Source organism: Larimichthys crocea, chromosome XXII, assembly GCF_000972845.2.
Source record: "Larimichthys crocea isolate SSNF chromosome XXII, L_crocea_2.0, whole genome shotgun sequence".
Lineage (NCBI taxonomy): Eukaryota > Metazoa > Chordata > Actinopteri > Sciaenidae > Larimichthys > Larimichthys crocea.
In genome coordinates, this window is record NC_040032.1 from 3,423,541 (window position 1) to 3,567,719 (window position 144,179).

General features: G+C 38.8%; 1 long non-coding RNA gene across 1 annotated transcript; it reads left to right on the forward strand.

Moving 5' to 3' along the window:
- Positions 1–13,614: 13,614 nt before the first annotated feature.
- LOC113744303 (uncharacterized) lies at positions 13,615–14,543 on the forward strand. Its single transcript, XR_003461427.1, has 3 exons — positions 13,615–13,810; positions 13,887–13,991; positions 14,443–14,543. It is a non-coding gene; the product is annotated as an uncharacterized LOC113744303 (long non-coding RNA).
- The last annotated feature ends 129,636 nt before the right edge of the window (positions 14,544–144,179 follow it).

Genomic DNA, 144,179 nt, shown 5'->3' on the forward strand with positions numbered 1-144,179 from the left:
GTCTTGTTGCTACAGTTTAATAACCATGACAACCCCGTCGGTCATGTCATTACTTTTTGGAAAGAAAAAAAAAAGTCAGAGGGAGTTACATTGGAGAGAATGGCTATTGTGTAGGTGGAGAAGGAAGAGGAGGAGGAGGGGGAGGAGGAGGAGGAGGAGGAGGTAAGATATACCAACCATCACCTTCCTGAGGAAGAAAAACACATGAAAGATAAAGAATGAAAATTACAGGAAAATTCAGGCTATTCTCCTCAGAGGCATTAAGCTGTGAGAGACATATGAACGGCTGGTTTGTTAGGCTCACTTTATAATTAGACTTTGGGCTGCCACCATCATTTCTCATCTCTGTGGAAAGGAGAGCACCAGTCCTCATCACAGCAACCTGCCTGGAAGGTGCTCATTAATGAAGTGACGGACACACACACACACACACACACACACACACACACACACACACATGCACAGACACACACTCTCACATATACACTCAGGAGCCCTTTCTACTTTATTTACTCCAGCAGCTCAAATAATTGTTTTTCATCCAATTTTAAAATGAGGACCGGTTTTTAACAGCTGTGAGGTAACGCCTGCCTCTGAGCAGGACACACACACACACACACACACACACACACACACACACACTTAGACACCCAAGAACACACACATACACCACATGCTGTAAAGTGAAAAGCTTGTCATCTTAATTATCACGCTGAAGTCACTTTTAAGGATGCTATCATCCGTTTCATTTGCCTCTCTTCATCATCTCTGAAACACAGAGCATTGTCAGTGTAAATGATGACATACAAATACTAATCGTGTTTTATTATTTGAATCTTTATTTTTAGGTACTGAAGAGGGTTTCTTTCAGAACTGATTGGTACTGGTTTATAAGGCCAGCTTCCTCCATCTTTTCTCTTGTTTGAAGTGTTTTTGGTTACTCTTTTTGTTTGAGTGGGTGATTATAAGTTGGTTTGATTTAGTTTATTTTGTCCGTTGTTCTGCTGGAGGCCACCCTGAAGTCAAAATGTTCCATATGTTCTGAGTAATAAATACTTTAATGGAGGAAATATCTTGCTGTCGCTGCTGCTGCTATGCAAAACACAATCGTTTCACTTTGTCAGTGGGCACCTTGACTGCTTTTGTAGAGTTCTACTCAACATTTACCAGTGCTGCAACAAAGATTAGATAAAGTTAGACACATAAATGTATAGCCTGCATATGTACAGAGACTAGCTACCAGACACAATGTTACAAATCACTTATATATAAAGGAAAGAGGAGCTGACCAAAGACAGAACCTTGTAAAACTATTCCTGTCTGATATAAATGACTGTAGACAGCTAAGACTCCAGTCATTACAGAGTGGTGACATTTGCAAAATTTAGAAATGACAATATAATTATTATAATATTGTAGTTTGTGAAACCAAGCTGGCAGTAAATCTATCCAGTACTGCAAGATGGGTTTGTCATAATACAAACAAAATCTTTTTCTCTGAAGTAGTTAGACAAACTTTAGATTGTTGTAGATGTGAAAAAGTTCACATTATTCATTTTTGTTTTTGCTTTTTACAATGTAATAACAGTTTCTCAGTGCAGTTTAAAGTGCACAATCCTGTTGCTTTATAGGATTTAAACTCCAACCCCCTTTAGCCACGGTGGGGATATTTTCCAAATCTATTGTTTGACATTATTATTTTATATCCCAAGATGAATTAACCATCATGTTTGTAGGTGCTATGCTTATAGGGTTCTGTATAAATGTATTGTCTTTTTGTAGGTATGTTGTGGTGTATGATATATCTTTGTACCTACATATTTATGTGACGCTATGTACAGATTGTGACAACACATTTCCTTGAAAGAGCAATAAAGAATATATCTGGTGTCAGAATTTAAGGTACAAGCATATTAAAAGCAGCCGTAATGTGAATATACTATACTACTTTCTCATACCTGTCACTATAACTGCTAATAGAATATTGTACCTTGACATTTTGAATATTGCCCGGCTATTTTTATGACTGGAGTGCCTCATGTTGGAAGTAAAAGTAATATTAATAGTCCTCACTGAAACCACGGGGCACTGAGCTACAACCTTGGTTGGTTGTCTAAGTTTAAAATAAGGTATACTAATAAGGCCTTTGAAAAATACACACACAGTGATGTGATACAGTGCTGGCTCATCCATGCTAATGTAATTCACTCCTGTTTGTCTCAGCTGTGGTGCCAAACTCTTCTCAAGTGACTGCTTCGGGGTATGAGTTCTTCTTAAATCCCATTTTATGCATCTCTTGTCATTTCTTTTCTCATTCCACTTACAACACAAAAGTTTAAACGTGAGGATGGAAGGATCATCTGACAAATGGGACATTTTGTGACCTGTGACGTGTTGCACAGCTGTATCACCTACGTGTTTTCTGTGCTGGTTTGTCAGATAATGTGACGTACAGTGTGCAAGGTAACAAAGGGCATTTTCTGACTGCTTTTATTTCTCTATGTTCCTTTATACTTAAAAGGTTTCAGTCTCATCTCGGAATTGACTGTCTCTGTCTCAGACAAAGAGGACTTGATTTTATTTCAAGACCACAACTGCAGGGATATCACTAAATCGCCAGTGCATTATCTGATTTATTTGTTAACAGCCTTACTGTGATTGGATGTAAAACTTCCTGCTTCTAATGAAACTATAACTTGATTCATTTCTACTTTGAAGCTTGTGTTACTGTGAATGGCTGTTACTCCTTCCCACTGCTCCTTCACAGGAGAAAGTGGATGCAGGAGCTGTGTAAAATCTCAAACAGATCAGATAACAAAATCTTAGCTACATATTAGCTAGTTGGCTAAGTAGGTTATATACTGTCTGGTGTCCGTCTTGACTTGGTTTTACCCTGCCTTGGTTTTGGTCTTGACTTAATCTCATGCCCATAGGCAGTTCACTACAACACTGACTTCCACTACATTTCATATAGGGAAAATTGTACTTCACTTTAACTCCACTACATTTATTTGACTGAATTTGAGTTTCTCTTGGTCTGTTCCAGATTTTAGATACAGAATATATGATGAGCAAATTAAATAATACATTTCTATAGCCTGGACTGTCTAACAGTGTAAAAAAAAAATCCCCATCTCAACCACCCACGACAAAAAATACTGCTTAAATGTTAATGCACGAATAATAATATCCCAGTAATATAATAATAATAAAACATTTGACCATAAATCACATGAACAGCAAAGCTATTTAATGTAAATAAAGATCAATCAAATAGTCTTATAGAATTATTTCACATGCCCAAGTGATTATAAGCTATCACGCCAGCTTCAAACAATTCATTAATAAGCTTTCCAAATAGACATGTTGTTTTATTAAAGCCATTAAAAAGGTTATTGATTTTACTGAATCTATATCATCATTTTACTGTCCTGCCAGATGAGCTCCAGCATCCAATTACAGAACAGATTTCCAGCTCATAGGCCAGCTGATGCCTTTGACGTAAGTCATAAAACATACATAGTCCACACCACCATCTTTCAATCTCCACAAACACAGTTTATAGCGCCGGCTCTCTGTCAAAAGTTCTCCAAGCTGAAACAGAAATTATTCAAATGATGTCACTTGAGTAATTTTCTCAGACTTTTACAAGCTCCTACATAGCCACATGAGACATTATGCAACTGTTTTCATAGCTTGTAACACTCTCTGTGAGTAATGTATGGATTTCACATGTCCATTTAAGTGTGATGCACTTGTGTATCCCTGTTGAGGCCTTCTGTGAAAGGCTTCTTGCTGTTCTCTCCTATCCTTTAACAGCATTTTACCAGTGGTAATTTCTTTAAAGATGGCAGACCTCAATCGATGTCTGTGTCATGTGATACAAAGGAATGAGGCTGAAAAGGACACTTGTTGCTAGAGAGAGACATGGGACTGAGTGTGAGCAGGGCTAACAGGGAGCTAATGGGACATATGTTTGATGTGGTCACGTGGTTTGGGGAATTACCTGAAGTAATTGGTAAACAGGGAAGGCAGCAGACAGATTGTATTACCTAAAGGACTTACACACATACTAGATACACACAGCTGCACACGCAACATACACACATGCCTACACACACACACACACACACACACACACACACACACACACACACACACACACACACACACACACACACACACACACACACACACACACACACACACAGATGTAGGACAACCAAGACTAGAGCAAGTAAACTGACAATATGTGTGTGTAAGAGCTTGATCAGTTCAGGATAAAACCATGAATATTGGTGGATGGATTGTAGGTCTTCATGGAGACAACGTTCGGAGGTCCTGGTGCCTTGGAGTTGTTTGATATCCTCCCTAATTCACAGTCTCACTCCAAATTCTTTTACTCTTTTGGGACTTGAGTCATTTGAAAGACTGTGATACATTTACCTGGAAGAGAGGGTGTCAAATGTGCCTTTGTATGTCTTTGAGTTGCACAGTTTTTGGAACTGGAGCCATACTACAGTAGGGACTAAAAAACAGGACTCTCTGCTGCTTTTGATTTTGACAATTAAAAAAAAAAACTGTCTCTTGTAACACTGAAGTGTAATACTGAACTGCTGGAGCACTCCTTTCAGCAGTGTCTACTCATCACCCCTCCTTACTATAGAGTTACAAGCAAGTCAACCCAAAGATAATTTTTCATTCTTAAACTGTTTGACTTATAGGCTGTTCAGAAGCCTGAACGGATTAATGAATCCAGCTATTCTAAAGAAAAGAAAGAAGACTAGACTAGACTTTGTTTTACTGGAAGCCATTGTGAGACTGTAATGATAACAGTAGACACTTCTCGCAGAAATTGTTTTTGGGCAATCATCACCAAATTGTAAGCGAAAGTAATTTATACATGTCTAATAATCTAGATGTTACATTTTATATGTGCATGGGCATTTACCGCCGACCTTATAAATTAAATGCATGTAGTCTCTGTGATGTTACCCATAGGTTCCTAAAGTGCTGTGTATAAAGTGTGGTCGGATGTGGTGCAAAAATGAGTATAGATGTGGAGATGAGATGAATGCCGCCTAGTGCCTGGAACCAGCTGCCTATGACAGCAGCACTTGTCTGTCAATCAAAGGGGCCATGCTCTTAATTATGCATAACTTTAAGCCTTCATCAAATTTGAAAGGGTACGTAAATTCAACCCCCCCCCCCCCCCCCAAACAGTTGTCATGAACGGGGAAATAAACCACAGCATGGCTTGTGAAGTTGGACATTTCAGTATCTGGGCTTATGGAGATCATGTGAAGTGTCGTAATACAGTTCTGAACATGTTGACAGAATTGATTCGACTGATTTGGGAGCAACACACCTGCAAAATCCAGCATCACTCAATGCTTACTGTGGGGAGATAAGGTTGGCTGACTTAGAACAAGCCTTGAGCAAAGCTAAATCACTGGTAATAGCTTACTTTTGTTGACTCTGGCACGCAACTGTGTCAAAGTTCAAGTGGGGTAACCAGAAACACAAGGAATGGAAGCCAAATGCAGACTCAGAAGTAGAAGTGGATGCTAAAGTCCCCATAAAACAGAAAGCAGTGCTATTTGCTTCCTCATATTTGCATGTTTTCTGTAAAAACAGATAGAGAGGGACATGTCATGGATATTGATTGATGGTTACAGTTGCCAATAGCGCCGCTGAGGGTGCATTACCGCTCCCTAAACACAATGCATTGCAGATTGCGCTAGTGAACACTGAAGGCCAGTTGGGCAGGCAGTACAGTAGCCTACCAAGTTGGTTTTCTCGCTGGGTTTAGCTCATGGTGTCCTGAGGGTGAGTTGGTTCGATTAGGTGAAAGAGCTAACGACAGTTAACAATTCACTACTTAACGATCTTTCCATCAAAGCTGAGACCAGTTCTGTGGTCTGCTAAGAGCAGTTAGCAGCTGTTAATTATCGATTAGCTACTTTAGCAAGTCATTAGGCTAAAGATGTCTGTCTACCAAGAAACAGTAGATCAGAGAGTTGGAACTGTGCAGAAGGAAAACTAGCAAATATATTCTGCATAAAATATGACCCAGATTCACCCAACGCGCTGAAATCAGTTATACAGTTTTGCGTTTGTACAATAACCAGTAAGGCCCAGCCATAGCAGCCCTCAGCAGAATTACTCCTCGACTGTATCAAACAGGAATCACTCTTCTCCAGTGGTGTCATAAGTAAATTCATAACAATAACAAACTTACTTGAAATATCTTCTAGAATGTCCCCCCAGAAATACCCCTACCCCCCCCAAACTTTTTTTTGTCATCGCTGGGACTGATGTATACGTGACATATACAGTAGTAGTACACATGATAAAACTAAAATGTTGACTTCACAGGGACTTTGAGCTTGACTTTGTGCAGTATACAGCATACACATTGACTGTGTAAATCACTTGGACTGTGTTCTCCTTTGAGAGAGAGAAAAAAAAAGGGAATACAGGGATACATTCATTTAGTCAATCCATCATAGGCAGAGCAGACGGGCAGACAGCAGCCTCTTACACAACACAAGAGCCACAGACTTTGAACAATGACCACATTATTTTTACAGCCTAAGTTTCAGACTTCCATCAGACTTCCAAACTTGAGCAGTTGGCTCTTGTCATGTATCTTCGCTTTTTGAATGATTTAAAAGTGAAGTGGACAAGCTGCACATCATTTAAACATACCTGCAAGTCTACTCTTGAATACCACTAACAACTTGTCCTCCCATGGCACGTAGGCTACAGTGAAAGTTTGTTTGCTTTATGTCGATGCTTTGTATCAAACACAACACATCCTTCTAGCTGCATTTTTGATATCTCTCAAAAGACCTTGTTTTCTTCCTGGAGATTAAAATATGTATTATTCTTGAATACAAAAATAGAAGACTTTTTCATAAAGTAAACCAATATAGCACCATCCCTTACTGATTTTATATCTAAAATCTGTAGCGATTACAAAGAAGGAGATGTAACAAAAGATAAACAGCTATAATGAAAAAGTGCCATGAAGCTTGAAATGAGGGACTTTATGCTTTGAGACAACGAGGCAAGGGAAATGTATTAATATAGCACCGCTCAACAATAATTAAAGTGATTTACATAAGGAAACAACAGAGAAATCTAGAAAACAGGAAACAAGGCCGCCGTGGTGCAGAGTATACAGGTCATCTCCACACAGCCGGTGCACAGGCTGTGACATAATGTGTACATTAGAATTAAGACTCCAACATTACTGTTTAATGGCTCTGAACCAAATTAAACATTTAAAAGGCTCTGCCATCAAAGTGATGTACAGTAAAGGGAAATAAATATTAATGAATGAACCAACACTTGGTTCAAAGGGTTGGAAGCTGGGAAAATTAAAAGGGAGCGAGGGTCTGCATAAGGAAGGATGCTCACAGGGGAGAACTCGGTACTGAAGGGGTTTTAACTCTCCTGAGATCACGCATACATATAACCAAATCCATGAATTCATGTTACTGTTAGGCATGTTGCTTTAAAGCACATCTGTGCACTAAACTGCATAAGCAGCACGTATGTTCACAATCTGTTGCGATCACATGAGTCATCATGTCTTTAATACATAACAGTATCTTGTCTTATGTTTCTTTTGCACAAATATTCTTTATTAGTCATCAGACACACACAGCTTTGCTGCAGGCAAGGGCAGTCCTGTTGATCTGGCCATTTGTATGACTATACTGCAGTACATTCCTGCTAAATATGTTTTCAAGCTGACCAGGACCCACCAGAGAACAGATATTATATTTTCTTTTATTCAGACAGTCTTGTCTTGAAATCCTTGTTTGCCACAATAAATAGTGATACGTAACTTCATTGTTCTTGCAGAGGTAATTTCTGTGCTCAAGGTTGGCCATACAAATAAGCTGTAGAGGAGTTTTTGTGCTGTTTACGCATTATTTATCCATAAAGTTCTACTTCCAGGACCAGGTTCCAGGACATTTTAATGCGATCTATCCTGCAGGCTCAAGCTGAACATGGAAAACTGGCTTTAAAGATCATGCTCTCCCAAATACAATAAAAAGTACAATTAAGAAAGTTTAAAGATTAAGAAAATCTCTCAGATTTATACTGATACACCTCCACATGCTACTTGGAATTGTTTTTCTTGATGTATAACTACTGTTCTGTATATGTAAATTGTGTTTGTTGTGAATTCTGCATTTTTGTCCATGTCTCTCTTCAAAAAACTTCAAACTTTTGCTCTGTGAAACTGCAATCCATATTTTTCTTAAATCCTATACTTACCATATTCCTATATCTATGACTTGCCAATCTTAAGATGCTACATTTCAGGATAACCTGAAATGTTTCAGGATAACCTGAAATGTTATGTCAATAAATAAATATATATGTGTATAAGTGTTATACCATTTAACTGTGGCTGGGGTTTCAACCTGTCTGTGCGGAGTTTGCATGTTCTCCTGTGTCTGCAGGGTTCTCTCGGGGTACTTCAGCTTCTTCCCACAGTCCAAGGCAATTGTCCGTAGGTATGAATGTAGAAACTTTTATAAACCTAATATTTGACAGCTAGGCTCTATAGATGCAGTTTTATTTTGCAATATATCACCTTTCAGATTAAAATAATCTATATAGGACATATATAGTATTACATTGTCAGCGCATATTTTGCTATGGTCCAAGGTGTGGAGGCTATTAAACTTGTGGTAGAAGCAGTGAGGTCAAGAAAAAGGGGCAACACCAGCGTTACTTTTCTTCTTGAAGATTCCCTTCTCCAACATCAACGGCAGCTTTAAGGATGCCGCAGGCTAGGTGGACAGCTCATCAACGAATGACAAGTGTGGGGGCGTGAACTTGACCAAATGAGGTGTACAGGTGATGACTAATGATACGTTTTCCACATCCATGTTCAATGCTGGCAAAAATAGCGACATTCTCCGGTGGGTAAGAAAAGAGTTAAAAGATTTCAATGACAGGGTGTCAAAAAGTCTAAGTTTGACGTGAACATTATTATTTTAACTGTCTAGGTTAGCGGATATAAACCCCCATTAATTTCTGTCTATCATTTGAATCTGTTCTACTCGGTGCAAAAGTGCATTTATCAGAAAGTTTACATTGCATCAACAGACTATATAGATCCCTACATTTTAGCAACTACACATGAACATGTTTGGTCCAAATGCAATGCAGAACAGGTGCCTTTAATGATGTTTGTTTGCTGCTTGTCCACTGAAAAATTTAAGGATTTTTGGAAAGTGAGCAATGAAAGTGTTGAAATAAATGTGTTGTCAGTGGACATTGAGCTATGCTCCACATCAAAACAGCCCCCCCCCCCCCCCATATATCTCTGAAGTAGTTTATCTGATTCAAACTTGCAAATCCATTTTTGGAAATGTTTAATTCATCCTTTGCCTCAAAGTTTCAGGCCCACATGAGTTTAAAGATATGCAAATGAACTCACAGTGACTTCCCTGCTCACTGACTCACACTGCCCTCCTGCTGGATTTGTCCTCACAGTAACCGCATGTGAGGTGAGAGGGAAAATAATCGTCCCAGGTTGTATTCTCCAATGACCCGCTACTTTGCTCCCGTCTTAGCATGAACAGAACGTTCCTTTTTTTCATTTCTGATAGACATGTGAAAAAAAGTCTGTCTCCTTAGGCATAGATACCATATTCTTTATAATTAATGCTTTTTGGACTTGATTATGTAAAAGCAATGTGGAAATTTATGGAATAAATTTCAAGATTTGTGTTCTTTGGAGTTAAAGACCCCAGGAAGTTGAAGTGGTTTGCTACATACCAATCTTTCCTTCAGGGAAGTCTGTAAATTATCTCGGGTAGTGGTGTTCTTGCTGTGCTCAAACCAGGTTCTGGTGCCTGCGAACGGCAGATATAGTCATAAGAAAGAAAGTGTTTCATTGGATGCAAAATTAGTATACACCTCAGTAAGTGCAGGATGACTTTTGGCAAACTCCAAAATATCTTTAAGAATACCCAAGATTTATCACAAAGGGTGATTAGGATGCTCAGAAGGATTTGAGTTTTTTTGTTGTTTAGACATTTTTATTTTATTATTTGAAGAAAAACAGGCACCAACATTGCCTGATGAATTTATAACAACTCAATAATTCATTGTCTGGGAGTTATTTTTTCAGTGTGTGGATGCCCTTTTGTCTGTTTTCTGCCTGATATCACTTGATATCATGGTGGGATGTGCATACACTATCAATAAATGAATCACTATTTATAAGACTGTTCCTGTCAAGTTTTTTCTCAAGCTTGTTATTGGCCGTTACAACATGAGATGTAAAGTTATCTGGGGAAAATTCATATCATATACTATAAATTACATCTATAGAGTACTGTTTTCCTAAATGTGTTTTGAAGGAAATTGCTGCCAGTTCACACTGTACTTATTGCTTCTCCAGTCAAGGAAGTGCTATATTTTTTATATCTCAGGGAAGTTGTAGGCAGATGAGGGTAGATAATTGGTGCACAAAAAGCACACAAAAAAGTTCTGTGTGTGGTTAGGTTGAGGAAAGAGAAACACTTTGGTTAAGGTTACAGTAATATCAACAGTTTTGATGAAATGGGCCTAGCAATACATTTATCACAGCATCACTGCTCCAGAAGACAGCTGTTTTCCACCAAAAAAGCTTTAAAAAAAAAACAGCTGGACGCTAACTGCACAGAACCAAACAACTGACAGACACAGTTAGCGACAAGCTGGTAAACAGAGTGGACCAAATGCAGACATTTCCCTGAAGAGACAGTAACAGAATTTAAATTTAAACAATCTTTCAGAGGCAGGATTGAAAACATGATGTCATGGTAGTTTTGAAAATTGTGGCATGAAACAAGTAGGATGCAGTCTGTTGTAGAAAAACAATTGTAAGGTCAAAGTTCACACACTGTGTAGTAGTAATATTAAAACCTCCAGAGGCAAAAAAAAAAATAACACAACCAGTGAACATACTGTTATCTTCATGAGGCAGAATACATTATTCAACAACACTGGCTAAACTGCATTTCATGTCAGTGGAACCTCATCCGTATATACACTTGTTTGATGATTTATTCACTCGATGCCGGCCTTTTAGCTGTCGACGCATCTGCAATCGTCCATGCGTGGCATCCAGCTTGTGTGGAGTTTGTGGAGGGGAAAACAGAGGTGGTGATGTGTATGTTTTCATCATGACCTTGTGAACAGGCATTTGCTTTTGCTGTTAAAGCCATAAGCATTGTCAGTGGACTCCAGGTTGAGGTCATCTGCCAAATCTAAATCTTTAATATCCTCGGGAACATGATTAAAGCTTCAACTATTTCTTTGGAGGCTTCATGTGATCAAATAGATCCGTTCATGGAGTAAAAGCTGCTGTTGTCTTTGGTAAGTCATTTTTTGTGGCTAATTTGGATAAAATATTGCACAAGATGCTAGTTTTAAAAAAAAGAGCTTTAAAACAAGTTATTGCAGTGAGGATTACCAATATTACATTTGGCACGATAAAATAAATTTGGTTGCTTAATTATGCACAATCACCATGTTATGCTGGTTGGCAAAGTCATCCTCATGAACACTGTTCTGTCTCCATCTCATTTTTCTTTTCACTGTCCTTCTGTCTTCCTCCCCAAACTCGCTGTTGTCATTGCTTAGGATTTGCAAAATATCTGCCAAATATCCAACCCACAGGCTCCAGCCAGCTTCCAATGTGCCTGTGTTTTAAATAGTCCATGATTTATACTACCCCCTCCCTCTGTCTCCATGGTCCCTGAGAAGTAGCTGTAAAGATGCTGTGTTATTCTAAAAAAGCAACCAGGGAGTATTTGTGTTGAAGACATTTGTTTCCACCTTTTAATGAAGCCTTATATCATGACAAAGACAAAACATGCTCATGCTAATTTGGAAACAGAATCTGAATTCAGGGTTGTATACCTTTTAATCTTTCATGCATTCATGTTTTCTATTGTCTGAACTTGGAAGTGAAAATGGAATTTAGTCCCATTTTTCAATCAGTATTTGGCTGATGTGTTTTTGTTTGTCTACTGTGAGGAGAAGCTTTGTTGTATGTATTTGTATTCATGAGTGTTTGCAATCAGTGCAATTTTTTTATTTTTTTTCCAATTATCTGATAGAACAATTGAAAACAGAAAAACACTGCTGAATGACTCACCTGGGATGAATGCTCAATGAGTGTAAAAGCAATCATAAATTAGCTTGTTTGAAATCATTACCTGCCACCACCAGCACCATCATTAAAGTCAACATAAGAGGAGGGAAGGTCTGCCATTTTTCAGAATGTTGCATAACAGAGGAGCACATTGGGTAATGAGTAAAGTGAACAGACAAAATGTGTGGAGCATGAACAGGCTGCTCACGTGGATGGATGAAGTGCTGTGTAGGTTTGAAGCTGTTACTGCCTCGAGGATGGATGGGATTGTGCAAAACCGAAACTGCGCTTCATTCACCTTGGCACACTTTAAGTGTTTTCTGCTTTAAATCCTTGCACCCTGAGAAGGAGTAAACGCCCTCGCCAATCTCTGATTACTATTTGGCTTGAGCAAAACACTAAAGACCTGCTTAGAAGGGGGGAAAAAAGTTGCTCCAGGGCTGACAGTCCAAAATTAATGAGGCTTGAGGAAAAAATGTCCTTGGAACATTATAAATGTCTGTGAATTTAAAAACCAGGGGACAAAAATGTCCTAAACATTTAAAGGCAGACTTTGTTACTAAATCCTGATTTATGGAAGTCGTAAGATGTCAGTCATGTCATCTTGTTCTGCTTTCAGAGAAATATAGGCCAGACAACAGAACACTTCACAGGAACAGTAGTTAGTAGCTGCGAAATAGTAGTAGCTCTACATTCATCCATATACACAGCAATTTATGTCACTTTGCCATATTCAATTTGATAGGATCCTAGATTTGATGTAGCTAGAAGCAAATTATGCATTTAACATATCTTCTGTTTAAGGTTGATCTCATTTATTCAAAGACTACTTAATGTATACCATTTTTTCTTGGCTGAGTACATTGATACAGCTTACTTTGGTAGAGATATTGGGACACAGAAAGAGAATCCATATTGCCAGGCTTCAAGCGATGCTCTTGTGTCCAAACACAATGGTTGTGGACCAACTAAAGTTCTGTGAGGAACTACTGGCAGCTACATGAGCTGTGTGACAACGTTTAGCTTGAAAAGAATAATGGTGGCTGATAAAAAGGTTAACGTAGATGCTGCTAGCATTAGTTAGCTCTAAACTGGAGAGTATTGCTACATTGGAAGAAGAGCAAAGAACATCACTGAAGGCTTTTCTTAATTGACTGGCTGACTGGCTTTGGTAATTTTTTATTTAAAAAAATGAAAATCAATATTTTGTCTCAAATCTGTGATTTCTTTAGTGAGTAGCCCTGCAAGAATCTGCATAATGCGCAGCTAGTAGATCATTGTTATGAAATAAACCCCTTCACGATGATTCACACCAAATACAGTCTACACTTAGTTATATTTTAGAAGCCACATACAAGAATTCTTTAGTTATGTGTCACAATCACATATTCTATTGTGAGTATTTAATTTTAAGGACCACTGTATTTGTGATTACTTTAACAGACTCACCAAATACAGCCACAAGGTCCAAAGACTTCTTAAGGCAGAGAAAGAGAAGGGACGTGGTGAAACCATCTCCCTGCTCAAAGATGACAAAGCCTACCTGCAAGGAGAACTGAGAAAAAGAAGATGAACTCATCCATCAACTACTCACCAAGAAGGATGAAGATGTTACCAAGTTTGGCAAGTCCAGTGAGTAGCTTTCCACAATCATATACGTTTTCTTTTTGCTGCACACAGAGAAGACGAAGTCATATGTCATTCGCAGATGTCAAATACAGCCATGGAAAACCAACTTTGAAGAAGGTGCAACTATTAATGGCTTTTGATGAGGGTGAGGGGGACTCCAGTTCTATTCTCTCTTCATCTGAAGGTAAAAAAGGCACAATTTATTATGAGCAGTTGCATTGTATCCCACAGTTCTTCACTTGAATAGAAGAAGAAGAGAAGAAGAAGAGATACTTTATCAATCCCTCAACGGGGAAATTCTTTTTTCACTCAGTTTTATTTAAAAATAAAGGTAGTCATTAAGCCCCATCAATCAACCTTTAGTTTTATATCATGAGTGTCCACAAGACATGTGACGTTATAATTCATTATTAGTTATATGTAGAACGTTTATGATTATTTATTATAAACAAATGTGTGGAACTGTCCATATTTACAGTATGACAGTATTGCACTTCGGAACTGGCGGTGCAAAATAGCACAAAAAACAATTTCTACACGATGTTACTTGAAATTCAGAACACTCACAAACACTCTTCCTGTCATGTAATTGTTCTATTTTCCATTCCCCATTTTCCCTCTCTTCTCTCTCATAGCTTGCAGATACACCCCTGAGGGTCTCCGAAGCGCCAGAACTGTGGTAGATCCTCTCTGAAGCCCTCCCCACGTCACATCCATCATCCTGCACCGAGATTATGTTTCATATTCAATAAACAATTGTATACACATTCTAACTGATGGTGTATTCCTTGTCCCTCATATTACAAGACAAAGGAATGTGAGCTGGGGGTGCATCAGCCAGTAGCAGATATGCTAAAAGTTATAGTAGTGAACAGCACTGGATGGAGTTGGAGGTACACGATGACAGTTCCTGATAATAACCCTTGTCAGTGTGCAGTCTCTGTCCAGCAGTGTGAGGGGAGTTGTTCAGACTGATGGCAACTTAGAGGTGCTCATTGGCAGTATCAGTCTGGTGCTACAGCTGTTCCTGTGTTCATTCAAAGAGGCTAAAAGTAGACCACCACTATGTCAAAACCTGGAGCTTCAGTACAGTCCAACACTTACTTCTTTTTCCCAGTGATGTTCAGCTCACTGGGTGGTTCAGTCCACAGCACTTGACAAACCTGTCCAAAATACTTCTATATTCAGCATCTTGGTCCCAGAGGGCCACAAGAGCAGTCATCCAAGGACTGAGTGTTTTCTGAAGCACAAGGTGAGGAGGGTGAACTGTAAAGGAGACAGGACTCCGCTGCTGCCCACTACAGTGTCTGATGTACATGTCTGCAGCCTGACATACTGTGTCTGACCAGTCTGACCATCTGTGAAGAATCCACCAAGATCCAATCCAAGAAAAAGGACATGTTTCTACCAACATAAAGATGTGTTTAATTTTAACATGAAGTGTCTAATTTTGGGTCTTTTTAAATTAGACATACCATGATTTAAATGACTTGTTTAACATTTTACCAAATGAATTTTGATTCTTTTGCAGCAACAAAAATAGCATTTTTTAAAGCTGTATGCAGTTTGGCACCCAGTTTAACACAGTGCAGATTGTCCACCTATTCCTTTTTTTATTCCTCAACAACAGAGCTTGCTATATCTGATAAATACTCATACTCGATTCAGTCTGGATCTTCTCCTCAGATAAAAATCTTTGCCTGTAGGGTAGTTCCTGTCTTTTGTTTTTGTATTTACACCCTCATATTTTAAAGCAACAGCAAAAATAGATAGCATATTGCTTCATTGATACAGTAATCCCGCCAACATCCCACATGCGTCATCACTGTTTATATTTGTTACATCACAGCTCACTTGTGTCACTCTCCTTGGAGCTTTGAAGCCACTAAAACGGCACCATTCCCCCAAATCAATGCAATATAGCTTCATATGTGCAATAAATGTGAAGCTTGATGTAACTGCCCGAGGAGTGAGGTTACTCGACAAATGAAAAATATGCAAATTACTACACTCTCTGCATAAAGGTAATTTCTTTCTAAATGAAAATGACTGGCAGTCACGAGCATGTGAACACCCATGCTAGATCTACTCCAGAAGTTAGAACATATACATTTACACACACACACACACACACACACACACACACACACACACACACACACACACACACACACAGAAGAATTCCTCAGTTCACCTTCCTCTTTTCTACTGATCACACTGATACTGTGCTTTAGAGTATAAGCAGTGCCTAGCGGGAAGTTCTGCTCTTTGTAACCTTTGGAAAGTCAAAGCTTGATCAGCATCCTTTTCAATTCACATGTAGGAAGTCCAACTCATAATATCCATACTACTTGTTTAGCAAACCCTCAGCCCTTGAGCTGTATTTGTAATTTGTGCATTCATCCAAACATGCTTTACATGCATGTTTACACACGCTTACTGAGTAGAGATTCTGTCCTTTGACAGCCGGCCTGGGATCAAGCTTTGTTACACCAGCAAACCACCCTGCTGATGTAGAGAATGAATCACAGTCTGTATAAAAATTCATCCTTATCAGTTGCTGGGGGCGTTTTGTAACCTTTTCAACCTTGCTAAAGAAGCAACAAATAAACAGGGGGGGAAATAGATAATCAGAGCAGTATCAAACAGACACACCTCTGTGCCTAAATGATTTAAGAGAGGCTATGTGAAGAGGAGCCTCTCTGGATTTTATTTTACTGATCCAAAAACAAAACAAAAAACAGTATGCAGTCCTTGCTGGTGGTGCAACAATGATAACACTGGTATTTATGTCCTGCTACGATGTTTGAATAAATCAATTGTTATGGCAGAGATCAGACTTTTCAGCCCAAATAAAACAAACCTGCCACTTCAATCATATTCATATTCTGCAAAAACAGGGAAAGCTGTCAACTGTCTGCCTCTATTAATTTTATCTGACTGCCTTGTCTCTTGATGGTGTGTTTTATTCAATTTTATTTTCATAAAAAAGCCACGTAAAGAGATTTCTCATAACATCTCTGGATAATGCAATTGTCTATGTTTAATAAACAACACCCACCTGACACTATTGATCTTTTATGATCTATGTGTTGGTGAAAGCAGTGTGGCGTACTGCACTGACAGACTGAGGTGGTGTTGGGAAAAAAGCCTTCAGTTCTTAAAGTGGACTATTTGAACATGTTAGATGTGGTATTAGTGTGTGTGTTCAGTCCGCTGAATGGAGCAGGCAGACAACTCAAATGTACCATGTGATATACTCTAGTGGCTGTGACATAAATCTAACGCACCTTAGCAGTACAGGTGGGAATGTCCGGCCCACTCTTTTCCTCTGCAAGCATGCTGTCCCCCACAGCTCATTAGCTAGTTTGGTGTTTGTTTATGTCAGCTGCAAACACACTCTTCCATAAAGAGGGATGTTATTCTTCACTGTGTGGACACAGGAGTCACTACATCACTTCACCTCAACTGCTGTAAGTGTTTGTTGTTTTGGCTTACTGGTTTCTGAGTTGTTGTCTAGTACTGCTGTATTTGACTGCATTAGTGTGCATTGCCAACAAAGGGCTTTTGTCATGTATGTTTGAGTGTACAACACTAATACGATTGGGAAAGCTCCTTGGCCTGCAGCTCTTGTTTACTGTAATTAGTACACCTGTGGTTTCTCTGCTATGACATGTCTGACATTTAAATTTCAAATTTCAAGTAACGATGGTTGTTTGGCATGTGTGTTTCGATGCTTCATACTTATGACATTGTTAGCAAATAAGAATATAAATGTTTGTTGAGTGTTGTGGGCTGAATTAGTTTGGAATAATTTGCTTGGTGGTGGTTGTTGTTTGTTTGGACAGTTTCTTGGTGGTTCAACAAGTGTAAAGGACATAAACCTAACATGCTATATTGCACACAGATCATTCATTCAAATACTAGGCCGCATTGGAAGCTCTGTTTGACCCTAAACAGCATTAATGACAACGTTCACACTACTATTTCATGTTAAAATGAATAACAGCACAGTCTCAAATCCTGCAGCTTTTAGGCACAGCATGTAAAACACAGCTCTAATAATATTTTTTAAAAAGCTCATTGCGTTTCTTAAATGGTCTGACAGCAGTAAGGTAGCTGACCAAATAATCCATCCTGTGGTCTGTGAGCCAGCCTCTGGCAGACATTTGGCCAGATTCTAAAATAAAATAAAATTGGCCTGGCTTTAGCCTGCTGGATTGCTGGCTTAAGATGTAGCCATCTCATTTCATAGATATTTCCCAGAATGACTGGAGGTGCTTTGATTGGAAGTGACAACATGGCGGTTGATGTTTAGCCTCTGATGCTGTAGCACTCTGCTGACACCATATGTGATGAGATCAGAGCCTTGATGCCAAATTTCAACTCTTTTTTTCATGATTTCCACTCACCTGTTACCCATGAGTTTGCTGACATTGGAGTAGGAATGCAATGAAAAGTTGTGATTACTTGCATAATTCACCATGTTGGTGGTCACATTGATTTTTAAGAAACCTCTTGAGATATATATATATATATATATAAGACGAATGATCACTTTGTGCTCAGCTGTTCCAAGTCATCCACAGAATCAAAGTCTCTCCGTTTTGTAGACAATTAAAGAAAAAGGTTTCCATCCCCAACTTCAGAGCTCATTTAACCAAATTAGAGGACAAATTACATTCGTAATGAAAAGTAATTGAGCATCCTGTAATTAAAACCAAGACAAACGGGCTTGTCGGCTCCACTTTCATTCAGCATTTGGTCATATTCAAGTTTTAATTCCTCCATTTGTCAAATGAAATCAGATTCAGTTGATCAAATGAGTCTTAATGGCTGAATTAGTCTGATTAGAATGTTGACTTTCTGCCTGACTCATGAGTGTTTTATTTTTTCATTTTTGTGTATGTGTTTTTTTAACCCTGTGTTGTTCATATGTGACTTCCTGATTTTTGGACTGACTTCCGTGTAAATGACTGACTGAATCAGTTGTCTGTGTGCCAGATGTGGCAGCTCGTGTTATTTTGTTTTGATAACCATGTTTACATATGCTCATTCATCCCTCTCTGACCTGCGTATCATAAAGCAAAGGAACAGCCACTCATAATACTTAGCTTAATGTCACTGATAACCACTTGTGGCACTTGAATGGCCTGAACGTTGACATTATATCGTCTCATCTCACTCTCAGTGGATCTATATCGTTGTGCTATGTGTTTGTCGCTTCTTGAATAATGTGAGAGAAAAACACATGGCATCAACAGCTCTCTTCCCTTAAGATTGCGATGAATTCCCTGCACTCCTGCTGTTTTGAATGGCCATTTCTCTGGAAGGACAATGAACCCTAATAGGCTTTGCTAAATGTCCTGAAGCCAGTCAATAGGGGAGAAAGACGAGGTGGTGAGAAAAACTGCCATAAAACAAACAAGAATGGTAGAGAGAGCAAGAGATTGAACGAGCCAGTGATAGAGCGAGGTGCAGAAGTGATGGAGAGAGCGAGTGAGGGAGTTGTTTCCTGTACTAAGCGGCTTGAAATGGCTGTGGAAAAGCATTAACGAGTCTGACCTGGCAGGGAACCAGAGGGTAGGCGGCTGTCAGGTCAGGCTTGGCAGACTGCCTGTGTGTGTGTGTGTGTGTGTGTGTGTGTGTGTGTGTGTGTGTGTGTGTGTGTGTGTGTGCACCTGTGTTTGTTTGACTCCAGCACCCAGCAGTCAAAATAATAAAGAGTTCACCTGTCGATTAAGTCTCCAAACAGGAGCTGTACGGTGCCAGTCACAACTGGGCCATAACGACCTTAGTAATTGCTGCAGGCAACTTTGCCGATGGTAAACTGCTTGCGCGTGCGTGTGTGTGTGCGTGTGTTAATAGGACACACACTCAGATGTCAATTTTACAGTACTTACAACTGGACATTAATTGCGACACTGATTTTGTGTGACAGCCATACACATCTGCCAACACAAACTAACTACCAGCAAATATACAGTGTTACAAAACCAGTGGTGTCTGCTCCAGGTTGCAATTAACCTTCAGCAGAACGAATGCGATTTGGAAGTGCAGTATTGAACATGGAGTGCAGAGATTGCTCTCTTCCTTCCACTATTGAGCACATTCTGTTTTTTTTCATCTCGTTCTTCTGGGCAGATTCAGGCTCGCTGATGAAATAAATCACAATTTTTCCATTTCCTTTGAAAGCAGAGCATCAATTGGCTACCAACTCTCCCTGAGGAATCAAACATTTTATATAATTTCCAGATGAAATAAACATTTCCTCGTATATAAGACGCCTTAGCAGTCAGTCATTCTGATTATTAAGCTTGATTTACCACGAATACCATACAGTCGCCCTCAGGCTGTAAGCACCAATATATATACATTTTCCTATCTGTGATATACTGTACATTTGTGCGTGTTAGACTATTTGTTAACACGTCTCTTGGCAATCCAGTGACACAAAAGTGCTTGATTAAAAGATGAGTGCTGGGTGGAGATGCTACATGAAATGCACAGACTATGTGGCAAACAAAATCATTGCCTAAAGATGAGATTTAATTTTCTCAAAAAATTTAAAGGATGTATTTTGTAAGTGTCATTTATACAATCCTTCATTGACATTCTCAGTAAAAAGAAATGAAGCCTAACCAGAGTAAATAATGAGTATTGTACAATGAGGTCATCATCGATTCTCCATTCCACATTCAGAACCATGTTACTCTTGGTGTAATACAAGTGGCCACAACCTTAGAGTCAAAGTACTAGGGACAGTCCTTGTCTGATCATAAGCATATCTTTTTTTCTTGAAGTATTTTGTTTGAGCCTTTTTTAAGTCTTTATTTGGACAGAGGATTTGGACTGGGGAGGGCGAGAGGGGATGATTTGAAACATCAGGCCACAGACAAGTACAGAATCTTAGGGAATGGTAATTTGGAAAACGATTCTTAATGATACATCTTCCAGCCTTCTAGAGAAATATTTTAATGATTTCAAGATGATTCTTCAATGCAGGTAAATGAAACAAATAAAAAAATCTTCTTTAGAACTGGGACTATGTTTACACTCAAGTGACAAAGCCCTCGAGCAACCATCTGGAGCAAAGTATGATGTTAATCTGGAGCCACAAAGTCTGCAGAGGGGGGTCAGATGTTGAACATTAACACAGCTGACCATTGTTGGTATCCTGTTTTTAATCACAGTTTTGATTATTCCTTCTTAATATAACCAAGTGATATTGCTGTAACCATGACAGCAGACAGATGACTGAAGTTCTCTAACCATAATGTCATTTTAATTAGTCAAACAATATCCTGTTAATAGTGGCGTTACATAAGAAAACACACACACATGTGCCATTCTAAAGGGCTTTATTTGAAGAAACCTATTAGTAATATGCCATGATCCCCCAATAACATCCCTTATGTAAATGGTTTAACAGGAGACAGTGAATAAAGAAGTTTAATTTGAGAACTGGGAAAGCTCCTAATGTGAAAGTACCTTCATCATATGGGGTTTCCATCATATCCAGCAGTGTTTAAATCCCCTATTGATTATGGATGTCTTACTTCTGAACAAAAAAGCCTGCATTTTAAGAGTCATTTTAAAGCCCCATTGTGTTACCCTACTGCCATAAAATAACACGAATATTGACCCAGGAAGCTGAGAAGAAAAAAGGACAGAGTATATCTAGGGCTGACTTTTAGCCGATGGCGAGAGATTTGCTCCAATTTCTGTGCAACGTTGCTTTAAATGTGACACTAGAATATAATCACTCGAACATGCGAGTGGTTGAACTGCCACCTTTTAAAAAAAATTCAGTCCTGAACCTGGAGATTCTCACCGCTGGCCTCACACCAGCCTAATCACTGCTGAAAGTAACGCATGCATATGTTATTTTTCCCCGTTTGTGCAAATTTGTGCGCCTCCGTTTGACTGACGTGGACTGATTGTTCATTCATGCGAACACACAGCTGAGCGTTTTTCTCACAGAATGCGTGTGTTTGTCACTGTGTCTATATTCACAAGGTGACTAAACATATGGACGCCCTTTTTTTATTTACGATTTGACATTAATTGTGATGCTGATTTGGTCTGACAGCAGAAGACATGCACACAAACAACAAATGCACACACACCATCACATGCGCACACACACACACGTGAACATGTACAGCTGCATGAACATGCCACTTACAAGCCATTTGTGTCTGCCCTAGAAAACAATTAACCTTGAGCAGAACGAATGGAATTTGGAAGCCAAGAACGATGAATGCAGAGTAGGGAGTTCCTGCTGTTGCTCATTAGTGACCTGCAAGAAACGATGTACAGATATGGAACTGTGCCATATGTTTGCATAAACATGAAGGTTTGAATTGTTCAAGAAAATTGGCTGGGCTTTATACTTACCAAATGTTTATGTATGAGTCATATGCTGATGGATCGCCTCCGTCAGTGTGTTTTGTTACAGATGAATATAAATCGTAACACGGCTGTACCTGCGTTTCTTTATTTGCATTTTAAAACACAATAGATAAAAATTCTGACATGCGTCTAGTTCGATGTTGGTCTTCAGTTGATTCAACAGATTACTGAATAATTTTGACCGGGAAGCGGGGAGTGATGGTGTCTGATTAATGAACGCTGGGTGGCTTGGATGGAGGATGTTCAAACCGTACATGGAAACGAGATGCAGGGCGAGGCCGTTGTCTGTCTTGGAAATGAGGAGCTCAGTGGATGAAAGGGAGGATGATCTGTATGACCTAGAGAAAGCAGAGTTAAGCTGGTCTAAACCACTGACCGTATAAGGAATGCACGGCACATGCGTGACATCACCCTTAGGGAAAAATCACCAAAGATGTGGATCATTGGCAGTCCTGAGGTGGGCTGAATGATGCCTGGGAGCTCAAACAAACCACCTCTAATGGCACAAAGTGCAAACAAGCCACACTGTTAATAATGCAGAATTTTGAGCCTTAATCTAATTTGAAATTAATTGAATTAGAAATAATTCAGACATAACAGTTGTCATGAACAATGAAATTGGCTATAGAGGCCAAAACTTTTTTTGTACCAGGCTGTAAACATGTTTATTTCTGCTGTGAAGATACATTTTAATATGGGGCGCTCATGGAGATTGAATTGTTTTGTAGCCCGCCTCAAGTGGCTGTGGCAAATGTGTGGGTGAATGTGGGTGGCAAATGCACGATGCATGAAGGTTACACTCATTGTCAGGTTGAAGTTCTCCTCCATGTTTCTCGCAGACTTACCAGACCACACGTTGAGGTTTCTTATTGTGCTGGCCAGCAATCTGTTCAAGCTGTTTTCCTCGCTGTTGATTCTGGGATATCTGTACCCTTGAACTTGAAAAGAATTAAGTGTTTTAAAACACAGGAAAATAGGTTAGGCAGTGAGTAATCTTTAAATCTCACATTTAAATTACGTCAAGCAAGTGCATTCATCAGGGAATAGCCTGGTCTTTCCGATCAAGTTTAAATCAAATCACAGCAGAGCTAAGGATTTCAGCATTAACTGCAAATGTATGTTTTAGAGGGAGTTAAAGCGATGTTTTCCCAGCCCTTCCTAACAGACCCTGTCACTTTCAAATAGCAGATAAAACCGTATGCAGCTCACTGCCTACTCTTGTTCTTTTTCTGCAAACACTTGGATTAGACGTCAGTGAATGTGTAGGTGAAGTTAAGCACCTGGATCAGATTAACATTCAGCAGCAGTTGTGACTTGATTTCTATGAACTCATTACCATTTGTTCATCATTCCTGTAATAGTATCTCAACGAAAAGAAAAACTGCATGCCCAACAATTGTGAGGGACAACACAGCATGTAATTATCTCAACATTATGGACGTAACATCATATTAAATCACCTGAACTGCTGCATTATTGATAGTTGTGTGAAATTGATCTTATGTTGGCTCTTAAAGCAATCATGTGAGCATGTGTTACGCTAAAGCCTGACACTGGATATAACATTAATTAATCACTTTCAGATTTCAATAAACAGCAGTAATTACTGAGTTATGGTAAATGATTATGTTTCTAAGAATGGAAATCAGTAAATCCAAATTACTGTCATGCTTACAAAGAGGGAAGATCCATGTGCTTTGTCTTATAACAGTTTTTTTTTTTTTTTACTGTAATCCAGTTCTTAGACACCAACATTTGTCTGGGCCTTTGTCCTCTAGGGTGTTAGTGTGTATTCAGTGTTTCAGTGGGGAGATTTAAAAACTGTCTTTGTGTACGGTGGTTGAATGAGTAATGTCAAATGAGAGCTCCACTATAACCACACAAGTATGTCATCATTGACTGATAAGCTACTAAAAAGCTAACTGCAAATTTTGTAGTAAATGCAACTTTATTCTCTGACCAGTCCGCCTGTTTGTATGCTGTAAATCCATCCAAAGCCAATATTTCAACATCATGTTTTGGAAATGAAAATTAAATGCAGCAAATGTCCCGGTTGGAAATGTGCATGCACGGTAACCATTAAGCTACCAAGGTGCTCCATTTAGTTATAATCTTTAAGATTTTTATAAAAAATAGGCCATGTTTTGGGTACAGTTTGTAGTCAATTCTTGAATGTGAATGCTACTTTGTTGCCACTATATTGGTTTTCATTGTCAGTGGTGTAGTCTGCCATTCCTGCACTGGATTAAAATGTCTTTCACATAAAGAACTCACAGGAAATGATGCAGGTATGTGATCTGCCATCAGTGTTTTCACTTAGCTATACTAATGCATTACTGCTAATGCAAGCCCACATTTCCTTCTGCTGAAAAAGCATTAAATTGTTAAAACAGAGAGGGGCTTTTATTGTGAAGCACTCGCAAAAAAATGCAATGTATTTATCAGAGATAAGTGCTGTCTACAAAACAAGACAATGGTCATTTTCTGAATTTTTTGTGACAGAAGATCAGTTTTAAATATTTCAGATTAATGGCAATGGCAGTGAGCTGTTAGATGAAGAGATGTAGGTACACAACCAACTCTTATTACTGTGCTGTTGTGTGAAAAACTACATGAAAAATCAAACTAACTGATCTTTTACTTACTACAAAAATATTTCTGTTTGTTTGGTTGCACTGTACATACACAAATTCACCAGTTGTAGATCAGACAAAGAAACTGATCAAGGAGTTTTTGTACAGTAGTTTGTAGTAATAAACTGCACTTGCTGTTACGATCGTAACCTCCTATAACTGACTGTCTGAGCCAAGGCCTGAATTAATCTTCAGTTAGTTAGGCTGCGGACCATCTGAAGCAAAAAACATTTGCTATTTTTTCTGTTACACAGTGTAGGGGTTGAACATATACATTGTAGTGTAGTACATTTTCCGAAAAACGAATCTGAGAGGCCATTTACAGATAAAATAATGAGATAGTAATGTTGTTTTTGGTTAATATAACAAATTGGAAATTAAGGTATCTTGTCACTTTGATGCAGTCATCCTGTAAATCCAATTTTGCCATTCAGTGGTCCTGCCCATTGATTCCCTCACACATCGAAGCATGCATTACCTCATTCGTGCAATGTCCTAAAACTCTTGAGTCATTATGCTCAATCTGCACAGTTAGACTAAGCACTTCTCTCAGCTGAGGCTGGCATTTTCAGATTGTGAAACATGGATTCCGGGAGAGGTAAAAAATGTTTCACAATCAATGCCAAACCCAGTCAGCCAGCCAGCCAGCCAAGACACAGGTGGCAGACAGTGACAACACACAACCCAACCTCTAAATGGCTCACACCAGTGCAACAGCTGTGCCAGGAGACAGACACAACACAGCCAACGCCGTAACCGGTGCCTCAGAGAGGCTTGAGTGGTTGAAGGGAACAAACATAAGTCTCAAGCCTCTTTTCTCCTCATTGACTCATCCCTCTGCACCAAACATGCTGTAGAAAGTTACAAATTAATTGTCTAGGCGGTCATTGGTTGAGCTGTGTTAAAGGACAAAGGATGTGTCATATCAGGTAAATCGTGCTGTTCTATACCAACCATCAGTCAAGATTTTAATAATTGACCCCTCCATCCATCTGCCATTCCACAAGTCACACCCCAACCCACAACCCGATACTCATTTTTTAATGAAATGCCCTTGGGCCAAACCAAAAGAGCTCTGCCTCTGCTGTATTTAAGGTCTCCAGAGTGGATTTGACATTGTTTTCAGGGCACGATCGCAGATTTTTAACATGTCCACAACTGACATCTGACTGTGCAGGAGAAAATTTAATTTCTAGTTTTCACAAATTGAATATCATTCTCTTTCGTGTGCCAGGTAACCAGACAGACATTTCTCATGCACTGCGTGACGATGCTCTAACTTTGTGAGACAGCCTTTGCCTCAGTACTGCAAGTCCAGGGGGGGAAGTGAAGTCCAGAGGTGAATTTAAAAAGGGCACTGTGTGTGTATGTGAGTGTGCTATATATTGTGAATGGATGGTAACGGTATAAGAATTTGGTCTCAACTGGTATTCTGCTGTTCATATCTATTATTCTATTACATCAGCAAGATACGTTTAAATCATGAACTAAACAAATTATTGTTTTGTATTGTGTGTGAAGCATGAATGTTGCTACATTGTGAGGAAGCTTCGGTATGGGGAATCCACTGCAGCACCTAGGCATGACGGACCCCCTATGAGTGAAAGAGGATGAGAGGGTTTTTATACGTAGGAATGTCGGAAGTGGCACTATGGTAACTTTGACTGTACTGTGCATCCTTTTATTAGGTCCCCTTTTTCCATGTTGAGGGCAGAAATGTCCATAGAAAGTTTTCAAGCCTGTCATAGAGCATAACCCACTGCTCATCTATCCATCTATATGCACAGCATGTTTTAAACGGGTATAAATACGCCACATAGAGGTTTATGTACCACATTCTACATTCCCATCTCCCTCTTCTGTCTTTCAGTGTCTGTTTTGAACAGCACCTGCTGCTGAGAAGAGCTGTCAGTAACAAATGGTTGACATGTTTTTAAGTGGCCAGTAGAGTGACAGTGGCATACCAATAACTACATGTGTGCCGTCACTTGTCTATTAAGCTGCTTTTCCCTGCGTGTCTTGTTTTTGTCGTACTACACCAGACTGTATCCTGCATCTTTCTGCTTAGCTCTCTGAGTTTAAGAAGCGTGCTCCCCATCTCATCTTTCCCTTCCCACCACTCACCACTGCATCAGAGGCGAGTAGTGCTCCTTCATATGTGCCATGCCTGTGGGGAGTCTCGTCAGTCACCCAGACCTAGGACACCTCCTGACAAGGTCACAGAGGTCTGCCACTCTGAGATTAAAACAGCTCCATCCATCCAGAGAGTTCTCCCTGCAGGCAGCCATTATCATAGCAGATCGCCATGCCAAAAAGCTCAAATGGATATGTAGTGCACAGTCTGTGACCTTCCAACAGAATGCTGTCATTTTCAGGTCTCTCTGTCTTGCGAAATGGTCAGGATTGGTGGTTAAAACACTTCCATTTGGCGAAAGGTTCGCAACTTCATGTTTGTCTCCGACTTTAGTGTGTGACTAAAAAAACAAGGGGGTCACCTCAAAAATATGTTCCTTGTATCCCAATTCTCACATTGTTTTTGTGACATTTTCAGTGCTTCTGTGTGTTTATTGTTCATGTAGGTGTTTGTGTGGCATCAGCTTGAGCCAGGCCAACAGCAGGGAAGGGCGGGCAGCCTGTTTAAGGTCTCAGCGCCCAAAGGTCTCACACAAACACAGCTGTCAAAACTGGCACACAACCCTCATTAGTGCTTATTAGTGCACACGTTTACTTGTGTGAGTTTTGTTTGAGCCGTAGTTCACGGTATGATAAAGAGAGCAGTCTGGCTACATTAGACTTTCTTATCCTTTTTTTTTTCGTCACAGCACAAATATGTAAAATGCTAAATCTCAAGTCAGCTCAGTCTAAAATTTATTAAAAAACAAACACACACGCAGGTGATATGACCGTCTCTGCAATCAGGTGTGGCTTCTTATCCTTTGCTACTATCTCGGCTGCTAGATAACTAGTCTCCAGTACTTTCTCTGACACTTTGGCACATTTCATCATCACTTACTCATGTCTGTTGAGTTGAGTGTTCAAATGAATAAAATCCTCCGCATCCTTGCTGGCAGGTAAAGGATGAGTTCATCAGTTATCAGATTCAACCATGCTTGATTCAACAATTTCATACCATATTCCAGGCACAGAGGAAAAGGGACGATGGATCACTGGTAAAGATGAAACCATACGACATGTAGCTGTCATCTTACGGTCTTTTCTTCATCTCGATGCTGGTCTCAAATGCCCTTGCTGCTGGGCTACCACCAGATGACAAAGTTGATGGTTTAGATTCAGACAAACATTTACACATGTTGTGACATGAGGACAGAAGCATGTGAAGCAGATTTTGATCATGAGGTGGCTAATAATTTTCACAATAAGTTGTGTGTGTATTGCTTTGGGGCAATTTGTTTTCAATGCATTTTGTTATTTCTCTTTCAGACAGACTCAAATATCCCAGACACTACAGCACCACTTTACTGCAATTCATCATCTCCTCAAACACTGATAGACATTAAATGCTACTTATCACCACCTCCCTTTCACTGCTGTTTAACTTTGTTTGTTTTTAAGAGGACAAAGAATGATGAAAAGTGATTGCAGCTCTTGATAACAGCAAATATAAAGCCGATCAGTCTGGTTGGAAAACAACGTGAAACTGATGATTGAATGAACTCCTATAAAATCTGTCCTGGTGTCTGTAAAAGCAGTTGAAAAGGCCTTAAAACAGAACGCATTTGTTTGTTTCTAGTGAGCACACTAAATACTGTTATTATACTAATGTATCTTAATGATGTTATGATTTATGGTATTTAAATGTGACATGAATCACCATTTGAAGTGATTTATTTGGATTTTTTTTTGATAAGCATACTGTGTTGTGAGAACGCTTCAAGTGGTTTAACTCTGTATACCCAGTTAAATCTTGCTGTCTAGCTATAGTCTTTGCACAGTAGATTTTTTCTTTTTTTTTATAGCGGATATATTGGCTTGTCTTGTCTTGTAAGGCACACCTAAAGGTCCAGTTCCTAAATTGAAACAATGTGATGATGACACATTTTTTTTGTTTTTTTTGGTGTGGTTTGTATTCACAAAGGCAACTTCGCTGAGAAGTTGAATTATGCAGCCCGCCGCCTGCAGCTTTTCCCTTAAAGCTCACTGTGGCTGTTCACTGATCCATCGTCAAAAAATGCCTAAATAAACTACACCAAGTGGGTAAATGCTGCAGGGTTCGGATGAATTAGACCAAGCAAAGCTGGTGTGAACCTGCCCTCAGGGTGGGGGAAAGAAATAGGTTCACATGATACTTGCAGTTCTCACATTTTACAAAATCTGATCATATTTTTAAAAAGTTAATTCATACTTCTCTTTTAGTGGCTCAGAAATGGACTTTTAACTAGACTCTTGCACTTCACTTTCAGTGGTGTTCTAGTCCAGTTTATTTTAATATGAAACACAAGTTAATGGTTGGCACACAGTACATGGGACAAAAGCCTGAAAATAGCTCTCAGCAAACGACCACAAATTTGAAACCAATGTTCCTGTTCTTTTAAAAAAAAAAGTAAAACAACTGAAGCCATATCTGATCATTTTAGGAAATGTTTTTTGAATTTTGAGTCAAAATGAGTATTGTGGTGAGGCAACATCAACTTTAACAAGCACCTTCTGAACAAAAACATCAGTTTTGACCCATCTTATTCAATGACCCAGATACAAATTGGTTTGTGACACCAAAGGGATGTTCATATTATATCAGCTGTTTCCTTGTTTCGTTTCCTTACTGCTTAATTCTGCCCAATGCCCCATCTTCCTTTCTTCTTCACCACAGCTTCACAGGTACACATTTTGACAGCATTAGATCTGAATTGATGAGAGTGGAGTTTGTGTGTTTGTCTACCCGAGAGCAACTCAAGGCCTAGTGGGGGCAGGGACATGGGTATGGGGAGGTTGGGGGATCTAACGCAAGTGAGACAAAAGTGTGTATTTGTGCATGAACACTGTCAGGAGGCTTGGCAAGGCTTAGGCAGCATGTGCCCGGAGGGTAAGGAGTTCTGGGATGTATTTGTTTGTAGATGAATGTGTGCACAGACGAACACACGCTCACACACGCTGCAACTAATTGGCAGAAGACAGCTGCTGCCAACCAGAAGACTCATGTGAAAGTACTCATCGTGCTTTGGCCCACAGGCAGCCACGCCACACTTAACAATTTACCCTTATGGTAATGAGCACCAATGTTCAGCGAATTCATTTCCCATCTAAAGCGTTTTATTTACAAGCCATATAGCAGCACAAGGGCTAACAACCTTTGATTGTCATAATCTTAACTGGAAGATTCATTAGACTGGTATCAAGGCAGACTTCCTGGAGATTATAGTTTACTGTTATGGGTCGTTTATTTTTACTAAATTGTATTTTTTCTGTTCTAGCATGTGTGCTATATCACTTTATACTTTATACATTGTTAGTAAAGACACTCCCTGTTTCCACTAAGTGGACCTCAATAGTCAGAAAATCAAATTTTATTGGCAATGTATGTTGACATCATCAGTAGGTATACTTTACAGAGACACAGTTCATGTTTATTTGTGTATATGCACTCATTCATTGTATATTTTTATCCATAAATAGATATCGGCATATGACTTTATACTGCATAGGAATGGGACCAAAATTTTGGGATTGGAAGCATTCTGGTTTCCTTCTGTGTCTGAGTTGTATTGGCCAATCATGTTTTAACTGGCTTTGGTTGTATGGAGATCGAAAGCATTGGCCAAAATGCAATCTTGCAATCTTATCAGCTTTTTTAACATTTATCTGCATTAATGTGCACATAACTGTTTGTTGAGATTAACTGAAATGTGTCTTTGATATCAATCAATCAATTGTGTATCAAGTTGCGAATCGCTCTGTGACAATGACCCATCATCAAAACAGTCATCTATGGATTCCATCATTGATAATGTATTGATTACTTCCAAAAGGAAATGAGATTAAATGTTAATTTATTTCAGCGAATATTCAGTGCACCAAAAAACTCTTACAATTGATTAGTGTTTATTCAAATACATGATTACTGTTGTTTTCAGTTTGGCTTCAAATTGCCACCAGATTTATCCGTGCAGGTTTCATCTCTTTTTGTGTGATGCAATGTTACTACTTGTCTAAAGGTTGAATTCACATTATTGCAAGAGACTGGCGGTAATATGTTAAAGACGACTGCAGTTATTTTAATTTCATGAAGACGGAATTCTCCAACTTTGATATGCCTAATTTATCAGCATGACAGTGAGTGACCTTGACCAAGGTTAGTTAGCCTGTGAGTTAGTTAACAGTGAGTTTCAGTGAATCTTTCCTCTATTAGGAAGCAGTGACTGCAGTAACAGCCTAAAAACTCCCAAATGTGTCTATGATAGTGCATCTATCTGTCTATCATAGCTGTGTGCTGCACCAGGGTTCTAATATATGCCCAGAAAAAGGAAAAAACTTTTAGTCGAAAATAAAACCCCACATAAATATATTACAAAAGTCAGTTTTTGTGGTCTGTGAATGAGATTCATAAATAAGTATCCATGTTCTTATGTGAACTGTTTCCCAATGTTAATTTTAATAAAATAAATACATTAAAAAAAAAAAAAAAATTTCCCAACCTTCAGACCTCACACTTTAATGCACTTTTTAAACCTTGGCATACACAGAAAATGTTCTTGAAACATTCAAACAAACATTCTATAATGTATTGGGAGAGCTGTGCTGGGTTTGTGTGGAATGATCTCAGAGCGGAGAGAGATGTAAGGAGACAGATGGCTTGGTTGTTTACAGAACTCCGCAAGAAGTGTCATAACTTAGTATCTCATTACAATGATCCTTTCACTGATTTGAGATAAAGTCTCACTGATGCAAGACACGTAAGCTGTCTCAGACACTGTTGCCCTCCCCCGCCCCCCCTCCAAGCAGTTTCTCCTCCGCCCAGTAGATGGAAGCAAAGCCACACAAACCCAAATTGAGAAGATTTAAAAAAGAAAAAGAAAAAAGTTGGGTGTGAGTTTCTCCAGATGGTGACTGGCAAGCAGGAGCTCCTCTGTCCTTCTTTTCCCAAGCAGGCAGACAGGTCCTTTCAACTCTCTTCAATCAAGTTTCCATAAAGGCAAAAAGAGACCCTAGTGCTCCGTACAGTGGGGGCTTTACGGGTGCTTCGCTCCAAAGTGACAGTGATACAGCGGTCTGAGATCCAAGCAACCTGCATCTCGACAGGGAGAGCGGGAGTGGAAAGAAAAATAATACTCTAAAGTGTGGAAAGTGAGGAGGAGGGCGTTGGCATGAAGAAACTATGAATTTGATTACCAAATGCAGTTTACAAGAGACCCCAAGGTCTGAAAAACGCAAATGAAATAAAGGCAGATGGTTGACTCAGGGGTTTCTGTACGTCTCTATCTACCAGCACTTGATCCAACTTTGAACCTGCAGTTTTTTAGCCTTGAGTGGATGTAATACTGGCTGCATCTCTCTCTCTAATTAATGCTCAGATATGTGAACCCAGGATTAGATCAGGCCAGGGAAATCAATAGCTGACAGAACAGAAAAAAAAAGTAGGAGGAGAGCAATAAGCAAGCTGTCACATTTTAATCAGGGTGGGTGAAGTTCACAAATAATAGCAACGGTACCCCTTTTGAGGTCGAGTGTGTTTCTGAGTCTGTTGCATGCATGTATGTACAGGCAATGTGTGAGGAAGAGTTGAGGGTAGCTTATAATATCTGTGGGAGAGGTTGGACCCCGAAGTTCCCACAGAAGGACCAACTGATCCCTGAAAGTCTTGGAGGCATGCACAGCTATACAAGAGTGCAGCATCAGCGGCAGCAGTCGTGGGAATCGAAGCTCCCTTGCAGCATGTTTTCACGAACTGACCTCAAATGGAAAACATCACACGATTCCCCGTACATTTCACCAGTGTGCTGAATACTGCAAATGAGAACGTGTGAATAAGAGAATCCAGAACAGTTTGCCAAAAAAAAAAATAAATACTTGTGCTTAACAAAAATCTACTCTTGAACTTTAATGAGAAAAACACTGAGGCAGCAGCGACTCATATTAGTGTTTATCTTGGGGGCAGAAGCTTGTGTTCCAGTGATCTTACATTGATAGTTCTGGTATATAGCAGAAGTGCTCTGGTTAGGCTTCAACAATAGCTGTAATAGACTGAACAGTGAGAAAGTGAATTATTGTTGAACTATATTGTTGTTGTTTTTTTCATTATTATTTGCAGTCATATTGTGATGCACTGCGTAATAAATTCTCAGTCAGCACACCACCTTCCCAGGTGTTTATACATTTAGCCTATTGTTAAAACACAACTTGTTCAAACATTTTCACCGTAAAGGTACTGGTTATAGACGGCAAGCTACAAAAGTGTTAAAAGACTTTATTAGGTACATCGAGCTACACAACCCTGCAATGAAACCTACCACAGCAAGAAGGTTCCTGGTTTGACTTTCTGTGTGGAGTTTGCATGTATGTACATGCATGTATCTGCATAGGTTCTCTTCCCTTACTACAGCTTCCTCCCACAGTGTAAAGACATGCACTTAATGGGTTAATTGGTTGTTCTAAATTACCCGTAGACATGGGTGATTGTTTGTCTCTGTATGTCAGTCCTGTGATGAACTGCTGACTTGTCCAGGGTGCCCAATCCCAGCCGGGATAGACTCCAGCCCCCTGTGACCCTGAAAAGGATACGTAAGCCTAAAGATCAAATTGAACCCCAGTTGGGCAATTGTGATTGTTGTTGTGGATTATCTTAACCACGTCTGATCACTACTCTGTCTACACTGTCTTTTCACCAATGGAACCTCCTGTAGATCAAGTACTGTACCTGATGACCTCCTAGGAAAGCTTGTGCTTCAGCCAACTCTGACCCTGCTCCATCATGTCCTTTATCTCAGTACCTGTCCTGACTGAGCTCCTGCACTTCAGCAGTCCACTCGCTTACAGACAGCAACCTGGCATACCTTCAGATACTCCAAACAACTGTCCCATTATTGATTCTGTTATTACCCATGGCGGGAACACGTAATTTCTCGTCAGCAGTCAAAGCCATTAAAGCGAAACCTGATCCATACACAGTGAACTTTCAGCTATAGGAAAACTATTCAGCCTTTCCCACAGACTGTACATCTCACTAAGATGGTCCTTTGGTCCAAAATCTAATCACATTTTATTAAGTTATTCAATTTCAGTGATTTTATTTTAAGCCACAGTGTCTTATTGGATAAGACCAATTGGTTTTATGAGTTTTTCCCTTTCAAAACAGCTACACTAACTCTTCCTATAGCACAGGTTTAAGTTTTCGTTAATAATTTTAATATTGGACTTTTTCCTACAGATAACAGTGACATAAATGTGCATAGACAAAATAAAAAAAAACGTTACCTAAGTTAGTGTGTCTTATAGTGTATCTTCATAAATTTACATTTCATTGTATATTTTATTGCCCTATTCGTGAACCAACCACTGCAGTTTCTATTGAATCTTAGCCAACAAATATCTCAAAGTACATGGCTAAAATAAACCTAAAAATATAAAGAATATTCCAATTAGTTTTTGGTAGCATTTGTTCCTGTGTGTGGCTCAAAGTCTTGTGCTCTTCTTTGCTCTGTATTCATTACTGTCAACTCCATTCCTAAGGGGAAGCACTGCTTTTTACAATTAGCTTGCTAAGCGGTGTTCTTCCATTTACCATGGTTTAATGCAAGCCAACACAGGCAGCAGGACCCCTCAGGACATGGTTCCCTAAGGCAGAACGTTCTGCTGGAAAGACAACGGTGCACTTTTACATCAAAGATTTACATTGATTTTTGGAAAGGTTTGCAAAGCAAATGATGGCGTATTTAAATGCAAGGAAGTAGCTTAGTGAGATGGAAAGTTAAGGTCAAGTAGCTGAGAGTGAACGAAAATGCCCTTTGTCATACATAGTGTTTACTGAAATAGCACAACTCTCAAGAGCTTTTTAGTTTTAAAAAATGTAGCTGAATGTGATTAAAACATAAAACCCCCTCACGTCAGCAATTGGCAAAGCATTGCTCAGGCCTTCTGATGTTGGAACAGGCAACAAAATTAGTCTCAAGTTAATGTATTTACACTAAATGAGTACAGCTGTATACATGAGTCATGTCTGAGGTGCAATGTTCACTGCGACAGTGACTCATTTTAGCAGATGTACTGTTGCTGTAGAGTATGATGCGACTGCAAGCTTTACAGACTCCTGTAGCTGCAGCTCAAGCACTACTGCAGATAATCTGTCCACTGTGTGAACGCACACACACTGCCTCAGTCAAGTTACACTATTTTAAAATGAGATGCAGTACATGTGTGCAAATAAGAGAGTCTAAGCACGTGCTAGAGTTTTATTTTTGGAGTGGATAATATGCTGTGTGAACTGTCAGTCCACTGTAGGTGCTACTGTGCAACCTACAGCCCAGGAAGAGGGGAGGAGAAGGAGAAACAAATGCTGGGAAAAGGAATCAGGATGTAATAAATAAAATAAATCATCAATCCACATGGGTATTGTTTTTCTGCAGAACTAGGCAAGAGTAACACACAACTAAAATTAAATTTGCTTTAAAAGTTACCAAACCAGTGAGACTAAACCAAGGTGCCTTGGTGCACGATTCTGCAGGCTGCAGTTCATTTTGACACTTGGAAAAATAGATGGAAATGAAAGGTAGAGATTGTGGGAATGGAAACAGAATGAAAATAGAGCATGAGTGTGGGAATAAATGAAAATGAAATGGAGTGCAGTCCTCTTGCTGTAAATGTTGGTGCTTGATCAAGGCAAGACTCACCGACTCATTGAAACTCATGTCACTCATTACTGTGGATGATAAGTGGAGCTAAGCAAAATTACAGTGATAGCAATGACACTACTGATATACAACCATTTGTTATACCGGTATGTCAGTTTAAACAAATTTAATAGTAATTTGTTGTCCCCAGAAGAAAAATAGACACTGCAACATCGTAGGAAGTCGTCTCATGCATGAATTCCTAAACAAGGAGCATTGGACAGGAACTAGTGTTTGTAGGGGTCTGATGGTGGTTGTACAATGAGATCACATTTAGTGCATGTTTGAGACACAACCCAGCCATAAATGGGAGAACCTTAGGAGAATTGAAAGGAAGAGAAAAAAAAAATCTTTGTGAATAAATACAGCCACAGGGAGGTGTTTAATAGATATTTTCATGCCAAATTTGAATTAACGACAGTGGAGTTATTTAAATTTTTTTATGATCCGCTCCTAAAATGCAAAATAAAATACTACAATTACAACAAGATAAGGTACAACTACTACAATGTTGGCTTAAAAATCAGAAGCAGAAAGTTGTTTGAACGTTGAAGTTATTAAAAGTACACAGGAAAAAGTTTGGTTTGAGTTAAAAGGCCCAGAGGAAAAGGAGCAGTGGGGAGAGGAAATGAAAAAGTAAGCGAGGAAATGGATGGCAGGACATTAAAGAAGAGTAAGAAGACAAATATAGGTAAGGAGTACCAAAGGAAGGAGGCCAACAGTGTGTCTCCAGATTTTTGCCATGAGATATTTATTTAAAGAATGTTGTGATGTGATAGTGACGCCTCTTGTAAGTGAAGAATGATGCATTCAAATGAAGTGAATGATCCATAAAGATTATGTCTGCACTCCATTCTGTCTTCTATCACTGGCAGTTCTTCCTCCTGCTTAATGCTGAATTGTATCTCTCCACTTTCCTCCCAGCGTCCCTTCTCTTTATCTACTATACAAGGAGTTCGTGTCCAGTCCAGCGTACAGGTTTAAACCGGCCTGATTTTGTGCAAACCAACTGAACCGGCATTTGTCATTACAAGCCGCTCTCAGCAATGTCAACCCTCAGCGGGTGGTTGCTACAATACTTTCAGCTGTGTACTGTCCACTCTAAGTCGCAAGAATTGCAACTACAGTCTCAATCATGGCTCTCACCTTGTGATAAAATTCAGTATTACTTTCTTTGGCGTTTTGACTTTTTTTTTTTTTACATCAGCTTTAACCCTGTTACCGCCTCACATTGCCTTCACCCTGTGGCTCCTTAGTCTTGGACTCTCTTCAATCGCCTCTTCTTTCTTCTTACTTTGTACACACTCACTTTAATTGTACACTCATCACATGGATTGTCAGAGAAGAAATGGGCAGACAGAAAGACTTAAGGTCTGCTGTCTGTAGGATACTGTCACAGCTTTCAATCTCTTTCTCAGGATGGATCAATAAACTTCACAACCAGGACTCAAGTTGACCCAGCCAAGCAAGAGAAACAATTCAAGAAGGCTAAGGGATGTCAACATTTTAACTTTGTGATTTTGACAACCTGCACATGGCCTTTCTTGTGTTGATAAAAGCAGTCTGTGTGAACACCAGTAAGAAAGAGTGTCTTAAACATGCATCATTCTAGAAGTTAAGTAGTGCACCATTTTCTGTGGCTCCATGCATATATTGAGTGAGCTTTTTTGGCCTGTTGTGCCAGTGAGCAAAACTCTCCATATACTGTACTGTAGTTTACTGCGTCCATTTATTTTATGGTCTATGAAACAAAACTAATAAAACACTCATTAGGTGTATTAGAAATGAGTCACCGTACCCTTCTGAATCTCTGCTAAGTCAGCACTCTCTTCATCAACTGAAGCCACACCTCTTTTTACATCTTCTGCCAACTTGAAATCAATCAATCAATCAACTGGAGGAATCCTGAGCCTGGATCAGGCAACATATCCTGTTGTCTTTGCTGCGAGTGAGTAAATGCACAATGCCAACAACCATCATTTGTAGTCATCAATCAAAAGAGATTTATAATTTTTCCCCATCCAGTCCAGACATATTGTTAGAAGCCTGACGTTAAGAGGATTTGTATTTTTCTATTTAAAGAAAATTTTTTTTGTAAATCCAAATAACAACTGACTGTTATATCTTTTATTTTATTCAATCAAAGGACCAGCTAACATACCAAAATATATAGAAAAATGAATAGATAATAACCAACCAAATACTGCTGTAAATGAACTAATGAAACATGAAAAAACATCCAGTACAGGTGTAATGGAGGAGATTAGATATCAGAATATGTCTGATAAATAATTAAGAACAGAGACAAGATAAGCAACCAACCATCCAAACAATGAATCAAGCAAGCAAAGATAAAAAATAATCAACCAATCAAATACACAAATAACCAACTAATCACCAAAGGTAGTAACCGATAAATCCCAGAATAACAATGCAGTTACAGACTTTATTTTCAAGGAAAGGCACTAGTGGGATTCTTAAAATGAGTTACTCTCTTCGTCATGCTGTCTGTGATTGGACGTGATAAAGGAACCTGTGGGAGACATAATTCTTCATCGATTTCTGGGGAAAAAATCTATCTTTGCCCCCTTCTGTGGTGGTCAGATTAGTATTAGCTACGAAACCGAGGTCTTCAGGGTCTTGCCCAAGGACTCTTCTGCAGGGAGAGTTTGTTCAAGATTGTGGTGGAGTTTAGTCAGGTCCAACAAAATGCTGGCGGATGACATGTTTATGCTGTAAACAAGTGCCAAACATGAGGTGATTAGTTACATTTGCTAGAGACTGCTCGGTGCCAAATTGCTTGGAGAGAAAACAAATGTCCCCGAGATAGGGCCAAGAAAAAGTCAACTCACCCTGCTGCTGATTCAGCATTGCCCCTGCAGTTTGAGATGTCCTCACACCTTTGGCTAGCCATCAATCAATACATATTTCCATCATTGTTTGAACAGCCCTACAGTTTAATCACCCAGCTTTGATTTCTGCAAAGAGCCTCTTTTTAGTGGTGCATTGATCAGCTGTTTTGGACTCAGTCTTGCTTGAGCCAATTTCAGCCTCTGCCCCCAAAACAGAGACAATGAGACAAGGACAAGAAAAATGAAGAATTTCAGTCCCAACAGAAGACATTTACTGTCTCCTGACAAATATTCTTGTAAACTGTGTACTCCTGTGAAAGTACAACTGAATACTTTGAGTCTTCTGGCTTGCGTAAAAGTTCAGTAAATGGCTTTCAAAAACATTTTGAACTACTATTTTCCGCACTGTGGAACCGGATACAATAAAATATTGAGATTTGGAATATGTGCACAAGTGGAGTTTTACAAACTCAAAAGAAAACGTCAGTGTGGATCAAATCTCCTTCTAATTTACATCCACATTATATCCGTATAAAGTACCTAAATTCTGCACCAAAGAAACAACCTTTTTTCTGGTGTCATGCTTTTCGTTTCACTTAATTTATTTCACCTTTTTGCATGCATACATTTTATTTTAGCTCTCAAACATCTTTAATCTTCTGTGAAGTTAAGCCTTGTGGAAATACTGTGTTTTTCCAATTTCTTTATGCGACTCGATATTCTCATGTTTATCTCTTCGTACGGAAGGGAAAAGATATCAAGATATAAATAATCCTAGGTTAAAATAATTTAAACATTTTGTGTTTCTTCAGAGATGAAACATACGCTTTTATTTTTGACATGTTGAATTACATCATGGTTTTTTTGAAGGCCCTGGCAAACTATCTCATCCTATTGATCATATTGATCATATCAGACAATGCTTATGTATTGTTTTGGAGGACAACAAACCTGAGTTTTATTTCAGCAGCATTATTAGCATGCTGCATATAAAATTGGTAAATAAAATACTTTTTGAAGTAAATTGCTACAAGCAGTTCCTGCTCATCAAGCTAGTGCTTTATGAATGATAGAAATATACAGGATATGTGCTGTCCTCTACTGACTTACAATATTTCCATCAAGTTGTGGCAACACATTGGTAATTATGAGTTTTTCACCTTTGACCCTTTGAGACTGCTGTAGTTGATCAGTGTTGACGCTGCAGAGTAGCAGATTGCGTTAGCAATGTAAAGTTGGTGTTTCCACAGAGCAAATGTAACATTATGCTCGTTAAGTTTAAGCACATGTTTTATGTTCAGCATGTGAAGTAAAATGGATCATTTGTTACCACGATTGTGATACTATGAGTTTATGACAATTCCCATTTCTATTAGCACTGAGCAAATGGACTGAGTGCTATTATGATACTTCAGTAAGATCCCCCACCCACCACCTACTGGTTATGAGGCTACTAACAAGTCATGTTACTGTCAGGCAGCTGCATTTTCAAATGTTAGCCAACAACCTTACCTTTTGTCCACTTTTCCATGCATACTGCATATATTGTATGTTGTCAAATCCAAAATGTTTCCACATTTTCTAGATGGTTTGGTGTCAGAGTTATCTGTTGTGTTTATTACTGAGGAAGACAGCAATAGTTTTACTGAGAGTACAACAGGGCAAGCAATAGACAAAAGTAACAATGCATTTTATAAACGCCCCCCACTGGATCACAATACGCAGCCTGTTGTGCTTATAGACTGTGAATTTTAAATGTGAACACATCATTGCAGTCTGAATATCTACATTTTTAAAAACGGCAGTTCAAGTTTTGATGTCAATAAAAAGTTAGAACTCTTGGGTTTACCACTTTTTGATGTAGACGTGTTGTCGACCCAGTTAAGCACACATACATACAGAGGTAGACCCAACACATGCTGTGTATTTTCAATATTTTTCCACAAGCATGTTCATCTACGCAGTCTAGAAGCCTCTCTCACCAAAAGTCGAATGGCCTTCTTAATTAATTGGACTCAAACACTATAATTGGTTAGATGTCACTGCCATGTGAGGCTAGCAGACCCTAAAGACATTCCCAGTAGTGACAATGAATTATCCATTAAGGGTACATCAGTGCTGCTCACTCTACAACCCTCAGTTACTGCTGAGTCTAATGGCCATTTGGCTGCAGTGGAGGACGGACTCGGACAACTGCTGCTGCCGATGACAGTTTAATCAAATGCTGAATAAAGCTCGGGTGGGGGGGGGTTCTTTTCTCTGCGTGAAAATGTGTTCATGTCATAATGAAGTGTAGTGTATGTGTATTGTAAGTTTCATGGTTAAGAATGTGTACGTCCGTTTATTACACGCTAGACATGAAGTGTTGAGGTCTTGCTGACCTAGAGTTGCAGTTCTTATTTATTCCTCTCATTAGTAAACTTCATGGGAGGAAAAAATGTCATTAATCTGTTGAATCCCATTGTTCCCATCCTATTCCCAAGAGACATCTCTGCAGAGTTGTATTCTTCTGGTTATGTGTAAGCATAATAACAGTATAGCTAAAGGAACCTGTTAGAAGGTGCAGAGCTCTAATAGGAGAACAAGCTGCTGAAATACTACCTTGCTAAGTAGTAGTAGTATTACTTATTTGTCTTCATCTTATTGCCCCATGCCAACAACTGCTGTTAAGTGTGGCAAGCTCTCCTTTTTGTGTAGGTTATGGAGGACAAGTGTGTGTGTGTGCATCAACATGTGCATATTTGTGTGCGTTGTGTTAAGAATTACAAATTATGAGTCACTATGGGTGTTGACATGTTGTGATATGGTTGATTTATTGGCTGTAGCTTTGATGAATGCTTAAAGGCACAAAGTCGTTAAGATGGTGCAAGTGTGATAGGAAAAAAGGACAGAAAACAGTGACAACGTTATTATAGATAGATGGCCTGTTTCCAACCTTCCTTTGACTTCTGATGACTTACATGGCGCTCTCACAGCTTGGGACCCCGGACACCATGAATCTGTCCATGAATCTGTCTCTATTCAAGGGTTTTTATACCCAAATATGCTTGTGTTTCTAAGAGGGATGGGCTTTTTAATTAATACCAAAAGTGAGTATTCTCACAGAAAACATGCATGAACTGAGTCTGAAATGAACAACCAAGTGAAAAGGTGAACTGCAAAGGCTGAGATTAGCGGACATCCACAAATATTAAGATGTAGCAATCATTCTGTTCAATGCTTCTCAGATGAGCCTTCCCCACTTTCCTCATACATGGGATCTCCAACCATTGTTGTTGAGAACCAGAACATCTCTGCCTTGGTAACATTACAAGGGTGCTTGCTAACACTGCAAATTAGGTGTTGATCAGGTGCCTTTTTATATGTTGTGTGCGTTAATTTCATTAACTTTTTAAAAATATTTCCAACAGTAACTTCTATGCCTGGTCGCCATTCTGTCTTTATATTTAGATGAGTGATGTTTGACTGAAAGAGTTGAAAATCCTTAGTTTATAACTGTACAAGTAATGCAGTGGTATCCAAATTGCATTGCATATGCTCATTGAAGAGAAATTGGCAAACTCAGGTTCTGCACAAATGTTGACTGACTTGATTGACACTCGCCACAGTGGATACTGGACCTCTCAGTCAGGTAGACCCACTTCGTTCCTTATTGTGTTCCCTGTAGTAGACGTGTACATATACTTATGCTCTTTGAGTATTTTTCAGAAACTCTATTTGGCAAAGCATCAAGGAGCACTCCAGCTTTTATCTGCCTCTGTCAGTCTGATGCATTTGACATGGACATGTTTGCTGATGGAAAGAAAGTTGGAAGTAAACTCAGGAAATAATTACTTGCCTGTATCCACTTTCTCAGTGAAATGAAGTGTGGGTTTATGTACTTTTTTTATTTGTCTGCAGGTGCTTTGACCTAGATCTTGCCCGTCTTACTGGTGGTTGCTTGTAATGTTAATGACACAGAAATGTTCCTGTTTGCTCTTCTCTGGACAAGCATGTCAGCTACTGTAATTGCTTAAAATGCAAATGTTGATAAGTTTATGTAAACAAGTCAGGTGTCTCACCAGTGTATCCAATTAAAGTGATATGCTCTACCATGAGCTATTTTTGGTGGTATAGTGGTGCCTGGAGAAGTAGCTATGCTCTTAATTTATGCCCCAAATGTTTTTTTTATACTGCCTGTCCAGCAGGATAAACGCCTGTGTTATAAACCGTGACATTTAAGACTTCACTTGAATATTTGGCTCACTCAGAAATGGGCCAGTATTATTTGCACATTGTTATTTAACCTCTGGTGCTTGACTTCGGGGAGTTGCAATCAATACTGGCCCGCAGATCACTATACATTTCTGCATTTTGAGTTCCTTATTCCTTACTCTATTCACTCTAGAAATTGGATAGCTATGTCATGCCTTCACCATCCTAGGAAAATAATGAATTTTGCAGATGTGTGATGCACAATAAAAGGGATTTAGTAGTGGGTATACCCAACGTTGACTGAAAAATAAGTTGGAATACTCATGGATATATACTGTAAAGAGAACGTATACAGCATTGGAAAGCTTCTTATGAAAGCTGCTCAGTGACGCATGAAGCCAAAAAAGTTAGTGTTCTGTGCATAAAACTAATCACGCAGTTCTTCTATCTAGACTATGCAGAGGTTAATGGACCAAATTCTGATTTGGTCATTTTGTAGTGGTTGTGACACTCAAAAAAATGTATCCAGTGTTTCACAGCCGCATCTTTCACAATGTAATATTTTGCTTTATACCTGCACATTACACATTGGTAGTAAAATGTTCTCTCCTCCCTTCAAACTGAAAGATAAATAAGCATGTTTTAGTTCATGGACAACTAAATACATATCTCTTTTCTCTGTATCATGGCTCATTTTTCATTTCCTTACAAAGGTAGTATTTTTCTTACAGAAAGATAATCACACAGAGCATTGTGTCATAGATTTAGGACTTGGGTGTTAGCATCTTTCCCTCCTATTTCTAGTCTCAGCCTCCCCTGCTCCTTCTCCCTCATGCCCCTACTCTCACCTCTGCCCGCCTGTTCCCTCCCTGCTCACTGCTTACGCTGCCCTCTCCCAAAGGGTAATGAGTTTAATTAAAACACTTAAACTCCACAGGTCACGACAGAGAGGAGACTGAGAGATGGCTGAGATAAAATGCTTACGCAAATTCCTCTCTCTACTTCTCTCTCACACACATCTTTGCTTTTCTGTGGGGTTAAACTACTCAGCCTCTTGTCTGACTCATAACCACGAGGTTAATCACAGCATCAGGAGACGTGTCAGTCCTTTGTCAGTCTGTCACAGAGTCACTGAACTCCCAGGAGCTCTTAATGGCTGACTCTGGACTCTGGTACTGAAGAATTTGCCCCCAGTCCTTCTGTCTGCCCTGTCATGATGGTACCTAAAATGTTGTAATAGTTTGTTGAAGGAGTGTTGATTCTGCTTACCTAACCCTTTGGTTTCACGCTTGTGTGATTTCTGAATTTACCTTTTTTTTCCCTTTGCAGGAGAAAATATGATTATTATAATTACATTTATTTAATTTCTGCTCATTTGTCACAGTGTTTTCGGTCATTTCTGGGCAAACTGTAAATGTAAATGTGCCAGCATTTAAGGACTCCAGTTGAATGAAGCATGCTAAGCAATATGCCATCACTGTAACTGTTTTGAGCAGGGGATTTCATATTTTTAACATTAACTGTCCAAGCTGTAATTTCAGCAAACTGTAACCTTCAGTGTTTTCTACTGATGTGAAATGTAAAAGAAAGCAATGGGAGTAGTAGCGGGCTCAAGAAAGCAAAAGAATCTGTGGCACTTTGTCCTTTGCTTTTATATTGTAAAGAACTTTGCAGCCTTGCAAGACCTTAGAGTTTATAGAGAACAATATATAAAAAGTATTTATAACAAAACTAAACATTTTTCAATTCAGAAAGAGGACCAAACATCTTTTTGAATGGTCCATCTAATGTTGGAACTCATTAACATTGTTCTGGAGGCTTCTAACTAAAGACACTTTGATGGATTTTCGTGTCATTTTCACCCATTACTCTGTGTGTATACACTGTTGTATGTATTCACAGATCTCATTTCTGGGCTTATTGAGACCTTTTTAAGATGATGAGCTCCAAATTGACAAAATGAATCTAAATAGAACATAGCAGTTGGTACTTGAAGTTTCTCATTCATTTCACCCCTTCACTTTATCAGCTTGTCCACAGGAATCTCGGCCACTACAAACCTCTTGCCTACTGTTAATCTACTTATGTCACATTGTGCATGGTGGAAAGATGTACCAAACTTTGGTAATTGTCACATTTTCCATGTGTTTTTCTGTACCGTGAGGCTCACCACTGGAACACACCATTTGACAAGATCCCCGCTCTGTTTTTGTCTACTGCAAGCTCCATGTCTAACAGTGTAAAGATGTTTGGCTAAAGAGTGTCCCTTCTTGACGGTATACAACACGTGTCACAATACAAATACATGCACGCATATGCCCCCTGCCTTTTGTACAAGAAGTGATAAAAGCCCAAACAGGCACATGCAAATGTACCGACATGACGTGCTTGTTAGCAGGTACATATCCAATCTCTATGCATATTCATTCAGCATCAACACACACACAGACACACTCACACACACAGACAGACACATTCACTGTCACGTGAATCGGCATGTGAGTTCAGAGACACGGGAAGAGAAATGCAAATGCTCCTCTCTTCAAGTCAGTGACGTGTCATCCGTGGGGAGATGAATATGTGTGTGTGTGAGAGCGAAAGGGAGCGATTTAGAGAGGGAGATGGTGCTGATTCACTATGTATTCACTGTCTCCCCATGCCCTGATGCACTTCTCTGTGAAAGAACATGCTTGTCAGGCTGCGAAAATAGATGACACAGTCTCAGGAGGATGTGGCGTCGCCAGCAAGCTCTTCTTTGTTTACTCATGTTTCTCATTTCTCCCTCCCCTCTATCTTGTCTTTTCCAGCGTATCGTGCCTCTACCTCGGTTGTCCGTGGAAAAGAACGCCAGCTACGCCGCATATTCTCCTTTTTGTCAGTCCCCCTCTTTCCCCTCCTCATCTCTCCAAGTCCCATGCTGCGTTTCCTGCATAGTCAGGTTGCAAGTCGTGTGAGAGCTGGATTTGTGGGAGCACATGCGCGCTGGCGAGACACCGTGACTGACCTGATTGCTCAGAGGGAGAGACGGAGATAAAGGCCGACACGATGCGAGAACTTTCAGAGTTGCATTCGCGTTTCCCACATTGTTCTGCTCGAAATACATTCTGTTTATATCATACACTATTTATATATCAGGGTTTGGCTGGTTTGACATTGTGAAGGAAGGACATTAAATTACACAACTACAAATATTTCTAGGAAAAGACAAAGACAGGAAGTAAGTGATGTAACAGCACTTCACCACTCATTAGACCTGTCAATAAAAGGAACTGCAAAGAAAGTGCCTTTTCATCGATTATGTCTCTCAGCACCAGAACACCTATCATTATTATGGCTATTCATCACTGCTAATTCATCAAATGGACCTGTAAACCATCATCGTGCTGATATCATAATTAAACTTCAGGAGGATGATCAATGGTTCATTTATAAAGCTCATCCCAAAACCGACTTTGCAAAGTACTTCACCATTCAGGATGAATGGGATATGACAAGATCATTAAAAGGGAAATAATGGCTCAAATGTAAACACAAAGAATGATAAAATTCATTGCTCAAAAGTTTCTAAATGTGCCTTTGATTGACTAGTCAATTCAGCTTCTGGGAATAGATAAAATATATTGCAGTCCAGACATTAAGCTGTTAAGTTTTAATATAGCTGCTATATCAGTTGTACTCCAAAAGTAACTTTAATTGTTTTCATTCCGCACAATAACACCACCGATTTTTCTCCTGCCACCACTGTTCATCACCTCTCTTCATTTCGATGCTTCTCTATTAGACCAATTTCCAGTCTCTTGTGCAGTCCCACATCCATAATTTACCACTAATAATTTCTGTGGCTCCCTCTGCTCCATTTGTCCCTGAGCTAGCCTTTGCCTTTTCTTATTGCAAAGAAGAGACAGTCCAATCGTAGATATATCCTTTTTTTTTTCATACTGAGCCACTAGCAAAAATCAGATGAAGGTGGTGGCATTCAGGCCAAACTCATCAGGGTTATACTGTATGTGAGTCCAGAGGCGGCACTGTCTCAAGGCACTTACCTTCCATTACCCTGCCATTTTCTCTCTAAATCTGTCTTTTTTTTTTTTTAATCCACATCGCCTTCTTGCTCTCTCTTCCTCACTTCTTAAAGCCCTCTTCTCTGTATTTCTTTTCTCTATTTCTGTCTCTTCCTGTTATTGACTTCAGGAGATGTCTGTCAGTATGTGCTTACACTTTAATACATGCGGACACAAAGTGTTTGTATGTGTGAATGTATGAAGCTATAAATTCAATGTGATGGTTGCATGTGCATTGTGTGTACATTCATGTCAAACTCAATCCTATCTAAAGTTACTAAAGGTCCTATAGATACATTATGAATGTATCTATAGGAGTGTTTCTTTTCGCTTGCAGTGACATTTCCAGTCAGTGCTCACTCTACCAGAAAACTACAGTGAGGTAGAATAAGGATGACTGCAGACTGAGCTTGCATGGACGTGATGTCAGTTCAGGCATTCTAAACTCCACACCTGCTTGTGTCAACTCTTTCCATTGATTTTGCAGTTTCAATAGGATACACAGATGCAACCTTTTCTCTCCTGATTCCAATACCTCAACTGTGTATACCTGCTATAACACTGAGAAACCGATCTAATATGAGTCCCTGCTTTTATCTCTCATTTAGAACTCCATGAGACTGCATTAATGTAACAGCGACTCAATTTGTTATTTTAAAATGACTGCAGTTCCTTGAACGGCCAGTTGAGAACGTGGGTGATGTGTCATGGATACAACGTCCATATTTATACCATCTATGAATGATTCCTGATCTGCTCAATATAGCTAGGACTGATGTGATAGTGATACATTGAATCAGAATGTCTGTACCTAAATAGTTTGGTCTGCATGTATTCTTTTTGCATACTAACTCTGTTGTGTTGTGGAGCAGGACGCATTAATTCATTGATAAGACATTAATTCATTTTACTGAGTCTGTTGACCATAAACTTGACCTTGCAATATAATGCAGTCACAATCTGTGTTCATGTCCATTATACAGCTGTACACATGGGACAAGCTGGTCTTGTTAAATACTGCTGCTTGTTCAGTGAACCTACGCATCAAAATATCACTCCATAGGTACGCTTATTTCTGGATGAGTAGTAGTAGTAGTGATAGTAATAGTTGACGGATAAACAAAAACACAGACCGCTGTTCCTATCAGGTGCAAAACCAAAAGTAAAAGATTCCTTTTAAGTGAATTTGTTTGTCGTACTGAAGTTACATGAGATACATAAACCTAAACTTACTAAAAAACAATGATCACTCACATACACATAATATACGTTCACTCTACATCCTTCAGCACGTTCTGAAAAGGTTTGATCATCCACCTTTTATATGTGCGCTGTGTGCTGTGTGTGTTTGTGTGTGTTGCTCCCTAGACCAGGGGTTTGTTAGTTCAGTCAGCCTACCTGCTCACCCGTGGTACCGTACATCTCAGCTCCTTAATCTGATTTGACTGTATTTCTCCAGCCTCCGTCTCTGCCATCAGCCCTCAGTGTGATTCTGTTGTCTGGCATAAAGTAATGAAAACACATAAAGCTCTCATTACCTACCAGTGGCTGTGGGGCTGAGTGGTAGTAGACCTGTACACTGACAGACACAAAAAGAGAGAAGACAAACAGACTGTACACATACTGTACAGTCGTGCACACACATACACACAATCACGGATACATGCGTGTTAGCCCGAGGCGTGCAGCAGTTTAAATTACTGAGCTGTCATCCGGCTTTGATTGATGGTTCCTCCGCTCTTGGCTGCTCTATGATAAGCTCTTATTGGCTGTGTAATTTTTCTGTGGCTGTGTCTGGATGGGTGGGCAAAAGGGTTTGGTTTAGCACTTAGCAGTTTGACATTCATATAGATTACAGCTGTTGTACACTTGCAGTGATGTGTAATTTTCAGAATATTTTGTATTTCTAACTTTCTAGCCTGCACAAGAAATATGTAATGTGACGTTATATATAACTTCAGGTTACATCAAATGGTAAAGGGTTGGTAATTTGAATTAAATGTTTCAATCAAATTAACAGCAATGCAGTTTTCTTCCTGTATAATCCTCATGCAGCCTACTTGAAAACAATTTTCTTTGTCCAGTACATTCAAACTGTGGGGAGCCTGGTGAAGACAGTTTGACTAGCTGCTGTCTTTTCAGCGCCTCAGGAGCTGCTGCTGACAGATGGACAGCTGGTTCTGACGCCAGAGAAGGCCGAATGGAGGTCAGAGTCGGTGTGGAAGGAACAAACTACAAGTTTCACAAGGGCTTCTGTGTGGTTTACATCTGACATAACTGAAATAATAATCAAATGCTGTCAAATATATAACTAAATACATTAATAAATAATACTGCAAGTTAAATATTTAACTGAAACCGATTTAAAATTAAAATGTAAAAATGACAAAAAGCTTTTAATGTCTTTTCCTCTACCACCAATGTGCTGATCAAACAAGTTAACATGTTCCTCTAAATATTTCATCAGACTTTGTTAGTAGCTAGCTCAAAACAATATGATAGCTAAACAATTCGACCACCATCGCTTTCTGAAAAAACTACACCAACCACTGCAGGGAATGTTAAGCATCCAAATACTTGGTGTAATAAGTTATTGCATTTATAGTTTATTGCATGCCTACATATCTCTCTATTTAAATTTTTCTATTTTTTTCTCAGACACACATTTAACAGAGGCACCTGGGACCTGGCCAGCAGAGCTACAGTGTTTTACTTCTGGCCATTGTGTAGCACTATTGGAACAGTTTGAGGTTAATTAACTTTAGTAATGGTGCTTTTACAACAGTCATTGTGCACAATGGAACATTTTCAGTTTCTTTCTCATGAATTTAAACCATCTTTCCTTTTACATGCCTGCTTTTTGTTAGTGTCTTCCATTTAATCTTTAGTTTTGTATTAGGTCTACTGGAAACTCCAATTATGACATTGATGTTGGCCTGTTGGAAATTATTAAACATGCAGACAGCCTTACAGACAGACACACACACATACACACCTTATTCACTCAGATTCATCCATTCTTCTGACGAACGACATCTCTGTGTGGCCTTACTCAGTAATGTCACTAATATGATTCTGTAAAGGGTCCACAGAGGGAGCAGATAAAGGGTGTGGTTAAACTTCAATCACTCAGGGAAGAAGGCAGAGGACTTCAGGAGGAGAAATTGAATTTACTGGAAAGAGATATAACAAAAAGAAAGTAACAAGAGTGGGAGAGTAGAAAGGAACAAATGGAGAGAAAATAAAATAAGTACTAGTAAAAATAAGAGATTGTATAGCCTACCAACTCAAGTGGAGGCTCATGAGCCACAAGCAACCCCTAAAGTGGCCCAGCAAACATAAGTAAAATCTATGACAACATAAATTTAAAATTTTGCCATTACCAAAAACTAAAACTTTTGAACAGGTTGATTAAAAATGCCTGGTTTGGCCTGATTGAATCTGTAAATGAAAAGCCCTGCTCTATAGATACTTTACTATGTGATCATGAAATGGATTAAGCAATTGTGAGCCTCTTGAGTGATGGTGGGATTGAAGGGTATTAGTAAACAAGACAACCCAATGAAATATATCAAGGGATAGCAGTCTGTCTGATTGTTGGTTGGTCCAGAACTTTGTCCAGACTGAAATATCTAAAAAAAACAATATAAAAAAAAAGAACTGTCAATTTTGGGACATTCATGGTTACCAGAGTATGAATCCTCCTGACTTTGATGATCCTCCCCTTTTTTAATTCTTTGAGCGCCACCAACAGGTTAATATTTTTATTTTTATAGTGAAATATCTCAACACATATCGAATGAAATGTTCTGAAATTTTTGGTACATATATACATTTTCCTCAGCGGATGAACCTTAACTCTCAATCATCTAACAGATTACACAAAAATTCATTCGATCAATCTGTAGTTGGTTCGCATATATCAGCAGTATTACAAATAAATGAGGTAATGCTAGTATGCTAACATGCTGATCTAAGATTGTCTAACATTATACTTGATAAACATATGCATGTTAGCAAACTGATATTACCATTTTGCTCAAAACACCATCTTAGTATCTCACTAGGCAAAAAAACAAAACAGTTTTTGGCTTGAGATGAAACTTTCCTAACATGCCAAACAGAGACACAACTTTAACAGTGTTTGTGATACTGAAATTTACCACAGTATGTTGTATTTTGATATAGACAGCATTTCTTAAGATAAATCATTAGGGAATGTTCTGGCAAGTCAGATAGGACATCTCATTGTAAACGAATAGCCTTGAAGATGGACACCTACTGTATGCATCTTTAACTCCCCATGGAGATGTTCATTTCGCTTATTTCTGCTCTTTAGACTTTTCATCTCAGACTTTCCTGACCATTAGTTCTAATCAGCATCTCCCCTTGGTATCACCCATCACCAAATCCTCCTTTAACTTACATCTGACTGTATACCAGCTGCCTTCAATCAGCTACAATTACTTTACCTGCGCCCCATGTGGTGTGAAAAACTAGAGGAAAGTAAATGTCATTTTTTTCTCTTCAGTCTCTGAAATATGCTTCTTCTGGCTTTTTCTCTCTGTCTTTACACGTGACCCTCATCCCTCTCCATCCTACTTGTCTTTGAAATGTTGTCCACCACCAGATGCTCCTTGCCACCTGTGCTGACCTGGGGACTTGGAGATCTGCCAATGGTTTGCCCTCTGAGTTACCACTTTGTTTCACAGTACACACTCTCTCAATTGTATGTTCCGATGACCACATTGCACAGCATCTCCTGCTGCTGCCAAGGGTGTGATGCTCTACGTTTTCTCTCTTCTGACACCGAGATTGAAGCTCTCGTCCTTTGAATATCTGCTGGAGATCTGCCCAACATTGCAACTTCAATCTAGACAAGACTGAACTGTTTTTTTTTCTTGAGTAAAATTCTGCTCTAAAGACCTTTCTATCACTCAGACAAGACTCTTGCCCAGTCTGTGAAAAAAGACAGCACAACAACAGACTGTCAAGTGAAGGTTAAACTATAGTTACAAGATGAACAGTCTCCATTTCACCTTCTGAAACAGTCTGATACTTTTTCAAATTGTCCGCTTATTAGAAAATGGGTAGTTATTGTGGAATGCTCTCACCCAGCATGTAACTTTTTGTAGGCGAAGATTAATTAATTCTAATGGGACAAATTTCAACTTTGATGAATCCACCACCAATGACAGCATTGGAATGGTTTATGGACAGATAAGACAAGAGTTGATAGTACAATGTGTCTTTTGAATAATCTGTGTAAACCTCTTGTCTCGTTAGCGACCAAGCAAAGCTAACGAGACAACCCGGTTAATGAGTTAATGTTTGGCTCGAAAACTACAGCAGTTCACTATCTAGTCCTGCTAGTCGTCACTATCACTAAGCTCCCAGCCCTACCTACTGTATGTCACATAGACAAGTGAATGTCACTCAGAAGTGTGACTGCTCCTTAAAACTATAATCTAGTCTAGTTTACAATTGTGGAGAAAAATATCAAATCTACACATTGCAGAACCTGGAATCAGTGAGTGCTGTGCCTGTTGAACAGTTGAAAGGATTCATAAATCATTTTCTGTTAAAGTAATTGATTGACTAATCTTTTCAAAATTAATCTCAGTGGTAACCAATATAAATGTACATTGAAAGGAGGCAGTGGTGTATACTGGTTTATCTCGCATTAAAAATGGTAAGCACAGCTAAGTCTCTAAATGAATAAACATACTATTACATATACAGTATGTATATTTATATATGTACATACATATATGTGCCTGAACTGCATGTGTAATTGTGTTTGCCCCCCTGAGTATTTATGGCATTTATTGGTACGTGTGAGTGAACAAGATCTTACAACTCCTATATCAAACTGTCATGGCTAAACAGCAGAGAAACACCCCTTCTCTTTCTGCTCAGTCTCTTTCCCTCACTTATTCCCATATGGATGACACACATGGTCCAACAGCTGATGTACTATACAGCATTATGTAGTTTGCCGTTCACTATGCGCTTCAGGTTGTAGACTGAGGCAATAAACGTGCCACTTGGGGGAAAAAAAAAGAAAATGTGAGGAGAAAATGCACTTTCACTGTTGAACAGGAAGTTAAATATGTGTGGGGTAACACTGTAATGCTGGGAAAACATTGCTGTATTTGTGTGTGTGTGTGTGTGTGTGTGTGTGTGCGTGCGTGTATAAAGAGAGATTATGGAGTTGTCACTACTGTATCAACATGTTTGGCTAAGACCTTTATTAACTCCTAAATTTCTAGACGTAGACTCTCAACTCCTACAAGTAGAAACAAATTAAGAGCTTATCTTCGAATCACTTTAAAGTGAGATCCTCTAATTGAAAATACTTTTTTGGAAGATATGGGGAAGATACCATCAGCTGTTTGATCTATCCACTGATTCTACAGTAGAGATGAAGAATACCAATGCACCATATTTATTACAGCCACACAGTTACCATGAATGAAAAACAACTGGCTTTTATATCTACACAGTATTCTCTTTTGTAATTGTAAGAATGACTAAAACCGGGCTAAATTTACACTTTCAATTCATTATGAAATTCCCATTTTAACAGACTAAATGAGATGTGTAGCAGCTGGTTCATTAAATTATTAGAGATAATCTACCAGACATCAAGCTTTTTACAAGTGTTTGACTTGTAAAATGCTTGATATCTGGTTTACTGTCCACAAAGTTCTCCAGCATCTGAGTAATTGTTGATTATGAGGTTGTTTAAGTTAATTTACTGTTGCACTACATCATTTTCAAGATGTGAGATTCGTTATCAAAACCAGATGGTCATAAAAATCTACGATTTTTGTATAATGGTAATACAATTTGACTTTGTCATGCCCATGTATTAGGCAGGAGTGGTAGTTAAAGGTCCATTGTGTCAGATCTGGGCAGTTCTATTTACAAATAATGGCAGAAATATTAGTGTATAATGACCTGAAAATAAGAATCTGCATGTTTTTGTTATCTTAGAATAAGACCTTTATTACAGGCAATGCAGGTCTTCTTCTGTGGAGTTTGCCATGTTGAACCGCCTTGTTTCTATAGTAGCCCAGAACAGACAAACTAAAAAGTTTCATAGCCACTGTAGTTTCTCCTTGTAGAAAATAAGGAGGAGAGGGTGAGGTGACAGGGTTAAATCCGACACACTAGTCCTTTTTAAAACAAGTCGTCTTCTATTGTAAGTACCTCTCAGAGGGGCACATATACTGTAACTGCTTTAAGATGTTATGCCGACAGGAAATCATTTGTCAGCACCTTCCAAAATAAGTTTCAAAATAAATGAAAATAATTTTTTTGTTGATGGTTAAGCTATTGTTAGGTTTGTCTAGGTTTAGGCATAAAAAGCAATTGTTTATGGAAGGACTATGATTTGTACCACTTGATTAAGGTTAGGGGACTATTGTTGTCATGGTTAAAACAATTGGTTAAAGTTGGGGAACTATTGGGGTCATGATTACAACAAACCCAACCAAGCAAACAGTGATTTACCATGTTCCTTCAACATGAACATACATTATGTTGTTGTTTCTTGGGAGGACAGCCTCTGCAATTCACTTACTAATGACACATCCAGAGCTAGAGCTGCCAGTAAAGCCTGTTGAAGCTGCAGGTGGTTCAGGAATTTTTCAGCAGCGGGCACAAACTTCTAAGTTGAACGCATTGTTACTCAAAAAGCCCTCAGTGTTTCATGTAAAACTTGTGAGAATTTAAATCTCCACCAACTGTCAGCGCTTCTCTCTGATCATGCTCCCTTCCTTTTGGATGGTCCTCAGGGTCTTTCATAATCCTCCTGTGAAACTATCTATCGCTGCTTTCCTCTTTCCCTCTTTCCTTCCCTCTGTCTTTCTATTTTGTTCTGTACTTCTACCCCCCGCTTGTTTTTCTCTCTTTTGATCAGTGGGACTCTGTTTTACTGGAACTTCAAGCAAAATGATTTAACCTTTTTGAATACTTTTATATAATGCACTTTTTTTTTCTTTCGTGTCTTTCCTTGGTTCAGTTTCTCTGGCTCTTCAATACTCCCTCCCTTTGCTCTTCCCCTAAGGCTGTGATTTAAACCACCAGTCAAATTATTTGTCCTTTCTTTACCTCTGCCTCCATCTCTCTTGTCCTTTCAGTACTTTATCTCCCTCCTATTTCTATTCTTTCTTTGGTCGATTTGCTTCTCTCTGTCGCTGTCTCTCACTCTTTTCAACTTTTCGTCTGCTGCATTTCCCTTCAGGTCTCTTTTTTTGTCCTCCAGCTAAAATATACTTTCCTTTTTATTCATTTTTTTTCTGGCTGTCATCTCTCTCTCCTCCCTAGTTTCACTCCTTTCTTCTGAAGCATTTCTATCTCTTTACTTTTTCTAGTCATCTTTCTCTTTACCTAAAATTTTGTGTTCTACAGTAAGTGCATTTCTGTGCGTGTGTGTACGCAGCGGGCATCTTACACTGCCAAGCCCCTGTCTCCTTGACAAGAAATCCATTATCTTCATGATGTTCCCAGACTTGGAGGAAATTGAGTTACGCAACCCTATTGACTTTCTAGGATTTGGAGTGATTTTACCCTGGACTTACTTAAGTCTTTTTTTGGTGGGAAAATGTAACTGATGCAGAAAAAGAAATGAAAAAACGTTTGCTGGTAAAGCAACAATGTTTGTTTTTATTCAACAAGAAGACACCAGTAACCACTTACTTATTCCCATAGTTATTAAATTATGTTCAGGGCGGTAAGCATACATGAGCAAGCATTTAATTTAATCCTCAAATTGTGTGTCCTGAAATTTCTCCAAATGTTGGAAAGACATCAAACTTAGCCAAGAAATGGAAGAGGGTAGATCTGAGGAAGTTTGTACCTGCAGGCTGAAAGTCAGGCAAAATGTGTCTCTCTTAGTAAGACCAACAGACTCCTCAGGCACACCCAAACGTGCAATTAAAGTACAGCGCTTCAGGGTGATCTTAACAAGAGTTGTCAAAAAAGAAGTTAACTTTGGACAGAAATATAAAACATGAGTTCAAAAAAAAAAAATCTCTGTTCTGTTTGCAGACCATAGTCTGCGGATTAAGCAGCTGGGACACTGTCTCTTCTATGTGTAGCCATTGGTAAGAAAATTATAATTGAACATTTTATTCGATACTTTGTGCAGAACAAATGCAATTCAAATGACCTCTGTTATATCAGTGTTGGGGCAGCCCACTTTTAAACCCTCTGCAGAAATTCGGTGATGTATGTAAAAGATTGCATTTTTTAACTGCAGGATCCAGCAAAGCTTGTTGAAAATATAGTCATCAAATTTTCTATGCTGCTTAAACAATAAACAAGCTAGCCAGTGATGCTGGTAAAAGTAACAGAGCAGTTCAATATCCAGACAAAATGTAAATTTTCAGTGTGTTCGGTTTAATTTTGGCACATACTGAATAATCCAAACTATTGGCTTGAAGCTAAGAAGAAAAATGTAGAAATTCATGATTGTTAATGCCCAAAAGGTTAATGTTGCAAAATGATTAAAATCAGCCAATGTTTTCGTCACATAGTCAGGCTTAATTTACTGACAAATTAATCTGAAAAACAGTAATTACATTCACAATCAAACCTCACAGGGTGCATCCGACGACCGGTGCTGTCAGCTCACAGGAACAGGATATGCATAATGCAGATCCTGACAAGTCATTCACGATGCATGACTTGTGAATGAACCATGATGACATGAACAGTGATGATTAAAATTATGGACTATTGTTAAGCTTGGCTAGATGTAGCGAATAATTTCTCCTGCCACAACAAGTAGCACCCGGCCTCCTGCTGATGTTGTCTAATTGGTGGTGTGCTGAGTCTGTCCTCATATCTGTTAACAAAGATGGATTTGACAACTTGCAAACCTGAAAGTAACAAATTGTTTGCAAGCTAACAAGCTCCTCTCCGTGTTTCCCCGCTTGATCCATGACTCACGAGTTTTCAGAGAGAACTTTGCTGAGAGCCGGGGTGAAAGAGATGAGAGGATAGACATCCATAGATGTAGTTTAAAAGGCCGGAAATGTCTGTACTTTATTCTGTCTGTTTCATCGCTGGATTTTTATCTCTTTATGATGCATGGCTGAGTGAAAATAGAATATCTCCAAAGTCTCAGGTGATTTCACCACTGCTACTCCATCACAGATGATTTTTCCAGCCGTCAAACTGATGATGTTTTTTTTATCATTGAATGGTTTCTATCATTATGTCTGTTTCTCTGTGGTAATGGACAAAGTAAAAGTAAAATGCACATGGAGCATTTCTCTATTTTTTTTTTTTTACCATCCCACTTTGACAGTTTGGGGCATCAAACTTCCCTTTTTTGCATTTCAGATATAAATATGCACATATATTCTGCATGGTGGAAGACATCTAGGGAGAATACTGTGACCAAGCCTTTTCCTTTGTCATTTTCAGTTATCTAAAACAGCATCTTGCCTCACTGGGCAGCTCAGTCAAATGTAGATGTGAGATATATGGTAGTATATTTGTTTTTTTGTTTTGTTTCTATGAACAAGACATATTTAATTTGTCAAAATTATTTCTTTTAATTCAACCTCCTACATTGTTCCCATCCATTAGCAAGCCCCCTGACAAAATCAAGTTGGTGAAAAGTTCTGTTTACAGATTTTAAGGCTCATAGCTGCAAGGTGCCTCTCCTTATAATAGCCTCCAGCTGTCTCATCAATAGCCCAATCATCTCTGCCAAACAGATCTGTCAATATTACTTGCCCATAGCCCGTAGTCTTTATGGCTTTGAGGCAGGGTTATAGAGGTGAGGAGAAAAAAAGTTCTCCATTTATACATAAACTGAATATCCGGTCATAGCCAGAACAGTAATTACGTTTTTTTTTTAAAAAGAATATGCTATGTCTGAGGTTAGGTTGAGGGGAAAGGCTACATCATCATAGACATGCTGGTTAGTCAATGCAAGTCGAGGAAGCTTGCTCAGGTTGTTAAGTCCATACACGTCCTAACAACTTGACAGCATCAAAACACCTATGTTTATATGTCATAACAGGGATTGATTAAGGTCTTTTTCAGATGGTTGATATGTACTGAAAAATCCCAAAGGCTGCAATTATAAATCTAGAAACAACTCAGGCATGTTCCTTTTTTGTGTCTCTGTCTTGAAATTGCCAGGTTGGAAAATATCTGTCAAGACAATTATCATTTTGTGTGAAGTGTCAATACAGACAATTCATGAAGCTTGGGTCAATTAGTGGTGAGACCTCGAGGGCTCTCTCTTTTTTCTTTTTTCTTTTTCTCCCTTTGGAAAACGTTTGAATCCTCTGTCTTCTTCTTCTGCTTCCCCTCACTTTCAAAAGGTAGCTAACTTTGGCAACTCTGATGAAAGAGTGATAAATGTGCTAATTTATGGCCTCTGCTCTCTTTGGATATTATGAAGGAACACATTTTCTGATGAAACCACTTTGAAACTGAAGTAATGTTCTCGTAAGAGCATTCACAATGAGAGCAACCATTGCCCCCAACCCCACCCACAAACTTTAGTTTAGATGTTGAATATAGTAATCAAAGGGCAAGGTAACTTTCTTGAGATGTGGATGGAGGGTGGGATGGATAGATGGATAGATGGATAGATGGAGAGATAAAGACAGAGAGGAAGAGAGAGAATTAAAACTCAGCATCTGACCTCAACTGTGTGCAAGGAAATCCACCTTTTCAGGTTCAAAGAGCTAATGAATATAAATGAAAGGCATCGACAAAAATGAATTGGCTGTAGATTAAAGATCAGACCCATCTGTAATTGTGATTATGCATGCATTCGCCCCATCGAACAGATGAAAGATATCAATCGATGGCAAGCATCAGCACTTTCTGGATTTTAAAGGCCAATAACCTGTCCTCTTTTCCTCTCTCTCCTGGCAGGCTTAGAAGCTCCCCTTGGTGTGTGTGTGTGTGTGTGTGTGTGTGTGTGTGTGTGTGTGTGTGTGTGTGTGTGTGTGTGTGTGTGTGTGTGTGTGTGTGTGTGTGTGTACGAACATACTTATGCAAAACATCAGGGCTAAAGCGTTTGTGGCCATCTTTGCTGTTCGCTTTTGACTATTGTACAGTGCCAGCCATGTTGTGTGGTTATATTAAACATCCTTGTGGAACAATTCCAGTTATCTTTTTATGCATTTAAAGTCTCCGTAAAATAATTAAAAACCTTTTCCATGTAATACTGTATATTTATACTTTATATTTATGCATACCAGGAGTCGTACATAAACGTTGACCGTTGTTGAATCTCAAATGCAGTGGGTTTAAGAATGAGAGCTAATTTGGTGTAAAAATTTGTACCTCTCTTCCTTTTTTCCCCCATTATTTTATCTTGCAGTGTTTTTAAACAACTTATTTTTCCTCTGCTTACTATCTTTCCATCACATTTTAGATCAGAACTAATCACGGATGTAGGCACATGCTACGTACACGAACGTGAGACAGATGAACAGAATATTACGGAAAATGCAAAACTTATTCCAATTTTCGTTCGAGTGATCTCACTGTTTATTTTCATTTACCACTTTGAAGTATTTAAATTGTATAGTATGTCTTTACAATCATTTACTTCTGTTAAAATATAAATATATATATATTTTATATATATATTCCAGAGTTGCCTCCACTTACCACTAGAGAGAGGTCACACACCAACTGAGTTGGATGTATCATAGTTTGTGATAGATAGTGATATACAGAAGTAAAAACTTGACAATCTTTTGATTATGGAAACAAAATACTTTTAATTAATTATGGTTTTAACTGTTCTAGTTGCAGCATTTCACACTATTCCATTGCTATGTACATTTTAAAGGACCAATATGATTTAGTGGCATCTAGCTGTGAGATTGCAGCAATTATTTTTAGGTAATTATACACTTTTGAACACATTGTAAATCTTACACACCGGACTTTTAAGTCAATAGTCATGGATTACAGATGAAACAAGCAAAAGATGATAGAGGACATATACTTAAATATTTATCCTGTTTTAAAATGTAAGAGAAAAAAAAAAGCAAAAGAAAAAAGACATTGACCTAATGAAAGTATATCAAAGATATTGAAAAGCATCTATCAAAGGTATTCTGGTTTGAAGACGCTGCACATAAATCTCTTGCTGAGCATGAGTCATACATGTAAATGTGTGTGTGTGTCTGCGTGAATATCGGCCTCTGTCAGTCTGCCAGCAGGACTTGCTGATCAGCAGGACCAGTGATGGGTTAAATACCCCATGTCTTGGTACTTTGATCTAACTGCTGACAGTCGGAGATGGTTGGGTGGTGTGGAGGATGTCAACTTTGGAGATGAAGGGAAAGAACAGGAAGGGGGAGGTAGATATGGAGGCTGATGAGAGGGAAAGCGGTGAGAAGAGACACGGTGCTTGAGGGAGGGAGAAAGTGCTGCAATGCAGATGGAGAGATGAGAGGGAGCAACACATAAGAGAGACATTAAAGCACCAGGAAATCATTGTAATGGTGTCTTTAATCCTGTTACACTAGGTAGGGTTTTCAGGTAAGACGACTGAAGATCTGTAATACCCCTAATCATACACCAGACAACAAAAGTGTTTGATGAATGAAAATTAGGCTTTTGCTAAGTTTAGATGCATACCATTGGTCAGAAAAAAAGGGCTAAATTTGGCCTGAGGATGGCAGGGCACTAGACAAAAGGTCATGTTACTTATGAAAACGGCCGTCATGCATATTCCATTTGGCTCAATCTTCATTGGTGTAAGCTAAAGTTATTTATTGCCAGGAATTATAATTAATAATACAACAGAAAGAGTTGAGGCACACTACAAGGAAAGCAAAGGGCAAGCTTTAAAAATCATCTTTTCAATCAAACTTAAGTTAAGGTAGTTCCTCAAATTGGATCCTGTGGATTGAAGGGCTGGTGCAGCTCTAATCGGGTTCCTCCATTTCTCCAGGAAGTGATGACGAAGACGGCCACGCTTCATCAGCTCGAAGCAACATGGTAAGCTTGCTGGCATGCTGTGTAAGCTTTAAGTTTTAGTTTTAGAGCCATCCTGTAGTGAAATCAAGTGTTTGACAGGTGGAAATTTGACATGGCCGAGCCACTAGCATACTTTAAGTCTTATCAGCTTAAATCATGAAGTGGAGAAGCAACAGAAAAGAGTGTCCCCACCTCTTGAGACTGAGAAGCCATATTAAACGTCTTTTCTCAAATTAAATTCTGCTGGCAGGTTCGGTCACTGACAGGAAATCATCTCTGTTCAGAGGAAGTGATCAATCAAAACCTGACAGTAAAATAAAAACACTGTCTTATGAATGGTAACGCACGAGTACGCTGTCTGGAAAATGTCTGTCACCGTCAACGTTAGGTACTCGACCTCTGTCACTTTGATATCCTTTGGAGCGGGATGGTAAACATGAGTGTGATGTGAATGTTACATAATTTCTGGGAATAGCAATTCATTTATGAAACACTTACCACTGTTTTTATTCTCTGATATCTAAAGTTCCATGTGTTGTCATGCGAGTTTCATCTTATTTTTTAATTTGAGATAAAGATTCTTATTTCTTTGAACAAACCTCTTTGGTACCTTGGGCTTATTAACCCCTTTTTAAAGTTCTATAACTTGTGACATTATTATTAAACACTGACATGTTTCCCTAGTTCCTGATAAGTTTTGAAATAACATTTCTGGATTGACATTTGGCAGTTTAGATAACTTTATATAATCTCAGTTTCATAGTATAATGTGTTTTCATGTTTATATTTCTCCTCTGCTTTGTTCTGGGACTTTTGCTTCTGGAAAAGTTTTCACAAAGGATCATTAAAGATTCATCTCATCTTCATAGAGGAAAAGTCAGACAGAGAACAATACAGAAAAAGACGCAGAGGAAAATAGGACAAGACAGAAAAGGGAAAGAAATGCAGAGACTGAGAAGCAGGCAGGCAGACAAATAGATAAAACAGCCCAACCGACCAATCTAAAAAACAGATGCTTTCTCCTCCATTCTCCACGTCCTATCTAGCTGTGTGCTCTCCAGGCCCAGTCTTCAAAGCCACAGCAGGAGGTGACACTCTCAGCCCTACTCCCTGGCTTCTGTATAAAACCTCCCCTGTCTATTTACCTTCTACAGGGATTACACTCAACACTCATCTTTCACATGCGGCTCGTTTGGGCAAATCCCTCCTGTGTCTGTCTGGCTCAATCACTGTGTGCTTGCATGTTTGTGTGTGTGTGTGAATGGGACTGAGTGAGAAGAGAACAATTGTGTTTGTCTGTGTATATTCGTCATGGTGGTTTCATTTCTACCTGTGAGGCCACTTTCATCCGCAAGTGTGTTATCTGGCATAGATAGCATTTTATTCCTGTTGGTGACTCTATACTCTGTGACTGTCTTGGCAGCCACATTAGAAAGAACAGGACAAGTAGACTGATCATTATGGAGATTGGGTCCATGGTGAATTGTAGGAGGGTTATTTTTCTTTAATAAATCTCTTGATTTGCCATTACTTAATTAGTTGGGTAAGTCGGTAGGAGTAAAATTTGACAAAACATTAAACTTTTTTTTCTGAATACTTGCTCTAAATTTCAGGTCAGAAAGATAAATCAGTTTCCTTTTAGTATAAAAATTAATTAAGCAGACCTGCTGAATTAACTGAGTGAACAACAATATCGTCATCACAGAATTCTGACTTGTGCATGCTTCCAGCAGAGCTGTGTGACAGATGCCGGGAGATTTTTGCAATCTACACTCTTGTGTAATGTACACTGTTATTTACTGTATCATCTTCTATTACACTCCCTTATCTACTTTTACATGACAGATACATCAACTTATTTGTAATTTACATTAAATAATGTTTCTGTAGAGTAAACAGGTCTGCCTGGCTGAGAAGAGAACCCTTTTATGAAAGCCAAAATGCTTGGCTTTGAAATACTGCTGTAAAAGCATATTTGCCTCAGGCAACTTACAACCGCATCGAGCAGTTTGATTGAAAATGTTTGATGCGCCTCATTTATATCACACTTGCTTAAATGTGGAAAGTTTTGCAATATCAACCTGTGTTTGTGTTTAAAAGTCACCCTTGCTTATCTAACTTACCTTGGTGCGAAACATGGCACCACTGGGACTAAAGACCAGCTGTGGTTAGCTGAATGCCAGGCTTTGTCAATGGCAAAATGGCAGCATTGTTTAGAGTGGAGATGCACTGTTTTCACAGTGAGGGGGTGGTTTCCACCACTACTATGTGCCTCCCCGAGGAAGAAGATGATTTATGTAGACTAGAGACAATACCTCTTTTGGCTCACACTTTTGTTGGTAAGGCAGGACGTCTTCAAATTATGAAAATCCACTGTTGAGACCATCAGTATTCAGTATCCAGTTCCACTGGCCCTCCTTGTTGTACCAACCATCTGCTGCAGGGTGCTTGAAATGCAGCAATGGCAGCAAAGCCAGTTTTCATCACTCCTAGGGTTAGGTTGACACGAACTGGAACTTTTTGGCAATGTCATGACGTAAGCTTTTAAAAGTTTGATTACTTTTGGTTGAAGGTTATAAGATCTCCTGGCCTCTCCCCAGTTACCAATGGGATATTTTGAGCATGTAGTGACCAACTCACCATTAAAGAGAATTTACTGATAGTTTCTGAATACAAGGGAGCACTTCCAGGATGTATATTTAACTGTGAAAGAGGCATGGCTAGCTTGGGATTGCTTTTCATTGCCTGAATCCTAAGAAGGACACCCTTGTGCATCTGGGATTGTCTGGAGGAGCTGTGCAGACTATCTGAGATGCATCTGTTCAATTCACATATATATATATATATATATATATATATATATATATATATTGATATATATAAAGGCAAGGGTCTTCATGGTATTAAGAAAAGATGTTGATTCATTGAGCTGATCCAGAAGTTCTGTGCTCGAGCTTCTGTTCATCTGCTATCACCCCATTACATGAAGGGTCTAGAGCAGGGGTCGGCAACCTTTAACACCAAAAGAGCCATTTGAACCCGGTTTCCACAAAAAAAACCCCACTGAGTGCCGCAAATACTTTTTGACATCTAAAATGGAGAAAAAACGCATTTATTAGAAAGTAAAAAATAAACATACACTTATTAGTGCTTTGACTACCCTTTTGAAGATGGGCTATAAAGTGTTACTTATGAAATCCACAAAGTGCTACAGAGAAAATTAAATTAAATTTCTAATGAACACATTTTGAACATTCTGAGTTCTTGAAAAGCAAATGAGTCTGCCCAGACATCATTGAACGATCTATTTTCCTCTGATATTTTTCTTTTTTTAGATTTCTCCATATCTGGCCTTGTTGGGGTTGAAAGTTGGGATAGCGTTCGGGTGGGAATACCGGCTTTCGCCAGTATGACGTTTATTTTGAGCGACAAAAAACAATAAAATATACTTATTTTATTAATATTTTAATATTTAATATTTCAAGATCGCATCAAGATCTTCCAATTTAGAACTAAAACACTAAAACAATAACTAACACAAATAAAATACACATACTGTATTTTCACGACCATAAGGCGCACCGTACGAAAAGGCGCGGTCTACACACACATATGGCGCACCGCCTTACAACATCACACACACAAGCATACAAGTGTGTGTATTTAAAAATAGAGCGGGAGCAAAACTGAGTTTGATTGTGCTTTATTTAAGTCTTTATTACAAAGTACTAACATTTTTTAAGCACATTACCACAGCACACATTACCGGTAATCTTCATTAATCAAACCCATCGAAGTCCTCATCCTCCGTTTCTGAGTTAAACAGCTGCGCTAAATCAAATATGCCAGTTCTACTTTCTTCGCTGTCAGAGTCACTTTCCGTGCCGTGCGGCCCCTCGGAAATGATGCCGGCTTTTGCGAAAGCTCGAACAACAGTGCCAGTAGACACGTTAGCCGACGCATCTACAATCCATCCGCAAACCGTGTCGTAACTTGCCCGGCGCTGCCTTCCACTCTTTGTGAAACTGTGGTCTCCATCGGTCATCCATCGCTCCCACGCCGCTCGCAGCCTTACTTTGAACGGCCGGTTCACACCGATGTCCAGCGGTTGGAGTTCCTTTGTCAGACCTCCTGGAATAACAGCAAGTGCAGCGTTCATTTGTTTCACCCTCTTTTTTCACATCGGCTGTGAGATGGGCACGTTGTTCTCAACACAGGTTTAACAACACACATAGGGCGCACTGCACTATAGGACGCGCCGCACATTTTGTAAAAAATATAAGACGTTTATATGCGCCTTATGGTCGTGAAAATACGGTAAATACTTTTTTAAAGTAATTTATTTTCCCAAGCCACTCGGAGCCGCAGTGTAAGGATGAAAGAGCCGGCTCCGGAGCCGCAGGTTGCCGACCCCTGGTCTAGAGTGAGGTTGTTTTTTGGCCTGAAGGGTTTTCCTCAGGGTCTAAACAAGAGACATGCAGTAAGTCCAGTGCTTTCTTGGTCCCAGTGGCAATAATTTTTTGCTTCCGGCATCTCTTTGACATCTCCTTCAACAGAGTTTGCTTGCTTTGACTTTAGCAGTGTTTGATCTGCATTCCCCTGTCGCTTCATACTAGTGTTATTATAAGAGGGTATCTGTGACTACACTCAAAATCTATTCTTCATGCCAGAGAACATTAGAAGGTCATGATCTTGGTTGAATGAGCATGAATTATTCTAACCACACCCCCCAGTGAGCAAGTAGCATTGTTTTTACCCATGTGTGGGTTGGCTTTAAGGCTATGATGAGGCGCACATAGCAGCTCTTTGCTATGGGGACGGTGTTGTTGGTTAAACCATTTTTAACATTGGGACTTGTCCATTGGCTTTTGATGGCATATTGCTGTAGCAGCCACATGCACTCTACAAGAAATGATTAGACTTAAACTGTGTTTTCTATGAGACTGTGGATGTCAGCACTTTTCCTGTTAGTCATGATTTGCTGGCTCAATAAATCAGGTTCGATGTTTTTAAGGTTAAGGTTAGGGGTCAAAGGACATTGTAAAATAGTGTTCTTAGTCCTGTTCTGTGGTCACGTTCTCTGTAAAGAGTTACCCTGCTATTTTCACTAGTTTCTGAGGCATTTGTAGAGGAGTTCCCATTGTTTTCACTAGATAAGTTTTTATAAACCCTGGGGTCAGGACCTCAAATGCATTGCTTATTGTACAGATGGGGTTGAACTAATAATTATATTTTCTCAAATGCTTTTGAAAATATCATATAATAATGCCATGCTCAATTTCACAGTCAATTGCTGCAATTAGGGCAATTATAGCTACTAAAACTGGAGTCATGGTCTAGTAAAAGGTTTATAAACTCTGCTAGAGTGCTGTGAGAGGACTTCTTCTGAGAATACAGATATGTCGCTATCGACTTTAGCTTTGCTCTGTTCAGCAAAATTGATTTCACTATTCCACATATTTTTCTATTTTTACTGCAGCTCTTTGCCCCGTCTCGCTCTGGTGGACACAAAGATTCAAAGTTTTGTTTGACATTGTATATGCGTGACTGCTGCAGGGCTGTTTTCATTCTGTTCAATCTCAGCAAGCTGATCCAAACCTGACAGAGATGCTGCTAGTTTCACACAAACACACACATGCACATTTTTTTTTCTTTTCTCTCAGTGGTGAGATCTTGTTGTGTGCTCAGATCTGCTTTTGAAACCTACAACTTACCCCTGAACCCTGTCTCTGTGAAGAGCAACAGCTTTCCACTCTGACAAAAGAGCATGAATGACAGCAACAAATAAGGCTGTTATACTTGTTGTTGGAGCACCGTTTTCTTCAACAAAGCCTCACATCTACCACCCATTTCCTCCACTTTTTGCATGCAGAAATACTGAATCCAGAAAACTCAAAGTTTTAAAAATTAGGTCTTTTTATATATATTTTTGTGACCGTACACACCGTATATGTTTTCTTTATTTTTATTTTTTGTAGGTCAGGCACACTGCAACCTTGTACACCTTGTGCTACATAGTAGTGAAAAATAGAAGGTGAGAGATGGTGGTAAGAGATGACATCAAATCAGTCTCCTGTCCTCTTTTCTTAGTGGAGCTGACACATTGCCAGCATGTGTTTGGATGTGTCTTTCTTTGTGTGGACATATATTTGTGTACAACGTGTAAGGTGGCCAAGGATAAAGTATTTCACTGTGGCCAAATGCACACTATCCTCTTGCATTATTGTCTCTTAGTCAGGTGTGACAGGGGCAGAAACAGATAGAGAATGAGACAAAGTGTGAAGGCCTCAGTGCACAAAAAGACTTGTCCAACCTCATAATCTAATTTGATATCCAATTTGTTGAGTTACCCACACCCCTCTCCTCCCTCCTCTTTCTCCTTCGCCTTCCTTGATCCTTTCATCCACGCACCTCTCTCTCTCTCTGCTCTCTGCTTTTCCTTTCTTGAACACCATGCTCTTGCCAACTTTTTGCAAGTGTATAGCGGAGGCAATTTTAGCTTAAAGTACACTGCTTACCTTGCAGCTTGCATAAGCAGCTGTGTGTATGTGTGCTTGCTGTCTTCTTAGCTTTGCCTGGCAGTGACAGTATATGTGTGTTGCAAACAGGATTACAAACACACTGTTGGCTGTGAGAGGGAGACAACTCGATTCATGGCTTCAGGATAATGTCTGCTACAGTCTTTTAAAGGATGCATCACTAATTAAAATAAATGTTTTGTCAATAGTGTTTGTTGTGTGCCATCCAAAACTTGGTGGATGTTTTTTTCAAATGACATTCCACTGACGTTATAAGGCTTCTGCATACATACATACATAAAAGCTTATGCAGTATAGCAGGGAATCTTTTTTTTCTTTGCTGTGCTCACATTTTCACAAAGCTTGACTTGCCACAATAAGACTGTTCATCAAAATATAAGTTTTCATGTCTTTTAGCTGTCCTTAAAAGGAATCTAATTAGAAACATGTTTTGGATTACTTTTGACTAACTTAGTTAATCTGCGTTAAGGTCTGATAATTTGCACATCTTTGTAAAATGTCCATTGATTACCTTCCGCTTATTTGAAGTCAAATTGTGGTGGCAGCAGGTTTAGCAGGACGTTCTAGTCGTCCCTTTCACCAGCAACGCATTCCAGCTCCTCTTGGGGGATCCCGGGACATCCAAAGCCAGATGGGCTATATAGTGTCTCCAGCAAGTTCTGGGTCTTCCCTGGGGTCTCCTGTCAGTTGGATGTGCCCGGAATGCCTCCAAAGGAAGGCACCCAGGAGACATCCTAATCAGATGCCCGAACCACCTCAGCTGGCACCTTTCGACGAAAAGGAGCGGCAGCTCTACTCAAGCTCCCTCCGGATGTCCAAGCTCCTCACCGTATCTCAAAGGCTGAGCCAAGCCCTACAGAGGAAACTCACTTCAGATGTCCCTGTGATCTCATTCTTTCGGTCACTACCCAAATCAGACATTATTAAAGGGACATTTGTGTCTTTATTGTCTTACAACTGTCTGCAAACCATACTTCTTCTGAAGCAGTTTATATTAAGACTGAGGACCACAGTTGAACTTGATGTGAATCATTTGCAAAGTTTATAGGTTTTGTGTTTTTAATAAGCATGTGACACAGTACCAATGAGCATATAGACAGCTGAAGTTAGCGTGAATGCTTCTATTTCCTTGAACCAATTAAGCATCACATACTGTTAAGATACAGTAGGGAGTACCATCCAGCCAAGATTCCTATTATTATAATCTTTAGTTAGCTGAAGAGGAAACAGAGCTCGGTTTTATGTGGTGAAATGAACTGGGTTATACCTTCAGGGACAGACAGGGTCCTTCCCCAGTGGTCACAGAGCACCTACACTTAAAGGTGAGGTCAGCTGCTAAAGGGCACCCTGGGGATGAGACTTGACATTGAAACATCTTGTCACTAGCCACTTTATTTAATTTTGGCGAAATCCTAGACTCTGCTCTTTTCTGTCAGAATGATCTGAGTTTTTCTCCTTTCATCCCCACCAGGTTTAGCCTTCGTTACTCTTTCCATCAGAATTTTACAAGGGTACAGTGAAAATCCTGCATCAAAGTGTTCCTCAGCAGCTTTGTTGGCAAACCCTGAGTTTTGAAATTTGGATGAATCAGCAATGTCTGATACTTAATTTGTTTAAGAGAGTTGTACTTGGGCTTGGTTTGGATGTGCAATGCCCAGATTTCTTCTTTCATATCCTGTCTGCCTGGACAGCTCCGAAGTCAGAGAAAGACGAGGAATGCCATAATGCCGACGTCCAGTTGGGTATTTTAAGGACAATGCCATGTTTTGCAACTGGATTGAATGTCATGCTTATAGCTTGTTATGAGTTTCTAATTCATATTGTAGTCCAGATTTTTTTTGCCATCATTTAAAAGTTGTAAGCATTTTTTGTACAATCCATCACTGCCACAGCAGGATTTGATCTTCTGCTGCCTGGGGAATATGAGAGATATGAACTGGGGGTGATAATGTGCTGGGGAATACAGATGGGAAACGGTACCAGCAACAGCGCAGTGGCTACTTTTAGTATTTATTAATGTTGCCCTCATTTCTTAGGTGACTTGCCTTATTGTCATGATAACATGATAGCTGCTGAGCAAGTCATGTTTCACTATGCACTGGAGGTAAAATCAAATCCATAAAATAAAGTTCATGACCATACATAAGAAGGTCACCGGGATTTACAGTCTTGCACAAATATCTCTGTGTGTGGATTAGACCTTTTAATCTGAGGCTATAGGGCACTTTGTAAGAATATAGTGCTGACTTTGTTTACTATTGCATTAGCATATACAGTAAGAACACATCAGAATACACATGCATATGCACACACACACTAAAGGTTAACCTTTTAAACTCAGCAGTTTCTGTTTTATGCTACTTGCAGGTTAGAGGAGAGAGTCTTAGGAGATAAAAACATTCAAATGCTGATTCTGATATCATATCCCCAGCCATGCTCGGGGGGGGGGGGTCTACATTTAATTGTGGCTGGAGATGTGCATTCATTAGTGCGGAATTACATTGCTTTAATAAAGTTTCCAGTACCAGTAGGTATTAAGTGCATTGCACTTCCTCAGTGGCTGGTGATGGATTCATATGTAACCTTTACGATTTCTGTTCAATCCAGTGACTTGTCATAAACTGTGACGTGAAATTGACTGACCTTCCGTGTAGCTGAAAACACACACATATATATATACAGTTGAAATAAAATGACCAGAATTTCCAGAGGCCTGACTACAGAGTTGCAAAAGTCAGTCTTGCAGTCATGCTGTTTCACAAAATCTGGATTTAAAGGCTGAAAATGGAAAATATATGATTTCCTGCCGGCTCCCTTATCTGGAATGCCATGGCAACGATGTAACATGTCACTATAGCTCCTTCTCATTACATCTGGCTCTCGCATAGGCCCAGTCCAAAATAAATTAGCTCAGCCCGGGTGCTATTTTCAGAAGAGACAGAGAAAAGCAAAAGTATGATGTTCAGCCCTAACTCCAGGCTTACTCTTGAGGTGAATCAAAATTATTAAGTGAGTCATGTATGCATCCTTTACCACGGCAGGCGTTGCTAATTAAAGAATTTGCACCGTTCATGCTTTGCCTCAAGATTAGCAAATTAAAACCCCTTTTCCTGTTTCTGTGATTCAATTAAAGTCGGCCTACTTTCTAGAGAGCCTATCACTTCATTTTTTTTTTTTTTTTAACCAGCAACCATGGATGAAATTACTAGTGAGACAGCAACTAGTTTCAGTGTAGAAGTTTAAGACACTTATTCTAAAAAGTTCAGACGTTCCTAAAGTTGTGAGTGGCCTGCAGGCCAAGAGTGTCAGTTATCAAGTTTCTCTTACTCGCTGTCACTCTCTGTACAGTTGTTAAATGAAGCAACAAGAGAACCACAATGTGGGCCGTCTAGCAAGTCTAACTTTGTAAGGCTCATAAGAGGCAATTTTGGTAGAAGACTTTGGTACTGAATGTGTCCAGGCAGACTGACACATAATACGTCTCAGCGCTTCTTCCCTTCGTTGACACAGTGCGTCTTAATTTTCCCCTAATGCATGTTCCATTTAGGCTTTTGTTTAATAATGAACAGCTCTATTACAGAGACTCTGCATCGCTTTGTTTGAAACAACCGAGCTTCCCTGCAGCTCACTCTTAGTGAGAATAATTTATAACATGACAAAAGTATGATGGAAGCATCATTTGTCTATGAGCTGTTAAATGTCTTCAACGGGACGTATTTTGGGATTTTGAGGACAGCGGGATAGAAGAATATTTTAGCAGGCTTCACATGCTTGATAACAATTGTCTGACCGTTCAACCCCCCGAAATATTAAATTAATTATCATATGAATAGAGAAAAGCAGCAAATCTTGACTTGTGAAAAAGCTGCAAGCAGAGAATGTGTGGCAATTATGTCTATTAAAAACCTGAAGAAGAGAATGAATTGAGTGTCAAAATAGTTGCCAATTAACTTTTTAAAGCTTGACTGATCAACTCTGATTCAAATTTGACTTTCTACAAAATTTTCACATGATGGTATGATTCTGGTTATGCCACATAGTTAAGATTTTAGTTAGGTTAAAAGGTACATTTTAATTTAAAGGGGAATTTTAAAGGATTTTATTAGGGGGAGAACTGTAATATCTAATGCTATACACACCCATAAACCTCCTTGACCTTTACAAACTTACTTTCTTTTTTGCTGCGCAAAGGTAAATATTGGTAGGCAATGTTGGCACATTTGAGGTGTGAAATTATCCATTATGGACACAGTTCTTCGGGATACTGAACAGGCTGGACTGCGCTAGAAGACCTATAGTGTTTAACTAGCTAATTTATTGTGCACATTACATACAGCATCATTGACAGATGAGTAGAGATGGAGGTTAAACTACAGAAAGAGGTTTGCCCCATGTCTTGTTCTCACTACTTTGCACCTGAATTTTACATTCTTGTGTTGTTATGTTGGAGGCAAAAATGTTACTTTTACTAGAACAGCAGATCTTTCCCATCCCAGCAAGGTCACCTCTCATCCCTGTGATGGACTGATGCCCTTTGTTGGTTTCTTTTCTCTGAGCTACCAGAATACAGAGAGGCTGATCAAAAGCAGAAAGAACAATCAGCTACTCTGTAAAAGAAGCAACACGGAACATTTAAAGATTTTTAGTGCCCTCTTGAGTGATCCGTCAGAGCTCATTTTCTGAGACTTGTTTGTTTTGGTTGACTAACTTTTCTCCTAGAAGGCATCATTTATCCACTTCATTTTCATATGTTCACTCTAATCTGAAATAGATGGATAGCAGATAAATACAGTTAGGCACACTTTGACTAAATACCTTTCTGTCAGTTTTTATCAAGTGTTAAAAAATGTTTGGAAAAAAAGCCAGCCATGAAATTCAGTTTGAATTGAATTGAAGAAAATGATAGCTGAACAATAATCCCTAAATATTATTATTAAATATTAAAAGGTAAAAGTTTTCATGCTCGTCATTTAATATTATGTTGACTAATGTTAATGTGCTGCCACCTCAGCCTCTTTAATTTTCCACTAATATCTTGATTCATTAGATTTTTATATTTCCCAAGTACAAGCTGATATTTTGGTTGCTAGAGATGTGGTCAAGGGCTTACCCAAATGATGTTGCTTAACTGTCTGGGGATCATGAATATCTATAGCAAATGCCATGAGAAAGTGGCCATTAGTTTTCCAATCACAGTGTCATGGACTTAAGGGTTGTTCAAATGTAAGTGTTGTCCTCCTTATTCTTTCTAAAAACCTAAGTGTAGTGTCTCATTCTGTGTCGCTGCTAGTAACATTTTTCTCTGCTCCAGCTCAGTAAATTGTTTGTTATATTTTTTATTACAGCGTTTAACTACCTATTATACATTAAAACTTACACTGGTTCTACTCAAGCGTTGCAGCTCTTTCCATTTTCTTCACAGCAGAATTAAATGTTTACAGCCTGGTACAAAAAACAGTTTTGGTCTGTAGATTTTCCCGATTCGTGACAACTATACCGAGGCTGAGTTTCTATATAACCCACCCGTTTAAATTACATTAAGGCTTAAAGTTGGCCACTTTGATTGACTGGTGGGTGCCATTGCACATGGCTTGTTTGAGCACCCAGGTGTCACTTAATCCACCTCAGGTGCATGGATGATCCACGTCTCTGTCCATCTTTATATTTAGATTTTAGATTTAGAGAAGGCAATAGAGGCAGGGCTACCAAGATGGAGGTGGCCAGAGCCACCACACTTTAAACTATACATACAGATCTTCAGAAACTTGTAGGTGACGTCATGTATACAATGTCCATATTTACTGTCTATGGATAGTACTTTAGTTTAGAAGTTAGTGATCGCTTCTTTCTCTCTCTGCGGTTACGTTCTCAAGCACAAACAAACACAGCGACACCTTGAACAAAACATCCCAAAAACAGCCTGTTGGATGCATTTAGCTTTTTATGTGGATGCTTATGTAGAGGATGTTTTGTTTGTTGAACCAGTTGAGTTCCAAACAATTATTGATCGGTTCCTGTTGAAACACAGTTTCAGAAGAGATCTTTTGTTGTGTAGATTATTGACTTTTACATTAAAGACTATTAAAAAGTACGCTGATCTGTAAGCAGTCAACCCTCTTTTGTTTTCAAATATATCGTGAGTGGAAATCAAACACATTAAAACCAACTTGTATATCAGAGATCACCCAACTGACGCTTACTTTTGCACTGCATATGTGGGATGAAAACCAGCTATTCCTCCTTCCTCTGCACAGTTTGCTGTAGCTGAATCTCTAGTGTTAAGAGCAGGCAAACTTTGTCTGTGGCACTTCTCACAGTCCCCAACTCTATCAAGTTGATAGCCTTAAAGTTATTTTAGCTTTTTTTAGATTTGATTTATTCCAAACAAGCAATGCATCACAGATGCCCTTCTCGTAGATTGTCATTGGATTGAAAGGAAAAGCATGAATATGAAAACAAGGCCCCACTCCAGCTCCAAAACAAATAGGGGAAAATCTCTTTAAGTTAAGGGTGAAAATAGAACAAAAGTGACTTCTGTATGTCCTTTAGAACAACTGTCTCTGTTGGCTGTAACAGCAGCTCCTGGACATGACAGGCTTGGTTTCAACAGAGCGTAGTATATTTATTAAGGTACTTAACTGTACTTCAGGATCAATGGACAAGATCATAAATCTCATAGATAATGTCATTGTGGTGGCTTTTGGTGGAATTATGACACTGCAATCCTCTGAGGGGTGTATAGCTGTTCTGAATGAGGATCTCTGATTTATAAGTTGCTCAGTGGCTTCAGTGACACGGTTGATGACAAGTGTAGATTGGGTGTCTGTTTTGCCAGGACTTTGCCAGGTTGATTTTGAATTCTCAGGACAAACCTTGCTACCTTGCAAAATATCAAGAATGATCTATTTTATCTAAGCTGCATCACCGACCCCTTTCAGTGATGTATCACGCGTAGATTTTTTTTTATTGTAACAACAAGCAGTCTTTATTAAACCTGCTATTATCAGTGATCACTGATTTGTAATCAAGCAACAGGAAATTAACTGGCGACTGGTTGATTATGTTCTAGTCATTTTCAATTAAAAAATGCCAAACATTCTTGGGTTGCAGATTATCTCCTTTTCTTTGTCAGATATAATAGGATAGTGAATGTATTTGTGATTTGGACTGCTTGTTGACTAAAACAAGCTATTTAAATACATTTTGTTGTGATGCTAGAAATTGTAACCAACATTTTTCACAATTTTCTGACATTTTATTGACAAAAGAATTATGCCTTGGGAAAATAATTGTCAGAAACGTGGTGCAACAAAGGCTTGTGTCAGTGTCCTTAATACCTAAACAACAAAATAGTAATCTGTCATCTCCAGCTCTCATGGTTATGTTTTTATGCGTCTAAAACTAAATGACTAATGAATGTTGGTGAAAAGAACTCAAAGGTGACTCTATTTGCTAATGAACTGGTGCTCAAATGATAGACAGGTCAAATTCTTGATTGTGAATATTTAGGGGTCTATGATAGGAAACCAAATATTTCTTTTTGCTTTGAACCATAGCTTGCACAAACCAACAACCAAAAACGACATTTTAGAAACCAAACGATTAATTGACTTAATGAAAAAATTGCCTGATTAATTTAAAATTAAACAGCAACTAAACCTTGTTGCTCAAACAAAGAAAGTTTTTGACTGGTCTCACTGTGATAGTACTATCTGATCTCTCAGTTCTTCAGTGGACTGCGGTATAATACTGTGACCAACACTGGGCAGCTCCCAGGTGTAAGCATATAAATTAGTGTAACCATTCCTTCACATGCAGCTACTCCCCCAGGTTTCTTCTGCAAATAGCAATCTGACCTTAGCAGTCTTTCCTTGTTAAAAGGGTAGAAGAAACTCTCTGTACTTGGGTCCTTGGAAAAAAAAAAAAAAAAAAAAAAAAAAAAAAAAAAAAAAAAAAAAAAAAAAAAAAAAAAAAAAAAAAAAAAAAAAAAAAAAAAAGTCAGACTCAAGAGACAAATGAAGGTGGGGGCATACTTGCTGCATTTGTGAATTCACATTTACTGACTGCGGGACATACAGTACAAGATGTAATTGTGAGTTTTAAGCAATATAGTAGGAAGAGTTTCCCTCTAATCCCTTTTGGGAGTGGGAGTTTCTTCCCTCAAGCAGAGCCTTTTCTCTTTACTCTATATACTGTATTTTGTATTAATGGGTGCTAGTCCTTTTTCTGTCAGAGTTTTTGTTTGCACCTTTGTTTCTTTTGTTTCCAGCTTTCAAATGGGAGTTGGTGCACTACAATTATTTTGTACCATATTCAGCATTTGTACCATTGTGCTTGTGCAGAACATTTATACGGAAACAGCGGTCTGTACTTCATTGAGTCTACTGTCTCACATAAAGTAATAAGCTGGCATAAGACCTCAGGGTTTTAAGTCTATATTCACAAATGTTTATACTTTTTCTGCTGCTTCTTGATAAAGATGATCTTCCCTTGTGAGTAGAAATGTTAAATTGATCTGAACTGAATCATGTTTAATCGTATTGTGCCTCATGATGAGATTATACACTTTGAATTCCACAGTTAACTCGTGAATTTATCTTTGAAGATTCTGCAATTAGTCTTTTTTTTTTCCTTTGGCTGTAATTACTGTTCTTATTCATATCCCACTATTTTCTGCTTCAACAACCCAAACAACCTTAGGTTGTTGAAGCTGTGGTTGTGTAATCACATCCTAAGTTTGTGAACTTTGCCATGCTCCTCTTCCCTCTGCTCATTATATGACACAAACCATCATTATAAAAAGAAAAAGAAATATGATACAGAGTTGAACTTTAAGCTATCAGACTCCTTCTTCAGCACTTTCACCTGTCCTTTAGATGACTGCTTCATCGGTTCTGTCATGCTGGCACTGAATCAAGGACTACAGCCCTGGCTTTGTGCCGCACTGTACTTGGTTAGTTACTTTTTAGCTGCCAGAGGTCATGACTGTCTGGCTCACTGTGAATGTTTGAAACTTCAGATTGGCTTAAAAGAGCTCTGCATGCATTCAAGTTGCACTATAAGACTTACTTACTAAATTAATTATTTATAGTTGTTGTTATTCACAGTTCTGTAATTTAAGATTAGAAGACTAATTCTAATACTGCCTTGCTGTTAGTGTATCAACTATAAACTAACTTTAAGTACAGATATTAAGGATGCTCAGAGGATGAATCTTGTTGACTTTGGTGATCTCTTGAGTTTTCATCTAGCAACGCCATCTGGTCCAAGTTTTCACTTATCCTGTGAGATATCTTTACATCACTGGTTACACAGAATTTTGTACGTTCATTAAACAGTGACTCCTACTAATACTGGTAATGTACTGACTTTTACCCCGGTGCTCCCATGTACTATTGAATATATTGACACTGAAATGTGTTACAGACATCTAGTGCCATCATCAGGTTAAAACATCTTCTATCCAATATTTTGGTTTTAGACCAAACACCTGGAAAACTAATGACAATTTAATTTTCTTGTTGAGTGCTAATTAGGAATTGTTAGCATGCTGGCATGTTAAAGTAAGACGCAGTAAATGTGCTAATTGTTACTATATCCATGTTAGCCCCCCAGAGCTGCTGTCATATGTGTAGAATTATAGCCTTGTGTCATAATACAGAAACTTAATAGCACTTGACCTTTCATGGTTCATTGTCTTTGCTACTGTGAGAGGGCAAAAACTAACGTCAGCTATCTCATTTCTTATCAGAGCTGCAACGTTTACAACACAGAGCTTTACCACACGGACAGTAATTGGGTAGTTGGGTCTACAGTGCTGCTGGCATGATATTCATTACTCACCATTTCCTTTTCTGTGTGACAGCCTACTATATGTATCTGTGTGTGTGTGTGTGTGTGTGTGTTTGTGTGTGTTTGTCTTATTAGGCCGTGTTCCAGTAACACTGTCCAGGCAAAGGGTCACATCCTAACCCTCCAGGGGTCATGCAGATGTACAAAGAGAACAGATGACACAGCACTCAGGTCCATGTTGTCTGGAGAGTTTAGGTAATTAGGGTTAGGATCAGTGTTTAACAGCCAAGCACTGTAACACTATTTGAAGTGTACAGTGAATCACAGGGAAAGAAAAGAAAGAATGTAGCTCCCTCAGCTGTGATACATTTATATGTTACTGCTTCTACAATGTGATGACTTGCAGTTTTTTTTTTATCTGTCTCATATTGCAATGAAAATGATCCACTGGCTTTTTAAACATGGATCTATATAACTTTCAAAAGAAGAAATAATAACTTTCTTCCTCGGTATGCTCAGAGTTTTTGTGGTTATAGCCTTATTTGGGCTGCTTGGACCAATAGGTGGCTAGTATAAGCTTTTTTTTTTTTTTTTGTCTCAATAACAGTGAAACTTCAACCAGCATGCACAAAAGCAAGTGGAATGCAGCTATGAGCATCATGCTTCAGACTTTATGACTCTTCTCAACTTGCACTATTGTCACAGTGGGTATTCACATTAAATATTATGGCTTTGTATTATTATTCAGGCAAAATAAGCACTTGGTTGATTTATCAATTGATAATGAAAACAAGCTTCAGAATGCAGACCAATGTGAGCTGTCTAGACAGCTGTATTGGTACAACTTGATAGAATTAGATAATGTTATATTGTCTTAACTCAAAGCAACCTTACCTAATGTGGGGCTTTTTCCAAAGGTGGCCCCAGTTTCCGTGCAATTCACTTGTGTACTGCTATCGTAAATATAGGCAGCTGTGTGCTTGTTAGGATTACATTACTTATGATAAAAAATTAGTGCAACAGCACACGACATAGCAACCAGCTAATTTTAATTTTACTACAACAGGAAGCCAAGCTCGGTGTCTGTCCTTTTTATTTCACAAAGCTTTCAGCAAAAACTAAAAGTCAGTCTGCCGAGACCTGTTATGTTGTTGCTTGCCCGACTCTTGTTCTGGTGCTCATTCCAGTGTTGCTCCCCATTTGCATCAGTGTACCATCAAAAACATTTATTATCTGTTAATTTATAGTTGAAAGGTTACCTAATGTTGCTATAAAGAGGTACTGCAGACTTTAGCTAACTGAAGCTAGTTAGGTAGTGCGATGAAGCATCATGGTGGTAAAATTGTTAATACAACTGCCTCACATCAAGAGGGACATAGCTTGGCTCATCTAGACTTCCTCGCAGTGTTCATGGGTAATTTAGCACCATCAATCTGCTAACATCCAGAAATATGTATGAGTCTCTGCTCACTGGCATGTTAAGTATTTGATAAACTGATGATGTGTCAAAGATGTATTTATTTCTCCAACAATCATGCCTGTTTAATTGTTTCTCATGACCAGCCATTCACAGTTTTACACATAACAGAGACTAATGTCTTGGAGCCTGTGTATTTGCAAGTCCAATCAGCGTGCTTGAATTGCCTCGTCAGAAAACAAAGCGCTGCCAAACCCATCGGATTGTAAAATTCAAATGTTCTTGTGATTTACAAGCAAACACAAGTAGAAATGGAAATTAGTAATTCATGGGACTTGATCTGGGATACATAATACTCACTGCCAGAAGATTTATTTGGATCGACTAATTGGTAGTCTTACTCACTGTTACATGATGTACAGCGCATTGCATCTTTCGGATCACGAGTCATTTGACATTCTCATCTTTTCTCACACCATCAGTCAAAGCTACTAGGATTACAGCAGCAGACAAATATACATTTTGTGTAGTACAACAAAGATCAGGACTATATGAACTGTATGAATCAGCTTCTGCTTTTCTTGTAAGACTCTTGCTGCTGTATACATTGTTTGTTTTTCTCAACTTAAACTGAAGCATACTTTGACTACAGTCTTCGTGGTTACAGTAGCATTGTCAGTGAAAATTAAATTGAAGTGGAAATATACTTTGAAGGAAACAGCTGTTAATTAAACCAACACAGACCACTGCTTGCTACATTAATCAAGGGTTGCTGAAATTCTTGGTCTCAAAAAATATCAACAACATCTCTGACAAAGAGATGTGTCACTGGCCCCTACTGGCTCTTGGCCCACTGATTTATTCAGCCCTTCCACTCCCCTGAAGGGCTGTTAGTATTTGCTGCTCAGTTAAAAGTTGGTATGTTGTTCATTCATTTATGTTATATTCTTAAAGATGTGACAAAATCAATGAAATATTGAAGTTGACAAGTCAATTCATGATAATTGTAGTTGTTTTACTTTGCTGCAGTAGATCACAACAAATTCCAGTAAAATCACATGGCTGAGAATGTGTGGCAATACTGACGGCTACAGAGTGTGAGCTGAAGGAGTGTGCTAACTCTGCATGCAGCTCAAAAACCACCCTGAATACTGAATATCAATGACTTGTAGGTGACCGAGGTTCTGCGTAAAGTATACAGCAATGTCTCGCTAGGAGGGGCGAATGGTAATTTCCATGCAGTAGTAATGGAAATGCTGATGTTTGTGATTGCACTGCAGAACTGGAAAACACTGCTTTGCAAAAAATAAAATAAAAAATATATATCCTAGCCCTCTCTACATTTTAAGATCTGTGTGGCTCCTCTAAAATGTGTTTTTATACACATCTAACGACACAACTTCATCTGAAAATAACGCACACCACAAGGTAGGACACCACTTTACAGATTTTGATATTCAAAGTTATTGAGGTGCCTTATTATCTGCGCCTCCTTCCGTCGCTCCTCTTGTCAGCACCCATCCTGCTCTAGTGTCGTTGATGTGAACATTTTGGCTCCCAAAAGGATTTAGCCACTATTTGAGAAAAAAAAGTGACAAGTGCTTTTAAAGAGTGATTGGTAGGCAGTAAAAATCGTCACTGTTAATTAAACTCAGAGTGTCAAAAAGTAAATGCTGTGCCAGTGGTTATGTAAGGCGACATCCATCAGAGTTAATTTAACTCTTTTTTTTTTTTATTTATTTTTTTTTTAAAGATAGTTCTGAAAGTCACCCCAGAGTCACATCTGCTTACTGATGAAATAAACAACAAAACCAATGACTGCCACCGCTAAATCAACACACATTAATGCCAGAAAATTGGATGTACTTTGTAGTGCAAATTTTTATGACAAAATAAGTTTTCTTTCTCAAGACCAAACTTTAAGCTAATGACAAAACTTGAGTCCTTTAGTCATGGCTCCTCATCCTAAAAAGTAATGAATGAGAAATTTAAGATTTTCACTTGTATGGTCCTTGTTAGACACACATTAATGTGACCAATCCTCTTCATATCACAGCATTTTGGTAATTCTGTGCTACCCCTGATAGTTTTTACCCTTATACTGACATACAGCCACCACAACTTATCACCCATAAAAGGACACCTTCATTCAAAAACATCCTCTTTCCAAAAATACCAAATAACCTAAAGTGAAAAGAGATTTAGAAAACAAAGTTTTGTTTTGCTTACTTAATCACAAAGTAAGCCATTTAGGGTTCAAACTATATAAAACGTTTAAAAATAAAAGCATTACTAATGAGATTTGATGCAAATTCTTTTAGAGCTTCCTGAACATCTTAGTGTTTTTTTCATATTCCTTCATCCTTTAGGGGGCAGTGTTGGTTCATATCTCTTTTTTGGAAAGTGCTTACAACTACTTTATGGAGGAGTGAATGACTGAGCTGAAGGAGAAGAGGCAGGGAAGTGTAGGAGTTCGGATAAAGAAGACATGTTGGGAAGAAGAAAGAAAGTGAGAAGTGGGAACGAGTGCAGATGCAAACAAATAGGTGGGCGGAGAACAGAGGAGGAGTGCTAAGTTTGAAAGGCTGCCCAATTATCACCATTAGGGCATGATGGTGATAATCACGAGTGATGCTGTAATGAGAAAGTTTTAAATTATGATGTGTTTGCCTCTCCTCAACATAATAATAATCATAGCACTGTACAAACAAAACAAAACAAGCTTAAATTTTGTCTTTATTCTATGTATGAAAAGCAGAAATGACCGTGGATTTAGGATAAACAGGACAAGTGGAGTAGAAAAGCAGGGAGTTGAGCGAAGGATCATTTTTGGTTTGGTACATAAAAATAGCTCTCTGTTTATGGAGCCTAAATATACAGCAAAGTGTGGCAGTCACACTTAACCGAGCTGAATGCATTTCCTTCACACCCTTCAACCCTCATATTCCCAATCCCTCCCTTTCCCATACCTCATTTCATTCATTCCCCTCTCCACCTCCTCGTCTCTTTCCCGTGTCACAGTCTTTTCCTCTTCCCCTCTCTCTGCTGTCTCTCCAGGTAGATGAGGTCCTTGATCAAGTGGAAGCATTTATGCCAGAGTCATGCTGTGGAGTTGATGTGGAATCAAGCTACTCTGAAAAATTAAATCACTCGACACAAACTCAATGCCTGAGGCATCTTTAAAATGCTTTGTTTTCATAATGACATCAAGGGGAGACACTGAAAAGGATTCATAATATGTTAATGAATATGTAGGGTAAGGAAAGCAAGTGACCACAGTTAAGCGTGTATGTAAGTAAATTCTTATTTCACAACAGACCACAGAGCTGTAGCTAATTTTCTATTTTGTAGCCTGAGGCAGACTGATGTCCAAAAACATTGTCTAGACAAGATGTTTGAGTGTTGCAAGTCTTCACACGCAAATCTCTCCTGATGTTGAGTCACAAGAAGGGAGGGACCGGCTGAATTTTTAACTTTGTCACAGTGTGTGACTCAACTTTTCTAGCATCTAGCATCATGGCTGTATCAGTGCGTAAGAAGCTCAGCTAATACTCCTAAAACCAACCATCACAGATTTTCCTGTATGATTTAGCAGATATAGACACAATCTCATAATGTTTGTAATAATAACGATTAATAAAAGTAATGACATTAGAGTACCTGAAAATATATTTTCATACCATGAGTGATGGATGGACCCAAAAGTTTCTATCAAGTTAGAACAGTTGTGTGACAGTTGTGTCACACAAGACATTTCTGTCATTGCTATTTTTCTTCTGCTCGTTTCATTTTGTTTGAAGTGGAGTGGGGTTCAGCTGGAAAATGGTGAGGTCTGATTTTGCAGTATTTGGAACAAAAACGTTATGTATAAGTTGTGTGGTTGTTTGCTAATATTGCCCGACCAATATTAATGATGTGTGATTAAAGAAGACCCAGAGTCTTGATGGACCAGATTAGAAGTTTTCGCAGAGTTTGTGTTGTGGCTCTGGGGATGACAATGTAGGCCAGTCGGTCTGTTGGTCTACCACTTTGGCTCAGACTAAAATATCTGAACAACTACTTTGGTGAACTTTAGTGCAGACATTCCCTAGAGAATGAATCCTACAAACTTCAGAGATTTTTTTTCTGTCTGACATTTGATTGTGGCTTTATTTGAGAATGGGAAATGAGAGGATATGGAGAATGAAATACAATAAGTGCCCAGCCAGCCTTAAACCAGTGATATTTTACATAGTCGGCACCATCAGGGTGCCTTGACAGTTTTAGCTTTGAGTGAGATATCTTGACAATTGTTGGTTGGATTGTCATAAAATTTGGAACGGGTATCCATGGTGCCCAGAGGATGAATCCAAATGAGTTAGGTGATTTTTCATCTGGCAGGTTTTAGACTCTCAAGTGGAGAATGGCAGCATCTGCTACAAAGATGTTTTACGGATATTTATTGTTCCCAGAGGATGAATCCTAACGACCTTATATCCCCTCACCTCTCCTGTAGTGCTACCGTGTGGTTCACATTTGTGGTTGTAAGTACAATACTTCAACTATACAGCTATTTGATGGTTTGACATGAAATTTGGTTGACACATTAATATTCCCCACAGGATAACATTTTAGAAGTTTGGTGATACCTTGACCTCTCATCCTTAATATCCATATTAATAATATCTCTCCACAACTATATTTGTTGCAGTTGTATTGATGAATATTGATGCTATAGAAGAATATTGAAGTTATGAAACCAGGGGCTTTAAATCTTCTCACAGCCTACTGTCTGTTACAGTCACTGATGATTTACATTAACAATTTCAGTGTTACTAATGTGTGACTGGGTCATATATCATATGAATCAATATGTTTTTACATTGCATTAACTCCATAATATCACCATTTGGATTAATAAAACAGGTTTGTACCATGTCCAAAAGAAAGTGTACGATGGACCACAGGTTATGACTGAGATATTTATGTGGCTCATGACCTTTCTGTTTTGAAAGTTCCCAGGTCCCATTAGAACATGCAGGAAAATGGAGACATTTTGGCTCCATCTCGCTGCAGTAATGACTCACCTTGCCGGTACAACAATACAAACAAACAATGCAACATTGCTGGAATCTAGGATGGTCTATAGATCACATGGCGGTTTTAAACATCTGTCTATATGCATCATTATGCAAATGATCCAGAATCCAATTTGTGTTAAATGTATGCAGTACCTATGCTGCAACAATTCTTAAAAATCCAATATAATGACATCCCACAGATCTGAATGTTTTTCACCAGAGAAGAAAACTTTAAATAGGGCCTCCTGAAAGCACCCTGTGCAGCATTCAGGCGACTGTAATGAAGCCAATCACTTTTAATTTAGCTTCTCTGCGTCAGCTCTGTGATGGTATAATTGGGTTACATAATTAACACAAGCAGGAAAACAAACCACAGCACTTCTATCAGTGTCTTGCAGAAGGACGAGGAGCTGAGAGCTGTTGCTGGGGGTCTGATTAGGTTGGTTCTGCGACCACAGGGGGAGAAAGTGTATCTGCGCACTGACAGCTCTCAGGCTACACTGAGCCGGAACTAACAGGTGAAATGTTGAAAGGTAGAGAGGGAACAAAAAAAAAAAGAGAGAGAGGAGAGGAAGCGCAGAGTGCAGAAATAAGAGAGCGAAGGAAAGGAAAGATGAGCAGATGAGATAAATGAAGATGGGGAGAGAAAAATAAGGGGAAACTGAGATGAGATGGGATTAGAAGTGAAGGAGAGTGAAGAAAAATAGAGAAGAGAAGATTAGAGAAAAGGAGAGGAAATTACTTCAACCTTGGTGTAATTGGCATGAAATGTTACTTGCAAAAATAAATGTTTGAGCTTGAAAGGTCACCATCGGGTTCTAGACTGCAAGTGGTATTAATAAGCCTCTCACAATCTTTCTCTTTCTTTCTATCTTCTCATTTTTTCTTAGTTGCATATTGACTCTCCTCAGATTTATCTGAACAACATGGGATGATGCACATTTTTTAAATATATTTATTTTAAAGTTTTGTATCAACCATAAAGCACATTCACAAAAGACTAGAATCTTTGGGTCTTAAGAGCATGACATTCCAAATCAAACAACTCTGAAATCAGTGTGTACTCATTAGTGAGAAGATGAGCACTCATTAATAATGCAATTACCATATGCAATACGTAGTAGAGGACTAGAAAAGGAAGAAGAAAGGGTTGATGAAATAGAATGCAAGGTCTTCATTAAGCGCAGTGACAGCAACCTGCTTTCAATCTGTAGGGAGCTAGTGCTCAGGGACGGCCTGTGCTCTGAGGCTACGACATGTAGGAGAAGACTGGAATTTGCTTTGAAGCTCGTCGACTGGCGGACTTTCAGCAGCGTTGGGCAGACTTTCAGCAGATTATCTTGGGGAAGAGAGAGAGAGAGAGAGAGAGAGAGAGAGAGAGAGAGACAGAGACAGAAAAGGGAGAGAAAGGAACAGAGAGAGAGAGAGAGCAATCAGTCATCACACTGACTCTGCAGCAGGAAGTAGCCAATCAGAGCCCATTCAAAATCTCTGCTCTCGGGGTATTAAAAAAAATAACTTACAGTTAATTCACAAGACTGTAGAGATCCATTTCATCATAGTTTCTTTAGCAGTGGTTTTTGCTGGGAAGGCAAAAAAGTTAGTTCAGAAATCATGACCTCCAGGACATTTGAACTTTTCAGTCAATTTCCAAACCAGAACAAAGAGAGTGCCTCTGAGGTAAATATCTTACACGACCTTATAGTGCAGCCGTTTGTGCTATAATTCATCTGCTCAAGTACCGTTTGCCAGCAAAGATCTGTGGCTGAAAATGTCAGCTGGTAAACTTTAAAATCATGCTAATAGGTAAATCGCACTGCATGTGTTCAGCCTCACCTGACAGTAATTGTCTCTGAATCAATAAATCTTTCCAGCACATAGAATACAACATCAGTTAAACTTGCTTACACATTAATCTTTGTTTGTTTTACTAACTAGGCTTGCAGACATATGTAATATAGATATTACTGTACGTGATCAAATCATGTAGCCTACCTAAAATGATAAAAATGAAAATCGTAAATCTGAGTAATCCATAATGAATCAAGAACACATCTAAAATAAATTATTAAGTGCTGTATATGAGCTTTTTTACATAAACAAAGTTTGTATGAATGTAGCTACTACACTAAATAAGCAGTTGATGTAATGTTTACTGTAATAATTTCACATCAGGGCCTTGATTTTCAATCAGACCACTTTATTTCTTACACCATGGTTATTTGCCACTAAATTTACCCAAGTGAGCGGTTCAGTATTTTAACTCCTAAAGCGAAGAGAACATTTGAACGAGTCCAAATCTGTTTGGTCTTAAAGCTTTCTACTCAGATGCTTGTTTACTTTGTCTCTCTGCCAAACTGGACAGGAAACATTCAGTTGATGTGGGTGAAATGTTTTTCTTAAAAACGCATTTTGAATTTCTATTCCTCTGTGTGCATTTAGGACATCTCATCCATCTTTTGGCTTAAAAGTTGCGATTAAAAAGTTCACTCTTTACTCTGGAAACCGTAGTTGACAAAAAACAACATCACCACTGCTCTTTTTTTCCCGCTCACTTTCCAATGTGAGCGCAGCCTTTCCGTTGGTGAGTCGGCGATAACAGCAAGGCGGACTGCATGTCTGTGACTGTGTCGCTGTACAGTGTTTGTGTTCTGTAATAATTTATGTATGTTTATGTTTAACTAAATGTGTCTAAAGTGCCTCTGTGTGTTGCTCATAAGTCTAAAAGACCACGACTGTTTGCGTGCTGTGTTTAAAGGGAGTCTATTAAAACCAGTGTCGGGTTTACACCTGTCAAGGATGACTTTAGACTGATAATCTTCTTACAGACACCAGCGTGAATAGGGGGGGTAGGTGCTCGTCAGGGAGGAACAATATTTCAGACCGATCAGGGAGAGGGAGGAAGGAGGACAGATTTAGATACCGCAAGAGAGACAGGAAGGAGAAAGAGTGCAAGACATGACGGGGACAAAAGACACCTGGGAAAGCAATGACACCTGAGCAGGTTCCAGTCTGGACATGCCTCAAATATATATTTTTATTTTTGCCCTTCTGTTTTTTAAGAGCGTGCACAAACTATTTTCAGTGGTCTCATACTGGCAAGACAGAAATGACACACACACATGATGAAACATTGCATGTGTGAGGCTGTGTTAGTGTTTGCTTAGCTCACTGATCTGATCTAACGTAATGATAATGTATGTCCATGCATGTGTTTGTGCATTAGTGTATGGCCTGTTTGCATGCCTTCCTCTCGGCTGCTGTCAAGCGTCATTATTGATGGGCAGGGAAAAGGGAGTTAGTTACTGATGGGCTGCCCGCTGTTGTCTCGGCCTGTATGTTAAGGATTGGAGCAGCAAGCCATTAAACTAGCCCTGGAGGGAGAGAGAAAGAGAGAGAGAGAGAGACTTTGAGCTTGTGCTTCAGCTCAACTTCCCGCTAACACCATGACTGATTTACACAAACTTTTATGTAGCCATTAGTGCTGCGGTGTAGCCTGTGTTGGATTTAACGTGTGACCTGATGTGTGTGTTGCTCTATCCCGCGGACTCAAAATGTTCACTTAACATCATTCATCTTGATGAGGATCACCAGTTGGATTCCGACAGTTATGTCGTCTATCTATTTTCTTGTGACAGCGGACAGTTGTGAGTCTTTTACTTCAATGATAAACTGCCCTTGAACGTGGGAATACATTATAGCTGCTACTGCTAACCCTCCAGGCACGTTTAGGTGACATAAAAAGCAGTCAGTTTGAAATACTAATAGAAAAAGATTTGTCTTCAGTCCGTCAATATTACAGGCTACGAATTCAGGATTCTAAATCACAGCTTTGAAAACCATATTGCTGCACAACAGTGGGACTTGCGCAAACCTTTCCAAACACATCCTCTCACTTACTTTGCTGATATAATATTGATTCTAGTCTTTTTTCATCTGCATTAAAGTTACAGTCAGTCAGTGAAATCAAATATTACTTTAAAATATATTTGGCAAAATGAATTAGCAGTCCATAAATTTAATTTGTAGAGACAAGATTGACTTCTTGCTTTCAATGTTGCATAGTCTTTTTGGGCAATACCAAGGTTTTGAGTAGATTACTCTAAACTGGTACTGTTTGAGAGGGATTTCCGTAGGCCAGAACAATCCAGTTATTGCTAGGAAATGGTTTTGTACTGTTTATTATTAGAATAAAGAGATGTTCACATGCTCAGTTCAGATCCAGGACATGACAAGTTAAATAAAGACAAATAAGCTGAAGTGATAATACTTCTAATTCTTCAACATTACCTTTTAGACCATTTTGGAAACACTGTGAACAGACTAAACCATCAACACAACATGTTCACTTACACAACGCAATACAGGTTAAGTCACAACCATTTTCTGATCTGACAGTGGATAAGCTTTGGTTGGGTTTAGGCACAACAAAGTTTAGGGTAAAGATCATGTTTTGGTTCAAGTTAGTGGACTTCTGTCATGGTTCCCATAATAACCACTCAGTCAAAGTTAGGAAACTGTTGTGATCATGGCTAATGAAAGGACGACGGGTAAAAAAACAGGAAATTACATATTTATGTGTCACACTACTTCCAGCCATTACAATGTCTACTACATGACGTTTTTTAGGCACATGGTTTCCATTTTCTTTTTTGTTTTATCATGAAAATCCTGAACCCCTTTACATATAAACGCATGTAGAAACACAAATGTATTGTCTGTGGATACAGAGAATACACAGAAACATATGCACACTGATGCGTATTTCACACATCCGAGGGTTTAAGTATGTTTGTCTTCTTACATGTGGATGTACAGTAATTACATGTTGTGTTTTTTGTGTCTGCTTGTCTCATGTCTCATGCTTTGGTGTTTGTGAGAGTGAGATAAAGACAGACATTTGCAGTCATGATAGAGGAGGAGGAAATGTCCCAGAATATCGTCAGTCACCCGTTCTTCTTTTCCGTCAGCCCCATCTCCTCCTCTATCCCCCCCAACAATGCCACACTCGCTAGGGAATAGAATAATGAATACAATCACTGCAGCAGACTCAAAATCCTGTTTGAGGGGATGATTTTCTTCATGCTTCAGTAGAAAGATGTCTTGAGAGTCGCTACAAAAAAGGAAGTGTGAAGTCTTCCAAGTCAGTGTTAATGTGCATTTGGGTCTGAGAACCCATGGCACTACGTAGAGCGGGCTCCCCGGAGGGTGTGGCACTGACAGATGTACCCAGAGCAGTGTGAAGAAACAAAGACTTTGGAATCAGAGCAATGTATAAGACAAGATTGAGTGCCTTTGGCCACAAGGGATACGATACGGATAGTTTACAGTGATGACCATGTTGTTGAATCCGGTGAATTAGTTCTGTACACTAAAGCCAGAATCTTGGTTTTACAGGATCAGTATTGAGTGCAAGCATTATGTGTTGGCACACAGCACAGCACACTTTCTTCACTCTTCACACTCTCTTCAGTTTCTTTCCAATTTTCTGAGAAGTGGTTTTTCAAAGTTGGACATAAAAAGTTTTTTCCGCATTGGTGAAAACTCAGCATCCTGGAAATACTTGACCCAAGGTACAGTTAAGACTTTAATGCTGAAAAAAAAGAAAGCTGAAATGTTATAACCTGAAGTTTGTGTGTGTGTGTGGTTGTTGGTGCGTGTAGGTGTATCCTGGGTCCCCTGGTGTAATGCTTCAAGGCCAAAATGTCAATTACTTGTGATAAAAAGAAGGCAGGAGGGGGGAATCCAAGACAAAATGCAGAGCTAAGGTGAAAATCAGTCAGGTGGAATGTGTCGTGGTGCTGCCCCGAGGCCTGGATGTGTACAAGATGTTTCGCCAATAACTCTCCCCACCAGCACAACTAGTGAAGGAGTTTAGCCTGGAGTGCTGTCCCACCCCCTCCAGTGGCATGGGAGTACTTTGTGCCCCTGTATGTGTGTAACTCTGCAGTCACTCAGAATGTGTTTGGACTTTGGGAGACACACAGAGTGGTAATGTGTTTGTGTGTGTGTGTGTCTGCAGTGCCGGGACAGTGTGTGTTGGCCTGCAGATGTGTGTGTGTGCACGCATGTTGAGAAGTTATACAGGGACACTGTGATGTGTCATTTTGTGTCTAAACCTGCCCCAGTGTCTAGGTTGGTTTTTAGTACAAGTAACCGTGTAAACGAAGCAGTCTTGAATTTCATTTCAGTTTTAATTGATTAAATAATCATAAAAATCACTGCCTTTAGAATAATAATGACAATAATTAATAATAATTTCATCTTATTAAGCACATTTGATCCTGGGTTCAATAAAATGCTGTTGCCCCCAGGCCTGGAATTTTATCATTTTAGGGGCAAAGCCACTTGTCTTTTGGTGGCCAGATAACCAGCAAGCATCAAGGTCGAAGCAAATCAAATTTATGATTTCAAATTCATAAAAAATAATGATTTTAAAAGGAAGTATCACAGAAACATAGTGCTTGTTTCATGGTGGAAAGCTATCTCCCTTGCTTTAAGTTACAATAAATGTTAACAGTTAAGTATCATCATCGGGGTAAATTCGATTAAGTCTTCTCGTTGGACGGTGCTACATTTTTGTCAGACTATCATCATAAATAGTTTGGGTTTCCAACACTTTATACCAGGCTCAAAATCAAACCCACCACTGGCTATGTGCTCAGCATTTCTTTCTGTTTCCCAAAAAGAATTCAGAATCTCAAGACACTGGTGTTTGAAAGCTGTATTGGCAGGAGAGAAGCAGCAGAAATGGAGAAATCAGCTTGGACTGTGAGGGCAGGGCTATGAGGCCACTGTGACCTGCAGGCCATATCATTTTTTTTTAGGGGCACAAGGACAAACTGTGGGGGCATGGGTGTCATGGCTCCCTGTGAAATTCCTGCCCTGTTTGCACCTAAACCCCAGTCTGCAGTATCACTGTGAGCATACATGTCTGTTTTGTGCGTGTATGTGCGTCTTTGCATGCAGAGACGATCTGCGTATACCTGTATTTATGCTTCTGTCTCTGCAGTGATGCAGGGCTGCAAACTTTGTCAGCTGCTTTATCAGCAAACCTCTTCCTAACCTCCTGTCTGCTTCACTAAGTGTGATATTTTCTCCACACAAGTGACTTTGGATATAATTATAGATAGCCATTGGCATATATAGCCAACAAAATCCTCCTGAGAGCGTGCATCGGTAGGGTGAACTGTATTCATTTGTCGAAACATAAAGCACAAAACATTGCTCCTTGGAGTCACCTTAATTTTTGTTTTTCTGGACAGAGAGGATTCATTAGTGGAGGGGAATATGGTATGCACTTTCATTGAGATGAACAGGGATTATAAACAGTGGGATTTATCATGAAAGTATAATACAACTAATACAACTAAGTCATAACATCCCAACAGAGTTTTTACTGAATACTGTTGATGAATGTTTTTTTTTTTATTGAAATCCATGTTTTTTTGTCTTTTGTAATATATATAAACTGAGCTGTGTACACGGTAATAAAACACAGAAGCCATTAAAACAATGCAAGTAGTGCTTGTTGTGTGCAAAAATATGATAAGCCTTATTAAGCCATTACACCTTCAGTGAGGTGAATAAACAAGTAAATGTGTAGGTAATTAATTGCAGTAAGTAAAGAAGCCATCATATAAAATAAATAAAAAAAGAGAAATAATCACAATGATATAAACATACTGTAGATAATTGTGTGAAAAACACAAAACTATAAAGTAAAAATTCCCCTAATATCAGTGTGCATAAAATTAAAGTAAGTGTGTGTGTGTGTGTGTGTGTGTGTGTGTGTGTGTGTGTGTGTGTGTGTGTGTATGAGACGAGACATGACACAGCAAGATATTTCTTAATCAATGCAGGGAAAACCCTGTTTGAAACATTTGAAAGTCAGTTTCAGGTTCACTGCTTCTTGCTTTTAAAATTCTGAGAAGATATACAAAAGCTGCAGCTTATCGTGGCCATGAATTTTCACTTCAGTGAATATATCCATTATGATAGCTATTTTCAGTGCAGTGAGATTGAATGTATGCGCTGCTAGACACGCTTCACAACTCGTATTGCACATGGATAGTCTGTTCTGCTGCGCTCAATGGCAACTATTAGAATCTTAACCCGCGTGAGGCTGATGACCTACATAAGAATAGCAGATACATGTTTCAGAGGGTTCACATGGAGATGAACATGTTGTGAATTTTCTATGAGACAAGCAGCCCTTGTTGGCTGCTGTTCTCTTTGTGCTGAACCTCTTTCCTGAAAAGATTTATGGATTACTGTCCAGTTCTGTCAGTTTAGAGAATTTTAAGCCATTCAAGGCATTTTAAACATCAAATTATCCTTGTCAAATCAAGGAGGCCAAACAGTGGAGACCATGACTAAGCTTTTATGTTTTGCTATGCTAACAAAGATAAACATATTGGGAATACTTTTTTTTTTAAATTGACTTCTCATTAACTCTTTCTATCATCAGGCAATTGTGAATAATCCTAAACTTTTTTAGGAATAGTTTTGGGTTGTGATAGAAAAGCCTTTTGGACTGTTGATCGGAGAACAAAACATCGCCTCAGCCTCTAATAATATAATATTTTCTAACATTATATGAACCAAATCAATTGAGAAATTATTGGGGTTGATTACATGATAATGAAAAAAGAAGCCCTAAAGACGTTTTCGTACATAATTCTGTTTTTGCTTACTGTTTCAAAATGTGATATACAGTCATGTTAAAAGGACATCCATCTTAAAAGTGTAATAGTGTATGTGTGTGTGTGTGTTAGTGTGTGTGTTTGTGGCACAATTTGTGCATTCTCCATGGTGACATTTGGATTGGTCATTATTCACACTGACTTCATGTGAGCCCTGCAGGACCAAGCCACTGTGGCATTACCATACAGAATTTATGAATGGTTCATATCATTCAGGCACCAGATTGGAGTATGATTCATTTATGGCTAAACAACACATGCACATATTCATATATTGTTCATGTTTTGAGGACCTGTATCCTTTTGATGGATATAAAAACAAAACAGATATATTAATAAGTAAGGTGGCTCGAGAACAATAATTATAGTGATAATGTCATTCAGAGCTCACATTTTACACAAGATGAGTCAGTATAATTTCACCAAGTCATTTTGTTAAATAGGCAATTATTCGTTCAGCGCATTCTCATTCTATCAATTCATTGATTTTCTTTTGAATAAATTTGGTCAATATCCATATGAATCAGCACTGGAGCCCAGAGGCAACAAATCACAATACCTAACAGAGATTTTCCAATATTTGTGAGGATTTTTTTTGACAGCTACATATCTGAAATATTATTGATTTTTTTTCTTTTCTTTTAGCCCACCAAAAATTTTGTTTTATCAAAAGTAATCTTAATGTAGAGCTCCACTCAACTTTTCTAACCTATGTCTACTCTCAAGAGAGTCAGATGGACTTCTTCAAATGGAAACTGAAATATGATTGAAAAACAGATATTTGTATTTTTGTGATTTAGTGCCTGTAGTCTCAGTACAGTGCAGTACCACCATTGTAAATATGGACATGTGGACTTTAGATTATATCACTTATGATCAAAAACTAATAAGTAGACACTGCTAAAATTAAGCAAGTGCAACAACACAAGACATAGCAATCAGCTAATATTGGTCCATTAGTCCAAGTCTAGTCCAACACCATGAAACCCAGCTCAGTCTGTCTTTCAACCTTTATTTCACAAAGTTCTTGCTACCAACTAAAAGTCAGTTCCAGATGTACTCTTATCTTTCAACTTCTTACTCAGTCACTCTCATTTCCACTTCTTAGCTACTTGCTTTTCAGTCGCTTTGCCTCTGCCATCATGCCCACAGAGGCTGCTAAGCCATTGCCTGCTTGCCCACCTCCAGTTTTAGAAAGACACATGACACTGGCAGCACTCCTTGTTAGAATGTCCCTGTGCCTGAGCCTAAAAATCCTCCTAACATTAGCTAACACCAGCTAAATTATGGCACAGTTTACTTTACTGTCGACCAGGATACTCTGTAAATCACAGAGTTGAGGCAGAGTGGCCAGAGGAAATGGAGGGAAAACCAGAGAATATTTATGTGCACAAAGTTATATTGTGCAAGAACAGGCATACGGGATACAGAGTTGGAATGACAGCGGTACCATTCACCTGATTACACATCAGAGTACCATCAAATGTTTTAAAATGTAAGTTATTTTATGGCAGAAAAGTTAAACAATGTTCTGTGGAAGAGGAACATACAGTCATAGTCGCAGAAGATTTTCCAGCCTGTGTAAACATTTGTGTGATATATCCTCTTTGGCTCGTGTGAAAAGGGTTGGTTTCCGATAGCCAGTTCTCTTTTGGATCCATTTCTCAGATGGCCAAATACCCAGATTCACGAAGCTCCTAAATCTCTGAACAAGCATTTAATCTGCAAGTAGCTTGTGGAAAGAGTTTAAGTCACAACATGACAGCTGCTTTTCAGTGGATCAGATACATATTTAATCAAGATTTAACCCTCTAGACCCCATAGCACCCCAATGCCCATTCTGTATTGCGACTGTCATTTGAAAATAATTCCCAGTGTGGTAGTTTAAGTTTTTATTGATAACCGGACCTAGAAATATGCATCATGTGTATCCATCATGTCTATTTTTTATTTTTATGGGTTTCCACTCAGATTTCACTGTAAATCAAAAAATGGCTCTGCCGACAAAGCAGATTTACAATTTCATGGAAGCTGTAAGATTGTGTTGAGAGGGAGATGCTGACCCGCTGTGGATAGTGGAAATGGACACTTGTGCGTTCAAGTGTTTTGTTCACATCACATAATTACCTTCAGTAAACAGTGAGACTTACCCGGCTCTCAGTGCCGAGACAGAGGCTAACTAGGTCATGGTGACTTTTCCACATATAAACAGGGAGATGGAGTGGTTTGTTTGAGTAGGACTGTAGAAGCAACTCTACTGGGGTCTATAGGGTTAATATCTTCTCACGTTGGCGATACGAGTTGTATTAAGCTGCCACTATAAACTGTTTCTGCTTTTACAGACCACAAAGGATGATTGGAGATCTTTGACTCGTCAGTATCTATAACTTGCAAATGTTGAAAGCTGAACTTAATTAGATTTGATAAGGAACTCAAATGGGGTTTGGATTCAATAAAATGCTATTAAACCTCAATCTAACTGGGGGGACTTTCTGACGTCTGGAAGGAAACACCCCTAGCAATGTCATCTGTGCTGTTGGTTGCATTATGGGAAATATAAGACCCACTGTTTTTGGAATTTGATCTATATTAGGTATTAAAAGTCAGGAACTCGAACCCCTGCTGCTCTTATAAGCCCCAGATTTATACAAGTAGAATATAAACTGCCTGAGTACCCATTTAATTGACATCTAAAACTGGAAAATCTATTGGGCAGTTCTCTTCTCTTCTTCATAATGTCCCCTCTTTAACTCTTAACAGCTTCTATGAATCTTCAAGGAGGTTGCTGCACAAGGAAAGTTAAATGCTTAAAAACTGTCCTTGTGGTGTTCAATCAATGTGGAAAATTTGAATTAAGTTTACTTATTAAACTTGTGGAAGTAGGTCTATTAGTTATCATTTTGCAGAGCACTCTGTATGACAGATGGAGCCTCATTGACCATTATGTAGAACATACTCAAACGGACAGTCAGCAGTAACAATGAATTGATTCTTTTAAGCACACAACAATTAAAGCCAAAACACCTACTAAATACAAATTAACTACAGTCACAGGGATCAAAAATTCTCATCTCAAAGACTCAAGTTCAAACTGAAATCTATAGCTTTTCCCTCAGCTAATTACTGAGAGAACAAAGCCCAATGTTCTGCCATAATCCTCAGCTGTAATGACTGGATCTATTTAGTGATTTTGGTCTCCTCAAGCAGCCTCGACTCTGAGCACAAAGAGAGTCCACTTTATCGATGGAGCCATTTTGGCGTTATCTGTTCCTTCAGAAGACGAGAGCGTGAGAGAGAAGGACGAAGACAGAGGTTGAAGGAGTCAAAGAGTTGTGATGACTAGTGTAATTTCATGTAATGAAGCTTTTTATCGGGATATTGTGAAATTGTCCATCACTCTATTTCCTCCAAATGTCAGCGGCAAACTGACATTATCAGTGTAAGTGGTGGGATGGAATGTAATGCACAAATATGGATACAGTGGTGCTGTGTACATTGGTTACTCTTGCTGTTATTGCTGTTGTGATTGTGATCAAATATCCCTTCCACAGTTTGGTGAGAGAAAATGCAAGGTCATATTATATTAGGCATGATAACATCACAGTATTAATATGAATATGAATATATGCCAAATAATCAATATAATAATGCAATATCACATAAAAATAATTGCATTTAAATAAACGGCCTGCTGGTTGGTATGGAAAAACTTGTCTATCACAGTATACCTAATTTATATGATTGCAAGGCTACATTCAGATACAATCTAGCATTACTGCGAAAACACATTTTTCCATTTATTTGAGTGTGGGTAGTGCAAAGGCAGCGACCTGCAATGGAGAAGTTGAGCATCAAGTTGGATCCAACTTGACTTCAGGTCACCACCTACGGCCTGCACCACCGTAGCCAAAATGCACTGCCCTGTTCAAATGAATGGGGAAAAACCTGAATCTGTGATCATTTTGGCAACCAAGTACATCATTGTACCTCTACTACATCGCATTGTTGCAAAAATCATGAAAATACACTGTTATGTGAACAAAACACAGTTGGATCGCTCATTAGTTTTAGTATTCTCATATTGCCTTCCTGTGACATTAGACAAATTGTTTCACACATTGCTTGTAAACACTGTAAATGGATTCAGTATTTTAGTATTTAGTATTTACCTATTTATAACTTTAAATATTTTACCAGCAACTTTATAACAATAAGAATGCTATTTCTTCATAATAATTTTCTTAGCTTTAAATTGCTATGATTTTTAAAACGACAACACAATAATCTGGTCTTGCACTCCACTGTTCCCTTGCACCAAATATGAGGTCATGTTATTTTGTATGTTTGCCCTTGATGAATATCTTGTATATAGCCTGAAGACAGTATTCAGGGGCCCCACATGCTGAGGATTTTAACAAACCATCCAGAACTAATCTTCCTCAAAACTTTTACCACTGACTCTATACATGTCTTGTGAAATTTAGGGCATTTGACTCACAAAACACAGCTGCTCATCTGAAAGAGCAATCCCCATGATGCCCCATTTATTATTCATCTGTGCGGGGGGAGAAAGGAAAAAAAATAAGAGGATGAGAGGACAGAAAATGAGGTCTGAAACTTTTATAAGATGAGGCAACGTGCTGACTGGAACCAAGATGATAAAGATCTGAATACAAACAGGTGGGAGGTAGAGTTGTATAGTATGTGCCAAAGCCCTTTGTAAGCACAAAGCAAGAAGTGTGGTACTCTGTTTAATTAGCTTGAGAGCCAAGCAAGTGGTTCAAATTAGGATGAAACTATAGCAGAAAAATAATCAAAAATAGGCAAGTTGGAGTGGAATGAGTAATGAATGGCGGCAGCCATTATGCCTCATACAGCTGGAGCTTCATAGAGAATAGCTAGATAAGGTCCCTAAAATTGTCCTGATTCAATGGAATAGAGTTTCCGTATATTTTGCTCCTCCTTTCAGAAAGAAATAAAAGAAGAGAGATGATTGATCCATCCAAATCTTGCCTGATCTTTATCTTAAACTTTATATCCAAGCCTAACCATTACTACTAATTATTTTAAATAGGCTCCGAAAAGCTTCTCCCCTTCATTCAAGACCATTTCGAGATTTGTCCTGCAGAATGAGTTCGGAAAAAACCTGGTCTTATTTCAATTCAATTGTTCCAGAGAAATCAGTTTGGCACCTCCTTTTAATATCTGACAGCCAACTAGTTGGTTAGATGGACACCTATGGACTGAGTTGAATATAGAATGCCTGATATATTTTGTGTTTCTCAATATTAATCTCACTTTATCCAAAATCCCACTGCTTCCTGTTGCAAAGAGGCTATCTGCTCTATTTCTTCATCTTTGTGTCATGCTGGATTGGACAAACTGCAGTTAAGAGCCTCTTGCCTCCAGCTCCTCATCTCACAGCTCACTGTGGCGGTTCCTTCTTTTTCCAATCCTCATTGCAATATTTAAAACATATCTGCTGTCAAAATGTGCAGAAAATGTCGATTTTCAGTGAGCAATTGCACCATTGAAATTGGTATGGCTTACCTTGAGAAGTTCATTGCAGGTCGAAGCATTCAATCTGAAGCAGCAGCATTGCAAAATGTTAGCTGTAAATTAATACAGCTTTGGTGTGGTGGTAGAAAGAAATTAGTAAACAGGGAGGCCTCTATCAGTAAGATAATATGAACAGTACATGTAAACATACAGTTTTTTCCTTGAGAGTTGAGATGAGCTTTAGCACCATAGTTACGACAAAAACACTAGAGTGGTATCAACCTTTTCCTTTAAGAACATTTATGCATTATTATTATGGAAGCACGTGGGAGCAGTAACCAATCCACATCAAACCATCCTTACTGTATGTCGTTTTCAACTATATGAAATGGTTTGTTCTGAAATTTTTTCCTGATTATACGTTAAGCCTACTTTACCCTTTTCTCTTGTGCAGCCATTGATATATAAAAATATGCTTCAAGACCTTTCTCTGTCTTTCTGTGTCTGTATATCTTTGTAAAAGGCTGGGCTCATATCTCCCATTGTGCAGGTGGGTAGACTGATTGGATTTCTCTTTTATAGGAAGCTGTCAGTGGATTCAGTTTCTGATAGTGAAAAGAGGAATGGAGAGGTGCATGAGGATGGTACTCCTGAGAGGAAGGGAGACAGGGACCTCTGGCTCCACATGGAGGGAGGAGGGATGAACACTGGGTGGGAAAAGGACATATTGTCACAGAGAGAGGAAGAGAGAAAAAGAGTGAAAGGGAGAGGGTGAAAAGTAATGAATCTTATTATATGACTATGATCTGTGTTTTTTTGGGGACAGGAGAAGGTCAAGAGTCATGTTGCTGGAGATGGAGCTCATTATTGAGCTCTAAAAGTCTCAGCCTTTAGCAACAGAATCACACATTACAATTTTCTCATCAATTTTCAAGGTCAACAGGTCCTCATACCGGAACGACAAAAAGGGTAATTCGTCACTACCTTTAGAAAAAGACACGCGAGTGTTTATTGCCATGCTGCTGCCGTGTTTAGGTATGGTTAAGGCTACTTAAACTGCTTGGTGAGGCTCACACCATTTCCTGCTTCATCACTGGACTTAAGCATACTGAAGGTCAAGTTTGTAATTCAAGAGCGGAAAAATCTTGATGAAGTGTCACTTGTGTCCTAGTGTCATTATGTTCACTCAGCTAAAACTAATGCAATCGAATAAAAGAGGCCAACAATAAATCCTGCCTTCGTGAAGCTTATTATTTTCAGATTTGTTGAAACTGTATATTTACTTTAGCCTTATTGATATAAATAAGGTAGGAAAATACAATATGTCTCAGTACCAAGTCAACAGCATGATGAACTATACTCTCTGAAGAGTTGAACAAAAACAAAACTTTCCAACCTTCATAAAGGTAGGAGTTAATGGTGGACTCTTGGATTAGACTGCATTAACTTTTTATAACTGCCGTAACAAACTCATAAGTGGTACAATAAATAGTGCATTTCTTTTCTTCTTTAATCAAACCTCAGCATCGGTAGAAATATCATTTATCAGACATATCTTGGACACTGAAGATCATTCTTGAAATAACCAGTTAGGTCATGAAGTCATGAAGATAAGATGTGTAAAAAAAAAAGTGGCAGCATTAAAGCAGCTGAAACAATAAATTGATTAGTCTACCATCAGAAGGTTAATCAGAAACTATTTTTCAAACAAAAAAGGGTTACAGCTTCTCAAATGTGACAATTTGTAGCTTTTTTTGGCCATTTATGATATTAAACTGGGTTTTGTACTGTCGGTTGGGGATTTTTCACTATTTAAATTTTTTTACAACAAAAAAAAAAAGATTATTTGAGAAAACAATGAGCAGAGAAATTTATAAGTAAAAGAATCGTTAGCTGCAGCCCTAATGTAGACAACCTGGCCGATTCTTCAATTTGGCTTGTAATTGTAAGAACCACCACCGTGACACCTCAGTGATTCCTCTGCACTCGTTGCTGCTCTTTCAACTTTAGAAAATCCTTGAAGTGAATAAAAAAAAAAAACTCCATTATAGGTTTTCTGGGAGCTGTTTGACCTTGAACATGTGGCTAGGGCAGCAGTGTTGTAGAGAATTTTAATTTGAGCAATCTGATCAAACTGAAGTCTTTGAAACCTGTTTTGGCCTTAAGTAATGTCTGAGAAAAGACTGAATGTTGAGTTTCTGTCAGAGCTACTGGTCTGTCAGCCTGTGTGCTTGTCTGCTTTCTTGGTGTCCACACTTTGAGAGCATATATACCAGTGAGTGTGTTATTTCTTGCTTTTTGATTGGCAGTTCACTAAGTAATCATGGTGTAATGGAGACAATTTGGTGTTCCTACTCTAAAATGCATGTATTCACCATAAGCAGCGGGCACTGAGTCACTTAGACTACACAGAAATACTTTGACAAGTTGCATGCATTTTAATGCTGAAATATCATCATCCCTAAAAGCTTTTTGAAGGAATAATTATTAGACCTTCCAAAGCAAATCTGGCCAAACTTTTCTCCATTTGTGGCACACGAGGACTTAAGTGAGACAACAATATTCCTTTTGCTCCCATTTATCTCTCTTTTTCTCTTTGGATATTTATTCCCCATCTCTCATTCTTTTTATCCCTCTCTCACGCCTGCACCCCTCAAATCTCCTCTTTCATTTGCATCAGGTCGAGAGGGCTCAGTGGGGTTTCAGCTGGCACACATTTGCTGGGAGATACAGTAGCACGTTCAACGTACTTTTAACAGTGATGACAGGACGTGTTATCTTCATGCTTCCTTGCCCCTGAGATTCTAACCACTGGGCACCCTGAGAAAGCGATTAGGATTATTTAAATGTCAATTTATTTTCTTTCCCCATTATCGTGAATGTGCTCCCTCCTCTGTCAGTAGGGAAAAGTCTCTTGTAGGAAGCCAATGTAATTTAGCTTGACAAATCAAGTTTTATTTTAGGGCTCTGTAGAAATGCATGGCTGAGGATTTTAAGTCCTCTTTTTCCCACCTATTTGTCATTAGTCACATCTGTATTAACCTAACCTCTAACACATCGCCGACTAATTATTTACAAGAAAAAATGAACCACAGTTGTGTCTCTTACAGTAAAAATATCCTGATATGAATGGTTTCTTAAGCAAACAGAAAAAAACAGTAATGAGCTCACTTGTTATTCAAAAACCAATCTACATGGGGACAGATTTAAATTTCATTGAAAATGTTGTCAAGTTGGTGTGAAAATTTGGAACTGATTCACAAAAATGATGATAAATACTGAATGAAAACTTTTCAGACATTTTGTGTGTTTTGTTTACTAGTTTTCTCCCTGAGGTTCACTGTTAGGATCTGCCACAAAAAAAACCCAGCCATTTTTCAGACTTTACTGTGGGTGACAACTCATAAGTTTGTATTCTGTTTTCTCTTTAATTCTCCTTCAAACAAGTTTTAGGACGTACAAAAAATCATTTGGAACTGTGTGTGTGTTTTTTTTCCCCCCACATAAAAGTTTGAGTACTGAGTTACCTCAAACTCTTCAAATCTTTTCTGTCTATTCCTAAATCAGAATCTATGAATACACAAATATTTTCTGCTTCAAAATACTCCATACTGTCTTCCATTTCACTGAAAAACTTCAATTCTGTCCATGGGAGGCTTCTAGTTTCTACATCACAGTTGTGTAAATTGCATATTGGATCATATTTGGCTTCCAAACTAGTTGTAATGTTACAGAATCATTCTTGTATGTCCACATCTTAAATTTGAAATCTAAAGTGAGCACACAGCCTCGGCAGATGAATGTGAAAACTTAGAATTGTGAGAGTTTAGAATTGGAAGAGTAAAGGCGATAGGAAGAGAGAGAAATGAAGAATGAGTGAAAGATGATTTATATTGTCCATGCAGTCAGCGTGGGGAAGTTTTTAAGGAGAAAATGTACGCACGTGCCTCCGGGTTCCCAGGGTTTTCTGAGTGATGGAGGAACAATTTCTTTTGCACAGACACGGTGGTTTGCTATCTGTGAGCCTCTAGCGTGCTCTGCCTCTGTGACTACAGAGGTGCTGGGAGGACATTAGTAGAAGAAAGAGCGATGTAGAGAAGGACACAACATAAAAAGAACCCACAATATTACCATCAAACTTTAACTAGAATTCTGAGATACAAAAATGTGATCTTTGTTCAACATACAATAATGTGTAAATGCAGTGGGGAGTCATTGGATTTAGTTTTTTTTAGATTGCAATTTGGTGTCCGATTTATGGAAAACCTCTTCCATTTGAATTGTATAGCATTTTCACATTATACCTGATGAATAGCTCTACATGATCCATGTCAGTGCTGTACTCCAGAGACCCCAATCACCTTTTTTTAATAGTTTTTCTCTGTTGTTTAACACATTTCTGTGTGCATACTAAATGCTGTAGATGTGTTTTTTTCAAGATGCATTAGGGTTAAATTGACACTAGTCAACATTTACATTTTCCTGTTTTAATTGCCAGTTGCTTCTATACTCTTCACCATCTGCTTCTTCGTCAACTTCAGGGACTTTACGGATGCTGCTTACCTCAGCTGCGGGCCACATGCATTTTCATGGTAGACAGCACAACAAGCTGAATGTCAGGCCGATGGGCTCGATGAACTACATGAACTTATGTTATGAGATGTGGTTATGAAGGCAGAACTGTCAATAAAGGAGTGGATTTAAGGTAAGCATCCTGTCTGCATCCCAAGTTTCAGATCCTTTTCCGGCTGCACTCCAAGTGTACTTTGGGTTTTAGGTGGAAGTAAACAAAGTATATAAAAATAAAGTTGCTGTGATGGAATCTGGCTTGTAAAAAGCAATAAAGCTCTAGTGTAGCATGAAACAGCTTTTTCCCATAAATATGTCTATAGTATCCTGCAAAAGCTGATCAATGTTGAAATATATTCATTGAAATTCCTTTAAAACAATCATATAAATATGTAAAAATGTTCTCATTTAAACCAAACTTCTAGATAGCTTTTCACCTGCAAATCACCAAGACCAGATTACTGGGCTGTGCTATTATCGGCTGCTACAACTTAATGCAAAATGCATAAGCCTCTGCTCCATGAAGCCATGATGATTTGAATTCATCGCAGAATCCTTATGCTTTGCCTAAATGGTTATGTTTCCTAGCCACAAGGAAGAAGAAAAGAAAGAATCTCTCTGATTTATGTAATTAATCTGCAGCAATTTTGCTCATCAATTGATCTTTTGAGTCATTTCCTAAGCAGCTTCTAACATGTGAGTATTAGCTGATTTCTCCTATGACAAAGCTATCATTTTAATGCCAATAACCTAAAAATGACACTTAGAGTGCTGCATTTGATACTTGGAGTTGAAGAACCCGTTGACCTTGTGAACATAGTGCAGCTATCCACCCTGAAGTTTTTGATGAGGTGCTTTAAGTTCATATTCTCAGTTTACCTTCCATATTCTACACATTTCTGTTTATCAAAAGCCACAGGCATGTAGTATAGCCTTACCATTTACTGTTTTGGTGCTATCTCAGCAGGCTGAACTGCCAAATCTGTCAAATACGTCTTGCTCATTGTAGGGCAGGGCGATATATTGATATTTTAATCAATATTGAGATATTTTCTAACTCAACATAGCACAAGACCATATCGTTAATATTGATATAGTTTATTTTGTGTTAAAATGACTATACATTTCTTCCCATGAGCCACCAGTTCGCTTTTCTCCCTTCTTCTCTTCCTCTGTCCAGGTCCCCCTGTCACGTCAGAGTCTCCAATATCTCCAGAAAAAGTCACTAGATTTGTTGCTAGATGCTTTTTGGGAAAAAAACTAATCTCTAGAGGATCTGAAAAGTCACTAAATATAGCAACAAATTCAAGTTGTTAACAGTGGACCGCTGATTAGTGTGTCAATAAACAACTAAAGCAGCAGGGTTAGAGGTGGTGCACAGGTCTTGACCTGTGTGTCAGCTTGTTGCAGTGCATTGTGGGATTTGTAGTATGAGTGGTGGGAGTGCGATTTACCAGCAGGCTATTAATAATAGACGTATGAAATTAAAAAATATCGATATGACTTTTGGTCCATATTGCCCAGCCCTAGCTCATTGTATACTACTTCACCACCACAGATGATAAGGCTGCTATCTGTAGCTAGTATAAATGAAAGAATGGTTGCAATGATTGGCTGCAAGTAAAACCAAATAATTTTGTAAAATCTTTTTTTCTTTCTCTCCAGGTATAAAATGGATCAATACATTGTTTGAGTGGAGTTCAGTTGAGTTGAAGTTTCAATACTATTTGGTACTGGGCTACTTTGGTCAACACCTTAAAGGTATTAAGTATCAATACCCAGCCCTAATAATAGCACACATCATACATACAGATTTTGAGCTGCGTGTCAGATAAAAACAAGTTATTTCAAGACATCACCCAGGGCTCTGAGAAATCGTGCGCTTTTGTGAGTATTCCCTGATATTTTACAAACCAAACTAATGAATTTTAACAGATTAGTTCATAATGAAAATACTCATTTTATATGCTTACATGCAAGAACACATTTTGTTGATGGATGTGCACTTTTACACCCATCATACTTGTGTTTTGCAACTGAATGCCATTCACATACCTTCAACTGTCAGATGAGATGATTGCTGACTGCGATCAATCTAACCATCTGCGCTTTCAAACACATTTTGTAAAAACTGCTTTCAGCTCGAGTATGCCACGGCGGTAATGTTGGCGTTGAGAGTGCAACACATAAATCAGCTGGTGGATTTTTCTATAGCCAAGCACAAAGTGGCACAAAAATGACTACCTAATGAGACAGTTGCAGCTCATCAAACCTCCTACATCATAAGACTGCCATTAGAGAGAAACCCCTCATCTAATAGTCTCTAATTTTTGACCTGTCGCTTTTCTGCTGCCTAATTGTTCATGTATGATTGATGGGTTTCACAGAAAAGACCACCATCTCTTTGTCAAAGGGAACCAAAGATATATCACACAGTCTTTGTCTGTGGTGAGAAGTCATATCTGGAGGAGCGATATTAAACCATAGAGGTCTAAAAGCTAATAATATGCACACCCTTAGGCCTGGGTTCGTTAAAAGAGATAAGGAGATTAATCTTTGTCCCAGATCAGTGCAATTTCACAACAGAGCCTGCTGGATAGTTGCTGGCATGAGGCAACAAAGCACGCTTTAAGGAGGCAAAAAAAAAATTAGAGAATAAAACTACAACTACAATGAGGTCACCCTTGAATGCTAGTAATTTCAGAGGTCTTTTGGAGAAAAACAAAACAGAAGTGGAGAGAGTCAGAGAATGGAGAGATAAAAAGCGCAGCATTGGCAAGTTTTGCAGTCTTTGATGGTGCTGAAAAGGAAATGTTCAGGATAGACAATCCATGCCTCTGGTGAAATTCTTTCATTGTGTTTCATTTTTAAACCAGACACACTGCAATCTTCCTCCTCTTATTCATTTCTTCCTTTTCTCCTGCCTTATTCACATTCTTCTCCTTTCCTTCAATGTCTCATTCCACTTTCTTTCTTTCAGGCCCTCTCCCTCATTTGCCCTCTCTTAGCTGTCTCTGTTTTTCATTTTAAACCATGCCAGTCTCTCAGTTTGTTCGTTTCTCTCCAGTCATTTGCAAATTCAGGCTATTTTTTATGCTTTCTTCTTCACCAATTATTCACCCTCCCTCTCCTCTAACCTTTTCTTGTTTTCTGCCCTTTTCTCCACGCCAGACAAAGTCATCTACTGGGTGGATGGGTTGCTGTTTTCATGCATGCAAATCACATTAAAATCTCTTCCAATATCTGACCAAGCACCTGGCCCACACTAAGCTGCAGGGACCAATCCGTTACCTTAGCTGGCCCTCAAGCTCAATTCTCAATTCAGTGGCTCAGTATGACCACAGCTCCAAGCAATCTCACTGACAGCCAACTTCTTAAAGGTATGTAAGATGGAAGGGGATGGGGGATGGGTTGGTGTATATTTGTGCAGAGAAGAAAGGAGGGAACTCATGTACAGTATGTGCAAACAAATGAGTTGTATAATCAATATCCTCAAGTAGCGGTCAAGCTGTACAAGGCCCCTTAGCAGACTTTTATCGAATGTTGGCTGAGAATGCCCGCCCTTGAAAACTAAGACAATGACCTGATTGCAATGCAGTGACAGAAACTGGTTCGTTGACTGTGAAATTTTCAGAGCTGGAATGGAGAATAAGCAGATCTTGGATGGATTATGTCAAGATAATGGAATCATTCAGAGTGAAAATGGAAGAGGACAGTTTAGCCATAATCACGTCTCATGTCTGTCTCACTTATTCTCTCTCTCTGCATCCCTCCATCCGAACCTCTCATTTCCTTTCACCCGCTCTGTGATATGAACACAAACACACACACACACACAAGCGCCCTTCTCTCTTTACCGTTCAGTGCTATTATTATTTTCTTCGAATTCCTGATGTGGCAATGTGGAACGGAACCTGCATAGAAAGCAGTCTCCAATTAGGATAGCTCTTTTCATGTCGAAGCACTGCGCCGCATATAAAAAGCGAAGAGAATGCATGAATAAGAAGGAGGTGAGCTGAGTCGGGACTCAGTGACAACATGCACAGATTTGCATTTGCACACAAGTAAGAATGCACAGATAATACACAGAGACACATGCATGCACATCCCTGAAAACTCAATTCCATTTTAAATGTCCACGGCCTCCTTCACCAATTTCTGTTCACCTCCAAGGATGATAGAATATGAAACCTGTGTGTGCATTTGCAATGTAAAAGCAATAAAACAATAAAGGAGCTTGTCTAGATATATCTATAGTGCGTGAGAGTGCAAATTAAAAAGTTTATCTTGGACGGTAGCTTCTATAAAGCAGATACTTAGAGCCTGAGGTGGGCTGAAATAATTTCTCTCTCAGGTACAGTAAAATCAAAGCACTTTTTTTCTACGGATTTTGATTGTGGGAGCTGATCTAAGTCAGTTTGATGGAAACGGTGCTGAAGCTTCAAAACGTTGCTGGAAATTACAGATCATGCTGATTGGCGGTGTACTACTCAAACCTCCCTCTCTTCTTGTCTGTTTCTCTGTCTGTAAACTTTAATTTAGAACACAGCATCCCCATACAATAAAGTAGAACAGAAACCAGCAGGTACTGAGATTGATGTTTATCTTGCGGCTTCTTTTTATTTATTTATTTTTTATTACTGTTATTACTATCACATTTTCATTGCCTGCCACTAGCCTTATGCTTAGTTTCTCTGAGTCAGACAGAACCATCCGTTAAACCTCTACGGGGCTTTTCTACATGGTCGAAATATACCAGCCAACCAGGCAAAACAAGGGGGATTTGGCTGTATTCACAGCCATGGGGGGAGGAGAGAGAGAAACCGCAATAGGGGAGCCAGCTGGGAAAAGACAATAATTCAAAACCTGCCAGAATTATTCTTAGAGGCCTCTTCCCTCCCTAATTCCCCTGGGTGGAGGTGCACTTAGTCACTAAAGCTTTCTGGCCGTGTATCATGGAGGCTTTGGATGGCATGGCCTTCCACTGTAACAGAGGGAGATTTAGACGTCTGCACTGGGGCCTCCTCTGCCACTTTGACACTCTAAATACACCCATTCTGGCTCCCTGTTCTGCCTGAGTTCAAATTGTGGTCTGGGGTAATGGCTTTCCCTGTGTCTGCTGTTTGTCTGTTATACCAAAGAGAGCAAAAAGACACTCCTTTGTTGGAAAAAAAGTGAAATTTATTGACGTATTCTGCTGCTCGAACAAAAGTGTGCATGTAGCAAAAGACAAACATCAGTGCACCACGAGTGGAAGAGCACTGAGGTGAAAAAGCGCTGACAGCCTATCTGGCACAGTCACTCTGATGTTTGGTTTTTGCTATATATGTGGTTTTGTTTATGTACTGGAAAAACCCTTAATAGACGGTTGTATTTAAGTGTTGAAACTTTCTAGCGGCCATAGTGATTCTCAGAGGAGAGAGCACGCAGGGAGGAGGTTGAGGTGGATGGATGGGGAAACGAAACATTTGACTTTAACTTGAAAAACTGCTGTTTATTTCTTGTTTTTAACCAACAGTCAAAATTTGTTTTGTAAATTGTTCCATAACTGTAACCATGTGTGTTTAATTGTAAGCATGACAACAAAGTTGTCCTGACCTCAACAATGTAGGGATTTATGAGCTTTCCCTACACCTATCCAAGTCATATTTATGCTTAAATCTCACCAAAGCATAGTGTTGTTGTATTGTAAAACAGTGATTTTTTTTAACATTTTGGAAAGTACAGATGGGGGCGTTGGATGACAACCAATCCCTCTAAAGGGTCACACAAACATTTTGGCAGGAAATGTGAAGTTGTATTGATTGTAGCTTAACCCAAAATGAATATAAGAATTGAAATCATTTTGATGCTACACTGACTTGTGATCAGGTCAATGATGTTGTTGTCAGTCCCATGGTATTCCCTATACGTCTAGCCTTGTACTATTTAACACATGCTCTGGGTGCAGTCACCCATAAGAAATATGTTCTGCTTAATGGCTGATTTTTATTAGACTGGATCATATTTTAAGGAGAAAGACAAACGCCAAGCTGGGCTTCTTGCTGTTGGACTAGTACAGTAAGTAATATTAGCTGGCTGCTATGTCTTGTGTTGTTGCAGTTGCTTGATGTTTGGCTGTTAGCAAGTTTGTTAACTCGTTTTTTAGGAATGACTTGGTGAATATGACATACTTGCTGCAGAAATGCCTTCTAAATACACAGAACTAGAATAAGGAGGCCTGGCACTAAACCATTATAAAGTTTATTTTTTAAAACATGTCATAAAATTATAAGAATGAAGGCCTGATTCAAATATAAGCCTGTTTCATTAAACAGTGTTCTGCTTTCTTGTTAAAAGCTTCTGGTAGGCTTTTGCTTGTTTCTTCCTTTGTCAGTCTGGAATCTCATTTTTCCCCCACTATATGATTTATCCTTAAAATTAAAAAAAAAAAAAATCTCTGCTCTCCTGATGGGCAAGTTGACACCAGTCACATGGATGATGATGGAAGTCGGATGATTTAAACAATCAGACACCCAATCAGGAGTGTGGAGTTGTTTTCAAGGTCATTTTCAGGTGGTGAAACGCTGTTGAATATTTCAGGACAATGAGTTATTGATTGTATTGAACCTGTGTCATGCATGAACAATTGGAAGAAATTGAGCTCATTCACATTATTCAATGATTTATTGAAGACAATGAGCCTTTAATGAGTTATCGATATTGAATGGAATTGATATTGAACAATTCTCATGCATGAGAAATTAATTTAAGGGTCCCATTGCAGGGTCACTTGAATGCCTCTTGGTGCTTCCTGTGATAGTAATTGAGTGAGATAAGGATGAAAGCATCCACTCATGACATGTGAATAAAGCCTGACTATATACCAACAGCACTATATTTTCACTGCAGCATAAGATACCATGGTTAAGAGACTGGCAGACTTGACATGTAGGACAGGGAGTCGGGCACAGAAGAGGATCTTTCACCGAGATAACCTTTGCAACTGGGTCACAGCAAAGGAAAAAATATAGAAGAAAATAAACTGAGATAAATCTGGGTGGGGTATGAGATTCTTTTGGAAAGAGTCTGAGGATAAGGTGTGAAGGAAAGTGCTGGGGCGTCTCACTACATTTGACACGTCTCCCAGCCTCTGGCATCAGATAAGTCACTCTGCTCAGAAGAAGTATTTTTGAATTCTCTGGGCTTATGATAACTCCTGTTGGATCCGCTTAGGTAGACCTGAAAGATTAATGTGGACCATTAAAATGTGATGATAGAAGTAGTACAAGTTGACTAAGCCCATTTCAACACTGCAGATCATTCAAAATAGCCCGTCTTTAAAAGTCATTTTATTTTTCTGTGTTTGGTGAAGTTCATTTGTTTTTCATTCTAATGTTTGACCAGAATTTCGATGTCTTTTTTGGAAGTCTGAGTTCATGCCATCAAGTTCTTCTCTTTGTCAGATGAAAAAGACACAGCGAATTTTCCGTTGTCCTTCCCTCAAAAGGTTAGCCACAAGACATTTGAAATATTTTCATAAGCTGTTCAGTCACTGTTTTGTTTGGTTATTAATACATTACAGATTGCAGAATAGTTATTTTCTCTCAAGTAAAGCACTTTAATCTCTGTTTCTTGTAGGGCATGTATTCAACAATTGATTGAATTGATTCATTATTTAAGTCAAAAACAAAACATCCATCCTAAGTTCCAAAGTGATGTCTTTGGAATTTGGGCATTTTTTAATAATTAATATTTTGTCAAACCAACAGTCCAAAACCCAAAGACGTTCAATTCAAAATGACATCAGGCATTGCAAGTCTAGCATGCAGAACATACTCAAGAAGGAATTCTTACCAAATGTGCTTAATTAAGCTCTCTATAGTTTTACATAACAGGTTAAATAGTCGAGCCAAATCAACAATCAACCCCTTCAGGTGACAGGTTGTCACTAATAGTTATTCATTTTTCCTACCTCTTCAGTTGCCCACAAGACATTGTTTTATTGACTAACACTCTTACACACATACAGATGCAGACAATGCAAGTAGACAGCATACACAGGCACACACACTCCTTCACAGTGCAGGGAGGAGGGGAGTTAGTTTTCTACATGTCAAGATAACAGTAACAACTCTCTTTAAACTTTGCCAGCCTCGCTGATGTGAAATAATGGCTAATCTCTACGTAGCTCTGTAAGAAACACACCCAGGGAGGGCTGTCAGGGAGACTGTGTTAATGTGTGTTCATGTGTGTTCTCATTGGTCTGCTTGAGAGAAGGAGGCTGTTTCAGTGTGTGTGTGTGTGTGTGTGTGTGTGTGTCCCGAATACGTGTAAATCACTGGTGGTATTAGAGAGCATCCCACAGTGTTTCTGTCTGGCTAATAAAATAACTGGAGGCTGCTTCCGAGCCTCCCACAGCGAGACGCCACCTCGTTCCTTAATCTGTTGCCCCCCCCCACCAGTTCACCATGACCTGACTCTCCATCAAAACTCACTGACCCATGAGGTGAACATTTATGTACATGCCTCAACATTTTGTTTGAGTGCATGAGTGTGTGTTTTCCTTTACGTTGGCGGCCATTTTTGAGTTTCAAGTCCTTAACAGCAGAGATCAGGCGAGGTTTAACTCTGTGATGGGAATTAAATGGTTTTCTCCTCACAGCTGGTTACCTGACCATTTACATGGTGGGGGAACAAAACATAGAAATCTTCAATGGCAACACCTGGTTACTGGTGGCAATGGCAAGTATGTTTCTGTTTAAAGAAGAGAAACTTGTGTATGTGCTTACAGTGCAGACAAACAAACTGTGCGCTACGAGGATTTATAGTGTCATGTTGTTTGGCTGAAGAAGAAAGTCAAAAATGTACCTTTTTCCCCATCATGCCTTGAGCAACCATGATCCCCTGCTGTGCTTCCGCTGTGTGCACTACATCACACAGTAAAGGAAGCTGTTCATCTTGATGGCGAGTTTGCTGGTTCTTAGCCTGTTTTCTGAAGCTCCTTTCAGTTCCATTATCTTCTTTATACTACACACACTAAAAATTACTGTTTTGTTTTGCAGACATATTTTTAGCTATCGTGGCAGCCAGTGCTATCCTCAGTGACATACATGCATTGCCTAATGTAGTCCTTTCACAATAAAAGTCACCTAGTAGGTTGAAAATGAAATGCCTTTAATCTGAAACAGCAGCCCTTGAAAATATTTGGTTTGCACTAACATAATAGGGCTCTCAATAACAGAAATGGTCAGTGAAATGTGCTAAATTTCAAACAATCTACTTTTAAGTTGCTCTAATCATTTTGTCTAGCTACATGCATTGTAATAACAGTGTCACTCGAAGTGATGACCCAAAACCGACTAAGTCAGAATCAGAGTGTGGATAAAATAAATCAGATGGACACAAACACAACTGCAAGTGATGATACTGTTGCTCAGTAATCTTGTCCATACTATCTGTGGCCAAAAACTGACCTGCTTACAATCATGTTTCCACAATTTTTGCACATGTTGCACAGATAATGAGCATTAATAATCAGTAAAAATCACTTCCTGTAAAGATAAAAGTTTTTTTTTTAATTAGACAATTTGACTTTGAGGAAAAGTACATGTGTTGTTAAGTCATGATAACGTGACAGTGAGTCAGCATGCATAATTCTAGAACCCTAAAACTGAGGTGGCTAAATGGAATTCAGTCATCGTTCAATTCATTATTTAAAATAAAAAAGGCCTGTCTATTTCTTGACAATAAAAAAAAAGTGTCTTACAAGGTCATTTTTCATTCCACTGTGTTTACTGAACTGGCCAATCTCTTACATTTTGGCATTGCTTTAAATATTTTAGAATCTGATTTACTTTTTTAAGGGGTGTGAGAGGTTTAGAGACGGGGGAACCTGCTCCTGTTTTATTTGAAAATGCAGGATTTCTGATGTTATATAAAAAACCAGCCTGAAAATGTGAGAAGATAGCACCCCACTACTTCTTGATTTAGCAAAACTCAATCTAGCTGTGAATAAATTCTGCAGACACAATTTGGTGGAGATACAAATATAGCTTGTGGAAACAAAAGCAGGTGCAGGAGATATATGGAGATAACAAGCGATGATTGTATCAGTGTTCCCCTGTCTCTCTACAGTGCAGAACAGCTTGTTCCACGCCTCTGTTATCTCTCACCATTCTTCATATCAGCTTTGGTCATTCTTTAAACTGTAAATCATGTTACATGCTACATGAATCTGGAGATAGAGAGATATCACTTGCTCTGGTATAGGAACTAAATAGAAAGCTTTGTCTGTCAGCTATGCCTTTCCTATAGAACAGTTTCTGTTGTCTATATATTTTAATTAAGTGAATATTTCCGTCACTTATGCTTCACTTGTTGCACAGTAAACAGACAAACATGCACCGGGGATTTCAGTTAATTTAGATGCTAGTGTGGTCAACATCACAGTTACTAAAATACTGTCTGCTGATGGTTGTAAGCTGACTGCAGTTTCTAGCTCCAGTTTGAATCTTTTCCCCTGCTGCTTGCCAGGTCTGCTGTCAATCAAACATGTACACTGACATATACCTTCAGAGACTGAGGAAAATGTAATTCAAATATTCTCCAAAGTTCTTTTTTCTGTTATTCTTTTTATAACCCTGTAGTGAAAGATGTTTGGCATACTTCATTTAGGTAACTATCTATATTGTATGCCGTGACATGGTGGAAAATCCTTCCGTTGGGAAAAGCTAAGGGCTCCCTAACTTCCAGAGAGAGACTAGTAACTGTCAACTTAAATAAATATCATAAATGAGAACAACTTTTACATGTGGAGCTTAACTTACTGTATGAGACAGTAGGAACATGCAGAATGTTCCATTAATTTTGTCATCTATTATCCTACGTTTTTCCAGTGATTGTTTATATATATATTAGTGCTGTCAAAATTAACGCGTTAATTTTGTCGATTAATTTTAAAGAATTAACGCGTTAAAAAAAATTTACGCAATTAACGCGGTTTTGTTTACTTCCGGTGGCGTCCGCCATTTTGGATGTAGCAAGTAGAGCTTGTTTCCCAGATATTCCCAGTAGTTGTGTGTGTGGATGGGTGTATAGAAGGGCTTAACTTAGCCCTCACGAACGGGTGCGCCCTGGCCGGTCTCCCCCATTGCCCCATAGCTAAAACCGGCCCGCGTGATTAGTTTTACGGGCAAATCTGCACATCCAATATGGCGGACAGTTAACGTATCGCAACAATGGACCAACCTGCTCATCATGCGCGTCTATGTAAGATGTCTATGATCATCCTAACTAAAGGAGAGTCTATGGCGGAAAGATGGATGAGGCCGGATTTTTATGGGAAAATTTCATTTTAAAAAGTTGCCTGAGGGTTCGGGGGAACAAACAAGGTATTGCACAGTTTTGCAAATCCGAATTAAATTCCACAGAAGTAACATGACTTTAACATATACCCTCAAAGCAAAACACCCTGTCTACACTACAGGAGTGTGCACTCGTCAGTATATTTCCTCATTCTGTGCTTTTTTTTCTGTTTGCCAATTCTGTGTGTCATTGTTGCACCTTAAGCCAATAAAAGAATGAATTTAAATTTACTTTCTCTGTGTTTATTCTACATTAATTTGATCATTTTAAATAAATAAAATTCAATAAGCTTCAGTCTCAAAAAAGCATTTAATGTATGATATATTTATGATAGATTAATCGGCGATAAATATATAGATATATATATATATATATAATAGAATAATAATATATAATATATAATATATATATATATATATAATATTATATGTATTAGGATGATGTAATGTATAATGTTGTATGTATGTATGTATGTATATATATATATATATTATGTATATGGTATATAATCTGTGTCTGTATTAAATATACTATATATAGATATATATATATATCTATATATATATATATCTTTCTATTACTCTTGTGTTACTGATATGTCCTCATCGTTAATATTGCGGCACACGATTGTGAGCGGACGAGACTTGTTGTCACTCACTTTTAACTATATAGCATCCACATGTTACACAAAGAGCCGGTGAAGTCTGACGTCGTCAAGTTTTCAATATATTCAAACGTTTCTTTCCATATATTCAAGGTTTTCATTCAATATATTCAAAAGTTTCCTTCATAATATTAAAGTTCATTCAATTATTCAAGGTTTCATTCATATATTCAAAATTTCCTCCAATATATTCAAAGTTCAGTCAATATATTCAAATATTTAATTTCCTTAACGGCATGCCATACATACATAAAAATAAATAAAATAATAAATAAATAATATAAAATATCTTTTTGATGGTGTTCTGGGAAGTATTGGATGTTTTAGCATTTTATGCAAATTTCAATATTAAAACATGAAAAACTGCTCAGCTAGAGTTATTACAGATAAATAATGAGGATTTTCTTTAAAAGCATGGCTTGAAACTGGAACATTGTTATAATTTGCAAATGCAAATAGTTTTAGAACGAAAGGGAAAATACATACAAATAAATGATACACCGTGCATTGCATGAGGGAACCACAGATGAAATGCATATCTGCTAACACTGGACACAATATCAAATCCTAAAAGATTTTCTGTGTTTAGTGTGGCATTTCAGCACAGTATACCGAAATGCATCAGTCTCATACTTTTTTTATGCTCTGGGCAAACCAAGGTTCGTGCATATTTCAGTGTCCTATTACACTTCTTGTATTTGTCAGGTTATATGAGTAAGACAGTTTTAAGTTCAAACTTTCTGAGTCAGAGAGTTTCATGCTGCAATTTCCTGTTACTCTTTTATGTCCCTCCAGCTCTCAATTCCCTGTTTTATACTTGATTCACGCCATCTTATGTCTGGGCCTTAAAGGCAACACGAACCAAAGTTTGACAAAGAGGAGAAGTGACTGACAACCACAGATTGCTCTACTTCACTCATGCATCTACCTACTTTTCTTTGTTCTCCTGTTTTCTTTATTCTTTTCCCTCTATTTCTTTTCCACAGTATCTTTTTCGAATTGTCACATCGTCCCTTGTCTTTTATCTTCACCCTCTCCTCTTTCCTCTCTTTAGTGCTCACTCCCACTCAGTCTCTCATGTTCTCTCTCCTCCTCCATCCATCTCTTGCTCTCGGACTGTCCTTCACGGACAATTTACCAAGAGTGGTATCCATTCACCTTTCAGCCCTCAAGCTTTCACCACCATTTTTAACACAAAACCCCAAAGGTGAAAATGCTAAGAAAGAGAGTGGAGAGAGAGAATGGTAAAATAAAAGACTTAAATCCGTTTTTTCGCAGCGTGGCTTGGAGAGATGGAGGTGTGAGGGTTATTTGTGTGCACCCTGTGGTTACAGTTGTACAAAGTCTGCTCCTGCCCGTTGTATCACATTCTGAGACTGAAGCACGTATTCTTGGTCCTAACGGCCTGTCTTTCAAACCCTGCCTAATAGACAGACTGGACTGAAGCAAGTTTTCTTGCAATCTTTTAGTGAGCAGACACAAAAACTGCAGGAACTTTTCTGCTAGAAAGCCTTGTGTGAGGGGGAAAATAATAATAATAATTTTTAAAAAAACAACAACATAGTATTACATGTGAGCTTTGGAAAAAGTAATCTTCTTTGGGCAAAACCACTATTATTGGAAGGAAAAAAACATAGAAATCTTTAAAAAAAAAAAATTCTGAAGTTCATAAAAATCCAGTCTTCTTTGCTGTAAGTGTGAAGTAATATCTCTCCATTATTGTTTCGATGAATAGCATTTAATAACATTTAGATTATAACTTAATAGTATAAAATGCTTATCACAAGTTCAGAGTCCAATCTTTTGTCCAACCAACAGTTGAAAATCATCAAGTACTCACTGTACAATAAAACAGAAGCAGCAAATCCTCACATTGAGTAAGTTTTAAGTTTAGCAAATAACCAAACAATTTGATCTACAATAGGTATCTACCTATCTGAATTCAAACTCCAATTCTTGTAGGTTTCCCAAGGTCATGTGTTGACAGAAAGGATAACGAGGAGTTTATTTTACTGTAGTTAAACAAATTATAGAAGACAACCAGAAGACAACCAAAGACAGAGGAATGTTCTGTTTGTACAGTAGCTCAGAAATGCATGACTGCATGTGAGGTCCAATTAAAAACAAACCAGTATGTAAATGTTACTTGATCTACTTAATGCATCAGCATGTTTGGACTGACAACTACTTGGCAGAATAAGAAGAAATCACAACTCATGCCAACCTAAGGCTTGAGACAAATATTCATGAAAGTACTGTACCTGTAGCCCAAGGAGACCCACATTAGCCTTTGTTCCCATGTTGTGTCCTTAAGCCAACAATCTTATTACAGCACTTCTTTTTTATATGAGGAGCCTAATATTTTTCCATGACAAGCATGGTGCACTACAGGGAAGTGCCATCTGTAATTTAGTACCTAGTCAAAGAAATTGGGGTGACTCACATGCTAATAAGTTGCTTTTAGTTGTGCTATTTTCCAGATACAGTTAGATTTAAACTGATGTTTGGAGGCTGCAGGGAAAAAGTTGTACAATCAGATAAAACCAATGGAATTTAAAGATCTAACTAGGCAAGACAAGAAAAGTCAAGAAAAGACAGGGTGAGGCAAAAGAGTGAGAGAGAACACAGGAGATAAGACAAGGCGAGGAAAGTAAAATGGGGCATGACAAGGTAATGTTGAGGTGTAAATGTATTGTCTTGGTCCGCATACTGATTTTATCCACCAATAATAATCAACCAGTTTATATGATTTCAAAGGATCAATACAAATATTACTATTTTTATTACAACAGATTTACACAGTACAATGCTATAATCTATAGTTCAAAAAGGAAAAAAAAAATCTATTATTCACCAAAAATGTCTCACTTCCAACCTTGTTGATTACATTGATTTGCTATTTGGTTTTGGCCAACTGTAGTTATAATTTCCTGAGGACAGATTCAATTAAATGTGTAAAATATCCCTCTATACATTCAGCAGAGCATTACGAGTTCTGCAATCATATTGTATTATCCCAGTTTTATTAGTTATCAGGTCATTACCTAATGGAGTCTCCTCATTACTTTTCCTTCTCTCCGCTTTTCTCTCCACCGCTTGATTCTAAATGAAGTGGACACTATTTTGTTAGACAAGATACTCACTCTCTTTTCTTTTTTGCAGAGAGACACAAATATCGACCACAAACCTGTAAACACCGGCATGCATCATTGGTCACTGAGTTTTGACAAAGAGTTTGAGTCAAGGCGATTCTGTCTTGTCTCTATAGGGGAACTGGCATCTTGTGTCAGTAAATACCTTCCTTATTCCTGAATTGGTCCTGTTGAAATCTGTAACAAAATGTTATAACAGAAATTAATGTTGTGGGCTTGTACCCACAACCCTATGAGCCGTGCTCTAGGGGAAACTAACTACCAGTGTTATATGCATCCCTTGGCAAACTGGCCAGCAAATATAATCATGTTGAGGCCAAACAAGTGAAAAGGGAGTCATGGACCTGTGGGTGGAACATGCAGAAGGTGTGTGGGGAATCTTGAACCCATGGAGCTTTACTGTGGTGCCTTGACAAAAGAGATTGTCAGTTCATTAAGGCTACATTTTATTAGATATGCTTGGGGTTGATTGGATGAATGTGATCACCCAGAATGGTTTTGTGTTCTAGGTCTTTGAGATCTGAAAGTTGTCGGAATGATCCTCAGTAAACAGGTCATAATACATAAAAAATGTATGTAAAGTCAAAGGAAGCTGAACTTTCTCTTTAGATTTAAAGCTGAAAAATGAATGCCCATCAACACCATTCAGTAAAACTGATAAAGCTGCTTGGATGAGAGACCACGTCTTCAAAACCAAACATTAAATTCCCTTTGACTTTGACTTACCATCTATTCACAGCATCATAGGAATGCAGACATCAGTGCCAAAGCCTTCAGAGTGTGCAAACTTCTCAAAGAAAGGCTAAATCTTTCAAGATCAGTTTTGACTTATCTGAGAACCGTTTGGACCCCTCCATGTTTTGATTCCTTTCATTATACAATTCTATCTACTACTAGGCACGATATTTCCTGGAAAAAATGAGGCATGATTTACCAGACTTATATATAGACTAAAAGAATAAGCAAACTCACTCTTTTTCATGTAACAATCATTTTACCCCCAAATGGTATCCTCCATGTCCAAACATACTTTCAGCAATCATTGTTTGCTGTTGCTTGAGTCATTTTGTCACCTTATGATTGAGTTAGTGGGGTGCCAGCATGTCAGCAGGAGATGCCATATTGTATTATAGATTTTGAAACATGGTGTGACTTTACACAAGTGTCCTGGTATGTTATGAGTTTGAGGTTATGGCAAGTGGATAGTCATTTGTCCAGCTGAGTGGTCGTGCTCTGCAGTAGATGCACACTGACTGACACATGCTCTTCCTCCCTCCTCTCTCTTGCATTAAAAAAAAATCTCTACCTAATGAAGTGTCAACACTAATGATGTTCTTTTTTGTGGTTTTAATTCTCCTGACTTGGCATGCCACTCCTCATTGCTCCTCTCTGAGAGGTTACCTTCGGTTTACCACTGCAGTAAATGTGCCTCAACAGGGCATGCACGTACGTGTGTGCGTGCACGTGGACATATGTCTCCATGATTGTGTGTCGCCTTCTCTTGCTTCTTTTTTTTTTTTTTGCTAATTAAGCAAGAAAGTTTTGCAGTGTTTGCTTGTTTGCTTGTCTGATGGCCCATGTATCAGAGCTGTCCTGCCCTGGTAAGTCTTCCCTGTGGACGGATGGCTTATTTTAGAATATAGGTCAAAATAAATATTCAAATATGATTAATGTTAAGGGGGATTGCTATTGTATCAGCATTTTTAGTACAGGGTGAGTAAGTGTCTTGTGAATAGACAGCTGATGTTTATAGAACAATTTGCAAGGTGTCCAAATTGTACACCTAAACACTTTTCGTATTTTCCAGGTCTAATGCTCAAATTTTAGGTGGCAACCTTAGCGATGCCTCCTCCTTTTTGGGAGAACCTTGTGTGATGCAAGTCCATTAAACATACAGAAATGTGAGAAATTACATGAAAAACCAGCATGAAATAGTAACATAAAAGTGAGGCCACCAAGAGCCTCCAGAACAGCTTCTCTACTGGAAGATAAACACACTTACATTTTGTTTGTCCCTATTAAGAAACGGCAGTTCACAAAAGCCAGGAACTGTCTGACCTAGGGTCATGAAGCCAGGTAGGATGAAGTGACCCTAGGTCAGGTTGACCACAGACTTGGTTTAACCTTGTTTGAAAGGGTCATGGAAGTCGAAGGCAAATCTTTAACACCATGAGCCAAAAACTATGGTTGTGTGGGAGGACACTTACTGCCTTTCTTTTTTTTATTTTTTATTTTAAAGGACAGATGTTTTTTTTCCTTGTGTATCACAGTTTCAATAGTCTATTGTCTTGCAAAATAAACTAAGGTGAATATAGCCATAAAACAACACCTACTGGTACAGTTTTGTAAAAACACAAGTGTACTTATAAGGAAACAACATTGTGGGATAATATTGTCCCATTGTATAATAAGGATTTAAGTGGACCAAACATCTGCAGGTAGACATTTTCAGAGAAAACTATTTAAGCACTTCAAACTGTGGCTTTCCTCTCAACGTGTTTCCTTCCTCTCTCTCAATGTCTCTGCTGTATATGCCTCTCTTTCTTTCTGTCTTTGAGACAGCTTGTTCCAGCCCTCCTCTAATGAAGGTGCTAACAACCTGAATGTCACTAATGTCTCTTTGCACCCCAGACAAGTGATCTGGGCCTTTATTGACTGCGTGGCATACACACAGCAATCCCAATGATGTAAGGAAAATGTAATTGAATATGAAATAGTCTGTGGAGAGATCGAGAGTGCCTCAGTCCTCAAACAGACATCCACACTTGTGAGGGCATGCACTCCCACAGGACCACACACACACGCACACACACACACACACACACACACACAGTCTGTGGTTATGGAGACAATGTATTTCTAATGGCACCATCCAGACTGACTAGGTAATTGTGATGTATTAGCATGCCGTGGCTGAGATTAGATTACAGACGACAGGGTATTGCAGTGTGTGTGTTTGTATGCATGTGTGTGCCACTTTCCTGCCTTTTGCACTTCTGATTGGCCCCTAGTGAAAGCAAAGGTATTGACTCTTTTTGCTTTAATACTAAATCATGATTAATTTTCTGACCGCATGCTCAGTCACACCTCGGTTATGGAAGTCTGAAAGGGTTCCAGGCCTGTGGAGTGCTCTGCACAACTCAGTCTGTTTAGGATCTCTGCCTGCTGGTAGCAGTAAAAGTGACAGAATGGTACAAGTAACTGTGAGAAGGTTCTTGCAGTATGTGTCTTTGTGGTTTTGTGCAAAACATTGCATCAAATTAAGGCATTAATCTAAAGTAAATTTCCCCCTATAAATGAATAGGATTTAATAGGAAACACAACACATAAGTCAGAGGTTAAATCTAGATTATCAATACCAAAAGAAAGAAAGTATTAGCTTTATGTATTTAGATATAGGAACATTGTATGTATTCTCTGTATCCCAAACAAAATCTGATTGTGAAGCCACTGGCGAACAAATTTTCGAGAGAATTCCAATTTTTGGCTCCTCCAGTATAGCGGCGGTTGATGCGGTTGCTTTTATGATATCAATACTGCCTGTCTTCGGCAACATGTTATTGCTTCTAGTTCTTCACACTGCACTGTACAAGGGCTTGTCTTATTCTGCCTGAAGCCTGCGAGGAGAGATGGAAGAGAAGTTGACATTAGATCCTGAAAATAATTGCAGCTCTGATCTCAAAGGTGAGAGCATTTTTCAATGCCATCTAATATTTGTCAGTGGATCGACATAAAATAGACAAGGCATCTGATCTTCTGCTCTTGTTTCTTATCCTTCCTTTTTTTCTCAGCTTTTTCCCCTCCTGGGCTCAGTGAGAGGTAGTTTCTCCTATTAGGTACCCATCTACCATTCATAATTGGGCTGCCATTAGAGCTGAGGGAAGCAGGTTGTGCTGGCAGTGGGAACAGCTTGCTAAAGTGGGTTATTATTGAATAAATGAATTTCATTTTCAGTGACCTGAAGTGAAGGCAAGCAGACAGCAACAATTTATGGGGTTTGTAGATTCTCACAAGCCCTGTCTGCAATACAAAATATAATAAATGAAACATAGTACAGTGTACGGACAGCATAATAAGACGTGCTGTTTGATTTTTGGCTCACTCACATTACAAGGTTTGCCATTTCACTGGTGCGAAGCAATCTGTATATTGAGATATTCTATCCGCTAACAGTAGACACAAAATTCCATTCATTCTGACACACGCGCATGCACAAACTAATCAGATGCGAGGTCAGTAATTGATGGGGATAGTCCAAAAATTTTTTAATGACTATTTATCTGCATCATGTAATGAGAAACTACAATAGGCGTGATATAAAACCCAGAGATGTGCACATAATTCACAAACAGGGTGCTGAATTATCCAACACTGTATTAAAAATGCCAGAACAGCATTTCCTTCTTGTTTATGCCCGGAGGGAGTGGATAGCCTTTTCTTCCGTTCTAGTAAGCCACTACACTGGCTACTATTCATCATTTGACCATGCAACCAACACTGACTGAATGGTAACACAGGCTTGCATAGCCGGTCCAGTGTCCTTACTATGGAAGAAAGAAAGAGCGAGCCAGTGGCTCATTTGTGCATTTTTAATCACAAATCAGGTAAGTATATAAAGTGAAGGTGATAATGAAAATATAGTAGACTGCATTGCCTTGTGAGACACAAACACCACTACTAAAAGAAAGTTGTGGTACGTGTAGCAAGGGAGTTGGACAATTTTCTGAGATTTACATTTAATCTGAAACAGACCATTGTAAAATTTGCACAAACCCAACATTCATTATTTTAATATTGACTTCATGTCATCTGTAAGAGACCCAAACACAGTTAGAACCAATATGATAAAGGGTTGAAGATACTAAGACCTGATCTTAAATGTGGTTGACCCAAACAGATCCTTGTGTATAGAAAACAACAAAACTGACAGCAGCATTATCAACCAATTACTGAGCAGCTGCGGTTAAAATGGGGAGCCATCTGTCATGTTTCCTGCACTTCTCAGTTGACACTCTACATCTCGTGTCAAAATATGCCAGTGACTTGAATTATGATACAGCATGTGATTACAAGTGATTCCAGTCTGCTTAGATTCATTCAGGTACAATATTAGTACCCGGCTCTGGTCTTGGATACTTGGAAACCAAGTGAGCCTGTGAGGGTCTCTCCCCCAGGTCTGGGTGTACACTTGTAATAGTAGTAGTTGTTATTTCTGACAAGTAATATTATTAATTCAATCTGGCTTATCATTAACAAAGAAAAGCAATACTATATCTTTCCCAGTTCTCTCATACACACCTTATCTTTCCCCTGATTCTGTGTCAGATTGAAGCAGTGACACATCACATTACTTATTCATAAAAAGATTAAAATTCTTAACAGCATGATGAAGTCACAGGAGGGGGGCCTTGCTGCCTAGTGCTGGTTAATTAGTCCCCCCCCCCCCCCCCCCCCCCCCCCCCATCTTTTTATTTCCTTAAAAACTTTCATTGTTATGTGATTAAGTGTTATCCTGCTGTGTACACCTTGCTGTGCAAATCATATCTATGAATCACCTTGGATGGTAAAATCATTGAGCCACGTCTTCTGTGGTTCAGAAGTACACTATAACAATATTGTATGCCTGCCACATTCTGCACATGAAACACATAATGCATCACATTTAAAAAGAACATTTCAAAAACAAGGTGTGTCTGTCATTATTATTACATAATATTGATCTGTCAAAGACTACATTTACTGTTATCTTTTAGAAATATAACATTATTTTGGGACATCAATCTCTTGGAAGAAGGTTTCTATTAACAAGTGACAAAACAATGAAAATAATCAGAAACACAGAACCACTTAATTCCCAATTAAATTAGATCATTCAGTTATGCTCATTACCCCGTGATTGGCTGCTACATGTCGTCTTAACTTAATGAGTGGTCATTTAATTTTTATTGATAGACATTTGTAATTAGACTAATTGGTGCCTCTTTATATCTGTTGTTGGTTTGGTTGTTGTCACCAGCTGTTAAATTATTCTTTTTTGCACAGCTCATGCCAAGCAACCGCTATTTCTCATACAAGGGAGTTGGATGACTTAAAGAACTGGAAACTCAAGAACAAAATGCTTCTCAAGTTTCCAGTAGACTCCTTTCACCTCTCAACCATGCATCCCGGCTCTTTATGAATCATACTGTGCTTTTAAATCACTGTAGTCAATATAAAAATGATCAATCAGAGATAATGTGCTGCATTCTGACAGTAAGTACCGCCAGACGTCTGTAATTCATTCTAGCATAAGGAGACGCCCAGCAGGGCTTTCTCAGCTTGATGGCTCCCTCCTTCTTTTCCTGCCCATCTGTTTTCACGGCTAAATCCTCCCCTGCCAGGCTCCGTCACCATGAGGAATTCATAAAGAGCTGACCCACACATATGGCCACTTCATTCGATGGCCATCATAACTGAACTGAGCATGAATAAGTTGTAGATTTTTGCTCAGTGCATCATGCTGAGGTAATTAGGTCCAATGTGATGACTGCACTTGCTCTCGGCAACGACATGAACTATGACTTGTAGGAGATATAGAATATGTCTTACAGATAGCCATTACCATTACTTTCTTCTCGCCACATTAACCTCAATGTAGCGGAATGTGTGGAACATCTGGATCGGGTGTGTCCATTTGTCAAATTAGGTCATGTAACATAAACAATTTAAAAAATAATAATATTAAATAAAATAAAAAATGATGGCAATGTGTTTCATTGTTTATGAAAAGATACACCAGTTGCCATAATATTGGCATCAAAATTTGGATTCTAAAGTAAATTTAAATACATATAGATTTAAATTTAAAACAGTATCTTGATATTATCAGATTATTTTCTGTTACATTGTTTGGATGACAATATAGCTTAAATTAAAATAATAACTTCTCATGAGGCAGACAGTTGTAGTGAATATTCAACAGTGTTAAATTGTGTGTCTTTGAAAACTGGTTCAAATATGATCTTGAATCCATGTGTGTTGGCTTAGAGGTTGCTCATTTGACCCTGATTCCTCTCCATTTGTTTTTGTTTTTTTCCCCAAAAAGTAGGTTTGTCTTCAGAAAAGGCCTGAAGTGTGATTCTTTGAAATACAGGTCTACATTTACAAGACATCAGAGGACCCAGCAAGCTTCCTTTGCCTAGGTTATGTTGCTAATTTGATGGCTGATGGCTGTTAACGTCTTTTGATGAGGTTGGTAGAAACAAAATGAATTTCACTTAAAAAACAAACAAACCCAAACTTCAACTTACATCTTGCGGTATTGAGATTCACGAAGCATTGCACCTTCTTAAATCTCCATGTTGATACTGCTCAGCCCTTTGCTTTTTGTCTCAAGGACAGACATTTCAAGGTTTTCTACAAATTGAAAACCCTTCTTAGATGAAACTGAGAGAAAAGGACACAGGCTTTTCAAATACCCCTGAAGAAATTTAACTTGGCCTGACCTCGCTAACAAAACATTTATATGTAAGATAAGTCAGTACTTCTGTATTGAATACTCTTTTTGCTGTTGAATCTGACTGTGCTTTTAAATCTGTTAAATCACTTTCACAGCTTTGCATGGTACACTCAACTATAGAAACAAATAACATTCACTGCTTTAACGAGGATTGGTCTAATGCGGATGGTGTAATTAAAGTTTCAAAGGCAGTAATTGTGTAACACTACACCGAGGTTACTGAAAGGTGAGGCAGATGATACATCTTGCTCCACACTTTCCGAAAACGTCATTTGAGGGGAGGACATGTTCACCCTCTGGTGGGCTCAGGGGTGTGAAAGAAACACTTTGATCCTTTTGGATGCCCCTAGATGAAACATGATAAAGTGCCCTCTAGGGTGCCCTTTCAGTGAACAAAATGCGGTACCCTCTAGGGTGCCTTCCAGTGGAGCAAATGCGATGCAGTGCCATCTAGGCTGTCCTACAAATAAGCTGCCATCTACGTGTCTCTCTAAATGGTTAGATAGTTAATAGAATAACTAGTTCTAGACCAGAGTACACCTCTAAACCTTTCCAAATATGAAGACAAAGAAAAGTCATGATGGATGACTTTATGTGCCCTGATGCCTCACGACATACAGCTGATGGTTGAAGTCTACACAGGTTCTCAGTCATCCAGGTCATCTTTCTTCAAAAAGGGTTAGGTCTGAGGCAACTGGATCACCAAAGCTGGTGCTTATTTACCTTTCTATGAATCTGTGTTTGTCTTCTTACTTCTACCAAACAATTTCTCAATCCTGTCACTGTCATTATCTACCATGTTATAGCCCCTTTCTGTACGGTCTCTGATTACCTAGTGCTCTCATGCAACTCTGCACCAAACCTAGCAAGGGCCGCTGAAAGCACCAGATAATTGAGACATCATGTGATGAGTTCTCCTCACACTGACAATGCTGTTAAAGCAGAAAAAAAAGTCAGAATTGACCCTGCGGGTGTCAGGGCGGCTCAATCACACTGTCTTAACCTCTTTCTTCTGCTTCTTCCTGCAGCCTGACAAGGAACAGGAGCGGAAGCGTTGCCCTCTCCATACACCCTAAATCCTTCACATTTTTGTCAGTTTCTCCTCCAAAAGATGTGTGTGTGTGTGTGTCTTTCATTCCAGGAAATTGTTTAAGTGATTAAGAGGATATCGTGTCAAGGCGTCGTAGTGTGAACGTATGCCTCTCTGCCCTGTCTGCTCATCTGTTTTTCACTGCCATATAATCTGTCAGGTCTATGTGGCACTAGTCAACTATACTTAGGTTATGGATGCAACAGAGGATGGTAGGCTGTGATTGATTGATCTGTCCTCAATATGACAGCCATTATGTTTTGTGTGACAGCCCAGTATTAAAAGGTTACAATGGATGTAGCAGCTGCTAATGCAGCATGGTTCTGTTACTCATTTCGTGTGTTCTCTTCTCTTCTCTTCTCTTCTCTTCTCTTCTCTTCTCTTCTCTTCTCTTCTCTTCTCTTCTCTTCTCTTCTCTTCTCTTCTCTTCTCTTCTCTTCTCTTCTCTTCTCTTCTCTTCTCTTCTCTTCTCTTCTCTTCTCTTCTCTTCTCTTCTCTTCTCTTCTCTTCTCTTCTCTTCTCTTCTCTTCTCTTCTCTTCTCTTCTCTTCTCTTCTCTTCTCTTCTCTTCTCTTCTCTTCTCTTCTCTTCTCTTCTCTTCTCTTCTCTTCTCTTCTGTAATCTGTAATTAAACTATATACCAGATGTTACAGCATTTTGCTGTTTTGTGTGAGGAATCGATGTAACTTATAAGCCTGTTGCTGGGGGGATTTTATGTCACATTGTGGAGAAGAAGATTCAAAAGTATTTGTACCACTGACATTAATAGAGAATGAGACAAGAGGGTGTTGCAGGTCTCGCAGTGACAGTCATGTCATGGGAGGAAATGGGAGTGAGAAATGAAAGCACTAGCACTTTCTCCCTTCTCTTTCCATTTGGTAGTACCTCAGACAGAAGCAGTTCAACGGACCCTACAGTGACTATGTTTAGTAGTCAGCCAGTGCTTATTGCTGTCTCGAATACTTCAGATATGAGAGAAATGTCTAGTGCTAACTTAGCTTCATCTGTCTCTTTAAGGGGAGGATGCATGTGCATTCAGCCTGCCATGAAGTATGTTTGTGTGTGTGTGTGTGTGTATAGATTAGCAGGAAATAATGTACATGTAGCTAGTGGAGCTCGATGAGCAGAGGGGTAACGTGACCCTTTGGGTTGATTGAAAATCAGGTGTGCCGCCAAGTTCTGGATCATCTGAAAAGATTTCACTGTGTAGGCTAGGAGGTCCGTCAGTAATCAAGTCACAAGATGACCACAGCCTGCATCAGGAGTTGGGTAGCATGTTGAGTTAAGCAAGGTCTGATTTTCTTTACAGTATGTTGTGAAGTGTGAAGCAGTGCAACCGAGGCAACTTGATCAGAGAATGTTAGTTGGTCATCGATCATGACTTCTCAGTTTCTCAGCTACCTTGGTAGGAGCGAGAGATAGGGAGTCACTTTTGATGGCTGTGATGCCAGTGATATCATGGTGTATAGTAGGTTTGGCTGGAAGGACCAGCAGTTCAGTTTTTAGAAGATTCAGGTGGAGGTGGTCTGCCTTTTATACATGTAGACATGTCTGAGAAGCATTCAGAAATCCATGCAGAGACTGAGGTCATCAGGTGGAAATGACAGATAGAGCTGTGTGTCGATTTGCTTTGTGGCGATTTCATCCAGACCTTGACATTGATTTAATCAATCTGTCTTGTAGTCAGTGGTTCCTCTGTGTTTGGGTAAAAACATTTATAGAAGAAAGGCTTTAATCAATGAGGAGTGCTCTAATTGTATTGCAAGCAGCCAGTTGACCAGGTGGACTGACGTGATAATTGCAGAACCATGTGGTGCATATTTCACTAACTATTTAACTAAACTAAACTATTTAAAAACATATTTTAAATCGCAGGTCCATTGATGTCTAGCAAGATAATGTGAAAAGTGGGTCTGTTGTCACTTGAAACTACTAAACATGTGTTTCTCATTGTTGGCAGGAGTTAAATTCAATAAAAACACAGGTGGGCTTATAGGTTGGACTTAAACTGTTTGGGGTCGGACATATAGGAAAAATCATGCATCATTTCACTAGGAGTTCCACTTTTGTGGAAAATGGATATGATTGGATGTGAAACTAATATTTCAAACAGCATACATGCAGTATGTGTATGTGTTCCCTGAATAAATAGGAAGCAGCAGAAAACATGTTTTGTGCTTCAAACCGTTTCCATTTCATAATTTCCTCAGAGAGAAACCTGCACCTTGCAATTGTAATCCAAGAACAACAATTTAATTATTCACTTTCCTCAAATGTAAATCTGAAAGCACCTGTGAAAAAATCCTTTGGTTTTCCATTGTACACTCGCGGAACACAAAACTGTGTTGCTTGATTTTGGTTGCTTTGATTTTAGTTTCTAATTTCAATAGAAAAGAGGTTAGCTGGTAGCAAATTTAAAATACCATGTGATGGTGCAGTGTGTAAGCGGAGGTGAAGCTACATGGCTGACTGGAATCTGTGGACCTCACAGCTTTGTAAGTGCACAAGCAGCATTTAGAAAAGATGCACAGAGGACTGGAGCTCACATGACTTCCACCATTAGTCAGGAACTCTAATGTCAGCTATGTGCAAGTGTGTGTCTGCGTTTGTGTGTGTGGGTCTGTGGCAGTGTAGATGCATTAAAATTATGTTAATTACTACTCTTGTCCTTTTATGTTGGTTTTAGCCTATGAACTATATTAGCCTCAGCTACATTGAAATGAGTGTCCTAGTCTCGAGTCCCTCATGTTCATAGCTAATCATTTATATCATATAATACAGGGGTGTCCAATACTAACATTTTAAAAACAAATAAAATGAACAATTACAGTTAGAAACAAATGCACTGTTCTAAAACAATTTTATTTTCATTGTCACAATTTTATTTTTTTTAAATCACTATGTCAACAAATCTAAAAACCAATTCTGCCTTTCTGAAGTCAGATAACAGAATACATTTTATGGAACACGTTAAACTTGAAGTTGGTACAAATCTTCACCTCATGTTCATTTAAACATGACTTATTATGAGTAATGCAAAGTCTGTTAACATTTAAGTTTAAAAAGTATCACTCTACTCTTTCACCAGATCATTCACAAAGTGATATTTTGTGTCACATCGTCAGGTACATAACAGCAGCAGTCCGATACGCACTTCGCTCACCCGTCTGGCCAAACCCAAGTCAATCAGTTTGATTTTAAATGGCTGATCATTTTGGTTGACCAGCATTATATTGTCAGGCTTTAAATCCGTATGGATGATACCAATACTCTTTAAAGCATCAAATGCTACCATGAGCTGATGGGTTACAGGACGAATTTCATTAAGATTTAAGGGAATCCACCTTCTCTCTTCCATGAGGTCCCAAAGGCTCCTGTCCAGCATTTCAAAGGCCAGACAGGAGAGGTTATTGAACATGAAATCCTCCATGAAATTGACAATGTTGTTTTTGTCTGGATCAAGAGTCCTGATCGCTTTTAGCATGTTTATCTCCTTTCGAATGACTTCTGAGACATTTCCATCGTCTTTGTGGATCTTAACTGCCACGTGACTGCCTGTTGTTAAATTGATACATTTGGCGACTTTTCCAAACGATCCCTCACCACTGAAGTCTAAAACCTGATAGCATGTGTGTGTGTGTATGTGTGTGTACGTGTATGTGTATGCGTGTGTGTGTGTGTGTGTGTGTGTGTGTACGCACTTTTGTGTGTTTGTGAGAAAATATATAAAGCAGAGGCCTAATGGAGGAGAAGGCATTTCCACCAAAGTATTTTATTTAGATAATTAGAAGCACTCTGTAACATCATATTTTTATGACAAAAAACTGGCAGATTTAAAAAGCAAATGTTAGGATGTAAGGAGCCAAAGTCTGGCTGAGGGTATTAAACAAATTGCTTGCTGCCATACTATTTGTAAAAAAAAATATATAATTATACTCTTTGGGTTCAGTGATGCAAATGTCACTGTGCAAATGATCTACTGGTGTGAGCCACTGTGCTTAAAGTATCATTTTAGATCACTTTTATAAGACAGGACAAAAATCAATGAAGACAAATGTTCTATTTGTCAACAGGCCAAAACAGCACTAGCTTAAAACTGCTTTGTAATTACAGATTCAAACACCTTTCAGCATTGATTAAAAGGTAAGGTACTTTTCCAGTTAAGAATTTTGCTTGCACGGACAGCTGCTTTTCTTTGAAGCTCATCTCTCTGCTGAAAAATGACACTGGCACAATGCGCCACCAAAGCATAAACTCAATCTGCTGAAAAACCAATTAAGAGTGTTCTCAGTGGTCTTTCTAATTGTCAGTGGTGTTTCTGGGGATAGCCACCAGATTTGCTCTGTGATGAATTTGTGTTTTAGGGTAATGGTCTGTGTTCTGTGATTTTCACGCAGCCTTGGGATGGTGCCACCTTGGCAATGCTACATACATGGCTGATTAATCTACCTCTTGTGCCTTGTGTTCCAGCTGTCATGGTGGTTAATGTGTTTTGGTTATCGTACCTACAGTAAGTCACTGAATTTGAAATTGATGAAGCTGTCCATGAGACGGAAAATACAGAGAGACAGAGAAATACAGATTGGAAATGTAGCATACAGTGCAGTATATGGGAGGTAAGGACCTGCCCTATAAAAACACAAGGCTACATTACGGTGCATTTATCAAGCATGTCATCTTCAAACGGAAATGCATGACATTGCAGTTGCTAAGATCTTTATTCACCACATTGAATAGTAATATTGCTGCAAGAGTGAATCATTTACATTACTGTGCATGTGTGCAATTTATTCTGCTCAAAGGCAGATGCAGCACCAGCTGTTTGGAGGACCTCTGAAGTCTTCAGATGAAATGGAAAACATTGGAGAGTAGGAGGAGGTTTTGACAGAACAGGTGGCGGTAAGAGAGAAGCTAGGTGACTCTAGGGTAGAGGAGATAGAGATGAAAAGACAAGTGACTTCCTCAGATCTGAAATGTTACTGTGTTCCGTATGCAACTAAGAGAAGAAACAAAGCAGTTTGTAGCAAGCTGTCTTTAATTTATCACATAACACTCAGTAAACCAATGTCAGGAGCATGTTTCAGTGTCGCTGTCAATGAGGCTATTGATGTAGCGTTACAGCCATTTGAGAGTCATTCACTAGAATTACATAAGCACACGCACAAAATAAGAGCTAGACACAAACATTTCTGATGGGAATTCATGTCTTTCCTTTTAAACTTTAAACTGGTATTAACTCCCACAATGCATCTTTTATTCAGTCATAATTAAACCTTTTACTACCCCAAAATTGTCAAGTGTTTTTCTAAAGCAGACAAAGTGTTCTTGCTCTGTGTAGTACTCAGAATTTGAAGGGTCACTGTTTATTTAAATATCCTTAATGTCATCTGATTATTAAGCTAAAAGCTATCATGTTACTTTGAGCACCAAAGAAATAGGCATTCATTTTTAGAATAAAGGATCTGTCTGGCCAGTGTGAGTATTGCAAGTTCAGTTGCACTTTGTTCTAGTGGCTCAGTTTCCCTCATTTTACTACAAAACTGTCCCCTGGTTCAAATAAAAAGAACATCTGTCCACAGAGAATCTTTTTAACAGTGTCATTAAATCCTACAGTTCCCTCGCCTCTCTAAATGGGTGCTAGCTGGCTGCTTCTGGCTGGCAGTGGCAACAGCAGGGACTCTAGAAATAATTGGGATGCCATTAAATTGCCCTCACCAGTTGCTGTTAATAAAGCTCTGTTCAACAAAATACCCCAAAGACATCGTCTATTGGATAATTTATACCTCTCCTCTCACATAAACAAGTTACCTTTAAATAAGTAATGGGGCCCTAATTAGCTTCACAATGTCACTCTTTTTAGCAGGGACGCTGGCTATAAGGCTAGCACACAAGAGGGAAAAACAAGTGAGAAGTGGACTGACAGTGAAGTCATCAGAGTTAATGAGCATACCATCATATCATATTTATTTGATTCAGAGGCTCATGAAGAGTCTAAACTTTATAATTTCTTAACGAGAGTATTCCGGTTTAGTGAAAGAGAATTTCTCTGAAACGAGTCTCTGAAATTACTGCAATTCTCAGAACCCTAATTTTAGCACTGGCTGTAAAACCAGAATATTATGTGTGTCTGTACAAATTGCTAGGGTAAACGGTATTGCAGAGTGATTATATAACCCTATGAACACATTGGGGAAAATAAGGAGATGAAATAATCGGAGGGATCAAGCTTCAATCTTATCTAAGATCTGCATGTCTCAATTTTAGACAAAAACGTCAGTTTACCTATCAATGATGACAATACTGCTTATACTGTATACATCATTGGATATATTCTTTGTTGCTTGCTACCCCATTTCACACTGCTCTTTTTATCACATTTGAGTCGAAAATAGACAAATGCCAAATTGAGGATGAATTGTTGCCTGGAAATCCCACCAGGATTGTTTAAACTGTGGCATTTTTCACTCGACTGAAGATTGATTAAAATTGAGAGAAAGATTGATTAAAAATTCATCTTAACTCACAACTTGTGAATGATTTTCTTGATGGTTTCGGATGCGATGGGCCAGCAGTTTTCAAATTTTGAGATTGTTGGCCTCCGCTCAGGCAAAGCATGGGAAAAGGTGGCCCTCCCCACCAACCCTTAGTTTACTTACGTAGTTTCTCTCAGTTCCTGAATGCCTATGGGATCGTAATTATGTTTGACATAACTTCAGATTACACCAAATAGATAAAAAAAAGGTGTGAACTGATGCATTTATTAGTTCCTGTCTCTGGGAAAGTTTGAAAAACTCCCCAAAACTCCTCTGAATCTCTGAAATGTATCTTCCACATTTAGACAGTTCTATGTAATCTCCCTTGGATAACTAATGTAATATTTTTACTTTATTCACTGACCATGTGTTATATACAATCTGATAAAATGAATTACTACCAATGTAGCATTATAGCATGATTGGGGTCTGCCCATTATTGCAAACCCCAACATTTTGACAAAAGTCTCATTGAACCAAAACCCAATTTGTCTGACAGACCCATTATCTCCAAAAATAAAGGTCCACCACCCCAAAGGCCCTTTGTCTGCAAAATGCACACTGTCCCTGGAGTTCTTCGCCCTCAGTATCTATCAGCAATAGTAACAAGTTACTTTTGGTAACGATAGCCAGGTAACCTTGGCCATCAGGTGAACAATAATAAACAAGAAGTTAATGTTACATGGTTGCAGTTTGGTTGGATTTAGGAAAAGATCCTAATTATCATCGAATTTGAGAAGCTATTACCAGTGCATTTAGTATTCATTCTTAATAAATTACTTTGTCAATTAAGACATTGTTAGAATTTATGAGAACGTTATGTGTACCATCATTAACATTGGCCTCCAGCTGCATCCTGTTTCCAACTAAAACACACCTTAAATAAACATATGCTCTATACCATACTGCACCGCAAGTAGGTCATCACACACTGAGAACTGGTGTCAGTGCACCTGTAAATCCATTAATTCTATTTTTCTCAGAGCCTTCATAATTATGCAGAATTTGCTATTCCTTGCATATAAATCATATATGGTTTCAGTATTGTGCTTACTTACAGTGATATCCAACATGCAGTATTTACCTAAGCTCAGCCCTTCTACTGTACGTTTTTCTTCACACACAACCAACCTCATTCCAACACAGACACATTCAAATGAACACTTCCCTCATACATGCTGAACACCTACATACACCACTCAGTCCACTGTACAAACACACACACTGCTCACATAATCCCACTGACATCAATAGCCAGAGGTTTCAGTCAGCAAACAAGGTAACAAGCCACTGTGAGAACAAGAAGCCTGTAAATAAAAGGGGGCACAGAAGATATGTTAGAACAAAAACATAAAGCAATGAGGATTAGAGTCACCTGAGGGGAGAAAGTAAGAAAAAAAAACAGTGATATAAATGAAAGAGAGTTTACATTTTTTCGAAGATAAAGGGAAAGATAAAGAGTGGCGGCTAGGGCATGTTATACCTTGAATATAATAGAATGTAGTTCTCTTTGAAATGGAGAGCACAGTGTATGGATCCATTTGTGAGACGCCATGGATGTCACAGAGGCCCACAGGGCTTCACACTTTTGCCATGTCAGGTTATAATATCACAGAATTAGTGGATTGTACACTTTTTTTTTTGTTAGGGACACCAGGGTATTGCGGTCTTGGATTTCAAGGAAGGGTAAAGGGTACAGGAAATGGCTAGGCCAGTGACATTTGCAGAAGGGAGGTGGCCATGCATGTGAAGAATGAGGGTAGTGAAAGAAGTAACAAGTTATGGGACTTCAGCCATATTAGTGCCAAATTTTCAAATAAAACATATTATGTGATATTGTCTGTACACCAGACAAGATTTTGGGACTCTGTGTCTATGATGTTACTGGTTGAGACTACTTCCCAGTCACTGTGCTGGAACAACAGCCATAAAGTAGATGAAAATTATGGTACAAAATGCTTGTCATTAATACTCTGAAGAGCTGAGATCTAATTTGTGTTAATTATAGTAATGGAGATGGGATCATTCATATAAATGTTCTTAAAATGAGCCTGATTACAGTGTACTGTGACAGAACTGCCAATCAACAATGGTTATCATGCCAGAATATCACCTACAGAGATGTACAAAATGTCAGAAATGTAACATTCGGTCACCTTAAGTGGTGCTAACAAGTCAGGAACTTGCCCATGGACTAATACATTCACGTACACGGTATATGCCGCATAACCCACAAAGGTATTTTAAAATGCTCCCACTGGTTTTCCTGAACATGTTATCTGAATATATTGCCTACTGTATGTGCATGCCACAGGCATGCTCATTATCCAACAAATGAATATACAGTATGCTGCGTATACTGTATGCAGTATGTTCTTATAAATAAATTCAGTAGGACTCTCAATGCCCTTGTTTTGTTCATCTGTGCAAAAAGTCCACAGAGCTTAAAAAAACTGCCAGCAAATGAAGGAAACGGCCATCACAAAACCACATGTATGCTGCTGTTTAAGCTGTTTAACATAAGTAGAAATATAACAATTTATTAATGCAGTGCTCATACACTAACTATTTCCACTACACACATTTCACACAGGTGAAGTGACCTATTCACAACAATGAACACAATATATGCTGCAGATAAAACAAATGAGAAATGTGTGATCATATAAAGATTACATATGTTCATATATATTTGTGACACAGAAACATAAGCAGGCGGCATAGTGGTGCTGTGGTTAGCACTGTTGCCTGTTGCCTCACAAGAAAGTTCTTGTTGCAAACCTCATCTTTCTGTATGGAATGTGCATGCTCTCCCAGTCTCTGTCTCTTTGTGTGGCTTCTCTCACAGTCCCCATTTGCCCATAGGTGTGAATGGATGTTTGTCTATGTTTGTCTGTGTCAGCCATGGCGACTTGTTCAGGGGTGTGCTCCGCTGCCGACCCTGATGATGATAAGTGGTTACAGAAAATGGATGGAAACATATGAGCAAAGTGGGCATTTATTAGGTTAACCTGTATGATCTATTTCAATACAACGCCTCTCACATAACCTCTACCATCATAAAGTTTAAAATGTTCAATTATATGTTCACTTGCCAGATATTACATGCCCTCTTGTATGTGCATTTTTTACCTGTATTCCATACGCATTTATGGCATTCCCGTATAGGATGAATTGCCTTTACACACTTTAAAGCTAAAGGCTTTCATACAGTCTAGGTATCAGAACAAATTGACCCATTAGACCATGATTAATTCCATTTTTCATCAAGCTGACATTACATTAAATGGTGGTGAATACTACCGGCAGAAGAATACATCCATTCACACCTTTACAACCGTGCACAAAAGTAACTGGGAAAAGGGAAGTGAGCGCTTTTCAAGTACATGATACATGCAGTTCCTTGCTTGAATGTCTCTGAGCAATTAGAATTTAGACTCCTCCACTCGTCGTTTGAAAATAAGAGTAAAGGTTTAGTTCTTTGAAATGTATATTGGTTTAAATAACACCACTAAACCTCTACTCCCTGAAAATCAATTTCATGTTGTAAACAGGTGGCTTCCCTAAATCCTGACGTTGTCTGTCGGGGTAGCAGTCAGAGAGTTTCTTTCTTACTTTGGCGCGCCCTTAATTGCTTCTTAAGCTCTGTCGAAATTCTTGCCCCATGTTCGATCGTCATCAGTCCTTGTAATTGGTCCAGAAGAAAACAAAGAAATGCACAAGTCCCTCTAGAGATTTTCCCCAACATTATTGACTTCACAGCTTAGGTTGGATGTTGTGCCTGGATTGGCACTGCAAATGTATTCAGAGAGGTAAATAGCTTCATTTAACTCGTCCATTTAACACCATTGAAACTGGTGCAGTGAATCTTGATAAGTAGAGTAGTACAATAGGATATTTCCTTGGTTTACTCCACTGGAAAAAGTTGTCTTTTTTAACCCTTGGGAAACCATCCAGCAACACCAGCAGAAATCCTCACAGAAACATCAGCTTCTTGACCCACCAGCATGTCTGTTCATAGCCATCTCCTCTTTTCACCGGAAAGAGCACCAAGGAATTCTCATTGAGCTCTGCCTTAAGCAAAATCACATTAGAGGTGAGTTGCACACAGTTATATGTGCGGTTTGAAATGCCAGGGAAACAGCTGCAGAAGCATCAGGCAGGTGTGACAGAGAAAGCAATGCAGGATGGCGGCGAACATCTGCTTAAGTGCTCTCCAGCTCACAAAAAGAGATGTGAAGCAAGGCTAGGAAGGGAGTCAGTGACTTGTATAATGTCGATCCAGCAGAGCATGATAAAACAAACCTTTGACACAGGTTTTACATATGGTGCAAGCCTCTTTAACAGTTTCTTTCAACGCTGAATACACCTTTTCAAACATCCCATTTCTCTTACATATATCAACATAGCCTGGTGTACTTCCTGTTTCTCCAGCAAAATAAATAATGAAAGAGATATAAAAACACACAAAACAGATTGAATTTGAGGTGAACAAGATTAATAATTACACCACATCCTTCTCCATCATCAAGTCACTCATCTGCCCTTGGTGCAAGAGGAGAATCGGAGTTAACTAGGGATAGAAATCACTGTCAATGGCTGACAAGCTGCAAATCCAAACTAGTATTGTAACAGCTAAACCAAGTGGACATGGCTACTATCTTGTGCCAATGGCATTGTTCTTACTGTTGTTTCTCCATCCTATAAATTGTGTTGCTTTCTTACTGCAGAGTGAATCTTGTGCTTTGGCCAAAGGTTTTCTCTTTCACCACACTGAAGACGATAAACAACTTGGAAAGGATTTTTTTAATAGGCTTTTCTTCTGCTGAAATAATAGCTGCTGAAAGCTTTAAGTCCACAGTATGTCTTGTAGTATGTGCTATTAAAAAAAAAAATCCAGAATGCCTCCAACAAAAACCTTACTGCACACATACTTCAATACTATAAACACCATGACTTGCTCGCTGGAGAGCGAGCTGTACTCAAAAACATCTCAATTTGGCATTTACTGTGGGCGAATATGATCGCTTCTGTTGTTTTGCTGTTGTTTCTTGTTTTGTTCAGCTTTTGTTCTTTTCTTTATCCCTTACAGAAAGACAAAGAAGACCCAAGAGTAATTCAAAGAATGGAAGAAAAAAAATCAAGTTGAAGGTTAGAGGTAAGTTAAGAGGTTAAGTCAGTAATTGTGACATCTTTCTCCCTCCCCACAGCTTCATTAATTTCATTAAATAGCCTTCTATGCAGTCAAATAACACAGTTGTTTATGTCAGGTTATTGCATGAGGCTTAGGGGACATTGAAATGCTGCCTACTTTCAATCAAATGTAATAGGTCATTACTGTGAAGCTCAAACACTGCACTGAGGTGATTTACTGCCAACATGGATTAAAGGAGTGAGAGAGATTTATTCAGCCTTTATTGGACATAAATAAAGCTGGCCGTGTTCTTAACTGTGACACTTTCCCATTATGACCTCCATCAGTGTTGACTTTGTGGTTGAAGAGGAATATTTGTAGGTGACGCATGCACATACTTGTTCCTACATTGACACCAAAACTATTTCTGCGTGGATATATGTAATTCATGAAAGTGGAGCAGCAAGAGTGGCATTTTTACTACAACAGTCATCCAGAGGTATTCAAGCAAATCAACAATGATGCCAGTGAGCAGCAATGAAGCCAGTGATTTACTGTGTGCAGTCTGGAGTGTTCTATCCTGCTGTAGGTGATATCATTACATCCCATGACTGCGTACACATCCATCCATCATCTGGTGGATTGAGAAACTTTGGTCTTACTTTAAAGCTGTACTGAAAGCTTTTTATTATACACATAATTCTAGGAACAAAATAACAATAAGTCAAATTAATTTCAGGTCTGCTTTAATATACCTCCTATACTACCTACCAGTGTTTTGCTGCCACTCGCAGCTGAATGCCTCTGATTCAGCACAAACCTGGGAAACAATGCGCGGACAGAGAAAAACAACCCATCAAACATACATAAATGCCATATCTGATAGCAAACCACAAAGAAATACCATGCTGAGTAACAGAGGAATTCCTGGCACGTCTTATGATTATATAATCTTCAGATAGTTGACATGACATTACCTGACAGAAATGTGCACTGATTCACTTTCTTTTGTTGAGTTTTTTGGAGTTTAAAGTTGTACTACTTTTGAATGGAAATCTGTTACACCTTGAGAGATTTAGAGCTTCACTGAAAATCTTTGTAAATCTTTTAAAAGTCATAACACCATCCTCTCTGTCATTAAAGAATTCAAGATTAAAGAATACATTAAAGAATATTTCTGATTGATTTAACAAAATTCTTATCTTGAGTTTGATCTCTCAGGAACTTGGCATACAGGTGAGATGTACAGGTGATTAAACCTAAAGCAGGAAACTGCTACTCTCCAGGGGAAACCTGACAATTTCTGAACTCTTTTACTTCTATATCCTCTTGCCATGTTTAAAGAGTGTCATGTGAACAGTTGTGGAAGAATCCTTGAGTTAAGGGGCTCATTAGTTTTGCACATAAAAATATTTGAGGTCCTGCAGTTGCAACTAGGATGGCCATCTGATTTCCTATGTGTGTGTTTTTCTTTGTGTTCATCATTCTTATAAAAGAGATTTCCATTTCACTTTAATGATCATGATTCATATTCCATATTCAATAATACCAGTAATTCTACATATCCACATGAAAATTTTTTAGCAAAAATGTGCAAATATGTCCATGCAGGACTGAGAAAAAACTTGCCAATATATCTCTCATGGGAAAATGGCAAAGTAATAACAACATGAACACACTGACTCATTTATTCCACCCAAAGCCCCTGCACTATATATCAAAACTGAATTAAATCACAGCTGACAAGCACCTCACTCAAAACTGTTATTGTATCTTACAGGATCTGATATTTATCTATGTATTGATCATGAAATTTGCCGATCTAAATTAGCCATAAATATTAACATGCACAGAAAGTCTGAGCTGTCTCTGGTGATTTTGGCTTTCCTCCTGCACAAAAACATCCTTCGCTTTATTAAAATTCAGAGATGATGAATTTTTCACATAACAGACCCAGGACATCTTCTTGTGTATCTATAGTTTCTCAGTATATTCTTCCAACTTGCTAAATGAGCCCTCTGCTTCCCAATTTGATCTGCCAGTTAGTATTTCAAAACTCACTGGGTCAGAAAAATGAGTTGGTGTGCAAGAAGCTAAGTGTAGCTTACATGGCAGTTGATTAATTCCCTCCTTTTAGCTGAATTTGATAGTTTTGTGAAAAAACAAAGAAAATAACTTGTATTAGGTCTAAGTCTGTTGGCACCAGCCTGTTCAGTCCAGTTCAACATCCAGACTGGTCACAGAGACCAGCTGACACAGTAGAAACCAGCTAGAAGGGTCATATATGCAGCCACACCAGTTAGGTTCCAAATACTTCCTTGATATATAGATGCATGGCATTGAAAAGTCCTGATACTTTTGTTTGGTCATGCATAGTACTCATACTTAGGGGCCTAGCCCACTGGGGCCCTGCCTGTCCACTAAAGAGTGCACTATCATTCCATGGTTTTATCCTCTGTGCTAATTATTGAAGTATCTGCAGGTTGGGTGTGGTGAAGTGGAATAGGAAAGGAAAGGAGTTGGGCTTTCATAGTGAGAGATCCAGACCAGGATAATTAATCTTGTGGAAGTGCTGGCAGATTGATTAGCCAAAATAGATTGCAGGTGATATGGAACCTAGTTGTTGCAATGAACCATAATGTCGGCATTATTTCATTTAGTTCCGCTTAATGTACCAAGGCTATGGCACCTTCACATTACCTGGCATGGAAAATTAATTGAAGGCTCTCCTAGACTCATACATCATGGTTTGAATATGTTATTCTGGACTAGAAGTCACATTTTTTAACTTCAGAGGCAGAATGAAGCACTTTAAAGGTTCAGATTTGACCCTTACCTCGTGGTAAAACATTACTCCTCATTTTCAGAAGGTTAAGTTTCATCTTTGTGCCTGAATGATATATTATTGCTAATTGTTATTTTCTTTAAATGCCATTTTCAAAGGACTACACCAGTGTCTCTGCAAGTTTCATCTCTGCGACTTCAAATTATGTGTCACAGTTTTGACTGCTGTACAGTTTTAGATTTTCTTTTTCTTACTAAGTTCCAGGCAGTCGCTGATCTCCATTCATTCCTGTGTAATATGAAAAGTCAGTTAGCAACTTTATGAAACTTACTTGAGCTGTGTAATTAGTTAAAGCAAATACAAGTCAGTGCTAATTGTTATTATTACATTATCATTACAGGATACTGCAGTTTAAGCGCAGATTGATTTGAACAGCATGCTCTGCATGACCTCACAACAATTCTACATACAGAACTTAAGTCTACAAATAGATAGTCATACTTTACAGAAATAAATAGAAAACGCTGGATGCTTTGGATATGATAAATGTACATTTACTTTCCTTCTTCCACAGTTTTAAACCACATGCCATTTTTCATGTTTTAGTAAATGCACTAAAAATGCAAAATGTTATGGTCTACTACAGCATATCAGCCTCATGATAGCCCAACCCAACAGATGTGGGGTACCAGGAATGGAATACTGTCAGGCATGACAATTGCTTGTTTTATCCAGTATACCAAGTACTGACACAACGAGATGTTGCAGACATCATCTGCAACATTGTTCTTGACAAGGATCAGAGCCATCGTCCAACTGTAAACATGGTGAAGTGAAAGACGAATCATTCATTTCATGTTATCACTCTTAGGTCAGAACCAATTCGAGCATAACTGTGGGTGCGTCCTCACCCTCTGCCCCCCTTTTGCTGCGCAGCCACACACTTATCCTGTTTCTATCAATTTCTAACAAAAGAAGAAAGAGCTCACCTTCTCCACAGCATCATGATGTCCAAGGCAAATACAACAAGCTATGTTTGGCCATGGTCTCAGTCAAGTCAAGGTGAGAATTTATGGCCATGATCATCTCAAACGAGTGATCCCAGCACAAAGTAATCCTTTGGTTTCTATGGAATAAAGTCTATGAAGTCTAATTCATGTGCTCAGCTGTACAAACTGATGGACATAAGCTTTGACAGAGTGAACTGGCTTTCTGAAATCAGCGCCTAACTGTGTTAATTAAATGAGATGAATGCAGGGAAGTGAATCATACATCAGATGCACTGGTTGCATAGAGTATCAATGTGGTTTAGTTTTCCATATAACTGATTCACAAGTTTCCTGGGACCTGCATATATTCTCCTGAAGCATTTTTTTAGAGACCTTCTTTGTCTCCATTCCCTTAAATGATGTTTTTTAATGATACACTATATCTGTCCCTTGTGCCTGATCTCCCACAACGCCCCCCTGAGTTTACCTGCACTTGATGATTGATCTTTTACAGCCTCTAGACTAAGCAAGGCCATTATGATCTTACGGTATATATTTAGTCTCCCCTCTTTAGATCCATATTCTATTTGCATTGCCATGGCCCAGTGGCTCTGTTATGAGGCTATACCTCCAATCTAATCTGAGATGCGCAACCCCTGCAGATGATGCGTATCCTTGTGGTATATTCTGCTTGTCAGGGGGGACAGTCACAATGTCAGTGCAATACTGAGGGCAATGATTGTGAGAGGCAGCTCTGTCCTTTTGTGTAACAAACAAAATAAACACACCTATATCTCTTGTAATAACTGATGCCATTTACTGAGTCCAAAGTTTTCGTCTTTCTTGATTTTTATCATTTGCCAGAAGACTGATGGAGGCTGACCAAAGCCACCGTGAGTGAAGGATTAGATTAAACATTTCATCCATTAAATCACTGTATAATGCAGAAAAGTGTGTGCCTGACTTTTTAATTGGATCTGGTCATTTTAATGTTTAACCTTCTTTCCATTGTGTGCAAATGGTTTCAACCTGTCTGCTCAGTTGTACCTCTCATATGTTCAGGCATATAGCTGTAATTTTTATGGTCTACTGCAGTTCCTTTTTATTCAGGTCATCAAAATTTCATAGTATTTTGTGCTTATAGACTTTTTTCAAATTTGATTGCATCTTACTCAGGTTTAAGCAGCTATTTCACTTGGGTGTTGCCATAGCAGCATTGAAACTGAAGCTTTGGAAAGCCTCACAAAATATTCAGCCCACATCCCAAATGAACCCGTCGGTTGGGGACCCAGTGGTCAAACCTTTCTGAGGACATATCGAGCAGATTATCGATTTTTAACACTTCACTTCATCTTCATCAAATAGCACTGAGACCTGAATGCTCCAAAACAGACAGCTTTGCCCATCCCCCGCCTTATAGTCTCTCTCTCTCTCCCTCTCTCCCTCTGTCTGTTTCTTCCCGACCTCCCTCCATCATCACTCCTCCATCCAACCCTCTCCTCCTCCATCCCACCCTCTCATTGTCTGAATTCTGTGGCCAATACTCTGGGGATGGTATTGACATGAACAATAGTTTCGACTTTATCCTGCTGTTGACACAAGCGCATACTGCTCTTTGTTCCACACACTGCAGCATGTAGAGGTCAACAAACAAACAAACGAATGAACGGAAAAAACAGTGCCGAACAGTGCCAAACTAATAAGATCTGCTTAGATAATAATCGCAGTAGACATGAATGAGTTTTGGTCAAATGTAGAACTCCATTCTCCAACCTTCATTATTGATTCTTTACATGCTACCCTAAATAGTGAATACAAACATGATCTAAATGACAGTATTACAATGGAAAAACAAAAACTTTTCTCATGAGATATTGCCTTGCTGTGTCTTGATATATTTTTGCACTGGCTACAGCTAAGAAATAGCAGCTTTAAAAGCAAAATGAATGAGTAGCACCCAACGTCTCCCAAAGCATGAATTGTTTATAGAAAACCCTTAAAACTAAATATCAGAGAAAAACAAAAACAACAAAAAAAAAAAAACTTGCAAAGCTGAAGGAGCTCTAAACAGCGTCCTGGGATCAGCTACTCTTTAGTCATCACAAAATGTTTTGTTTAGTTACACAGAAAAGTCATGACAAAGGAACTGCCTGATATGTTATGTTGTATCTTTCACAAGCAAGGACATACAGTCTGGCAAATGTAAGATGGTACAACAGATACGATAAGCATAAGCGTACTGGATTTATGTGATTTGATCAGCAGCATTTCGACAACAACTGACCGACGTGTCTGACAAAAGTTAACTGCGGTTAAAACTCTGTTAAATTAATCTCAAAGGTAACATCAGGCCAATGTTTCCTGCCAGGGCCAAGAGGCTCTTTTCTTTGCAGTAATTGAAAAATAAATTCTAAAGGGTTGGATGGCCATTATCAGAAAAGTCAAGTTTCCAAAAGCACTTTTATAGCGAGTTGAGACGGAACTGGCAACATCAAGGGTATGAGTCATTTGTTCTTTAACGTGACACAATCTTCACCATTAAATTAACTCTCAACTTAAATTACATGGATGCTATAGTGATAAAAGTCTTGCAAGCCACAGAAGACCCAGGTATTTTCCTCAACTTTT